At 39.1% G+C, this 144,179-nt stretch overlaps 1 protein-coding gene across 2 annotated transcripts; it reads right to left on the minus strand.

Moving 5' to 3' along the window:
- Window positions 1-44,021: 44,021 nt before the first annotated feature.
- Window positions 44,022-111,826, minus strand: PRRX1 (paired related homeobox 1; the record flags this gene model as incomplete). 2 transcript variants are annotated; one of them, XM_084250855.1, is made up of 4 exons in its annotated part: window positions 111,214-111,826; window positions 56,749-56,924; window positions 54,080-54,261; window positions 44,022-44,356 (listed from the first exon to the last, which is right to left on the minus strand). In XM_084250855.1, the coding sequence occupies exons 1-4, from the start codon at window positions 111,452-111,454 to the stop codon at window positions 44,218-44,220; spliced, it is 738 nt and encodes a 245-aa protein (XP_084106981.1). In that variant the 5' UTR covers window positions 111,455-111,826. The 2 variants fall into 2 exon arrangements, with proteins under 2 accessions (XP_084106981.1, XP_084106982.1); XM_084250856.1 differs by lacking the exon at window positions 44,022-44,356 and adding an exon at window positions 50,016-50,070.
- Window positions 111,827-144,179: the final 32,353 nt, after the last annotated feature.

Raw genomic sequence — 144,179 nt, forward strand, 5'->3', positions numbered from 1 at the left:
TTTTTCCTATCTTTAAAATCAAAGCAAACAAACAAAATCCTTCAATTTAATGTACTTCTTTAGCTAGTGACCTTTCTCTTGCTTCCCCTTCACAACAATTTAACATTTGGTTTCTTACTTGATTTATAATTGATTCTTCTGTGTGGTTTGAGGTAGGGCTCCAGTTTCATTTCTCTAATATGAATTATAACTCTTTCAGTTTCATTTATTAAATATTGTCTACTTTCCCAAATAATTTCTCATGCCAGTTCTATCATATATCAAACTTCCATATATGCACACCCTATTTGCTACCAGCTGTAGTCCACCCCTACACCATACCTTTTAAATTTTAAAATAACTTTCTAGTTTTTTCCCTTTTCAGAAACCAGTTGACTATTCTTTGATCTATGTAGCGCTACATAATTTTTAGATTCAATATGCCAAATATTTCTTTAGGGATTATTTTTTCTTTGAGAATACAGATCTTATTTATCTATATTTATAACTGCCATATACTTTTATTATTTCATCACCATCATTCTTATGAAATTTCTGCCACTACTCATCACTAAATTTTAGGACAATTTTTTAGGCATTAAACCTCCTCCACCAAACACTGAATTATGAACATTTTTAAAAGTACAGAATAGTTTTTAAAAAATTCATCCTATATATCAGACATCCAGATGGAATGACTGTTAACATTTTGCCATTTCAAAGTAAGAAGCAGATGTTATGATATGACACTACAACTCTTAAAAATGAGAACTTGTTTTTATTACCCAAAATTGTTATTATCCTAGAGAAAAAAAAACCAAAAATTCCTAATATAACATCAGCCCACATTTGCATATCCTCCAATTGTCCACAATCTACCTTTAGTTGTTTTTTCTGAACAAAATAGCAATTGAAGTTTACTCATAATATTTGCTTGTGTATCTTTGTAGTCTCTCTTAATTGAGAACAGTTGTAATACCTTTTTATTTTTAATAACATTGAATTTTAGAAGAGACAGGGCCAATAGTCCTGGAGAACACTTACTATCTGAATTTTCCTGACTGATTGCTTCCATCTGCATGTTGATTATCTTGCATCTTTTATCTCCTATAGTCCTATAAACTGGAAATTTCATTTATAGGAATAATTAGCTTCAGGTTAAACATGTTCATTAGAATAGTTATAGGGAATGTTGTGCACTTCACTTTATGTTACATCGTGTGGCACATAAAATTAAATTGTCTTACAATTGGCGTTGCCAAGTTTGAACGCTTGATTAAGATGGTAAGAATCAGATCTTTTCCATGTAAGACTACGTTTTTAGACTTCCAATTATAAAGTTAAATGTGGACAGATAATTTACCACATGTCACTGTGCCAGTCTATCTTCAGTTTTACATAATTGAAAAATAAAAATTATATTTAAAGTGTACAGCAGGATATACTTGTACACTTGTACACCCAACATGAAGTCTTTTAACACGTTCCTCATCTTGCATATTTACTCTTTTCCCTGTGTGTAGTGAAGACCCAAGTTCCACTCTCTGAGCAAATTTCTTCTTCTTCTTTTTTTTTTTTATTTATTTATACAAGCACTGGGTACAGTCAGAAGTGCAGGAAGGTGAAAGAATTCACCAGAGCCAGAGCGGGGAGCAGAACAGGCAGACTGATGAAGTATACTACTGAGGGGAGCAGCGGGGGGCAGGAGAGGTCTGCGTGCCATGGTGCCATGTGGGACCCTCACCGGTGGCCAGGGATCCAACCGGCGCTGCAGAGGTTAAAGGCATCTCCGCAATCCAATGCCTAACCACTGTGCCACTGGGGAGGCCCTGACCAAATTTCAATTAAACAATATAGTATTACACTTGATCTTAGCCAAAAGGCCAAGAAGCGATTTTTAAACAATATAGTATTATAAATTGTGGTGACTGTGTTATACAGTCACCACAGATTTTATTCATATTTTATTCATATTTATAACTGAAAGTCTGTGCATGTTTACCAGTCTTTGCCTATTTCCCCCAACCCCAGACCTTGGCAACCACCATTCTACTCTCAGTTTCTATAAGTTTCACTTTATGTTTTGGTTTCATATATAAATGATATCATGCAGTATTTGTCTCTATCTATCTGGCTTATTTTACCAACCATAATGCTCTCCAGGTTCATCCATATTTTAACAAATATCAAGATTTCCTGATGTGAGTAATATTCCATTGTATTTATATATATCACATTTTCTTTAGTTTTTTGTCTGTCAACAGCAGGTTGTTTCCATCCTTGGCTATTATGAATAATACTGCAAAAAAAAAAAAAGGCGGGGGGTGGGGAGTGTAGCATCTCTTCAAAACAGTGATTTCATTTCCTTTGGACAGAACCCTGAAGAGGAATTGCTAGATCATATGATAGTTTGAGTTTTAATTTCTTGAGGAGTCCTTATAATGCTGTCCAATGTGCTGTAGCAATTCACATTTACACCAACAGTATACAGGGTTATGTTTTTCTTACATTCTTGTCAGCATTTGTCACTTCATCTTTTGATAAAAGACATCTTAACAGGTAGGAGGAGCTATCTAATTGTGGTTTTGATTTGCATTTTCATTATGACTAGTGATCTTAAATAACTTTTTATGTACTTGTTGTCATTTGTTTGCCTCCTTTGGAAAAATAGCTATTCAGGTCTTTTGCCCTTTTTTAAAACTGTTTTTTTTTTCTTTTTGCTGTTGAGTTGTATGAGTTTCATGTATTTTGGATATTAACCCCTTATCAGATATGTGGTTTGCATATATTTTCTTCAATTCTATCAGTTACCTTTGCATTTTTTTCATACTTGCCTTTGCTGTACAGAAAGTTTACATTTTAATGTAGTCCCACTTACTTATACTTGCTTTGGGTGTCAAATCTAAAAAACTCACAACCAAGATAAATGTTAAGATTTTTCTCCATATTGTCTTCTAGGATTTTTAGTTTCATTTTTAATGTTCAAGTTTTTAATCCACTTGGAATTGAGTTGTTTGTTTGATATAAGATATTGGCCCAATAGCAGTCTTTTGCATGTGACAGTCCAGTTTTCCCAGCACAGTTTACTAAGGGAATGATCTTTTCCAATTGGATAAGTTGGCTCCTTTGTTGAAACTTAATCCACCATGGTTTTGGTTTTCTATCTGTTGCATTGACTCATGTGTCTGTTTTTATGCCACACCATCCTGGTTTATCTTTTATCTATTGATGTGGTGTATCACAGTTGTTGTTTTTTTATTTGTGTAGGTAGCACCTTTCTTTCAAAAGCAATGTAAGTGGGATGGTATTATACCTCATGAAATAATCCTTCAAAAAAAGACATTTCCTCCAAAAAGTAAGAGATTCTCAGATATATAAAAACTGAAAGAATTAATCACCAGCAGAACCACACCACAAGAAATGTTAAAAGAGTTCCATTGGACAGAGTGAAATGATACAAATAACAATATGGGCCTACTGCATGAAAAGACATGAAAAGGCATGAAAACACTGGAAAGGTGACTGTAAGATAAATCTTCAAAAGCATTGTTCTCATAATTTAAATGTCTTTAAAATAACTTTAATATTAAACAAAAATTTAATTAAGAATAATATCAATGTAGTATGAGGCTGATAAGTCTGGGAAGGAAAATGTATTACTACAATAACACAAAGTCATAGGGTTCTGAGAAAGAGAAGTATTCTATATTAAGTTAGCTATCAGAAGTGATATGATCACGTGAAGGTTTGTTGTAGAGCAACCCCCATACAAAACGGGGTGCCTGACTGTGGGTCCTCACCCGCGCGCTTAAATCTCAGGACATCCTTTCCCCCTAACAGGTTGACTTCGATAAGTTAAAGATAAATAGTATAAACCCTAAAGCAATACTAAAATAAGAAAACAAATTAGCCAAAAGATGAAATAGAATCATTAAAAAAACAATCTAAAAGAAATTAGAGAAAGAGGATAAAGAGAAAAAAGAACACAATGGACAAATAGAAATTAATTAGTAAGATGGGCAACCATTAGCTCCAGAATTTTTACTTCCAGTATCCAATCTTCAAAGAAATCTCTAGTTCCCAAAATGTCCTCCTCCCTTCCAAAGCATGTTACTGCATGCCTTTGAAGTCTTTCTCTTTTGACCCCAAGTATCCATTGCTTTTACTCACTAGCTCTTCTGATCTATCTTCATTTTTTTTCCCAATCAGGGTGGGTATTTCTCTTTCTGGGATGGACCTTCATTTATGCTGTGTTCCACCTTAGCAAGACTCTCACTATATTTTTTTTTCTGCTCTGAACCTGAATCTCAGGTATTTTGTAAGTTTTAGAACCAATTCTACTAATATCAGGTATGCATTTTTTTAAGATTTATTTATTCATTTATACAAGCACTGGGTACAGTCAGAAGCGCGGGAGGACGAGAGAATTCACCAGAGCCACAGTGGGGAGCAGAACAGCCAGTTTGAGGAAACACACTGCTGAGGGGAGCAGGGGTGGCGGCAGGAGAGGTCTGCGCACCATGTGGGATCCTCGCCCGGTGGCCTGCGATCAAACCCGCCCTGCAGAGGCTGCGGGCTGCTTTGCAGCCCAGTGCTCAACCGCTTGTGCCACCAGGGGAGGCCCAGGTATGCATTTCTTCACTTGCATATTAAGTTAGCATTGCATATTCTCTTTTTCTTATTATGTGGTAGGCATGTATTGTTAATGATTTTATTTTTTCCTCACTTTTTTTTTCCATTGTTCTTAGTATAATGTATGGATAGAACCATTGAAAACCATCACTATTACCTACAGGAATCCTTACTGTCTTCCTCCTTACTTTCCACTCATTCTTGAATATTTAAGGTGACTTCTGATTTCATTGAAGTTTTATTTTAAAGATCAACCATGCCCTTGTCGCAGACTTTAATGGACATCTCTATATCCTTACTCTTTACTTCAGGTGTTTGTATATTTAGATGTTTTGGTTACTTCTAGAAATACTTTCTCTCCTTAGATTTTTTTTCATATAACATCATATTGCTTCTTACTATTTTTAAAAAAAGATTTCTTTTTTTTTTTATAATAAATTTTATTGTTATATTCCCCATACAATTGCAGCCCCCCCATTCTGAACCCAATCCCTCCCCTCCCGCCCCCGCCCCCTTAAAAGTGTCTCTGGTTCATAGTTTTTTGTTGATTTTGATTTTCACTTTCTTATAGTTATTCATTTTCCTGGTCCCTTATTTAAGTTTTCTAGATTCCTGCTATGAGTGAGACCATCCGGTATTTTTCTTTTTCTTTTTGGCTTATTTCGCTGAGCATGATCCCTTCCAGCGCCATCCATGTTGCTGCAAATTGCATGTGTTTATCTTTTTTGAATGCTGAGTAATATTCCATGGTGTATATGTACCACATCTTCTTGATCCAGTCATCTATTTTTGGGCATTTGGGTTGTTTCCAAAGCTTAGCTATTGTAGACAGTGCTGCTATAAACATAGGGGTGCAGGTGTTCTTTGGAATTGATGTTTCTGTGTCCTTTGGGTAAATACCTAGGAGTGGAATTGCTGGATCATATGGAAGCTCTATGTTTAGTAGGTCCAGAAATCTCCACACAGCTTTCCACAGTGGTTGGACCAGTTTGCACTCCCACCAACAGTGCAGAAGAGTTCCTTTTTCTCCACACCCTCGCCAACATTTGTTGTTGCTAGTTTTTTTAATATGTGCCATTCTCACTGGTGTAAGATGGTATCTCATGGTAGTTTTGATTTGCATTTCCCTGATGGCAAGTGATGTTGAACATTTTTTCATATGCCTGTTGGCCATTTGCATTTCCTCTTCAGAGAAGTTTCTTTTTAGCTCTTCTGCCCGTTTTTTGACTGGATTATTTTCTTTGTTGTTGTTGAGTCTCATCAGCTCTTTGCAGATTTTTGTGATCAGTCCTTTATCATTAGTGTTGGGTGCAAAATGTTCTCCCAGTTGGTGGGGTTTCTCTTTGATTTTGTTATTGTCTCTTTTGCTGTGCAGAAGCTCTTAATTTGATGTAGTCCCAGCTGTTTATCTTTGCCTTCACTATCACTGCTTTGGGTGATGTGTCTGTAAAGATGTCTTTGATGTGCAGATCACGTAGTGTTTGGCCTATATTTCCTTCTATATATTTTATGGTTTCAGGTCTTATGTCTAGTTCTTTAATCCATTTTGAGTTGATTTTTGTGTATGGTGTGAGGTAGTGGTCAAGCTTCATTCTTTTGCATGTAGCGACCCAGTTTTCCCAGCACCATTTATTGAACAAACTTTCTTTGCTCCAATGCAGTCTTTGCTCCTTTGTCAAAGATTAGTTGACCATAAATCTGTGGGTTTATTTCTGGATTTTCTATTCGATTCCATTGGTCTGTATGTCTGTTCTTGTTCCAATACCATGCAGTTTTGATGATTATGGCTTTGTAGTATAGTTTGAAGTCTGGGAGTGTAATGCCTCCATTCCCTTCTTTTTTTTTCAGGAGAGCTTTGGCTATTTGGGGTTTTTTGTGATTCCATATGAATTTCATCAATACTTGTTCTATTTCTTTGAAGAATGACATTGAAATTTTGATTGGAATAGCATTGAATCTGTATATTGCTTTTGGAAGGATGGCCATTCTAATAATGTTTATTCTTCCAATCCACGAGCAGGGGATGTCTCTCCATTTCTTTGAGTCTTCTTCTATTTCTTTTAACAGTGTTTTATAGTTTTCTTTGTATAGGTCCTTTACCTCTTTTGTTAGATTTATTCCCAAATATTTGATTTTTTTTGTTTCAATAACAAAAGGGATGGTTTTTTTGATTTCTTCTTCTTCAGATTTATTGTTTGTGTATAGGAAGGCTACTGACTTTTGCGTGTTGATTTTGTATCCTGCCACTTTACTGAACTGATTGATGAGTTGAATTAGCTTTTCTGTGGAGTTTTTGGGGTTCTCTATGTATAATATCATATCGTCTGCAAATAGTGATAGTTTGACTTCTTCTTTTCCTATTTGGATTCCTTGGATGTCTTTCTCTTGTCTTATTGCCCTGGCTAGGACTTCCAGTATTATATTGAAAAGCAGTGGTGAGAGTGGACATCCTTGTCTTGTTCCAGTTCTTAATGGAATTGCTTTCAGCTTTTCACCATTGAGAATGATACTGGCTGTTGGCTTGTCATAGATGGCCTTTATGATGTTGAGGTATGTTCCTTGTATCCCAAGAATTTCAAGGGCTTTTATCATGAATGGGTGTTGCACTTTGTCGAAAGCTTTCTCAGCATCTATTGATATTATCATATGGTTTTTATATTTCTTTTTGTTGATGTGTTGGATAACGTTGATTGATTTTCGGATGTTAAACCATCCTTGTGCCCCTGGAATGAATCCTACTTGGTCGTGGTGAATTATCTTATGGATACATTGTTGGATTCTGATGGCTAAAATTTTATTGAGGATTTTGCATCAGTGTTCATTAGGGAGATTGGCCTGTAGTTTTCCTTTTTTGTGTTGTCCTTGTTCGGTTTTGGTATTAGTGTAATGTTGGCTTCATAGAACGTGTTTGGTATTGTCCCTTCCTTCTCAATTTTTTGGAAGAGTTTGTGAAGGATAGGCACTAATTCGTCTCCGAATGTTTGGTAGAATTCATTTGTAAATCCATCAGGTCCTGGGCTTTTGTTTTTGGGGAGGTTTTTGATTACCATTTCAATTTCGCTAATTGTAATTGGTCTGTTTAGGTGTTCTATTTCTTCTTTATCTAGCTTTGGGTGATTGTAGAGTTGTAGGAATTTGTCCATCTCCTCTAGATTGTTAAACTTGTTTCCATATAACTGTTCATAGTAGTTACTGATTATTCTTTTGATTTCTGCTGTGTCCGTTGTGATTTCTCCTCTTTCATTGATGATCCTGTTTATTTGTGCTTTCTCCCTTTTTTCCTTTGTGAGGCTGGCTAGGGGTTTGTCTATTTTATTGATTTTTTCAAAGAACCAGCTCTTGGTTTCATTGATCTTTTGGATTGTTTTTTTAGTTTCAATTTCATTTATTTCTGCTTTGGTTTTTATTATTTCTTTTCTTCTACTGGTTTTGGGGTTTTTTTGTTGTTCTTTTTCTAGATCTTTGAGCTTCGAGATTAGGTTGTTTCTTTGAGTTCTTTCTTGTTTCTTGATGTGAGCTTCTATTGCTATATATTTTCCTCTTATTACTGCTTTTGCTGCATCCCATACATTTAGGATATTGGTGTCTTCCTTGTCGTTCAATTCAAAAAATTTTTTAATTTCTTCTTTGATCTCCTCATTAGTCCACTGGTCTTCCAGTAGTGTGGTTTTTAATCTCCATGAGGTAGGAAAGTTCCTTGCCTTCTTTTTATGGTTTATTTCTAGTTTGATGCCTTCATGGTCAGAAAAGATGGTTGATATGATTTCAGTCTTGGTGTATCTGTTGATGTTTGTCTTGTGCCCCAGTATGTGATCGATCCTGGAGAATGATCCGTGTGCGCTTCAGAAAAATGTGTACTCCGTTCTTTGGGGGTTTAGTGTTCTATAGATGTCTGTTAAGCCCAATTGCTCTAGGTCCTTATTTAGAGCTTTGGTTTCTTTACTTATTTTTTGTCTTGTTGATCTATCCATTGTTGATAGTGGTGTGTTGAAGTCTCCCACTACGTATGTGTTTTCTCTGATGTCTGTTTTCAGAGAGGACAACAGTTGTCTGATATATTTTGGTGCTCCTTCGTTTGGTGAGTATATGTTAATGAGTGTTATTTCTTCTTGAAGTATTGTCCCCTTGATCATAATGTAGTGACCAGTGGGGTCTCTTTTTATCTTTTTGAGTTTGAAATCTGTTTTATCTGATATAAGTATAGCTGTTCCTGCTTTCTTTTTTGGTCCATTTGCTTGTAGGATTGTTTTCCATCCTTTAACTTTGAGCCTATTTTTATCTTTTGTAGCTAAATGTGTTTCCTGGAGACAGCAAAAGGTTGGGTTTTGTTTCTTAATCCAGGATGCAACTCTGTGTCTTTTTATTGAAGAGTTTAGTCCATTTACATTTAGAGTTAATATTGATATGTTAACATCTGTATTTGCCATTGTGTTTGTCTTTCCTTTGATTTTATTTATTTATTCTTTTAATAACTTTTTTTTTTTTTGGCCTTCTTTCATTGTTATTCGTCCCTCTGAGGTTCTGGCTTTAGGACTCCTTGTAGTATTTTTTGGAGTGGGGGTTTAGTTGCAATGAAATTCCGGAGTTTCTGTTTGTCTGGGAAGGTCCATATTCTTTCTTCAAAGAGGAAGGAGAGCTTTGCGGGATAGAGTATTCTTGGTTGGCATCTGTTTTCTTGGAGTCTGTTGACTATGTCCCTCCACTCTCTCCTTGCCCATAGTGTTTCTTCGGAGAAGTCTGATGTCAGCCTGATTGGCTTTCCTTTGAATGTTATCTGTTTCTTCCCTCTTGCCAGCTTCATTATTTTTTCCTTGTCCTGGATTCTAGGGAGCTTTACTATTATGTGTCTTGCTGTATTTTTCCTTTCGTCGTGGAAGTTTGGTGTTCTTCTTGCTTCTTGTATATCAATTTTCAGCTCCTTCTTCACATTTGGGAAGTTCTCGTCAATTATCTCTTTGAATATTTTCTCTGTTCCTACTTCTCTCTCCTCTCCTTCTGGTATTCCTATAACTCTTATATTTCCTTTCCTCATGGAGTCAGATAGTTCCCGAAGTCTTTCTTCATTCTTTTTCCTTCGTACTTCTCTTTCCTTTTCTGTTTTGGTTCTTTTTATTTCTGTGTCTTCAAGAGCACTTATTCGTTCTTCCATTTCATCAATTCTGCTTTCATTGCTTTTCCCAGAATTCTTTAGTTCTTCCACTAATTCTTTGATCTCCTGCATTTCTTTTACTTCCCTCTTTAGGGACTCAATTTCATTCTTCTGATCGTTGATTATTTTTCCCTTATCATTGTTTTCCTTTATGACTTCTGTCAGTTTTTTAATCACGGCAATTTTAAATTCTCTTTCTGGAAGGCTCAGAAGTTCTTCCAAGTTACTGTCGTTGCAATCTGGGGGCTGGTTTTCTTTTTGTGGTGTGCTTTTTCTCTGGAGAGTTGCTAGGTTGCGTGTGGTTCTTCTCCTCCCTACTGTCTGTTTTCTAATTTGCCGTATGCGTTGGGACACTGTGTTGTTGGGACTGGCCGGCATCTTGGGTGAGCTTCTCTGCTCCCCTCTGGTTCCTCCAGGAGTCATCTGTCAGTTTCAAGCAGTCTTTATTGGAGAAAGGTCCCTGTCCTAAAATGTCGATGTGGGGACACACTCCCCTGTGCGTCTGGTCTGCCCCGGTGGTAGGTTCCTGCTCCCCCTCTGGGCTTGGACTGCAGGCCAGAGGGGGTCTGTCATGGGTGAACTTCCCCCGCTCACCTCTGGCTCCTGAGGAAGCCTTCTGCAGGTAGTCTTTACTGAAGAAATGTCCCTGTTCTAAAATGGTGATGTGGGACACACTCCCTGCGCGTCCGGTGTCAGGCACACTCTTCTGCGTGCCTGGTCTGCCCTGGCTGTGGGTGCTCGCTCTCCCTGTGGGCTCAGACTACTTGTTCGGAAGGGGCCGGGTGTGGGCTAACTCCCCAGCTGGCCACTAGCTCCTTCAGGAGCCTGTGCTGGCTTCAAGTCGCTAGGTGGCGCCAGAGATCTCTCCTAGAGCCCTTGGGGAGCTGATTTTCCACCCCGTGGGACAGGGAGCAGAGCGGGGATGGTAGGGTACACCTCAACGGCTTTGTGGTGCTGTGTCTGCCTTGTGCCCCACCGTCGTGGGGAACCCACGCCCCTAATTTCGTGCCCTGGGTCTCAGTTCCAAAGCCCTCAGTTCCAGGATGCGGGCTGTAGCCCAGTTCAGTGGCGCGGGAATGGCGCCTTTTGCACTGCTCCCGTGCCTGGGCGCCTGGTTCCTGCTTACTCAGGGAGGGACCTTCACCTCAGTGAGGACCTCCGTGAGTCTCCCCGCAAGCCTAGGTCGTCTCCCAAGCCTAGGTCGCAGGCGCGGGGACCTGGGCAGCTGCTATCCCGGTCTGCACTTGCTTTTCAAGCGCGCCAAGCGCGCCCTTTTCTGTGCAAGCTTACCGGCAGCCCGGGCTGTGTGCGCCTCTCCCGGGGTCTTTGTTCTTCTCTAATGGCGCCCAGAGCCGTTCGCTCACTGCCGCGGCGAATCCTGCAGGGTTCGCCTCAGCTCCTGTTCACGGGGTGTGGTGGCTGCAATAGTTCCTTTCCATTCACAGTCCCACTTGCTGCGTCCTTTGTTCTTGTTGGCCGTTTTGGTTTGTTGTTTTCCTCCTCTCTGCCGGTCGGAGAGTGCCTCCTCTGTGGGCGGGGGAGGGGAGCAGGGTTCTGCGCTTCCCTCCCTTCTAGTCCTCTTTTATGGCCACTTTCTCCTTCGGGTAGTTTGCTGGAGTCACCCGTTTATCTTCCGTGTCCCAGTTCTCACTGGGACCTGCTGCTTTTCCTCCCTATTAACTTTTTTTAATGGGAGATCTTACTCGCAGTGTCTCCTCGCTGCCATGTTGCTCCGCCCCCTCCAAAAGATTTATTTCTTTATGCATGCAAGAACTGGGGTGTAAGCCAGGGGTGGGGGGTTAGATGATTCACCAGAGAGAGTGGGGAGCGCAACAGGCAGATCTACTGAAATACACTGCTGAGGGGAACAGTGGGCAAGCCAGGAGAGTTCTGCTGTGCCATGTGGGCTAGCTCTCTGGTGCACTCATGCTGCAGTGGCAGGTGATAGCGTCATAGCTCTGTCCTTAACCCCTGAGCTACCAGGGAGGCGCTCTTCTTCTTACTATTATGAACTGTTTTTCTTTTATCTGTCCTTGTTTGACTCAAGGTTCTTTCTTAAATCCTAGTTTCTTCTTACTCTGAACATGTTTTCTTCCTTTCATAACCTCACTTTCTATCTCTATGCTAGTGATTCTCAGTTTCCAAAACCAAGATCACTTACCCAAATCTCAAACTCATCATGTCCCAAATCAAATTCATTACTAAATCATAACTCTTCCCAATCCTATTCTTCCTCTTAAGCACTGATAGCAAACATTTATCACTATCTATGTAATTATCCAACCCCAAAGTCTGGGAGTCATTCCTGCTTCCCCACCTTCCTCAATATTCCAATGGTTTCATCTCTTTGGTATCTGTTGACTCTGTCCTCTTATTATAATTACTATTATAATTATTTTAGTTCAATTTCTTAATCATGTCTCACCTAGATTGTATTATAGTCTTCTATCTTTCTGTCTGCAATAATTTCCCCCTTTTAACTCATGAGTAACAATGTAGCTAGAGTAAATTTTCTAAACTGTAACTTAATCATGTCTATCAACTGCATATTGTAAACTCCTTAACATGGTTTAGAAAGTCAATAATGTCCTTTCCCCTCACTCTTTCATTTTATGCTCTAAATTCTAGACACACTGAACTTTGTGCAATTGTTTTATGAGCCATTCATGCTGCCTCTCTATTTTCACATATAAACTCCCCGCGATCTTTTAGAGTTCATCTTAGATCTTCCATCCTCTTTCAATTCCTTCCTGATCTCTAACTGACTCAAGAATGAACTCAGGGCACTTTGTTTGATTTCATTATACATGGTACTTATCTTTCTCATGGATCTTTTTTATGTATTGTAGATGACAATGCCTAATATTTATTGAATCCTTACTCTGTGTAAACCAGTGTTTACTTTGCATGCAATAAATCGCAAAATACTTACAGCATCCCAATGAGATTCCTACTATCAAAATTTATAGATGATAATTTGAGGCAATGTTAGGTTGAGTAAATTAATATACCTGAAAAATGCCTTCTTTGGTTTGAGAGGCTTTGTATATGAATGCTCTTTCCTTCTTTTGATTCATGTCCCAATCTTTGCTATGTTAACATGTGTAAATATGGAATGTATTCCATTTACACTCACAAAGCCAACTCAGAATTCACTTTATCCTTTGAAGAAAAAAGCACAATGCTAATATCTAGTCTTATTATAAGGTGGAGTAATATTCCATACGTGTGCATTCTTTTCCATAAATTTTAGCAAGCATGCATATAGGACTGAATTTCCTTCCTAAATTTCAAAACTGACTATATGATTTTCAGGGAGCAGTATGAAAATGAAAATGCAGGGCCCTTTGTTCAAAAATTATTACGAATTTCATAGTGTTGACAGCAAAGCATTAAACTGTTCATAGGGCCCTTCTAAACTCAGGCCCCTTTGCAACCACACAGGAAGCACACCTAAGAAGCCACTCTACCAGGTCTCCTTCCTCAGCGGCAAAGGACAGCCAATCTCTGTGTACAGTTGACGTGCACTTAACAACACGCTGCTCTGCTTTTCTAGATGTAAGACCAAAAATTCAATGCTCAATTTTAAAATAACTCTAAGTTGTTGAAGATGGCAATCCTCACTTCCATTATCACAGCACAGAACATTCTAAGCAAATTGGAAATCTAGCACATATAAAGTAACTATGTCTTTTACCCACCATAACACCCATTTCACAACTCTGTGTGATAGAAATTTGTGTTTCTATTTTACAGATGAAAAAAAAAAAAACAGACCAATAGAGATTAAGCAACTTCCATAAGGTCACTTAACTAGTAAATTTGAGGAGCTTCTAGTCAAGCCCAGAACCATCTGCCTCAGAAGTCCACAGATTTTGCATCATGCCATGTTACTTCTTTTGTGGCAATGGAAAAAATTACAATCAGTCATGGACTAAGAAATTAGCCCATTAGAACAAGAAATTACAGGAGACATTGTAAGACATTTCATTTTAGGCATAAACAAACAAACGCTTACTCTTGTTTTTCTCCATGTGTCTTCCTGGTAGATGCCAGATTATTCAATCATTAGCTTATATGCACAAAACAAGGTATGATTTTTTAAAAAGAACAAGGCTATCTTCTGAGGCTTTGGGAGATCCCTACTAGGAGTGCTGTCAAGGTCACTCTCAAATATCAGGGGCAGATGCAGCCTATTAGGAATTACAAGGCCAGCTGTTGCTTTATATCATTAGACTTTTGAAACCAACTGGGAAAAATGTACTTCTGCCAAGAGGCAAGTCTCCAGGCTCTGCAACAAATATCAATTCCAATTTAGTTGAAGTTGTGCTGTTTTTTTTTTTTTTCTAGAAGTGATTTTTTTTTTTTCCAGAAGTGATTCTCTGCACATTGGCTGGAGCTTAACCTAAAGTATGTCATATTTTCCATCTAGATTAAAGAAGATGTTCATTTACTCATGCCCTGAAAAATAGGGCTTCCATCTAGCCTGAAGAAGATATGCACTTACCCTTCCCTATAAACTGAAGCTGGGGCATAAATCTCACTGGGACTTTGAACAGAGAATAGCGCACAATTTGCAGAATGAATCCTCTTGCCTTAGACAATGGAAAAAAAGAATTATACTTTGTTATTCTCTCTTGTGAACAGTTATATTGTCCAGTAAAGCTTATTCGCCATCTAGAAATTCACAAGTGGCTCTCCTTGGCAAAACTTGATCTTGAGTTTGACAGCAATTCTGGTGATTTCATAGCATTTTAGAATCATGAAGTGTTAACATTGGAAAGGACCCTGGAGATCACATAATCCAAATACCTCATTTTACAGATGAGGACACTGATGTTCAGAGATGTTTCAAGGTGGCTGAAGTCATAAAGCCAGCATATGAGTTGGTCCTAGAAATCAGAGCTTCTGATTCCAGTTTAGTTTTCTTTCCATTACTCCATGGCAGCCTCACTGAACTTACTTGACATGTCAAAATCCATTTGTTCTTATTCTGCAAGAAGTTTCCAATTTCATAGGAAAGCTCATTGAGGTAGGAACTCCTAAATCAACAAGTTTTATTATACCTATGGTTTGCTCTTTTCAATAGTCAACAAAACATTCAGCATGGTGTGCTGTACATGGGGAGCCTTTAATCATTCTTCCATTCATTATTTAGTCAACAAATATTTATTGAGTATATAAAACTATAATAGGTGCTTGTGAGTCTGAAATTTATTGTTCATTTCTACTAAGATAAGACATAGTCCCTGTTCTAAAGAAACTTGCAATTCAGTGGGACTGAAATACAATTAGTAATTGGTTAATTAATAATTGCATGCCCATATTTATTAATAAAGGCACAATAAATCACAACAAAAAGAAAAATGAACTTTTGCAAGAGGCTTTATCAGGTAGGTGGCATATGGAAACAAACAATGTTCCCTATAGAATTGGATGTGAAGCGTAGTGGTAGAGAGGCTAGAGCATGAACAAAAGCAGGAAGAGGTTCACGTTATTGATGGTTTAAATAAAATTATAAGAAAGATAAAGATCAGTTTGTTAAGGGCCTATTAAGCTTGCAATCTGGCCCTCAACTTCTCTAAGCTCACATGTCTACACAGGATTGGCAGTGTCCTCTCAAGTCCTTGACTTCCTTGCTCCAGTGATCTTTTCCTCCTTGATTCCAGCCACTACCTGTCATGGTCTTTACCTGGACTTCATCAATGCTGAAGATGCAATGTCTTCAGTTATTTTTATTCATATCCTATTTTTCCCACTGACTACCTTTGTCAATCCAATGCCAATAATCACCCCCACCACTTTCTTATTGGATCTCACACCTTTAAAGTCCTCTTTCTCTTTTCTTTCACAGCTTAAATTTATCATTAATCATTAGAATTTCCCCATTGTGTAGGCTCTTGACAATCATGCCCTCTGTCACGTTGTCAAAGCCAACTACCCCATCTGTTCCATACCTTCATCGATTCCACGCTTGCACTCAAGCAGCTAAACAGTGCTGGAAAAATAAAAGCACAAACAGGTTTTGGCTATAATTGTAACTTTAAACCACAAATCTTATATAGATCTTAATATTCTCAAGAAATCAAGATACCCATACTTAGGCAATTTGCTCTCCTGAAGCTCTAGATGAGTCTTTAACACCTTTTCTTCTCTCCTCAACTATTCAACCTCTTCCTGCTTATCTCTACCTCGAGCTGATGAAATTTACTTCCCACTTTAATGAGAAAACTGAAGCAAAAGAGAATTTTTAGACTCCCATCATCACATCAAATTGCCCATTAGCATGTACAGGCACATATTCTGCCTTCCTTCCTATTAATAAACAGAAACTCTCTCTGTTCCTGTTATGGAGCAGCCCCAATATAAAACGGGTTGTCTGGCTATGGGTCCTCACCTGTGCGCTTAAAAGGGACTTATTAATACTCCACTACAGGCACACACAAAAGGTTAATAAAAGGTTTATTTACAAGGGAAAGGGAAATGAGGAAATGTACAACTCAGGGAGAAAATAGGGAAATAAAGTCTTTAATGCATCCTACCCGATCTGCCGACCTGGAAACCCAATGGCACTCTGAGAGGTGGCCTAGAGCCGCGAGCTGGTGGAGAGCCAAAAGGGCATCCCCCAAAGCCCACGTGTCTGGTTTTATACCAAACATGGCTGCTTAACTGCACCCTCAGTTTCCAGCAACCTTCCCTTTGGTGATGATGGGATTTGTCTTTCCCAATGTCCTGATGGCTTTGGTCTGGGGTGGGGGTGGAGTCCACAAAGCCTGCATGGAATTAGCTTTAGGACATCCTTTTCCCCTAACATTCTCACCCACAGTCAAGTTATCCACTTGCATAGAGCAGATCCCCTCTGTTCCATTTGCTCAAGGTCATTACTCCATGAGTTCACCCCCTCACTCTTTTTTTTTTTTTTTTTTTTGGTGGGCCCCTCGCCAGTGGCCTGGGATCGAACTGGCGCTGCAGAGGCTGCGGGCAGCCTCACAACCCAGAGCTCAACTGCTGCGCCACCAGGGGAGGCCCCACCCCCTCACTCTTGAAACACCAAGTTTCTTTGTTATACTGAAAAATTCCAACCAGCACATGAATATCTTGCTATTTATTCCACCTTACAATCAAAACTAAAAAAATTGCTTCTCCCATGAACTCCAGCCCTGTTCTTTTGTTTCCCTCTGCAGCAAAGGTTGCCTCTACATTGTGTTTCTGATTTCTCTTGTTTTTTATTCTCATTTCAATCAAATTATTACCTCCACCTTAATCAAAAGCACTGGATGTTAGTATTACATCTTGCCTGGCTATTCTCACTCTCCTTTTTCTGTTTTCTATTTTCCATAGCAATCACTACCTTCTAAAACTATAAAATTTTCTTTATTATGGACAGTGTTTAAGGTCTGACTCTGGAACCTAAGCTCCATCTATGTATCCTAGAAGCATGCTTTTGCAGACTCATTAAATACTTTTTAACTGAATGAGGTTGCTTAAAGGCAAGAAGACCAACAGGAAAAAGCTTGTTATGATGGCAGAAGTAAGTAGAGCAAGCTATTCTCGCAACAAATCTATAAGGAAGACATTTTTTAAATTCAATTCTCCATCTGGGCAAGAAGTATAAATAATTTGCCCAACAGCTAGTAAATCAGGAAGTCAGGATCCAAACCAAATCTTCCTCACTCCATGCTCTCTGTTCTTTAAACAGTGTTAAATTGCACCTCAGTAATCAATGTGAGATTAACTTGGGCTGGAAGAGGGAAATCTTTTATGACATTTTCCATGCAATAAGCTGAGCAAAATAAAATAACAAAACAGAACAAACAAAAAACCAGATAAATAAATAAGATTGGCAAAATTCTTATCTAAAAGCATTGCAATAGTGTGAGTAGCAGAAAAGAGGACAAAAGTGTAGTATTCCCAGGGAACCACAGTGCTGGCAGGAACTTGGAAGTTGAACAGTCCTCATTTAATATTGGAGGAGGCTGAGACAATTTGAGTTCAAAAATAGCCTTATATAGGGCCTCCCCGGTGATGCAGCAGTTGAGCACTGGGCTGCGAAGCTGCCCGCAGCCTCTGCAGCGCCAGTTCAATCCCCAGCCCTGGCGAGGGTACCACATGGCGCTGCTCTGGCTCTGGTGAATTCTCTCACCCTCCCGCGCTTCTGACTGTACCCAGTGCTTGTATAAATAAATAAATAAATAAATAAATAAATAAATAAATAAATAAATAAATAAATCATAAAAAAATAAAAAATAAACATTAAAAAAAAAAGCCTTATATTGAAGAGTCAAGATGAAAACCTGGACATTCTAATCCAATCTATTGTCCTACTTTATCATATCTCTCTTATCTTTGTGTAGAAATAAAACAGTTCTTCAAACAAAAATGGACTCTTCAAAATAAAAAGGTGTAGTAAAAACCTTGAATCATTTGATTGAATTCAAGAATGAAAGAAGCGACTACTCAGAATAATAAACTGTTTAACAGATTATTTTCAAATTCAAGTGAGAACAAAAACTAAGTTGTTAAATATTGTTGCTTCAGTGGTTTATTTTAGTTAATGTGTATTGCTGATATATAAATACATAAATCATGTGTTTTTAATATTTAACTGTTCTTTCCAAAGTAACTAAAAACTGTTTTCTAAGTTCCAAAACATTTTCATAGCTGTGATGTGTAACTCTAATCTAGCAGATGGGCATTTATTTATGTATGTGCATGTATTATATATGTATATGTATTTATATCCCTTGTCGCTAAGCGTGCCAGGAATATGCACTCACTTCCCAGACTAACACACTGCTCCACCCTTGTATATTTATGGCCATCAGAGCTGTGTAGAGGATGGGTGGCTTTTCCAAGCCCCAGCATGAAACAGCTTTCCAGAGTACCAGATTCTTCTCTATTTTCAGTGGCCAGCATATCTCTGGCATTAGGGATTCCATTCTGGCTGGGAAACAAACAGACATGATAATTCAGAAATGGAAGCAGAAGAGGTTAAGAATTAGAACCAAAATCCTTCCCCTGGGATCAATACTCTTGGCTTAAACTATAATGAACTACTAAGACATATAGTCTTTCTTCAATTAATTTTCTGTATCATAAATTTGAAATGCTTTCTGTTTAAATTAAATCTGCTAATGGAGCATAAAAAGTCATAAACTATTTCTTGACACCCAAAGAATATTGCTTCCCTGGAACAGGACATCTAGCCTCTTATGGCATGTATAACATGAAATTCCTCAGCCCTCACTTGGAATTACAGAGCAATATAGTGATAAACAACTTTCCTGTATTTTATGCCTACTTGCTCCCAGGAGACTCTTACGCAGTCTCTCACAATTATTCTTGAAGATCTCCAAACAAGGACAGATATGCTCAGAAATCATTATTTTGCTACAACTACCATCACACATCTATTGAAAATTTTTTCTCTATTTTCCATCCCCAGCTCCTCCTCCATCATTGGGTGTCTTTTTACAAAGCTAAGAGACAGTTCTTTATAGCTCCTACTTGTGCCATCTGTGGGACTGTGCCTGATAACCTTCTATTTGGCCATGCTCAAGGTTTCAGAGCTATGAGTGTAATGCCTTTCTCCTGTAACTGAGTCTCAATTTAGCATATTAAAGTTTATGGTGCTGGTAGCTGGCACTAGATTTTGTTTAGGAAAATCATCTCATGAGCAACCTGGGGTTGAAGGTAAGACCCCACAGGCATGTGGAGTTGCCTGGACAGCAAGGTCTGAGAAATAACTAGATGGCTAAATCCCTCCACATGAGATGTTTTAACTCTGGAGAAGGAAGGAGAGAGAAGGGGAGCATGAACAAGGAGCCCCTTAGCTGGTGTTTTTGTGGATCAAAGAGCCAGAGGGAGTTTCCTGGAGATGGAAATATTTCAAAAATGGGAAAACCTAACATATGTATAATTAAACTTTCCCATGTCTGCAGTGCAAAGTCCTCATTAGTCTCCCAGGTATTCCCATATTCTCAAGTCTGCATGCTAAACTTTTTGCATGAATGCTCAGGGGGAAGGGAGAGCCAGAGGGGAGGAGATAAGCTGTGTTTTTTTATCTGGCTCAATGTGGTATAAAATATAGACAGCTTGAATATTGGATTGTCATTATCTTAATGACATTCTAACTGTTATTATAAGTTATTCTAAGTAATAGTGACTATCCTGCTTCTAGTTGCATCCATTTTACTAAAAAACTTAAGAGAATCGGGCCTCCCTGGTGGTGTAGTGGTTGAGCGCTGGGTTGCGAAGCTGTCCGCAGCCTCTGCAGTGCTGGTTCGATTCCTGGCTGCTCCCTGGCCACTGGAGGAGGGTCCCACATGGCTCACAGACCTCTTCTGCCATACCCGCTGCTCCCCTCAGCAGTGTACTTCGGTCCTTCTGCCTGCTCTGCTCCCTGCTCTGGCTCTGGTGAAGTCTCTCACCCTCCTGCGCTTCTGACTGTACCCAGTGCTTGTATAAATAAATAAATAAATCTTTAAAAAAAAAAAAAACTTAAGAGAATCTAGAAGGAAACACTACACACCTGAGAAAAGGAAATATAAAATAATATCATGAAAACTTAATAGCTATTGAGAGATGAGATAAAAAAAAGTGAAGCGATAAGTTAATTCAATCATACGATGGCCAAAATACCCAAGCAGGAGTTAAGAAAGAAGATTCTCCTAAAATAGACGTTCGAAGCTGGATAATTTGTCATTTTTGGATGTATAGCCATGGCCCTAACCTCCACCTGTTAGATACCATGAACATCGCCCAAATGTGACAACCAGCAGTCTCCAGACATTGGCAAATGTGACCAGCTAAGATTGCCCCAAGCTAAGAACAGCTGTCCTAAAGGGAGTTGAACAAATGGCAAATTATCATTAAGATGTAACATGGAAAAGGCTAAGAAATACCTCCATACTATTATCTCTAATGCCATTTTAGAACTTTATTTATAAGATATGAACACAATGGAATAATAGTTTATATTCACTGGGAAACATGATTCTTGCCCGCTTTTCCAGAATCTTCAATCTTCTCCTTCCAATGCATCACATATATCCTGCAGGAAGGACTAGTTTGCTTGGAGTCATTTCCCTGCTGTTGATTCTACCTATTCTTCAGATTCGACTCAAAGATCTGCTTTCTCATTCCCTCATTAATTCCACAGGTAATAATCAGATTATCCTTTCCCTTATCCATGTTATCCTCCTTATCCATCCCATTTATTCTCTCTACCCTAAGTTTAAAAAAATATATAAAAAAACTGCCGGCTCTTTTGATACTTAGTTTTCTGTTTCTAAATTGTCTTTCATAGATAGACATTTGAGTCTTCCAGAGCAGGATCTGTTTCCAATTCACTTGTGTCCTTGATAGCAGTAGTAAGAGCAATTATTCTTAATATTCACTTCACAGTTTTCAAGAACTTTCACATAGCTTTCGCACTTTATGTCACAACTTGGTGAAGTGTATGTACTAGAAGTTGCTATTCAAGACCATTAAGGAGACTCTTACTATCATAAAACTAATCAACTGTGGCTCTGGATCTAGGACATAGAACTTTTCTTCTTGCCAACATTAAAATGAAATTATGATAATAAGGTTTTTAATGCCTATGAAATTCAGTGATGATAAAGTCATTGAAGGTTTTTGAGACTATATTTAGTTTCTGTAGCATAGGGGGTCATAAATTAGTTTTTAAAGTTTGTAGTATACCTGCACAGTGAAGAAATGGAAAGAGAAAGTTAACTTGAGGATTCTGATAGCAAAATGGAGAAAGATAAAAGGTTATTAATGGGGCCTCCCCTGGTGGCACGGGGTTGAGCGCTGGGCTGAGAAGCTGCCCGCAGCCTCTGCAGCGCTGGTTCAATCCCCGGCCACCAGAGAGGGTCCCACATGGCACGCAGACCTCTCCTGCCTCCCGCTGCTCCCCTCAGCAGTGTACTTCGGTCCTTCTGCCTGCTCTGCTGTCTGCTCTGCTCCCTGCTCTGGCTCTGGTGAATTCTCTCACTCTCCCGCGCTTCTGAATGTACCCAGTGCTTGTATAAATAAATAAATATATCTTAAAAAAATATATAATTAATGGAAGTGTGGGTCAAGGGAATATTTTTAAGCCACAAATCTATGCACATAAATCAATAGATACATAGAGTAAGAGGAGAAAGTAAAGAAATGGGCTTGAAAAATTACATAAGTGGGGCCTCCCCTGTGGCGCAGTGGGTTGAGTGCAGCACTGTGAAGCTGTCCGCAGTCTCTGCAGCGTGGGTTCAATCCAGCTGGCTGGTGAGAATCCCACATGGTGCAGCAGACCTCTCCTGTCTCACCCGCCGCTCTCCTCAGCATTGTATTTTGTCAGTCTGCCTGTTTTGCTCCCTGCTTTGTCTCTGGTGAATCCTCTCACCCTCCCGCGCCTCTGGCCTATACCCCAGCTCTTGTATAAAAATAAATAAATCTTTTTCTAAAAAAAAGATAACACAAATAAAATTTTAAAAAAAGAAAAATTACGTAAGTGCAATATAAGCAATACCTTCCTGAAGAGGTGCTGAGTGAAAATGAGAACAAAAAGAGAATTTTATTTTATGTTTCTTTTGAAATTGCATTTTTGAAAAATAATAGTGGTCACAGGTTCCAAAATGAAAAATACAAGTTGATGTTTTGCAGATGCATCTTATATACATTCAACTAACATTGATTAAGTATCTGGTAAATACTAGGAACTGTTTGCCCATGACCTTACCTTCCTGACAATGACTTATTAAAGTAGCTATTTTGGGTCTTACTTGGGAATCCAAGTCTGATAACTGCATAATGTTCGTAAGATCACACAGTTAATCCTGGCACAGGCCAGTGTCTGCAGGAAGCTCTTTCCCTTTCAACTTGGTTCTCAGGGGTGTTTACCACCTACTGGGTGACAAAGACTAAACTGGGCAATTATTCAGGGCGCTGTGAGATTTTTATCCATGTGGGGACAGTAAGAGAAGGCTTTGTAAAATAGAATGATCTGAAATATTCCTTTGACATATTTAAGAAGGTGTTTCTATTGCCCAGCAGACTTTCCATTTTTAACTGCACCTGTTTTTGTGAAATTCTCACCTTGCCTTGGAGAAAAGTGCTGCTCTGGGGAGAAGGGATAACTGGTGCTAGGAGTCATTTGGCCCTCTGGGTGCAGTTCTTTCTGGAGCCACCATGTGGTATTGTTGTGCAATTAAAAGGACTGCTCCTGTGAGCTTGTGGCCTTTCCTGTGACTAGTAGTAATGTAAGGAGCATTTTTTTTTTCTGAATGTTCCTTGTCAGTTTTGAAATAGGTGTTTCTATTCTCCCCCACCCCCCTTAAGGAGGAGAGCTTTTTAAATGTCCGTGTTCTCAAATTTCTCCAGAAACTGAGAGAAACAACTGGATAAATTTGTCTGTTAAAAAATAAATAAATAAATAAAGCCATGAGGGCACATTTGCCCATGTCACTGCTTCAAGGAAAAGGGACAACTCTATTGGCTGGCCTCCTTTTGTCATAGCACCTCATGGGATGGCAGAGTTCAGCCTGAACGCCTCTATTGGGCCGCCCCCCTTGGAGCACAAACACCCCTTGGACACACAGCCTAGAGCTGATTCTTTGATGCTCCCCCAGCCCCTCCACCATGACAGCAGTGTAAAGTTAGGTCTTGTTATATTACTTCATAATGGAGAACTATCTAGGGAGTGTGTTTGGGAGTCTGTGCAGTAGAGAGAGCACACTGAGATTTGGAATTTCCAAAGTCCTACAATCTCCCTGGAAAACCGGAAATTTTCAAGCTTCAAATTTCCCACCCCTGCTTGATAGATTATTTTCACAAACACAGTTGTTTCTCTTCATTAAAATTTATTCTATGGTGGAGGATTTTATGGGTGATTTGGTGGTGGGAGACCTATGGTGACCACACCTGAGAGAAATTATTTATTGTGAAAAATGTAAAATAATGATAGTTCACTAAAAAAAAATTTAAAAAAACTTTTTTTTTTTTTAATTATTTTGCTGCTTCATCTGGACACTCTCACAGACAATTGCTCAGACACCCTGTCTGATTTTTTTGGAAGACAGGCAGCACTTCAAATCAAATGGGAAGATGTGCTTAAAACAAATAATAGTAGATTTTAGTATGTCTAAGTTGTTTAGGAGTTTTCAAAGTGTTTTCGCCTACATTAGCTCATTCGTCCTCATGGCATCTCTGTAAGGCAGGTATTGCTAATTATGAATCTAGCAACTGAGTTTCCAAGAGGTTAAATGATTTTCTTCAAATCACCAAATAACAGAGGCAAATTAAAACTTGGGCCTCTGTTCTGTTCCCCACTCTGTCTCTGGTGACTCCTCTCATACACACACCCCCACCTCTGGCCTGTACCCCAGTTCTTGTATGCATTAATAAATAAATCTTTAAAAAAAAAACAACTTAGGTCTCTGATTCTCAGAACGTTGTGTTTCCACTGTTCCTCAGCTACTCAAGCTAAGTAGAAGAATATTATGAACAAATGGAATTTGGGATAAAAGCCAAAGACAGCATAACAAAGGTAAGAACTTGGGAGAATGGGACTTCTGTGAGGTGAGATTTTAATAATCAAAATGTAGTACATCCTGTTAGGCAGAATTCTTATGAAATAGCTTAGTAGGTGGCAGGAAAGTTGTTTCCATAGCTTGAAAAATAAAAAAAAAAACCTCTCATCAGCTAATGTTTGTCATGATGTCTTTCATTTGAAAATGTGCCTTGCACATGTGAGGGCCTAATAAATGCTACATGCTAATGATGATGAGGACTGATGAACTGAAATCACCCTTGGCACTAAACTTGTCAGTTTTCACAAGAGTAGGGTATGATGAAGAATGCTGACTCCCATTAACAGCTTGCCGAGCATTTGAGTCTGTAATAGCAACTTACGAGCCTGCTAATGTGATAACACAAAGCCATACACACACAGAGCCAGTCATTTCAATGAATACTGAAAAATTCAGTCAATCATCTGAGGATGTATTTGCATGACACCAAACATCTGGATGACTGTTTCCAGTTTTCACAAACATGGTACCACGTAGATACTTATATGCATTCTTGGAGACCAGCAGTGTACCCCCTATAATTAGACTTGTACATTGCATGGCACATTTGGGGCCACAAAGTATATTTCACTCATTTATCCCCTCAGTTAGCAGATGTGTTTGTAAGAGGAAGTACTGTGTGTCTCTGATCAATTACTCTTTTAGTACCAAAAGAGACAAAATATGCACAAATACTCACAGTCTGGAGGGGAACGAAAATGATAACAATATAAGGCAGTAAAGGCTATTCTAAAAGTATAAGCCACGTGCTAAGGGAACACAAAGCAGAAATGGAGTATCTCTACCAGAGAGTTTGCAAGCTTCAAAGATGAGATGGCATTTGAATAAGATCTTAGAATACTTGGACATAGTAGGCATGGATGCTCTAGGTGAAAAGGGAAGGTAGAGAGAGTGACATACATAAAGACAAAGAGACGGTGTGAAATATGTTTTTGAGACAAGGAAAAATGAAGAGGCAGTAGGACACAGGTTTTATTGCCCTAGGTCCTGGCATTACAGAGTCAGGCTGTGCCCCCCTCCATCTGCACACAAGATAAGACTTCCATATGCAAGAGAACATGCTCACGAGAGTCCATGCCCCCTAATTCTCACCCCTCTTCCTGCCCTTTGCAGACAACAGTCTGGCTCCCTAGGATCCATTTCCTGCTCAAATGCCCCTAAACATACTCGCGGGCCTGCAGAGGGTTTTTCCCAAAATGCATCCTTCTAGAGGCACTTTATGCTGCTGATATGAATCTTTACTGAGATGAAGTGGAAGGGCAGCTATTTCTGGGTGTGTATGTGAGCTTGGGTGTGTGAGCCAGTCTACCTGGTTGTGTGAGGCCCCTCATGCAGTGGAGTAGACCTGGATTTAGTAACAGAGTGGGAGCAGGCTGAAAGCCTCGGTGGGGAGTCAGCTATCCCCACTGCTCCAAGACCAAGAGTGGGACTTCCAGGAATCCAGGAAATTTAAATTAGAATTTAACTTTCCTGATTTTTAAGGTATCTATGTAGACTAGCACAAGTATTATTGAACAGTTCATTTTTACCTTGCTTTATTCCTTTTAATATCTATCACCTGGTATGTAGTATCCAGTGACACTCCTTTTTTTTTTTAAGATTTATTTATTTATGTATACAAGAACTGGGGTACAGGCCAGAGGTGTGGGGGGTGAGAGGATTCACCAGAGACAGAGTGGGGAACAGAACAGGCAGATTGACTGAAATACACTGCTGAGGGGAGCAGCAGGTGAGCCAGAAGAGATCTGCTGTGCCATGTGGATAGCTCCCTGGCTGGGGAATGAACTCGTGCTGCAGTGGCTGTGGACAGCTTCATAGGATGTGTCTTAAGCCCTTGTGCCACGAGGGAGGCCCTCTATTGGCACTCTTAACGTAGGTTATGTGCATTTTAGGGGAAGCTTTGTATTTAGGCAACTGGTTAGTTCTGAAGCTGGGAGAGGTCAAAGTGGGAACTAGATTATGAAGGGTTTGACAGGCTTAGTACAGATATTTCTAAAAATAGATATGTAAGATCTTAAACATCTCAAATCTTTCCCTTTTACTAAATTGTGAAGGGTTTAACAGGCTTAGTATAGATATTTCTAAAAATAGATATGTGCTATCTTAAACAGCTCAAATCTTTCCCTTTTACATTTTCACCAACGAATCCTAACTTTCTTTTCTAAAGAACTATTTTAATCATTATCCACAACATACAATTTAACTCCTAATTATAGAATATGTAATTGACAAATGAATTCATCTTAACTCCCCAAGCTGCTATATGCTATAATGGGTTAACACACATCTAGCTTTCTTTTTCCATCTTCCATGGATATCTTGCATAGTTTTAGGTGGTAATTTTTCTAATAACCACTTAATGACAGAAGATTGTGATGAAAAACAAATCTCAAGGTTTCAACTGATCCGTTTTGTTGCCAATCCTTTTATATTTCTTTATCCCTTAGGGACTGGCTGTAGAGTGTGCAAGACCTCGTGCAAAATGAAAATGTGGGGCTTCTTGTTCAAAATTTATTAAGAATTTTAAATAGATGACAGCAGAATATTAAACCAGGCAGGGGTCCTTCTAAGCCTGGGCACTATGTGACTGCATAAGTCTTCTTCTGCTTAGTAATTTAAAGCAAGATGCTTTCCTTAGACTCTGTTAGTGAACCCAGTGTAAGTGATCTTTATACATCTTCCCCAAAGTGTGGTCCAGTGGTAGAGGAGATGATTTGAGATGGTACACAGATGGACACTTGTTTAGTAATGGTAATAGTTATGTACAAATGTGTTATGATGTATGTCATAGCTATGTAAATGTGCTTTAGGGACATATAGTTTGCACATCAATCAATCATTTCATGTTTATTATTGTTTGGGACAAGACTAAGTTAAAAATGAACCAAACTAAAGAAAAATATTAAGTAAATAAGAGTACGGATGGTATGCAGATGTTGAAAGTAGAAAATGGTACTTAAGTTACTGAGGTTTGGAAACATTAGAAAGCTGAATGGTTAAGGTATCCTAATGAACTTAAATATTTGGGTAGAATTTTTGGGCCACAACTGACCTTTGATTTTCTCTCCTGGCTGATCCCTTTTTTGTGTTTTTCCATCAGGCGGGTAAAAGATTTTCCAGTATTGAAAAAGAAAGTTCATTGAATCTGGAGCCTCCTGGAAGATTATTTGAGATAATCGTCTGAATTTAATACCCCTTAATTCTCTAAGGTAAATAAAAGGGTATAATGTGAAATTAAAATTCTTAATATTATCTCATCAATAATCCAATAAAGTATTAGTGTCTCCATATTGCCAAGTGCTTTACCCAAGCCACCTTATCCAAGCCACCCAGGTCTTGTCTCTGAAGGAAGGCTTATTTCTCGTTGTTCCAATGTGTGTATCAAAAACATTTTCACCAGTACTAGAGCACTGGATACCAGGACTCCAGTATTCTATTCTAAAACGATGTTTCTTCCTAAGTGCACTTTGAACTAGTTTTCCAAATTTTCAGCAAGTATTGTTCTTAAGGATTTGCAAATAAGAAATCAGAATTCCTGGGAATTCCTAGGAATACCCAAATTCATAAATGATGCTTAAAATACCTCTAACATTCTTTATAGTTTCACTCATTATCCATCTATATTATCAATGTCTGAATATTTTAATAAATATATTATTAATTTATTAATGTTTAACAAATAGTAGATATTAAGTTCGGAGGTACTAACAAGAACCACAGTGTATAGCAAATATTCAAACACTGAAAAACAGCAGGGAACATTATTGGATAGAATTTAATTTATGTAACATTTAGATCTCCTAACAGGGTTAACCACAATACATGGAGTCACACATCAGTATGATCAATTTAAGGACTTATATTTCTTCTAAAATCTGTTATTTCTAGAAACTGCTCAGAATTTGTGTAGAATATTGTATGTGATTAAACTTGCTAATATTTATTTTATTAGCAAGAATAACTCATATTGTAGCAGTCCATGGGGCCATGAGTACATGCTTATTCCAGGGGAGCAGCTACAAGAAAGACTGATTAGTCTGACTTCTCTTACACTACCAAAAAGAGGCAACCTTACACTTCCATGCCCCATCACCATTTCATGAAGCTCCCTTGACTCATCAACTTCTCTGTGTTGTGTTTAATTCTCACTGGAGATAATACTTTTTCTTATTTTCCTGACTTGATTTTGCTTGGGATCCTGGATTTAGAAAAGAATATAATGATAAAAGAAATGCTGGGAAGACATACACTTCTCTGTCCTACTTAGGGTCAAGTGCAATGTGGAATTGTGAGCTGTAGGTGGAGTAGTAAATTCAAATAATTTCTGTTCCAAGAAGAAGGGCGACAACTACCTAAGGTTTTTAACAGCATTTCCTCCTTTTTGAAATAGTGAGTCTTTTAAACCTTATATAAGGTAATGAGTATTCTACATGGATTTGAAATCCACTATCTTCCCAGGAAGTGCTATTATTTAGAAGTTAATGGCTTGTTTCTTGTTTAGTCTTTCTGCGGCTGTCAGATTATTGCTGAGTGGGGCCCTCATAAACAAGACGCTTCCTAGCATGTCTTCTCCAGACCAAATGGACATGTGTTTCCCATTTAAAAATTTCATTGCCCCAACTGAAAACAAATCAGCTGTGTCTTTGGGATCTTAAGGGGAGAAGATTGGGATTTATTCCTGGACAAGCCTGAGGAAAACATTACCCTAATGGATGAAATATGTTTGTACTAAAGACTTCTTAAAATTGTTGAATTGGTCTTGCCCAGCTTGAGCTCTACTTCCTTGAAAAGAGAGAAAATGTAAAAAAAAAGTCCATGGGTATTATCCTAGCTTTGTCCCTAAATGAGGAGTAATAGATAAACCTTGGTTTGGCTTAGATTTGCATCAAAAGGAGTAGTAACTGTCTCTAGAGATTACTCAAACACCTTTGACAATGTGGTCTAGCAGTGCCTTTCTTTCCTGGCCATATATAGCAATAGAAACCCATTTCCTGTTTTCTAAAGCCTAATTCCTCCACCAATTCAATTTTTCCCAAGAAAGCACTCACTGATTTCTCAATGCTCAATGTGGTCAGCGACAAAATTGGTTCTGGAAAAATTATTGGACTTTCTGCATAGAAAATGTGGTCTCCTTAAGACTGCAAGCCCACTGCGGAGGAATTTTTGGCTTATTTTATGTTTTGTGCCCTGATGGAGTACAGGAAATAAGAAAATAAATTATATTTTTTGGCAAGTCTGGGGTATGTTTGGTTTAGCAATTGGACAGTTTTTAGAGTTCAAGCTGAGCAGCAAAACATGAAGCCTTTCTCAAAACTATGGGTCAGGTTTTCAAGTGTAATTAGTAAAGTTCCTTAACTCTAATGGTTTATTTTGAAATGTGTGATAGGGCTATCCAGCAAAGCAAAATATGTTAGATATGTTCTCTTTTGAGTTGGATTTTGCCATTAAATGTTTGCAAATCCATAAAACTTTTTTTTCCTCTGCCAAATCACCCATGCCCATACCTCATCTGCCTCCCCGCAACCCCCTTTCATACCCCATTGGAGCTAGAACACTGCACAGTACACCCAGAGAAAGAGCTAACTGGAAATTGACATCTTGCTGGCATTGTTCTTCTAGTGGTGCCATGCCACTCAAGCATTGAGAATACATCAGAACAGTGTAAAAAAAAATTTATCCTCACATAGATATCCAATTCAAATTTAGGATAAAATGTAGAAGTACATTTCACATTGCCAAATGGGTGAGCTTCTATCTGAAGAGGGTTAGACATATAATTCTTCTAATTTTAGGCTTGCCTCTAGATCCAATGTGGCATGTCTCTCAGCAACACAATGTTAACAGAATCATTAGGGGTCAGTCTGTGTTTTTTCTAAATTATCTTTTGACTTTCGTATTCCATGAAATGATATATATCTTTCTCAATTTTATTTTTTTAAAAAGACTCTAAATATTGCTTATAGCTATCCTCCTATGATACAAAATGAGGCCTGCTTGACAAAATGATTCACATTCATTTGAAATGTGAGCACATTCTCTCATATTGAGATATCGTCTTCCAAAGGAAGATTGTGCTTAAATTTCAGGAAATTTCAATGTGAATATATAGATATATTTTTCACCAACAAAAATATAAATACTTCTATAATAATAGTTAGGATCATATTAATGATTACCTTTGCTATTTTGCTGACTCCACTATATAGGCCTTGGTCTTGAGGGCAATTCTGAATATATAATATTGTCTAAAGTTATCTTGGTATTTATGTTTTTGATGTAGATGCCCAATTAGTTGAACTAATTAATACATACCAAAAAGTTGTTCATTGTTGTGTAGCTCAAGTCATGAATAAACAACTTCTGTTTCCAGATCCCTCTTCGTACAACTCAAGTTCATCACAGGGTCAATCAAGACACTTCTGTTTCTACTACATACTTTATGGGTATCTACCTTTTTTCTTAAAAGAGTTTTGCATACTACTTATAATCAACTTTTTATGGCATAATTTATATGTAAAAAGTACATATTTTATGAGTATGGTTTAATGAGTTTTGACAAATCCATACAGTCATATAACTACCACCCTAGTCATGATAGAAAACAGTTCCATTACCTCAGAATGGTCCTTGTAATCTTTGCTATCAGTCCTTCTAATTCTAGTCCCAGGTAACCCACTGAACTTCTGTTCTTATAAATTAGGTTTGTCTTTTCTAGATTGCCATTCAATAGAATCAATCAGCTATATATATGTTTTAATATAGATTAAAAACTTTCATTTTTCTTGGATAAATATGTAGAAATGAAATCTCTTGGCGTTGGTAACTTTTTTTTTTAGCTTGATAAGAAACTTACAAGCTGTTATCCAAAGTGATTTTACTGTTTTTCATTTATACTAGCAGTGTGTAAGATTTTGAGTTTTTCCACATCCTCACCATTAGTTGGTATTGATAATCACTTTTATTCTAGCCTTTCTGGTAGGTATGTTAACTGGGTAGTGGAAATTATGTCAGTGAAAGAGATTAGTTTAGGTAGGCTTTGTTACTCTTGGAATGACGAGATCACAAACCCATTACCATATATACTTACCTACTACCTACCTACATGCACAGATAATACTTGCAGGTATATGTGTGTGTGTGTGTGTGTGTGTTCACCAAGAATCCTGACATTCAAATGCATTGGGTATTCACTCAAGGTTTGGGTCATTTGAAATTTTGAAAAACCTAATTTTTTTCCCCTCTGTACAAGTGTTTGATTAAAATATCAGGCAACAGTATATATATATCAAAGTCCTAAGGTGTGCTAATGAAGAAAATAATTTTGGACATGGTTTTTCAGTCAATCAAAATTTATATCCAACTGTAGTGTATGATGGCCTATCTCTAGATTTTTCTACCTTTTTTTTTCTGTTGAGAAATGAGAAAATTATTAAAAATCATCTTGGACATTTTCATCTTTCTAGCAAGCAGTCTGAGGATAAAGATGTGAAGTAAAAGTACAGAAGCTTTGCCATAATAAATTTCCTAATTTTTAAAAGGTCTACAAAAGTAAAGATGAAGAAGTATTTAAGAATATCCTATTCAGGGCCTCCCCGGTGGCGCAGCGGTTGAGCGCTGGGCTGCAAATCTGCCCCGCAGCCTCTACAGCGCCGGTTCGATCCCCGGCCCTCAGCAAGGGTCCCACATGGTGCGCAGACCTCTCCTGCAGCCTGCTGCTTCCCTCAGCAGTGTACTTCGTCTGTCTACCTGTTCTGCTCCCCGCTCTGGCTCTGGTGAATTCTCTCACCAGAGAATTCTGACTATACCCCATGCTTGTATAAATAAATAAATAAATCTTAAAAATAAATAAATAAAATAAAATAAAAAAGAATATCCTATTCAGGTCTCCTTGGTGGCACAGGGGTTAAAGGCAGCACTATCAAGTTATTCACAGCCACTGCAGCACGAGTTGGATTTCCAGCCGCCCAGGGAGCCACCCACATGGTGCAGCAGACCTCTCCTGTCTCGCCCACTGCACCCCTCAGGTGTGTATTTCAGTAGATCTGCCTGGTGAATCCTCTCACCCTGCACCTCTGGCCTGTACCCCAGCTCTTGTATCCATAAATAAATGGATATTTAAAAAAAAAGAATGTTCTATTCTACCAGCTTACTAACTATACCAATTTAAAGGCATGTAATGAACATGAACACATCCTACCCTCTTGTGGCCATATCTGCTCATTTTTCTTTTTCTCCAAAAGCATTTGTTCAATACTGTTCTGGGAAGCAAACTCAAACAAGACTTCATAAATGTCAATAGAATATTTGAATTGACCAAAAGACTAATCATAGATTTTGCTTCAGGAAGTCAAACTGGATTCATGTTTCAAAAGAATCCTCCGGGAAGTTGAAACTGTCAGAATATACAGCACACTTTCCAGGACAGATGGAAGGGTAAATTTCCACCTCCTACACAGTATGGGTTGCAATGTCTGCAATGTCTAAGCGAATGAGCAGCCTTCAGGAAGCACAGCCACCTTGTTATACATGCTCATTCTTAGATAAGTTTTACATCAGAGCAGGCCTGAGGATAGGCTAGTTTGAGAACACAAAACTTATTGCCATATGATATACATTATTATTACTGGGTGCAGTTCAGTACAGTAAATCAGATCTCCCTCAGTCTCCATTGGTCAACATGAGTTTAGTCCAGGTACATTTCTGAACTCAACACAGTGGGAAAAGGACAAGGGTCAGTTGCTCTAATGTCTCCAGGAGTTAGACCAACAGGACCTTAGGTTGGCTGTAAGGCTTAGTCCCTATATATACATAGGTGTCATTTCTGTTGTCTCCCTCCCTTAAAACACTGAAATAGCTTCCTGAATTTACTCTAGTTGAACTCTTTTGTCTCAGACTCTCAGACATGGCCTGTGATGTCCCCCATCATATTTCTTTGGTTAGTGATATGTTATATAATTAATTTATAGTAAAAAGGTGATCTGCATAATATGAGTTCTTTGATATTTAAAATTATTTTGTGTTAGCAATATTTATAAAGATCAATCTTCTTAATTGTCTTATTCAACTCTTTCATAAACTTTCTAGTTAAAAAAATCTTTATCATGTACTGAGAGTAGTGTGTTTCAATTTCTACTTGTAATTGTGGATTTCTAAATATCTTTTTTTAATTCAGTCAATTTATGTTTTATAAAATTTAAGACTTATTCAATGTTAAGTGTAACTTAGCTTCATGCTGAATTGTTCTTTTTACCATTATGCAATGATCCTTTCTATTCCAACAAAGTCCTTTGCCTTCAAGTGTATATAATCTTTCATTAATGTGGTTGGACAAGATTTCTTTTGGAATCAGTAATCTGATTTATATTTTCCTATACCCCTTTCCTTAAAATGTTGTCATTGTGTTTAAGCCATCTTGTATCAACAGCATATTTTCAGGACAGTTTGAATCCCATCTGACCATCAACTGTTTATCTGGTGTTGGTGTGAGGTGGGTCAGGAGGTCCATTTTTGCCCTGGGAGGACAGTGCCTGGTTAGAGACCCAAGATAGAGAAGCAGAGGCATGAGGCAATCAGCCTCAGACATCAACTTGTCAGGCTTAGAGTGACAATTGCATAATGGTTCATAGGCTTCCATGGTGAGTGGTCGATCCCTCATGAATGTGAAAACAGTTGACTTCAAGAAAACTCCTGGAAGCTTATATAAAACCAAGAAGGGAGAGACTAAGGTCAGGAGAATGGGAGTTCTGTCCAGGATGAGTGAAGCTGTCTACAGTTGACCGGCATGGAACACTCCCTCCCTGATTAGAAGGGACATTGCACAGACAAGGAACAATAGGCCCATGGGATTAAAGCAAAATTTCTTACAGGGCTTTGTCTTCATTCAAAAAAATCAACTCTGTTTTCAACTCCTTTAGGGCTGGGCTATTTTGTGATACCAGGGAAAAGAAGAAATACATCAAAATTTCCCTAAATTCATCAGACCATTCTGTAGTATTTCCACTGGGGTAGAGAAAGGGGCTTCTAAACTTCTGAGTGCCATTTTTGTATCCAAGCCAAACAAAACCCAGAAACCTCCCAACTTTAAGAGTAGCCAGGCAACAGGAAAAACATCTTGTGTTTACTTTTCTGGCAAGAGTAGGGCAGTCACATGCATTCTATATACGCCCTTTATTCTATTCTGCATTTCCCCCCCTCCTCTTTCTGCCACACTTCCTCATCTTTGAAATCTTTCTTTCGTGATGCCATGCAGAGAGCCTGGGATTCCTAGCCTACATTCCAGGACTCTTTCTTCTGTATTGAGTCATCCCTGATGGTATGGAAAGAAATCTATAATGTGATTGGGTGGAGCTTAAATGCCTCATGTGGGCTGTCTCATTTAAGCCCCCACCAATCTATGATGTAGACATCATTTTACTATGGAAGACACATAGAGGATAAACAACTTCCCAAGAGTACGCTGAAAATAAGTAACTTGGCAGCAACTTGGAAATAAGGGCCATGTTTGTCCCATTATATTATGGTATCCCCTGAAATTCCCCTCTGTAGGGTTCCTGTATGTTAGCTTTTCTGCAACGGCACCATCCTATACCCCCCCATTTATACTTCTCTTTTGCCCCCACCTATTGCATCAAAATTAGATCCTCTTCCTTTCCAGACCATTCAGGAGTGATAATGGCTACTAATAACAACTTGAAGTGTAGGTTACCTCATAATGCCTAGATTATGACAGATTCCTGGAAACCCCTGTTAAAGCAGCAATTTCAGTACAGTAATAAACCAAGGGGAATATTTTTGGTAGGATCTTTTAGAAGCATTGCCTCTTCTGTGCCTGGAGTCTTGATTGGGTGAGTTAAGGTACATGCAGTCAGTTTTTTAGCTTTTTATTTTTAATGTCTTATAAAATCTTCCTCCCTCCTTGGCTAGAGCAAAGACTGGGATTACACAAAAACACCTACCTTCACCTTACATCTTGCCCTGCTGAAGCCGCTAGATGTAAATACTCATTGTTTGCTTATTTAGTAAATCTGACATATAATAAGCACAGAAAAGGAGAGAGACAAATATGATGAACATGTTGCCTATACCTGTCAGCTTTTGTTAAATGTTAATATTTGTCATATTTGCTTCTCATATTTTAAGAAATAGTTCTTTAAAGAAATAAAAGGTTTCATATGCATTGGAAGCACCCAGTGTACCCCCACATCCTGTCTCTTGCTTTCTCTGAAATTGTACTGAAATTGGTTTTCTTTCTTATTCATCTTTTTCTATTTTTCCCACACACAGGTAGGATTTGTAAACAATCCAGGATTTTAGCATGCTTTTTAAAACTTTACAGCAACAGTGTCATATGTCCTTCTGCAGCTTGTTTATCCCCCTGCCCAAAGTAATGTTTCTGAGAGATATCTAAGTGGATAGATATAGTCATGTTTCATTCATTCATTTTATATTTCTGAATACTATTCTATTGTCTGTATATATCATGGTTCATTTTTTCTCCTAGTGATGGACATTTTGTTTGTTTCCAATGTTTTGCAAATTATGTTGCAGGGAACATTTCAGTCCACTCTTCTTGTGCATATGTGTGAGTTTCTCTAGCTGCCTTGTTTTGCCTCTGTCTGGTGACACTAAGCAAATAAATATGTGACTCCACAAAATAGTTTTCAGATGTTTTCAATTTGTAGATGCCTGGGCTATCATTCCTTTTAGGGGTGCTGCTTTTTAATAACTAGAATAGTATTTTGAGATTTTTTCCAGGAACTCCAGAGTGTTAGGCATTAATTTATTGAATGTTACTTAGTGTGTTCATTTACTATAACATCCAATTACTTTATTGTGCATCATCCAAAGGGCACAAGATGTCTCATATCTGTAGAGTATAGTATTCAAATATCTGTATAGTCTAGTATCCAAAGTGGGAGACTAGAATGTATGGTTATTGGGAGCTATAAGTCTATGAGTTACAAAAAAATACCTTGAAATGTAGGTAGGATGGAGAGAGAGAACAGAAGGGGAGGAGATATATTACTAATTGGGTTAGGAGGAGTTGCAGTAGCAGATAGAACTTTGCATATAATGATTCAGCAGAACGGAACTTTATTTGTCCACCATGTAACACTCCAAGGTGGAACCAGGTCAGAAAGGGTTGCAGCTTTGCTATTTGCAGTCACTTTTCAGAGTCCCAGGTTGACTGTTGGCTTACCATCTTTAAAACGTGATTCCCAAAATTACTCAAAGGTTGTCATATTAGTCAGTCAGATGGAAAAAAGAGCCAGGAAATGTACAACTTCTGTTCACATTCTCTGACTAGAAATTAGCATATCTGACCATAAGGGGCGCTAGGAAATAAAATCTACCTGTGTGCTCGAAAGAAGAGCAAACAGGCTTGTTGAAATGTTAGTTTTCTCATCACAGGAAGAGAAAAGGAGTTTGTATGGCTTTCATTTGCAGTAAATACCTGGAGAGAAGAAAATATTTAATACCAATTGAACTGGAAAATCATTTACAACAAAAGTGTGTTCTCTCTTCTTTCTTGATTTCAAAGGATACTTGTTGTTTATTTATTTATTTTTTTGGTCTGCCTGCATTTCATTTTCCTTTTCTTCTGGTAACCAAAGGTTGTCACTACTCAATTCACATAGAGAACCAAAAAGAATAGAGCTTTTTCTTACTCTGGGCCTTCCAAATAGCATCGTTGAAGGTAATGGCTGCCATGCAAGTAATTTATTTGGAAAATGATCCCAGGGGGCAAGGGAAATAAGGGAAAACCAACACTATGATGCATGATCAAAGTGGCCTCCCCCATTATGGACTGATACTCAATAATTGTGTGCCTATACATCACCATGGGGAGCCTTATCCATGGGTTCAATTGATGGTCTGTCTGTAAGGCTGGCAGAAATACCCTGGGGCTTGAGCACTGCACTTGTGAATACAGTGGGAAGTAGAGAGCAGCAGAGTTGCACTGATGTTCTAGGGGGTGCCTGATACAAATAGATCTGGATGCTCAGTGCACCAGCAGGCACAGAGATGGGTGGCAGGCGTACACACAATGAGACAAAAAAACAGTGTTCCAGGATTTTTATAGTAAGACTGTGTTTCTTAGATCTTTCCTCCAAAGTCAAAATGGTATATGAGCAGCTACTGGTAGCCACTTTCCCTACTAGATGAGAAAACTTGTCCCAGAAATGAGAGACAGACAGAGTTCTAATGATGTCAACTCTTAGTTCCAGTATCTGAGCATCTCAGAACTACCCTGGTTCTTATAGCTCATCTTTTCATTCCATGACTTAGCCCCCAACTTTCTAATAAATGCCCTAATTAAACCATCTAGGGTCAAAATAAGGGGGTGGGAATTGTATGGGAAATATAACAAAGATGAAAATGTATACATTGTGCAAAAATGAAAAATAATGTGAAAAATATATAAAATAAAATTAAATAAATTTATTGTTATGAAAAAAATGGAAGTATCAACCTAATCTCAACCTAATTCCAGTTAGGTTTCTGCTACTTGTAACTGAAATGCAACTGATAATATTGAAATTGATAGGAAGAAGTAGGGTGTTATTTATTATTGACCTTCAAACCTAGAACTAGAAGACCTCAGGTATTTTGTGAGATAGGTAGACTCTCAACCCAATACCAAGATATCCAAGACTCCCGAGGGTCAGCCAATAGCAAACTCCAAAATGAAAAGAATTGTCCCCTTCAAGCAATGTTAGGAAATTTGAAACAATGGTAACATAGGGGTTTAAAAGGATGTAGAGAGATCCTTTCTCAGCCCCCTCCCAAACATCTTAAACACTGTCTTCTTCCCAAACATTGTCTCCTCTCCCCACAGACCTGAGATCAGGTCACGAACCACACACCCACTATAAATCACCTAATGTGGGCATATTAACTCTTCAAATCTCCTTTATCACCCTGCCCCTAGGCAAAGACTAGACTGAAGCCTTAAGTTCTAGGGAGCAGAAGTCTGAGTCCTGTTTCTAAGACACAGATTCAAGAATCATGACTCAACAATTGCTGGCATTGGTTTCTAGGTAATGGAATATCCAGAAACTGAGGCAAAAGGAAGCCAATCCAGGTCTTAAAGGAGGTATAGGTCTGCATTTATATGCACTTGTGTTATAAATCCAGCTAACAAGCTTCAACAAATTATGCTCTACCTACCTATTTCCATGAATATATCTTCATAATGGACTGAAAAACCCAAGTTTGCAGTTAGAATTCTCAAACTTTTCATAGTTTCTTTACAGAACATGGTATTAAAAGAAGGGTCAGACTCTAGCACTCTCTGCACCCCAACCTCGTGGCCTACCCACTTCTTTTCTGACCCTACCCCCATCCTGTACTGCACAGGCAGCATGTGTATCCAAGATCCATCTATATACCCTGAACCCTAAGAACGGTGACCCCGGGAGAAAAAGCCTGTGTAGGCACTAGAAGTGGGCTCCAGTTCATCTGGAGAGGGAGTTCCAGTTCCCAAGGACCTGGAGGATGGGGTTGTACAAGGCAGGTTGCAGGTTCCAGGTGGGCACATGTGGCTGATTCCACAGACTCTCTAGCCAGGGGAGGGGCATGGTAGAGACGTGCAGGTGAGATGCAGGATAAGACGTGCAGGTGAGATGCAGGTGTATAAAGAAACTTTCTAGGTCTAAAAGGATGGGCCTCACTCCTGGAACAGGGTTCCCCAGAGCTGCTCTGTTTCCACCAGGTATCCTTCAAATAAAAACCCCTTGTAATTTGAACTAAACGGGTAATTTTCTGTTATCTGCAATGGAAAAAATCCTTATTAATAAGGCTTCATGCCCCAAATCTCAAGCAAATAATTTATAGTCTTTATTCTATTTTTAAAGCACTAATTCATATATAATTTGTCACAATTTATCTTCCTTCTCCAGCACTAGAATATAGTAAACTATATTCTAGAAAATCACTAATATGGTGGCCCTCTCTCCACCTCCAATTAGCTGGTCTGCTCTGCAGCACTTGATTATATTAAACATTCCCTTTTATTTCAAAACTTCTCTTTTGTTACCTCTGGGCTAATAAGGTGATCCTCCTCTGAGTTCCCAAACAGCTCCTATAAATTATGTTCAATAGCCCTGTCCTCATGTGCAGATGTTCTTCAAAGTCCAATCTTCCTGCCTGAGCTGAAACTACTTCCAAAAACTATCAAAATAATTATTTGAATCACGATGACTGTCTCTCCTCTGGAAGAACTCACTCACTCTGTACATAGAGGTATAAGGCCCGTCCTTAAACATGAATCCCATCCAACCAGCTATCTACATCCTAAACCTTGGAGCCAAGTCCTCCTTTTATGTCTTCACTTACTGGTCACTTAAATTGGGGTTTTCAGAGTCCGTAATTTGCAGGAACTGCAATTATTGTGTCCTGTTCCTGGGTCTCGTCAACTTTTGTTGATTTTTGCCATTGATTCATTCTCCTAGTTCCAGGTTTGAATCTTTGTTGCCTTTGACTCCATTCTTTTTTCTCTGCCATGAAGTTCTATTGATTCTATCCTTGTCAATTGTTTCCTTTTCATTCTTTGTTTTTTTTTTCCCTTCTATCTTTTATCAACCAATTCCTGTTTTGCTCTAATTTCTCTTCATTATTTTACCAGAATAATCCTGTTAAAGTAGTATTTTTCTGCATGACATATTATTTCTGTTCATAGCCTCCACTAGATCTCTCTGAGCTGAGGAAAAGTCCAACTCCTTTCTCTGACATTCCATACCCTTTAAGATAAAGGCTGGATGTCACCTTCCAGTATTTTCTTTTACTTCTGCTTCAAAAAAGCCCAAAAACCAAAAAACCACTTCATTCCATCTGGGTTTATTTTGTCATGGCTTCTGAACACAAATTCCTCATTCCAGTGTCCCAACCTTCATCTTTCCTCTCTACTCCTCCTTTTGAAAGCCTTTTCCTCTTGTCAGAATCCTGCTGATGAAATTCAAAACCTAGTTCCTCTGTGGCACCCTCTCCCTCTCCAGCTTAAAGCCCTCCTCTTCTGGACTCCTATCCACTCTATTTGTTTGACATTAATTTATCATCTTGAATTGTTGTATAAATATGTTCATGCCAGAGTTGCCTTTTAAGTGAGATTTTAATTTATATGAAAACAGAACCAGTGTCAGAGTTTGGTCTTTCTGTTCCTCCCATTATCACACACCCAATGCTATACACAATAGGTACTTAGGAAATTTGACTTTGTTACTTTATTCTAAAATAAAAGGTTGAGCTTTATATGAAGTCTATTTTGTCATATGATATCTGGTATTATAGATGCTAAAGATGCTGGTAAAATAAAATCAAACTCTTGTAAAATTTCCACTCTGCACTTATCTGTTATTCTAGTAGAAATGCCCCCTCTCCTTCCCACCATTGTCTTTACTCTTGAGAAACTATACACCATTTTCCTTTTTAGGAAATAATATTACACCCTGATAAAAGTTCTCTTATTCATAAACCCCTCTCACTTTTACTCTTTCCTGAATATAACCTTAGATGCTAGCAGATCTGTTTTGGAGGTTGAAAGAGAAAAGAATCAACAGACTCAAATTTATGTAACAAAAGACGATTTTGTAGTATCCTTCTTTCTTTTTATTGAAAAGGAATCATTTCTATTCTAGCGCAAACAATGTATATTTTACATCATAAAGCAAGATATAATTTACATATTACATTTTTATGAGAACTTTATACCCTAATGTCATTCCCTTTTTTATTAAGTCACCTCTTTGGGTTTGACTTAAACTGCCAAGTACCCTACAAATCAGTATTTTGTTTGGGGATGATTTGGGCATTGACAGATAGTTTATATGTGTTCATTTGTATCTGGGGGTAATACTGATGTGGAACAGACATATACCTTTGAATTCTGTGGTCCCCAGGCCATCTGTTGACATCTGGCTGAAGAGCCAGAAGACTTCCTCCAAAGCACGTATGAAACTGGTATTTTCTCAACATCATTAATAAAAAAAGCAAAACTGGGTGCTTGTAGCATGTGCATAGTTCTTGGTCAAGTGTTTCATAATGGATACTTGGGGTGTTGATTCACCAGCAGGGACCATTCCTGGGACTGACCAGCACAGGCTATTCTATTGTACTTCAGTCATCATCTGCCCAGGCATGGAGTGGAACCACCTAGCTTCTCCTAGAATTCAGATTATAGGTTCAGATTTTTCTGTGCATAATTGAAAATGAATGTCAGGATGAGAACTTCAAATGACTTTGTCTCACGTGGTGCTCTCTCTCTCTCTCTCTCACTCTCTCTCTCTGTCTTTCTTTTGGTCTCTCGCATGTATGTTCTCTCTCTCTCTTTCTTCTAAGATTCCTCCCTTCTTCACAAAATCTTCTCATGAATGATTTCTGTTCCCTGCACCATAACCCCAATTCTCTTTTAACTCCCTAAACTCCACTTTTCCAAAGTTATCAACTTCTTGGATTGCACTTATTTCACAAATCAAACAATGTTTTAATCTGTTAGGATAAACCGTTCCTTGGAAACTTAAAATCATTGGCGGCAGCTAGTTGGACAAAAAAAATAAGTCAAGGGATTCGTTAGGAAGCAAATAATGTGTGTTCAGCCAGCCCACACAAACCATTCAGTAAGAAATAAACTTAAAGAGAAAGAAATAAGTCAAAGAAAGCAAAAGATACAAGATGGGCTTCCTTCTTATTTCTGAAAGAAATACAGAACTGATATTTGACATACATTTTCAGGTTGGTTACTGACTGAAAAAAAGATCACCATTAGCTCAATTTGATATGTCAAAGGAAAACACAAATGTGTACTGAAAGTGCATCGTAAACCCAAAATTCCTTGCCTGTCACTCAAAGTTGGCACATATGGCCAAAATCTTTCTATAGCTTTTAATCACTGATAACTAAAATTACTAGAATCAAGCTGATCAGGATGAAAATATAAGTCAAAATTACACGTTCTGTGTGTCTTATTCTTTGGTCAAATGATGGGTTTTAGGGAGGTCTGTAAAGAGAAACCTTAGATGCTAGCAGATCTGTTTTGAGGTTAAAAGAGAAAAGAATCAACAGACTCAAATTTATATAACAAAAGACGATTTTCCAAGTACAAGTGGTAGCATTCCCCTGCTAGGAAACAAGACTTCCAGGTACTATATCCTTCCATTAGCATTGTCTGTTTTTACAGTCTCTTTCCTCCAATGGCTACAAAGTGCTGGACATGCAGAGGATACAGGAAAGAATGAAGGAGTAAATGAATAGAGCCTCACAACACCCCTGTGAGGTAGGTAAGTATTGTTAAACCCATTTACAAAAAGGTAAACTGAGGCACTGCATAGTAATGTGGTTTGGTCAAGTCCACCTGGTGAGTTACAAAAGCATGACTGGAGACACAGAAAAAGAAGCAAAGAAAGGTCAGTCCTAGCTCCCAGCCCCAGACATTAAGCTTTACTGCAAAATATTAGAAAATAAAAAGAGCCCACAATTGCTTTTCAAGGTTTTGGAATTTAGACAAACATTTAAGTATTCCACTTAAAATGTACATCTTTCATAGTCCTGTTGAGTGGAGAAAAGCAGGCAACTAAATGGCTTTTCCTCCTCTCTCTTGGTGTCATTCCCAGGACAGGGAGGACATATCAGCATTTCACCAGGGCCCAGGCTCCAAATCCAAGGACATTTTTATAGCCTCTAACCATTTATTCTTTATTTAAAGCCCTAATGGGAAAATAAGATCTGTTCTCAAACAGCTGCCCTGACAACTTCTCTATGGCCTTAATGAGAATTGTGTAGAGAAAGAAAGGATCAAGATCCCTCATTAAAAGTCTCATCACTGGAGAGATAAGGATGGTGGTGATGGTGCAACATTTCTCTTCGACATGTTTGAGAAACTGCAAACTCAAGCTTGCAAGAATATTATATATATATATAATATATAAATATATACAGTATATATATAAGTGTGCATCTGACTACCCTTAAGGCACCAAAGAGACATAGGCCATCCTTTTCACAACCCAGTCTGTTTTCCTAGAGAAATTTCTCTCTCCCTCTCACAAGTGAAAAATTTTCCTTCTACTAAATAGCCTGTGAAGCAACTCATTCAAAAATAACAAATATCTTTAACTTAAGATGACTGATTATTTGGAAGTAGGCAAGGGGTGATGGTAATGGTGATATTATCACCAACAGCTTAGAACTTAACATCTATAACTTAGAGCTTAGAATTAGCCAAACACAGCCAATCACACATTGAGTCAGACACACCGGCAACCAGGTGTTGTACACAATGTTTTTGGTTTGTTTTCCCCCAATAGCTGACCATAACCAACAGAGATGGAGACAGTGAGGATGGGAATCGGGTCTGGCAGACTCTTCAGAAAGACTTTGGCTTTTCAAACACTCCTAGAGCTTCTGTACAGAGAACTGGAAAGGGTAGGGTAAGGCACGGAGGTTCCAACAGGTCAATGAGAAGACCAAAGGCAATTATTCTGAATATATATATATATATATATATATATATATATATATATATATATATAGTTTCTTTGGCAGCTGTAGATGTTTTTAAAAACCCATACAATCATGAGGGTGAGTGGGCTGAGCCTAACTGAAAGAAGCTCGGAGTATATTAAGCAAAGCGCATGAATAGAAAGGAAAAACAAAATTAACACACACAGAAACAAGTGGTGGTGATATCCCAGAGGGAGGAGGAACATTTGTTAACTAATTTTCATTTTTGCTTCCTCTCCTGCTTTTCTCTGCCATGGTCCCAATATTTTAGTTCTGTTTTTGTTTGGTTTTATTTTTTTTTCCAGCAGATGAAGAAATGACAGAGCAGGATAGGTGTCTTATGGTTTTTGATTTCTTCTTAGGCCTGTTTAATTATTTTTTTCCTCAGTTGACTGTTGGCACCTGGTTCCTCTGTAAACTATATTCCTTGGCCTTCAGTCTCAGGTTGGCAATGCTGTTGGCCATGTTGATGCCCTGTGCAGGGCTATTGTTGGCACATGTGGCAGAATAAGTAGCCATGGCGCTGTAGGGACAAAGGAGAGAGCAGGGAGAATAACAGGCATTAGTTTCACAAAGCTGCAAGTTTGTGCCCCAAATGGATGTAACTCTCAGGATGGGGGCAGCAAGGGTGAGTGATCGGACTAGATGGCCTCTGAGGTCCCTTACGGCCCCAGATTGTCCTTGGTCTAAGGCACTTATAAATGGGGGTCAGTATTTTGAAGGGCAGGGGAGAGCAATGGAGAGTGGAACAAGGCATGGGGAGAGATATTCACTGGGTTGGATACAACGAGTAATGATTTATCTTTGGGATGAGAGAAGAAAATGTTGCTTGTGTTGAATAGCAGGTATTTTTATGTGCTGACCAATTAAAATAGTATTTAATCTCTCTTCCTGTCTACATCACTATGCTGTGGAGGCAGTGAAGAACAGAAGTAGGCATTTAAAAGGAAACTAAAAGGCATTTGCCATCTCCATTCTAGGTAGCTGTCTTTAATTCTAATACATTTTAGATAATCAATAAATACCATTTTAATGAAGATATCTGGAGAATCAGTAAAACAACCCAAAATAATTTCCTGCCATTCTTGATTCACTGGGTGATAAGACAGAACATTGTCGAATCAAAAGGATCTCATTCCAATGGGCCTTGATTATATAACTTCTCTTCAAAAAGCACTTGAGAAGTTCACACTGTCTTTTCGTCAGTTGTTTTGGAAATGTTTAAATTTCCTGGATAAACTATGAAAGGCTCCAGTTTCAGGATTTCTAGCCTCAGAGATAACTGTTTCTTACTGTCCTCATTGCTGAGAAAAACATGAATTTGTTTTGCCTTGTCAGAGATTGTATGTAATTAAGACCTAGGATGCCACTAGGCAAATCACCACTGTAAATGGTGGTTTTCTGTTCATCAAATTGCTAAATTTCTTTTAAAGGAAAAGGAAATGGTTGCTTAGATTTGGAGGCTAGTCATCCATTACTTAATACTAAACAGTTAAAGGGGAACTAATTTTAATTAAATGAAAATGCTTCTGGTTGTTTCTAAGATTAGCAAAATCCCTTTCAACTGAAGGCAGGCATGAGATAGTTATAAGTGGAATGACATGTGCTGTTCTGTTGCCTGCATTCCAGCAGAATTTTGTCAGCCACATAGGAGTTTGTGGTTCTGGGAATCAAGTGAAAAGACCAGAAACAGAGAAAACTGAAGGTACTTTGCAAATAGGGAGACTATATTATTAATACTTATTTGGGACACCACATAGTCAAAATGTACAATAATCTATTTCGCCTTAATTACTAACAATTAACTTGGGGAAATTATGTTAAAGAAATACAATCAGTCCTAGATTGTTGTCTTCCCAGAAATACTTATCCTTAATATTAAATCTTTATAGCACTGGTATATGTTTGTGTAAGTATAAGCATGTGTGTGTGTGTGTGTGTGTGTGTGTTATGGCAGGCAGAAGACTCAGAATGGTTCCAAAAGAATTCAAAGTTCTTTATATTTCATTTTTGCCTGCCTCACTCTTAGTCCTCCTTGGGTAGACCATCTTAACTTTCTCCATGTAGTTGGATTCTCCTACATATAGCACTCCATACTTTTCTTCTTAGTACTTATTTCAATTCCTTAACTATAAGTTCTATAGACCAGAGATCACATCTGCCTTTGCCTTGTTCACCACTGTATTCCCACATAATGCTACCACCACCATACCTAGTGCACATTTGGCATTCAAGAGAGAATTTAATGAAAAGATAAATAACTGAGAAATATCTAGATCTAATGTGATTAAACTGACTCCTGCTTAATATATTGTTTTCTGTCATCCTGCTGTAATGATTTCTAAATACTCTTTCATTCTTAGGAACTAGTCCTTTCTATTAATTTTGCTTAATGGATCAAACAAAATCTGAAAGAACATAACAAGAGCAGAGGTTGATGATTGCATGTTCTTAGATCTATCAAAAAATATGTCTTAACAGTAAAAAAAAAATGAACAAATAATAGTACAGTTTACACTAGAGAATAAGTTAACACTTTTACTACTGTTGACCAAGAGACACAAGCAGAAAAAGAGCCCCAGTTACAGGTTTCAATTAGGAGTGAGATAAATGAACAGAATAACTCATTAAAATGGGACAAATTATTTCAATATACCTAGAAATTTCATTTATTTTTAAAACTACGTACATATGATCATCAGGTTCTAAAGATGGAGAAGTTGGAATTGTAAGTTACTTGTACCTTTTAACTTCTGTTTATTTTTTGCATTATGTTTATTAAGGTAACGCTAGATTACATCATTGTATCTTTGGGGGTTACAGGTTTAAACCTCTACAAACGTGTATTTTCACACCATGCCCAACACTAGTGCCCCAATAAAGAATAAAATTAAATAGCTTCTGAAAACAGAAGACTAAAACTTCCTTGAGAATATGGAGAAAAAGATTATCTGATGGTAAATTGTAGATTGTCATGAAATGCTGCACTTTTAAGTACTTGATCTAATTTTCTGAGGGATATGGTTTCTAGTCTTTCAGATTCTGGAAAAGCAAGGGATCCTTCAAAGGTGGGCGTGATCCATTCTTTTTAGCAGACAAGAAGACCACAATCTTGGGGGATTCTTTTTGTTTACTGAAGAGTTTATTACTTTTTTCTAGAAAGGTCTACCATGTCAGCAACTTCTATTTTATCGATTATGTAACCATTTTTCTTGTAGCTACTTTATATTTTGCTAATTCTATCATCTGATACTCTAGTCTGAAGACTCAGCCTATGATAACACATTTCTTGGAAATAGTGAATTTCTTTCTCTGATGCAGGCCAGATATTAACATCCTACATAAGATGAATGTTGATCCACTTTCCAGCTCAAAGCCAAATTAATGGAAGATAGAATGATATTTTACACAGGAGGTTGAATTTCTCACTAGGACATTTTCCTTTAAATGACAACATGTGTTTCCAGAGTTGAGGACAGCACTCTTGTCCAGCCGTACTGTGATGCTATTGTGAATACACCACTGTATTCATGAGGTTGGTATAATGCCTTGTAGATTGGTATAATGTCCTAAGGTTAATAGAATATGAAGATAAAAATGTGGTTGATATTAATAAATGAGTTTTGCAATTCTATAGGAGTTTCACACCGGATATGATATCACATGATAAATGCTTAAGAAAGTTAAAAACTTAAAAATTGATCTCACTTATTCCAGCATTACATATCCATAAGAAATAGGATAAAAAGGATAAAAGAACAGAAACAGTCTTCATTCCTTCCTCTTAACACACATTTAGGATATATAACCCCACAAGTAATTCCTACAGTGATTGTGCACTTACTGAGGAATTACCAGTCTGTTTTCCCTCTAATAGTTTTATGTGAGTCCGGTCTCTAAATCTGAACTAAGAATGCCATATAGGCAAACAGTAAACAGTCCTTTGACATACCAGTGGTGAGGAAGACTTGTTACAGGTCAGAAAAAGACAGAATTAATGAGTGGTGCTCTAAGAGTAGCTTAGTCATGCTTTAAAAATGGTATTAATGAGTAACTTGGAGAGGACCCACTTCCAAAACTGACAACAGATGCAAGACAGCCTTGAGTGGCTGCCAATCTAAAAGATTGTCCACGACCACCTGTTTTCCATGTCATCAAAATGTCTAAAGCCCTGTGTTGAGAAAAGAAAGAGAATACTGAAATTTTTTCTCACAAGTCAGAAGCCAATAAGGGTATTTAGCTGTTCTCAATCAATTTTATAGGGTCATTCAAACCATGTATAAGAATTTCTCTATCCTAAATAGGGTAGCTTCCTGAGATAAAAAGGTGAAATTGAAATGAAGCAATTTGTGCAGATTAAGCACATAACACCAAACACTTGCTTACCAACACCCAGAGATCCTGTCCATCTGTCTTGACTTCTGAGTAAGGACCACCTATTCCTCCAACATGAAGTAGGCATGAGCTGAGAACAGTCACTGGATTTATAGGGTTTGGTGAAAGCACCACTTTAAGCTACTTTTTAGGAATATAAGTTTCTTTGGATCTGTGAGTAAGAAACACACTGCTGAATAAAGTCCATTGAGCAGTTAGAGATGAAAAAGACATGTTTGTGTCCCATCTGTTGACTCAGCTTATCTGCACTGGGACTTGCATAGAACTGACACATTTAAGTGAGCTTGAGATTTTTTCATCTCCTTATTTGGAGATTCCTAACAGATGGAGCTCAGCCATAGACAGCAGAATGCTAGCCACCAGCAGGTTTAGAGTTCTGTTTTCATTGGGGACAAAATATTTTTGATCACTTTAACCTACCCTGAAAGATTGTGAAGAAGAATGTGTTAAAACAATGCCCAAGGCCAAGCACCGAGGAAGTACAGCTAATACTATACATGGTATGATTTTAAAGTCAGGAAATCTACAGGCACCCCCCATCCCCCCTTGCCTGCTTTCTAATCATCCACAGTGTAAGTCCCACAAATCACCAAACATTTGAGCAGAGCCGGGGGTAGGAGTGGGTGGGAGGAGCAATGCGTGACTAGGTTTTCAACTCTAACTCTGTCTACTGTTCGGCCCCTTTGGACAAATGATGACAAACTGTCAAAAATATCACCCCAAAGACAAATCTGTCAGCCCCAGAGGTCTGTGTGTCTTTTTGAGATTCTAGGATTTCACCAGACAAGGATTTTTCCAAAGGCTATACAGCTTGAACGCTCACGACTTTGTGATGTGTGGAGATTGGGAGACTGTCACTCTGGATTGTTCTTTTGTCCATGCAAGAACAGAAGTATGCCAGCTTCATCTAAGAAAATTCTATAAGGGTTTTTCTCTGGAAATTTACTGTTTAAGAAAGATAGAGATAGCCCATAAATCCTTTTGGAAATGAACACTTATGATTGAAATCATTATTTCTAATATCTGTTTTTAAAATTCACAAGGTGACTTTTTAAATGCATGTGAGCCCTGAAAGTGGACACATTTGGAACCTTGTTGCATTGGTAAGCCTTAGTTTGTACTGCAAACTAGTCTGATCTCCCGCTGTTTGAAAACTTTCTGTCAAGAAATATTTTTTAAACTGAAGACTTGCATCTTGCTGTTGTCTCAAGGGGTTTTGTGTTTCTTATTAAAATGCACATTGATAGCCTATAGGTTGCAAATGTCCCCCTGAAATATGCAATAGGGACACTATTGCTAACGCAATCTTAGATCCAAGGCTACAGAAGAAACTGATGATCCAACTGGACTGATGAGCAACAGGAGGCAGGATAAGAACACAGTTCTTCAGACCTTTGCCCGATACCCTACGACCATCTAAAGCTTCACTATTCCAAGTATGTAGCCAGTGTCAGCAGCATCAGCATCACCTGGGAGCATTAGAGACGCAGACGCCAGCCCCTGCCAGGCTTATGGAGTCCCAGCCTGCAATGTAACAAGATCCCAGGTGATTCATATCCACAGTAATCTTGGAGGAGCCCTGCTCTCATATCAGACTACCCTCAACTTTATGGACTCATTTTCTGGCAGCTCTGGTTTCCAATAGCATGTCCCCCTCGAGTGCCTCACTGCTTACATTTCTAGGACTGCAAGCCCCACTTTCTTAAACACACTTAATCCCACTTATACCCTACCCCCAGCAGCCACCCTCGTCCCCCTCTGACAAGTTACCTTTTCAGTGTCTTCCGTTAGAATCCGTTATGAAGCCCCTCGTGTAAACAACATCTTGGGAGGGACGAGGATCTATTTTTGAAAGTGTGAAAGGGAGAAATGAGCCAAATGCGTTCAGCAGATGTCAGGCAGCACCGTGACCACGACCAAATGAGGGGAGGAGGAGACGGGGGGGAGGAAAATTGTGGACAGGGCTGGCTGGCCTCTCTTTCATTTGTCATTAGTTTTCTTGGGATCCCAGCCCTCCCTCTGGAAATGTGGAAAGAGTGAGACCATTCTCTAGCTCTCTCTCTCCTAGACAAGGATGTCTCTGGGGAAAGTTTTCTTGACTACTTCATCTAAAAGAATAGTCAAAAGTGCAGGACTTGGTTCAACATCACTAACCCAAGAGGCAAAACACTACATGATAAGTGAGTCTTAATAACGCTGGTGCTTGGGTTTGCTTTCATTTGCCTAAGAGGCTAAGCAGTAGGTATGTGTGCCAATAGCAAGCATTGTGTAGGTGGCTTCGAGAAGATACGTGCCAGAGAGAAGTGTCCTGTCAGGGAATGCTTTGTTCCTTCTGGTGACTCCCTGTCTGCCTGACATCAACACGTCTAACATACTCCTGGGAATGAACGAGGTCATGGAATGCTATAAATAGATTGAGCCGTGTGTCCCACTTTGCCAGGGACAATCCCAGTTTATGCCTGTTGTCCTAATGTAATTTTAATAGCGCACCCTTTCACTCTCAAAAGTGTCCCAGTTTGAATATGAATTAAACCACCACCACTCTGGATATAAAAGACCCCCAGGAATAAGTATGTTGGCTATTTCCTATCCCATATTTCTGATCACATGCACACAATTGCTTAGGTCTTGGCTTCCTCCTCTTAATAGCTTCTTCTAGCGCAGAGCTATAAAGTCAGTGAACTGTCTTCATTGGCAAAACTGTCTGCATGACCAAGCCACATCAGTCATCCTAAGGGGATAGGGTACCCACATAGCTCAGAATTTGGACCTCAACTGCAGGCAAGCTCTTCTGATCTGAGACAGACCCTAATCAAAACTATACTTATGCAATTTCCCAGTCTTATCCTTTTCACCACTTTCAATATAATGTAAGGTTTAATTTGAATGGAAATATGGTTATGTGGCTTAATATGTTGGACTGAAGCAGGGGGTCACGAGCACTGGGTCTAATTCTGCTTGCTGAATTAGTCTCTTCTTTGGAATCAGAGCAAGGGCAGAGCTACAACGCAGGAATGTTCCAAGGATTAACCAAGACAAATGCCTTTTAATGAATGTCACATGTGCGATTACTAACTTGACAGGATAGTACCAACAGAAAGAGAGAGTAAATTTTCCATAACACAAAAGGGCTATCATTTCCTTTGCTTTTTATCACTTGTGCTTCTATTATATTTCTTTAACAAGACTTATATTTCCTATCAACTTTCAAAATGTGACATCATAATGTATTTTGGTTCAAAAGACAGCAAATAATCTCCACGGAGCAGAATAACTTTTTGCCAATTTTAGAAGTTAATCAAAATATATAAACACTTCTGTTAACATTGGGTCAAAAACATTATTGATTAAATAACTGCTTAAAACCATCATCTTTCTATTTATATCTGCAGATTAATTTATTCTTCAAACAGAATATGAACAATCAGAGGCTATGAAATTGTTTTATTTTTACAAATCTGTACTTACGAGAGAAATGATATAAAAGTATACCATGAAATGAGTAAAAAGTACTAGGTTATAGGTTTTTAAGTGAAGAGAGCAAAATACAAAATAATATGTACACTACATCTATACTATATAAAATAGTGAACTGTAGTTGTAAAAGTTAACAAACTAGTTGTATCTATATGATGGAAATATCAATATTTTAAGAAATGTATCTAGTATTTCTACATAATCTTTCAGATTAAAATAAAACATTTCCCCAAAAGGCACACACAAATTGCATGTTCATAATTTCATTGAGATGCCCACAGACAAAATACATATAATGCAGTCGCTGGGGCTTGAACTTTGCCAAGGTCCAAATATTCTAACCCAAAATTAATTCAGGAAGGATTTAATCCCCACTCATACAGTCTCCTGCCATCAGTCTGTCACTGTTTAGGACCATGTGATAGTCATCTGGATTGTTTAGAGCTGGTGTGAAAAATTCCTAACTAGGACCCAGGCAGAAAAAGAAGTTAGGCTTCCTGCTTGTGTCCAAATGCAAACCAGAGACCTATAAACATTGAACTTTGAACAGTATCTATTTCCAAAGCATTTAATGGGTCTGTGAACTTAATATTTCTCAGAGAAACAAAGCAGTCTTCAATTTGTTCAAAATTTGAAAGAATATGTGATTTCAAAAAGGTCTTCAAAATGTGTTTTTAGTAAGTTCTATGGGAGAGGAGTCTCAGTTTTAAATAGCATACACAGGGTCATCTTTTCAAATAAGGTATTCTAGGGGCCTCCCTGGTGGTGCAAGGGGTTAAGATGCAATCTATGAAGCTGACCACAGTCACGGGAGCACAAGTTTGATCCCAGGCCAGGGAGCTACCCCCATGGTGCAGCAGACCTCTCCTGATTTGCCCACTGCTCCCCTCAGCAGTGTATTTCAGTAGCTCTGCCTGTTCTGTTTCCTGCTCTGTCTTTGATGAGTTCTCTCACCCCCCCTCAACCTCTGGCCTGTACCCCAGTTCTTGCATGCATAAATAAATAAATCTTTAAAAAAAACCTCAAATAAGGTATTCCATGTCTGAGGGCAATAGAAATTTCCAATTTCCTGTGTATGGAGTCTCTATGAACTAAAACAAAGCAATGCAGGTTATTTTCACAATGGGGGGATTTACAAGACATTTCCAAATGCATTTATGGTATTTCTTTCAAGGAACTGGTATGTAACAAGCAGAAAAATAAAAACATTTGGGTGAGCACTTTGGCTTTGATTAGAGTGATCAGCTTTGGAAAATAATTTGATTTCACATCAAGAGCTCAGCTTCAGCTGAGAGGTAATCTCTCATTCATTTTAAACCTCCTTAAACCATCAATTAGCCTTCACAATAAAAAAAGTAAATAAAAACATAGCAGATGAATTGGTGAATGCTTCTTCCACTACTGAAATGAGCCAAAGAGAACACAGAGCCTTGATCTGGTTTCTCAGAGGACTTAGATTTAAGTTCAAAGAAAGGGTCTTTGGACTGGAAACAATGTGGTAGGCACTTGTGTCTCAGCTTCCCTCCAGCATTAACCTACATTTTCTGAACAGCATAGTAAATTGAGGTTAAAAACTTGTTCAAGAGGTTGAAATAATACTCTGTTACGTGCGTCTTTAAAAATGTTCATCTTTCCAATATAAAATTAAATGTAAATTACATATTCTTTTTCTATTTAAAAAAAAAGAGCCCATATAAACAAACTGACCTCCAAAGAAACCTTCAGAGTACTAGATAAGAATTAGCAATAGAATAGGAAGGTATTTTGAATCATAAGACTTCCCTACCTACAGACAAAGAACTGTAGCCATGAAAGTGATCACATAATCTTTGATTTTCCTTCCTTTTCTCTTTCCCTCCCTCCCTCCCTCTCTCCCTCCATTCCTTTCTTTGTTCCTTCCTTCTTTTCTCCCTCATTCCTTCCTTTAGGTCAAAATCAGATTTACTGTGCAGTTTGCCTTGGGTCCTACACTAAGAGCCCTACAAATTAAATTCCTACTTGAACATAATAAAACAAATCTTCCTCAAATTTGGAAATGGAAGACAGTTTCATTCCAGAATGGTGCAAGAGGGACTCTGGGCATAGCTTAATGATCTTTCCTTTGAGATTCCTCCCCATCTTTGAAGCCTTTGCAAGAGTTCCTGAGTCCAAGAGGAGGTTGCTGCAGGCCTGCCCCTCTCTCTTCAGCCCCAAACCCTGCTCCTGGGGCAACTAGTAATCTCCTGTGAAAATCTGGGCATGTCAGCAAGTTGAATGTCTCTGAAGAGGTTTACTCAGTAAGAAACGTCAGCCAGCTGCACACGCAGCTGTGAGTGTGACCAACTGCTGAGAAACATGTGGAAGTGGAGCAAGGGAGAGTGGGTCAGTCATTCACCTGTACGGAGACGCTGTCCCCCAGGAGAGATAATCAGTGGGTCTTGGAGCCGGACGAGGTACGATGGGCTGCTCCACAGCAGTCACATCTCCTGAGTAGGATTTGAGGAGGGAAGCGTTTTTATTGGCCAGCATGGCTCGCTCATTCCTGCGGAACTTGGCTCTTCGGTTCTGGAACCACACCTAGAAGGTGGTAGGGAGGCCAGAAGGGCATGAGGAGGGAAAGGAAAACAAAGAAGAGCAGGTTATATGAGTGAAGGTCTGGTGGAATTATAATGCCATCCCAAGGAAGACAGTAGAGATGTATTGAATTGCTTCCAGAAAAAGAGAAGTATGCTCTATCCTTTCCCGGTAGGCTATGATAAAGGCTGTGAAGGCTGACAACTCGCACAAAAAGACGATGAAGCACTTCCAGTCAGCATGCCGCCAGAGGTAGGACCCATGACTGACCCCTCGGAGAGCAAGCAATGGGTTGCTGGATCACTTGTACCTCATGCACTGGTCCGTTACTTCATTCTTCCCAGACTACAAGTATATTCAGCATTTTCCCACCTATGAGCATTCCCACCAAGAGTTCCCTCTGCCTGTGGCTGTTTTCCTCTCTGGTCATGTGTCAACAGATGTGTTTTTCAAGATTCAACATTAACATCACCTCCTTTGTATAATAGTGTAGTGGAAAGAATATCACTTTAGTGTCTCACGGAGTTGAATTAAAAATACTGACTCCACTACTTTAAAGATTTGTCCTTGCATAGTGATTTAATTTCTCTGATTCTTTGTCTCCCAACCAGATGGAGATAATACCTACTCACAGGATTTTTATGAGAATTGTTACTGAAAAGGTGCTTAATAAATGTTACTTCTCTCTCTTTTTCCTTAGGCAGACTTGATCATTCCTTCCTCTAGTCGATCATGAATTCTCATAGGAATCATCTAACTCTTTTGGACTTATTCAGTCCAAAACAGGCCTAAGAGTATAGCGAGCACCTGATACATGGGGGGGGGGGATTAATTTTTGCAAAGATGAGTTAATGATTTCCAGTTAAGAGGTTATCACAGTCTAGTTGAGAAAGTTGGCTCCTCTATTGGTCAATATAGCACATGTCATGCCATTACAAATGCAATATATAAAAAAGGCAGGGTCTAGATTGGAGTGGTTCACACTAGGGTAGGGAAGACTTCTTGAAGAAAGAAAAAAGTTATGATAGAAGAGGTCTGCTTTGTTCTGCTCATGGAGAAAATGGTCCCACCTCTGAAAGCCATGAGAACACATCAGGGTGAGAATGGAAGAAGATAAAACAGTTGAGCATAGGAGAAAAACATTTGCTTATTGCTGTGATGGGCCACAATAACTCCCAAACACCAAATGACTCTTCTATATCTGTTTGTTTGTTTTTTTTTATAATTTCCATCATTACCTGTCCAAATTTACTTAATTATAGGTCAGATCACCAAGGCAAAGGTGACACTTTCAGGTACTGGGAGTTATTGGTCTAAAATTACTTATTCATCAGACCACTGTGGACCAATCCTGGGGAATAAAAGATAAGAGATTTTGAAGGAATGAGGAAGAGATCTGAGGGTAGAAATAGGGAGTGTGCTTGCAGCACTGTGCTATGGTGATGGCCCAGGGAGAGGATGTGGGGAGGCAAACCTGAGTAGTCTGCTTTGGTGGCAGGATGGAGAGAACAAAACTAGGTTTGTCCCCATGAATCACCGTCACGTGAGTCTGGAGGAAATGTCAAGCTCACACTTAGTTTCTCCTAACCTATCCTCAGGGCCAGCAAAAGACCCAGACAACTTTCCCCTTTTGTCATTGAAATTATTTTCCTTTTCTCCTGGGGAGCAATTCTAATAAGTTCCCTGTCTCCTCATGGAAGCAGTTTCTTTTCAGGCTGAAGAAGCCTCCAGATTTTCTCCCTCAATTCAGCAAGAGTCTCTTACAGTGTTCTGTGTTTCTTGGCATTGTAAGTTCTACCCTCAACGTCCTTTGGTTCTGGCTCAAGTCCCTGTCAGTCAAAAGGGTTATCATTTGCAGAAAGAAGTCCTGAAGGGAGTTAAACACAGATATACAAATGATGATTTCTTCCGCAAGGCAAGACACTACCATGAAAGTAGCAGTCTATCACTGGCCATATGGAAAACCATAAGAGATTGACTTGGAGCAAAGACAGCAAAGCAGTATTTGAAAGAGCATTTAGTCAGGGGACTTATTTATTCAAATTACTTCATCTTGAATCTCCATATCAGTGTTCAAATCCTAGTTCAGCCACTTCCTGACTGCGTGATATGGAGCAAATTACTTTAACCTCCCTTTGGATCACTTTGCTCATCTGCAAGATGAAGAATGGTATCCACTTATTGACTTGAATAGGTTCAAATTCAATGTTGACCTTAAGTTGGCCATTCAAATGTTCAGCTGGACAATGTTTAACATGAATGTAGAAGGGCAGAAAACAGTGAAGAGGAGTAAGACCTGTAGTGGGGAAAGTCTATCCTACCTGTTGACATCCAATTTAATTTTTAAAAATACTATGCTGCCTGAAGAAACACAGATACGAATTTTGTCCTCATGCTGTCCATTTGTAACTTTTAGTAGTCTCACCTCCAGCTTGAGATCAACAATTTGTCTTTAGTGTTCAGAGATGAAGGGAGGAATACTTCAGTTACCTGCACTCTGGCTTCTGTGAGGTTCACCCGGCGGGCGAGGTCTTCTCGCACAAAAGCATCCGGGTAGTGTGTCCTCTCAAAGACACGCTCCAAAGCCTGTAGCTGGCTGCTGTTGAAAGTTGTCCTGTTCCTCCGCTGCTTTCTCTTCTTCTTTTCCTCTGAGTTCAACTGATCATCTGGCAGAGAAGTAATTGATAAGGAGTCAAAGTCACTTTGGGGGAGGGGATCCCAATGTATAGCTCTTTATTGATAGCTACAGTAAATTATTGTTTCATTTGCACATTTCTTTAGCAAGTAGTGGGGCCAGTGTCACCTTCAGTGTGTGAACGTGGGCACATGGGTACGCACAAGCACTCCCAGCAATTCTGAAGCTTGGTTGTTGCTTCTAAATCTGGGAGCAGACCTACCATTTTAGAGGAATATTTCTTGTGTTGAAGACGTTTTGTCAGAGGGCCAGAGGAAAATCCCACTCCTACCCATGTTCTCTAGAAATGTGGGAAGAAATTAGATTGGTTTGGACCTTCTTTGTCTTAGATGATAATATGTTCATTTGTATAGTTTCATAACCAAGGAGACCAATTACGTCCCTGGTTCCTTCTCTTCAACATACTCACATGAACACAGATGCAGAGTTTTAGAGGACAAAGTGTGTTCAAACAGAATTAGAGGGAATTCTGTTTTACCATGCATCCTCCTGTATTTGCTCAAGACTGCATGCTGTTGCCAACACAGGCTTCAGGGGTCTCAGTCTAGATGAGGGTTCATAGTGATAGCTCTATCATTACAGGGACTCAACCTATAAGAACTCAGAACAGGGAATGATATTAAAATACCTTTGAAACTGTTTCACCCACAAGTGTGATCTAGGACCATGAGATCCTAGGACCTTTGGAGAATCATGACTCCAAGTCTTCACCTGTCAGTTACTTAGTTTTTTCTGGGTCCCCTCAAAGCACCTTGGCAATCTGATCATCGAAACTGCTGCTGGCAGTCAGAATAGTATAACCTTGCTCCCCCTATTCAACTCAGGCAGGAATGATGGATGTGTGAAACTGAGAGCAATACCAGCTGTGCTAACACCACCAACAAGCCATCGCCTTGAGGCCTGAGCCCCTGCAGAGCCTGTGCAGTATTCAGAGATTTACAGCACCACATTGCTGAGGCCCAAGTGACTTGCTCAGCCTGATAAACTAGACTTAAATGCCCAGTGACTTCTCTCCAAAAAGGCCCAATCTGGAGAAGGTTATGAAGAGTGAGAGTAAGGATGGAGAGAAAGGGGACCTTGGCCACTTACTTTACATTCATCAGAAAGAAGCTCTTAGACATTTTCTCCAACATGTGAAATTTCATCCTGTCTCATTATAAACACACGATACACTCAACTGAAATTCTCATATGAATTATGATGTCCTAAGACTAATGCTCACCTATCTGAGCATTGCTAGTATACCTATCACAAGTAGGACTATGTCCTGAGGGCATATTCTAGATTTGGGTATAGACTACAGAGTAGCTTCAACCCAGGAGCTCCTAACCCAGATTTCTCGGAACTCTCCAACAGAGGTCTCTGAGTCTTTTTGATCAGAGACCTGTTCTTCCTGAGTACTGCCTCACCAGGCATCCCCTGGAGTTTAGGATAGAGACTGTACATTCCTCTTGGTATTTAGAGCACCAAGATAGTACAAGTGCTAGTGAAATTTGTGTTCAGACAAGAAAAATTTGTTTTCTTATCTTTAGAACACTGCTTCTGTCCGAAAAAAAAAAAAAAATCATATGACCTCAACCACCTCCAGCCAAGAAGCTGTTGATACTCATTCTCTCTGCTTCATGCTTGGGCTCAGCTGGACCTGGTCTCTGTTTTTTTGCACTTGTGGGACCTTAACTGGGATCTCTGCTTTGAAGGCTCTTATGTGACAGTCTTGATAAAATTGTCAGGTCAATGGCATTTGAGTAAAGAATCAATTGAATCATCATGATTTCTGTGATCTATCGAGGCCTGAAATATTTCAACCAATATCCATGGGTATACCCAGGTTTATCTATTAGCAAAATGAGTTTACAATAATACCATGACCAGAATTCAAGCACCTAAGAACAAATACATTTCAGAAGTTGCCTTGCAATTTTAGAATCCTTTCTTAAACTACAAATGGAGGCATTCCTGTTGGTCCCACTCTCTTTCCCAGATTTTTTTGTCTACATTTCTCTTGCATTTCAGGGCTCTCTAGATCTTCCAGACCTGTCCAACAGCACCCTAATTTTAATTTAAATCTGCTGTTAAGCAGAAATCTGCAAAAAGTCCTTAGCTCCCATTCCTACCCCACACTGAGACCACTTAGATGGGTCCTAGGCTTTTTTTTTTAAAATCATATGAAGGAAATCCCTTATTTAGCCAATCCATGATTTATATTCTTTCCTCAAAGAAAATTCTTTCACAGGTATAACCACCAATTCTAAAACCTTTACACTGTTTCATAAGTTCTTCTTTTCTTGTGCTGCTAAACTGTGATCAAGAATACTTTTTTCCTTAATACTACAATACAACCTGCTATATAATCTCTTGGTAGTTCTTTGAAATCTTGTATTCTTCATTCAAATTCCACTGACAGTCCACCATAAACTACCAACTCCCCCGACGTGGGAGAAAGGGAAATGGAGAATTATAGTTTATGTCAGAGAATAAATAGCTATGAGGACCTGAAACAATTTCAGCAGAAGTTTCCCGGTGAATGTCTTGTTGTTTTTAACAAATGAAAACACCCGTCCAGATCATGTTGAAGGTGAGAAAAGACACACAAATAACAGGGGTTCAAGGAGTCTGGGTCTGGCAAATGTCCTTCCAAGTGCGAGTCTAATAGAAAGAGACAATGAGTGGGCAACAGAGACAGCAGGAGCGGCAGCCCTTAGCCTGTCTGTCTTTGCTCACTAGTCACAATCCAGGAGCTCCCTGCTCCCCTCCTAAGACACAGAAAAGCAAGACCCCTCACAGTTTCTTCAGCAGCATGAGAGAAAATGTAAAAACAATAGAGGTTTACAAACATGGGGCATTTGAAGGACTTGTGATAATCACTTTTATCAGATTCTGAATTGCAGTTGAATACAGGGGAGAGCAAACAGTACATTCTTATCATAGCAGGATGATTTTCTTTCTTGTAAAAAATATACTTTTAGTGAAGATTGATTTTGATAAATGCTGCCAAAGAAACTCATATCCAATCAGACATGAGAGATCATCTTGCCCTTGGGAGTCCTCACATGGGTAGGATTCACCAAACTGCAGAATGACCATGGGCAACATGGATGCATTTTGATCAAAATTATGTTTCTCCCCAAGGTGTTCATGGACTTTTGGGGTGGTTTTGTGTATTTTGTGTATGTTAGAAATGATTGAACAAATTTCAAGTACGCAGTATTGCCATGCTTTCCAATAAAAATAAGCCAAATGACCTCACCAGCAGGTGCCTTTTCACTTGGAATCATGAGTCACAAAATACTGGCACCAAATGAAAAGACAGAAACTGTCTAATTCAACCTCTTATTTTAGAGATGACAAAAAAATGAGGCCTAGAAGTTAGTAATTGCCCCAAGTCACAATACAAGCTGTGCCTGAGCCAGAGCTAGGAGTCAGGACTATATTCTACTCCACATTCAAGTGCAACGTATGTGCTGTTCAAGAGGAGAGATGAGGCATCAGAGACATAAATAAAAACTATGTACTCAGGAAAATATGCATGGGAAAGACAGATTTTTCATACTAACTATTTAAAGAGAATCGAAGAAAGAGGGTCCATGTGTACCCCATGCTGTCATTCCTGCCTGACTAGCGATTAAAATGCACCATTCTCATCTAGAGTAACTAGTTCAACCCAGATGTTCTTGATTTTTGCTTTTCCATGTGAGACCTCGCTTCATCAGTTAAATTTGTGCTGGGTTATTTTAGCATAGCACTTTACCCCCACTGTCCATCCCCTCCCCTTATCTATATTGGCAGTTTTCTTTTATTTCAGGACACAATCCAGAATCGTTTCCCATGATATCTCAAATTTTACCTCCTCTGTAACATTTTGCTTCCATGGAGGTCCAAAGCACTGTTCCATAACAATGTCTCTATTTTCTAAATCTTGTATGTTTTTAAGTACATAATAAAATACTTTTCAATAAATACGAATCAGTTATTTCTATGTAAATGTTTTCCTACAGAAAGACACAGGGTCTCTTGGTTTTGTATGTATATACATGTTATATGTAACACTGTTACCAATTGTCCAATAATGTTTCAAAGAGGTAAGTAGTATAGTAATCTAGAAGCAATCTCAGAAATCTGTAGCTTGAATAGGCTGAGTATTTTCCAAATTCCAACTATGATTTCTAATAGTGTGTAGCAAATAATTAGTTTAATATAGACTTTAGTTTTTGGATTTTACCTGTGGACTCCAGGAAATTCTTAATGATGTTTCTTTTTCAAATAGGCTAGCCCTCAGATTTAGAGATGAGGGAAGTTGTGTGGTTCTGATTCCTTTGCAAATGTAGGAACTAGTCCTTTATGTTTATTCCTTACTAATGAAACAGCTCCAAGACAAAAAAAAATTGATGACTTAAACAAATGGGACAGAACACACATAAGAACGAGATGCTGAAGAGAACGGTCTATCTAGTGTGGTTTGATGTTACAATATATCCAAACACTTCTCTGGGAAAGAAAACCCTGAACAGTAAGTGCGACACCCCCTGTGCATTCAAATGCCAGTTAAAGAGAAAGAGAATAATAGCCTATCAGTGGCTCTATCTTGAAATTCATACTGGACTCCATATGTGTCTGCCAAAGCTGCAATGAAGGATGGGCAAGGATGCTGTGAGGAGCCATCATCATGTGTGAGGACCAGGCAACACGCCTTAGATCCCTGCTTGCTAAGGCCTCGCCCACACCACAAAGACTTCTGCTAACTCCCAAAGTCCCTGACCCCAATCTTCTTTACTACACCTGTGGGAAGAAGTTTGGAGATTCCAAATAGATGGTCAGCCAAATGTAATTTAAAGGTACAGCAAAAACATATTTTAGGAATAAAATCTGAAGAAAAATATGTTTCATATGTCTGAGTCACATCAATTTGGGAAGAAATCTGATGCAAGAAGATAAAATGCCAGCTTCAGTAGCAGAAACCAACCACCACATCAAAGTTTGTCATCTGCCTTTTGGTTGAAAACATGGCAGGCAATCGGATCTAAAGTGTAGCCCGCTGATCATTTTATGGGCATTGAAGAATGTTTTCAAAGGAACTTAAATTGCACAACAGCTACTTACTTTAATGGGATTTGTGTGGTTCAGGCCCTATAACCTTTGGAAAATTGAAGGGAAGTATAATTGCAAAAGCCACTAAAAACTGTTTAGCTTTTATTGCGAGACCTATGAAAAGCAGTGAGATGCCCCTATGGCATTCATTTGAGTGTCTTTGGTTACACGAAACTCCAACTGTAATTAGGGCAGCCTCCTTCTAATATGAGCCCTGATAAATGGTACATGGGTCACTTAACTGGATGCCTGTTGCAGTGTAGACTAAGCTTAGCCCATCACGATGACCAAAGCCAACTTTAGCAGCACATCCTCCCCTTCTCACTAGCATATCTGCAATCTTCTGCCACCCAATCCCAGCACTCATCCAGAGCGACCGCTCTCCACCAATACGGACACTCAACTGCACAGCTATTGCTCGATGTTGTGTTCATTTGTCACATTACAGCTGCCAGATCCTGAACTTTGCAGAATGGTCGTTGATGTGTGTATTATTTTCCATTACTGGCAAATCAACATCGACATTGTTGATTTAGTTAGTATCAATCTAAACCTTAGAAGACAGCATTAGAAACACTTTAATTGTAATTTGGAGACATGTTCCTTTGAGAATAAATACTCCAAAAAATGTGAAATTACGTTATTTTGACAAAAAGATGAGATAGTGGCTCGGGCTAAAACTACAGCAGGTTTAACTGGCGGGTGCTGAAAATTAAGCTCTTTTGGCATTGCTAAGCCTCCAATGAGATAGAAAACACTGAGAAATAGGAGGTATCAGAGAGGGGTTTCCACTGCTTTTGACTTCACCTCATGTATTCCTTGTACATCTCTAGGACTAATATGTTGCCATAGAACCAGAAACATTCACAACCCATATGACCTTCTCTGATTTAACTCTCTCCGAAAGCATTTTTCTTAAGCATTCTGAATCAGAACCCAAAGACATCTAACAGAAGGCAAGCCAGCCCGTGTACTCCTACATTGGAGCTCTGGCTTCCTTCTGGAGGCCTATTGATACCCCCTCCCCCACCTTGCTGACTTGTTCCTTAGGTTATAATTTCAGAGTACAGAGTTTACATTTTTATTGGTTTTGAGTTCCTATCAATGCCCAGTGAATACAAATTAGTAATCATATTCATCAATTCAAATTCTTATCGTGGATGTTCAGTCACTCCCAGTGTCTCCACGGAAGAATCACTTGTTATTTTTCAATTCATTTCAGGCTGTCAAAAAAAGTAGAAAATAATCTTTTAATCAGACCCAGCTAAACAATAATGTGGGAGGGGGCCTCCCCTGTGGCACAGCGGTTGAGCACTGGGTTGCGAAGCTGCCCGCAGCCTCTGCAGGGCCAGTTCGATCCCCGGCCACTGGGCGAGGGTCCCACATGGCCTGCAGACCTCTCCTGCCGCCCGCTGCTCCCCTCAGCAGTGTACTTCATCAGTCTGCCAGTTCTGCTCCCTTTCTGGCTCTGGTGAATTCTCTCACCCTCCCGCGCGTTTGACTGTACCCCAGTGCTTGTATTAATAAATAAATAAATCTTTAAAAAAAAAAACAATAATGTGGGAGGGATTGCGCTGCAGTGATGGGGAAGTTAACTGGCTTGTACATCAAAAAGACTGTAGGGCCTCCCTGGTGGCGCAAGGGCTTAAGCAATATGCAGCCTCTGCAGCACGAGTTCAATCCCCGGCTGGCCAGGGAGCAACCCACATGGTGACAGACCTCTCCTGTTTCACCCGCTGCTCCCTTCAGCAGTGTATTTCAGTCAGTCTGCCTATTCTGTTCCCCACTCTGTCTCTGGTGAGTCCTCTGACTTCCCTGCATCTCTGACCTATACCCCAACTATGATATGCATAAATAAATAAACCTTTTTTTTTTAAAAAGACTGTAGAATCTGCCACTTACTAGTTGTGTGGCTTTGGGCAAGATGACTCTGAGTCTCGTTTCCAAAACAATGCAATGGGAGGAAGACTCCCTTGTTACAAGGTTCAAAGTTTAACCCCGCAGGCATACAGTCTGGAGCAGTAGGCATCTGGTAGGTAAGTGGCAGATTTTCTAGCTACCACTGCTCCGGCAATTTCTTCTTGAAATAGACAAGTCAAAATGCTTGCTGTTGCTCCTTTTCACCTTCTGTTTGTTGTTGGTGTATGGCATTCAGAGAAATTAAGAATACCATTCTAATGTGTTCATATGTCAGTTAGGTTCGAGGGAGAACATGATTGAGACCTAGGAAGCATGAGAAATGAACAAAAGTTATAAAATTCACAAAAACTGAGACCCGGTGGTAGTCTCAAAACTGTAGAAGGAAATGATTCATAGAAATTTGTCTGAAAACCACCATTTGGGTTAGTTTTCTCCTGCTAGTCATTCCTGTCTTCCTAACAAGATGATAGTCCTTTCTAAATTCAAATTTTGAAAAGAAATTATTAGGAAAGTCAGCAGATCGTAGCACTCAAAACAGATCAGCATTATTATAAATGCATATCTACTGAAACATATGAAATGTTATAATGCCATGTCACTACAATAAAAAATATATATTTTAAAAAGACAGATAAGCAATTGGTACATTTAACAAGTAACTTCACTAGCAATGAAGTTTTTTTTATATAAAAAGGGCAGGAAAAAGGAAAAGGAAGGCCAGGGGCTGAAGCCAGGCTATGAAAATTCAATTATTTCCCAGTCTATTTGCCTTGGGTTGACTAATTTGGTTGCCACATGTCTAAAAACACAAAAGTTAGGTCATATTACTCAATATTTATTCAGTGACTTTTTTCTAAATGTTTGAGCACTTTGGTAAAGTCTAAAGGGAAAAAAGAAATGAAGGAAAGCAAAGTTCTGGGAAAAGAGCAAGTTCTAACTAAGATTGTAAAAGCTTTCTAAACTTGCAATATTCCAGGTGTGTGGTCTCCTTGGAAGTGCCTGGTATTTGACTAGGATTACAAACAGAGCTCTTGATGAGCCATACCCTCCTGCCTTCTTCTGGTAGGCTTATTTCCTTTGTAGTGAGACTGTTGTCATTTTGTAAAAGACACAACATCAATCTTGACATGAGCAGTTGAAATTTGGTGTCTTCATAGGAGGCAACTGTGATAAGTCATTTTTTAATGATTTTTTTTTGGCAATAAATTTTAATGTCCTAAAGAAAAATCTCATAAAATTAAGTTTTAAAAACACAACTGAATGCAAATAGCCAGGAAGGAGCTGTATGTGATTAATTAGTGAGCTCAAGTCTTGAAAGGATAGTAATGATGGAGGAAGGCTCTCTCACTTGGATAAAAAAACAATTATGAGGCATTTGAACACTTGAGAATAGAATGACAGTGCTTCTTTATACTTTCATTTCAGGTTGAAAGGACAAAATACCTAGAGCAGAGGAAGACAGAGATCAGAGAATTAACTTTTTTTCCAATGATAGATGGAAGCAAGGGTAATTCTATAACACTATCCAGAGTAAATGAAATTAACAACTCTCTCAGGTATTACCCTGATCTTTGACACCAAACTAAAATGAAGACTGACCAGTCTGAAATGGCCAACAACAAGGAGCCTGATAATGTTAAATAATGTTTAGGTGAAAGGTAATGAGAATTCTTTTAGGAATTAGAAGATCCAAGGTGCAGACAATGGCTTAAGACTTGTTAATTTTCTTTTGAGGAATGTTAAAAGTAGTCCTCACATTATTACATCTCTGTGTTTCAGCTTTCCTATCTGTAAAATGGGTTGTTTTAAGATATGAATGATGTCTGCTTTAAAAACTTAACAACTAGGTATATGTATTTCCTTTTTTTAAAAGATTTATTTATTTATGTATACAAGAACTGGGGTACAGGCCAGAGATGCAGAGGGGTGAGAGGATTCACCAGAGACAGAGTAGGGAGCAGAATAGGCAGACTGACTGAAACACACTGCTGAGGGGAACAGCGGTGAAGACAGGAGAGGTCTGCTGAGCCATGTGGGTAGCTCCCTGGCCAGCCAGGGATCGAATTAATGCTTCAGAGGCTGCAGAAGCTGCAACAGCTTCACAGTGCTGTGCTCAACCCCTTGCATTACCAGGGAGGCCCTATGCATTTCTTTACATTTTGTTTTACATTGCATTATGGGGCAATTGTGGAAAGGGCTTTAGACTGCCCATCAGGAGATCCAGATTTTAATTCAGCTGGATTGCTGACCAAATCTGTGGTAGTAGACCACAGTGGCCTTGCTGGCAAATTTATAGGTTGGACTAGGAGACTAAGAGCTTTCAAAATCCATTGTGGGTTTTAGGGTGGTTTTTGTATTTTCAGTACCTAGCCCAGTAGAAAGCTTTCAATAATTATTTGTTTAAGACAATGACTGAATCATATCTTCTTGTGGTTTTCCATTGTTTTAGTTTGTTTTTTGTTTTAGAAAACCTTTGGCTCAGTGATACATTGGATGAGGACTGTGCTGCAATTATCCATGCCTGGAAGAAGTTTAGAGGACTAACATGATCCTCCATGCCTAGGGCACACTTCAGAGATACGTCTCCAAGTGGAAAATAATGTGAGTTTATATTTTAAAAGAAATGAATTCACCTATAACCACAGTCTGGAAAAATAAGAAACCTGAAATATTTCTAAGAGACGGTTTTTCTATCCCTTAAATTTACTAAACAGAAATGAGAAGAACTGCTATTTCTTTCTTTGCCCTGTTGGCCTTGATCTCCTAACCACAAGTTGGGTGAGATTAGTATTGCTCAAAACATGGTCAATCACCTCAGGATAATCTCAAAATTGGAGCCACCAACAATGATCATACTCAGTCTTGACTATCATATCCTTTCACTATCACCTTATTCATTCATTTGAACAAATATATATTCAGGCTTTATAACATGTCAGGCAAGAATATGTTCTGAGAAAAACAGAGACATATTACACATAGTCAGCTTTATAACTGATATGATATGGGGAATCAAGTCTCAAGCATCTGAAAAGTGAAGTAACAATAGTGAAAAGATATCCCAGTAGGACCAGCAAAGGGTGAGGGAGGAAGACAGAGATCCAAAGTGAGGCTATCATATTTGAAGTTCAGTACCCCTCTTTCACTGCATGGTGACACATCCCTTCATTGACTCCACTCCTATTGTGTTGCGTTGGTGACAAAAACATGGTTAACCTGACGTTCATTGATATTCTTCTTTGACCTTGTCTCTCTTTGCCTAACAACACATCCACCTACCCCTCATCCACCAACTCTTTCTATTGATAGCTTCTGCTCCAAGCGTCTGTTTACCTGTCAGCTCTTCACAAGACCCTTCTCTGATTACTAACCAGAAGAAGCCTTCTTATTATTATTTTCCTTCTAGTATCTGAACCACCTATGTTATAATGCTTATCACAACCTGTAATGATTGCTGTGGATTGTCTCCTATACTCAGATATGAGCTTCATGTGGGCAGGAATCTTGTCTGACTTGGTAACTGTATTATCCTGGCATCTAGAATTAAAGACTGGTATACTTTAGGCAATTTTCTTAGAGTGATTGAATGAATCCATCAACTGTGCATAATGGAAATGACTATTCTAAACATCCTGGCCAATTCACACTCAGCTACAAAAGCTGACAGCCCATTTGTAAGTCCTTGCCACACAGATCTTCACATTATGAGGCTTATTACATTCTCTCTAAGGAAGGTAAACTCCAGAAACATGTGTTATCCAGGTTTTTCATGTGCTTCCTCTGTCCATGACTTTGCATATATAATTATCTACCCAATTAGAAGGTATGTCTCGAAAGCAGGTCAAAAATGTGTGTTGAGCAGAGCCCTATACATCTTGGTAGCACTCAATAAATGTTTGATTTTAATAATGATGACACATAGGGGATTATTGACCATTTCAGATGTGACCTAGCATAGTTATTCCTATGTTCCAAAAAATACATGCTTTGCTTTAGATTGTATTCTCTCTAGTTAGTCATTTCTAATCACTGTGTTTTTTGTTCACTTTCACTGGCAAAGGAGCTTGGGCAAAAGTCTGGCTAATTCATCTGCCTGTATACAGGAACATTACTGCCTGTCAACCACACCTAAGCCTTAATTACATGGTGATTTCCTCTCCTGGGATAAGTGAATGTTTTAACTAATATGGAAGCTGATGCACTAAGGTCATATGAAAAAAAAAGCTTTTGGACAAAACACCCTAAATCCATCTTATTCCACTGAATCATGCCCCCTGTTGTTGGCCAGCCCTAAAGAACTCCTTGTTAATAGGTGATTCTGTCTGCCTGGAGTGGAAACCTATGAGTAATCTATGTGTCACTGTGACTCACGTCATGGACACCACTTGAAACTCCCCATCATCTCAAAGTTGGCAAGAAGAATTCATACAGCTCAACTTGTAATGGAAAGAAGCCAGAATGGAGGAAAGACCTAATAACAACTTTTATTGATTAAAAAGGAGATGATAACTAAAAATGGAGGCTAACTCAGGAAAAGAACAAAGACTTTTTAGTAACCATTTCAATCCTTCTTGCTATTTGTTTCCAAGGTGACTCCAATGCCAACAGAGGCATTCTTCCTTCCACATCCTTGAATCTTTTTTCATATTTACCCTACTTTGAGATGTTTTCCAACTTCTAAATTACTTTCATAAAAGGGTTTTTTTTTTTTAAAAAAGATTTATTTATTTATACAAGAACCCGGGTACAGGCCAGATGCAAGGGTTTTGAAAGCAATATGTTAAAACAAGAGGAAGGAAAAACTGAGACAAGGTAGTACTTAATTCCACTACAAATCTGCTTCCCAGTCATTGATAAAACTTCATTTGGCATCTTTCTTACTTTTTCTGGGTTCCTCTACAATTCCAATAAAAATAACAGAACTTAATATTGTGGTTAACTTACTTGGTAGTCAGAATCTTTAAAATAAAGTATCTTAGGAAGATTTTATGATCTCAGGAGACTCACAATTTACATATACTTATTAGTTGAGTAGGTGGGAGAAGGGACTTTGGGTGATAGTAAGGATATTCTAAACTTCAGTCTTAAGATGTTTTATGTAGCCAAAGCTGGTGTTATCTACAAGGAAATATGCTTCTTTCTTGCTTTTCAGATGTGTTTTGGGGATCCCTCCTGTGCTCCCTCACTTTGTTCTATTTGTTTCTTTCTTACACTATGGTTTTTTAAGGGTAGCGGTCCCACCTACCTTGAGAGGATCCTTAAACTTCTTTCTTTACTACAGAAGTTAGTTTGGGTATAAATCTCCTTGACTAGAGGATTGTGATTTGCTTTCATGGAGACTTTCAGTTTCAGTGTTAGTCCCAGCTTTTCCCAGGGCCAAGGAGATACTAGCTTTGCTGGCCACTAAGTCTAGGTAGTCATCAAATGATATTCTTACAGTTAACTCCTTGACTTGAGAGTCTCTGTTTTTTTATGCCAAAATTTATCTCTAATTAGTCATAACCCAGATCAGATTTATGGAGAGTGATGTTAGAAGCTTTTCCACATTTTCAGCAATCCACTATTTATAAAAGTTTTTTCATAGAATTTTATCAGAAAGGCAACTTTACAGAATGATGAGAGGGAGGACTCCAGTGGATTAGAAATCTGACAACCTGGATTCTTGCCCTGTCTGGTCCTAAAAGGTCTTAGGATTTATTTTTCCAGACATGTGAGCTTAAGAATGTAGCTTTGCCAATCTGGGTTTTCATTTCTATTGCTGGCAAACAGGGCATAGCACTAGACTGTTTCTAATATTTCTTCCTGATCTTAACATAAAATTCCTCTTCAAAGACTTGCCCAATGGATAAATTAGTGCTCTCAAATAGGTATATAGTTAAAAAGGAATATATTTATTTACTACTTATCTCCAATTTTAGAATCTACAAATTAATAATATATCTATGAATTGAACTAGAAATTATGTTGTTCTATGTCTCCACATTTCTGTAGTCAAATCTGCAGTGTTTTTGATGTTTTCAATAACATTACTGATACTTTTTGTGGAGGTCAGTGCTATTTCATCATTGCATGGATATTTATTTTTTTTAGATAATTTTTAAAGAAAATGTACAGATTTAGTAGGTATTCAAATGATTGAAAAGAGAGAAAAGATGAAAAACTGTTTTATAAAGTCCAGGAATTTTAAAATAATTTAACATTTAAAGGTGGGAGGACAGACTATTAGACTATTGCCTGGGTGTGTGTGGGTGTGTATCTGAATGGGTGCATGTCTGACTCAGCTCAGAGAATCCTGGATTGAGCACTAACAGTGTTATAAACATGAGTAATAGAAGCAGATCCGATTGCCCACAGTGGAAAGGACTAACCTGTGGCATTGTGAAAGATTTTACTTGTTTGGGCTTTCTGTATAGCCCTCTACAACTGCTAAGACCTATCATCATTACCTAGTCTCATGCCAACTCTATCTGGTAACTCACTTTGACATACTAGTTCTTAGGTACGAGCTCGCAGACAATGGCTGATGTGATATCAGTGCCAGCTGGATTTAGCTGTAAACAACAAAAAAATATTTTAAATAGATATTTCAGATGTTTAAAATCTAAATAAACCAAGACACAGCATGTGAGATTCCAAAAGAAGTCAGTTGCCAAGTTGTGCTGATTGGTACAGCCAAGTACTATATCAATAAGGTCTTAAATTGCTGCATAATGCAGACATGGAGGAAGAATAGGGGCAAATAAAAGGGTGGGATGCATTAAAGAATGAATCACTAGGGATATTTTTCCATTAAAATCTGAGTGTACATTGACACCATCCGACTAGGATCCAAGTAATAAGTGAGCCTTTGGAACCATTTGCAGTATATGTTTCAAAGTCCAGACCAAAGCCAGTAGGTAAGTTTTATGTTTCCCTCTAGAAAAGCAGCTTCTTGTCAGGGCTGGAAAAATAATGTTACAAAAGATCCTGTAACAATAGAATCTAAGCCTGTTAGTTAGATTCCAAGCTGATTCCTCGTCCAAAAAGAGAGCATCCAGAAAAACAATTTATTTCCCAGACTAGGAGAGGATGTACAATATTTAGGATTAAGAAAAAAGTTCCATATATGCAGGGTGCAGATCTGTTGGGGCAAATCTGTCCACTATTACATTTGTTTTAACAAAGACTATCATGAAGTTGAGTTTCTCCAAGATCATCCCTGGTGGGAGGCTCAGAACAGGAGACAGAAAGATGTGTGTGGTTTCCTGAAGTCAGAAATCAGTCAGAAGATGGTTTTCTGAAGTCAATTTTGCTTCTCAAAGTTCCATCAGGAACAGAGGACAGCAGAAAAGGCAAGATCGCATGTCCTAGACATTGACTGTTGCAACCAGTGACAATAAATCAGCTACATCATACGTGTCCTACTTAACCTTTGAATGTGATGAATATTTGCAGCATTTTTTTTTAAATCTCAAGTCAAAAGTTATCCTTTGTCTCGGGATTCCTGAACCCCAGGAAAAGAACCAGAAATCTATGTTACCCATTTTATTCTCAGTGCAGTCATAGAGAACAGAATTCTTTAGAGAAAGACAGTGTAATTGTGTTCATAATTTTTATGGGTTGAGAGATTGCATTTCTATGGTGTCTTTCTTCCAAAGATCATAAAACACTTCACATATGCTATTTCATTTATATTCCAAATGTCTTTATGGTATAGGAAAAGAACATATAATTTGAACAAGAGCTGTATTAATAATTTAATGAAATGTTAGCAAAACTTAGCAAGGTATCACTTACTTAATTTAATATATAGGAAAACCAATATTTAATAATGCAAAGAATAAAAAAATCATCAGTGGGTGAATTCACATTTTCACCTTTAATTAAAAATTTTTGATTGCATTTTCCCACCTTCTCTAGATCACATCAATTATTCTCTTTTCTTAATGCTTACTGTACTAAGAGCTTGATTCAGATTTATGTACTGTCATATTGTCTTCTTTGTTTTCTATCTATTTCAGTTTCACTAGCTGCTCAAAGGGAGACTGATGTGAATTAGAAATGACACTAACTAGAAGACAGTTCTTGAGTGACAGTCCTGCAAATTCACTCAGTCTTCCCATGCTCCAGTTTCTTTTTTTAATTAATTAATTAATATATATTTTACATCATTGTTCAATTTTGTACAATGTTTTCTTTCTCCTCTCAGGCGTAGTACTTGTAAAATTCTCACCACACATTCACCTGTGCACCATCACGATAGTTCCTTATGCTCTTTCCTTCCCTGTTTTAACCTCTCTCCTTCCCCCGCCCCTGCAGAATGTCTCTGATTTATAGTTGCCTGTTAATTTTGTTTTATTTATTTATTATTTTTAATATTATTATTTTCTGATCATTTATTTGGTTCCCTTATATTCCTCCTATAAGTGAAACCATCCAAAGCTCCAGGTTCTTTATTGACAAATGAGGAAAAAAAGTTCTAAAGGATTGTTGAGAGATTTGAATAAAATGATTTTCTAAAAACGCGATCCCTGTAAGTAAGACATTATTATTATAACTGTGAAGGCAGAACAATATTTTGTAGCTTTCTTACATCCTAGGATCTAATATGATGCTGGGTCAGCATTATTTCCCAAGTACTAATAAATAACTTATAATAACAATTACAGAGTTCTTACTATTTGCCAGGGACCACTGTTAAGTGCTTTACCTGGATTATTTCATATTTCACTACCACAAGAGACAATATTATTATCTTCCCCATAGTGCAGATGAAGAAACTGAGGCTAAGAGAGGTTGAGCACCCAGGGCACATGGTTGACTCCTGACTGTCAAGAGCTTGATTAGAGAGTCCAAGTTCTCAAACACTTTACTTGCCTTTCATAGAGCCAGTGATCCTAAAAGAATACAGAAGTTATGCAATTTCCTCCTGAAAAGCTATTAAAAAGTAGAATAAGTGTTAAAAAGCAGACAGGAATTGAGTTTATTTTAATCCAGAAAATGAACTAGATAAATAGACTAACTGCTTGGTATGATTAGGTTGCAATCATGATTTTTATTAGAGGTGTTTAATACAGAGAAACGCTGCTCAGCATTTGATTTGGAAAAAATATTGAGAATTGAAGTTATAGCTTGCAAGATATTTCTATTCTCCCGATCAACTATTTATAAATCTCTCCAAGATTCGTGTGAGCATAAATCCAATTATGCATGAGGCCAATGGGAACAAGATAATTGCGTGGTTCCAGTACCCATCTATTACTCCAAGCATCATAAATCATGGAACTGCCACAGTCTCAGCTTTCTGGAATCCCCAAGTTGTTTGAATTGCTCTGCCATAGCCATTTATGGAAGAGCCATATTATGCTGTCTTTGCCTTAAGTGCTGTCAACAGAAAATTTAAAATTCAAGTGCTTACACTTCAGAGGGTACTCATGTGATAGAAAGATGCTAAATAAGAGGCAGGGAATCAAAATGTGATATGGCTAATGTGAACATGGGCAAGTTCCTCAGTCTAAGGAACTGATGTACCCCCTTGAAAGACTAAGTTGTGTAGTTCTAATTTTAGTCCTTTTGTGATGGAAATTACATTTGTTTACAGAAATGTGGGTCTGCTTTTCACTCACACACACCTCACACATATGCCAAATCCACAGCAGGGAGCCTGACGAATGTGTACTTCTTGAAGAAAACAAATGAAACACTTGGCCTGAGCAGAGATTGAGTTGATCGGAGCCTACAGACTAGACTGAGTTCATGCCCAAGTCCTTAAACCTGGGTATTCAAATTAAGCTGCAATGATGAATTAATTCAGATTCTATATCATGTGCTTTCTTTCTGCTCAAAGTAATATATGTTCAGTGAACAGCTAGTGGTTGGTATGGCCTCCACCCCCACAAGCTCACAGCTGAGTAAGAAACACACGTGCAAATTCAAAAAAGTTAATTAAAATGATGGAGATCATAGGTTGTAAAGTGTCAAGTATAGGACAAAAAAGAGATCAACTGTACCTCCATACATGAGAAAAGACACAGAAAAAGAAAAAGAGAACCTCCCTGGTGGCCTAATGTTAAGTCTCAGAGCTTCCACTGCTATGGCCTGAGTTTAATCCCCACCATGGAGCTGACCCATATGGCGCAGCAGACCTCTCCTGTCTTACCCACTACTCCCCTCAACAGTGTATTTCAGTAGATCTGCTTATTCTGTTCCCCACTGTGTTTCTGGTGAATCCCCCCCCCCCTCACACACACACACACACACACACACACACACACACACACCCTCCCTCGCACCTCTGGCCAGCACCCCAGTTTTTCTACGCTAAATAAATAAAAGCTTTAAAAAAGAGAGAGAGAGAAACGAATTCACAGGATTTTTACAGGAAAAAAATATACTTTAACCAGTGGAAAAAAGACTAAAGGGTGATAAAAATAGTGTTGCTCATTTATAATGGTGGATTTTCACCTCATTTATCCCTCACAACAGACCATGAAGGCGTGTGTCCTTGTCCTAATTTTAGAGTCTCAGAAACCTAGACGTCTCAAGAACATAGGGCTGCTTAGTGACCCAGATTGCCCTATGTTGCAGCAACTGAGCCTTTGGGAGTTTTGAGACGCAGAGAAAAATGAAGCTGCAAGGACAGCAGGCCAACTGGTAGAGAGCCTCTTACTTATATGGAGCATTCAGACATCATCCTTTAGTGCAGGGGAGTCAACAACAGACTTTTCAGCAGATGAGTGGGTGACAGGAGTAGTTCTGCCTTTCAGATGGCTTCCTGGCCATTGCATGGAGCTTCTTTTGGGCAGAGCATGAAACAAACTGGACGCTTTGTAAATTGGGAAAGGTCACTACTAATAATATGGCCCTTTATAATAGCTGTCAGGATCTCAAAGCTTCTTAGCTTCTTAAATGTCCATTATCTACCCTGTCTGGGCCTGTTTTGACTCTCCATCTTGTCTTTCTTTTAATCTTTGAAGTCTATGTGCATCCAAGTTCTAAAAGTGCAAAGTAATTATGGGACAGCTCTGAAGGACTTTCCCAGCAGAAAATGTTATGTACCTCTCTGTTAGGAACATGTGGTGATACCCTGTAAAAGGTCCTATGTTAGGGGAAGTGCCTTCAACATTCTACCTGAGACCACCTCATCTTCCCAGATGGTTCTGAGACTTGGATACACATAGACTTCAAAGATTAAAAGAAAGACAAGATGGAGAGTCAAAACAGGCCCAGACAGGGTTGATAGGATGTTTAAGAAGCTAAGAAGCTTCGAGATCCTGACTATTATAAAGGGCCTATTATTAATATAGTGACCTGCCCAATCTACAAAGCATGCATGCTTGTTTCATACCCCGCCCAAACTATGCTGCCTTTAGATAATGTGATTCATTTAAAAAAATGGAAATTTCCAGAAAACATCACATCAGATATGACCAAAAATTAATCATAGAGTATTTTAAGATTGCTAACTCCACTGGTACATTTAAAATATAATTATGTGTATGCTATGCTAAAACCCTAGAAAGCCACTCATTTGTATTTTGCAGCATGCTGGTACTTCTCAGCATATTTTTGTCTCATTTTTTTTAAGATTTATTTATTTATGCATACAAGAGCTGGGGTTTAGGCCAGAGGTGCGGGAGTGAGGGGATTCACCAGAGACAGAGTGGGAAGCAGAACAGTCAGATTGACTGAAATATACTGCTGAGGGGAGCAGCAGGCGAGAAAGGGGAAGTCTGCTGCACAATGTGGGTCACCTCCCTGGCTAGGGATAGAACTCGTGCTGCAGTAGCTGCGGACTGCTTCATAGTGCTAATGCTTAACCCCTTGCATCACCAGAGAGGCCCTCACTGTCTCATTTTTAAAGGAAGTGACCACAATTCTGATCCTCCTTTTGCACATACATGCACCATTACTTCTGTCCTCTTTGCCATTTTCCAGCCCCTTAAACTTTTCCATCAGTCTTGAAGTGCAAAGACCCCTCAAAATACTCCCTCCCAATCCTGTGGCCTAGATTTCTGTGCACTGACAAGAAAATCACCTTGTTTCCAGCTATCTGTGGGAGCTTTGTGCAAACAAGAGCTCCAGAAGGAAACAAAGAAGTGAGCCACATATCAGAACTCAGAGAATCCCTCACATTTCAAGGAACCAAATATTTGTATCTCTTAAAGCGTTTTGTTAAAAAATAAATGGTAAAAGTAAAGAAGTAAATAAAACAAAAACCTTATGCATGTTTACTAGAGAAACAGAAAAGCTTTTTCCACAAGAAAAGTCCTTTCTGTACTGAAGTTGGCAGCCAGACGGCCTGAGCATTTATCTCCGGCATAGAAAGTGCTCTGTCAGGCAAGCTGTGACTAACAATAAGCTAAAAAACACGCCACAGACTTCCACTGTATTTTATTTGGCAGAGAGGAATTATTCCTCAGCACAAAGTATTTGCAACTGGCATCGGTTAAACAAGAAATTACAACCTTTAAAAGTCCTATTTATCATTAGCTGCAAAAGTGCAGACTTCACCGTCAATTACCCTGACAAAGGATTATAGACCATGAGCCCTGCACACAGGATAACAAATCTTGGCGGCCGGCTGGCCTGATGGAGGAAGGGTTAGAAAGTTATCCAGGAGCCTCTTCTCCAGAGGCCTCCTTGACCCTTCCTAGCCTCCTCTTTCCCCAGCCACAGCCTGACTCTCCCATCTCCAGCAAGCTCTAGCCCTTCACCTCAGCTACCAGAGGCTGGTAGACCAGCAAGCTTTCATATGTGAATCTTGTAATGTCTGTTTAAGATGGAATCATCAGCCACATCAAGTCAGCAGTAACTCTGCTCCAATTCTACACTGAATGTGTTCTGTTGATAAAAATGGAAATTGCAAGATTGATTTCAGAAAGCAGAAGAAATAATATGGTGTTATTCCTCTCAGCTGCTTCATTTAGAAGCTAACTCAGACTCCAAAACACCCTCCCAAGCCCTGAATGGTGCCTATGTCTTCTTGGAAGAAGACTTTTTGGCATTTCACTGAGGCATTAACCCATCTTTAAATGATTTCATTCCTTAAGAACAGAAAAATAAAGAGATGCTTTGTTTTCCAGACTTTAGATTGTTTTATAAATTTTATTCTCAAATGCTTATACAAATGGTAAGACATCTTTCTTAAGAAATGCATGTGTATATCCTTATTTAGCTTTAACTTTCCAAAAGAGTATGAGGTCATTACCAGTGTAATTGTCACCTTGTTGCCAGTTAAATTAGTTTAAACGGCCTTGGAGTTTCTCCCAGAGGCACAAGGTTTAATGATTAATATTATTATTCTCTTCAATATTATTGTTTTTATTGGCTCTATTTATCTGAGTAGATAAACATCAACATTTCATGAAAATAAAGTAAGATAACATAAAATGTGAAATCATTTACATATGGTTTGGTCCATAGTGATGATGATGTTGGTGATGATGTTGATGAAGAGGAGAGGAATATGTAGCATTAAATTCTATTTATAAAGTCTTTTTAATGACATGAAAGGACACTTATGATTCACACATATATGTATATGAATGTGAGCTACACATACAGTATCTTCTCAGCAGCATAAAACAGTGTTCAGGAAAAAAATCTGGATGGAACAAATCAGAATGTTGAGTGTTCACCTCTGAGTGAAACAAGTGTGGGTATTTTTTTCCTTATCTTTTTTTCTAGATTCTTCTCTAATCTTCTATGATGGGCTTGTCTTACATTTATCATGATCATATAAACTTTTTCACTTCTAATATGGTAACACTTTAAGGGAGATAATTGTTCCCATTTCACAATAAAGTAACAAGTCATAAAGATGAAGTGACTTGCACAATGGAAACAAGTTAGAGACCATCATGGCCCAAATTTAGAGGTACTTTGCTAGTAGTAGGATACTGTGCTTTCCTAGAATTCGCCTTGCTGCCTCATGGATTGGGGTTACTTGCATGTTCACATTCTGTGTCTTTTCCAGTTAATGGCTGTTTAAGAAGTGGTTCAACTCACATATGTGGCTCCTAATCTCTCCATATTGGAACATGTTCTTCACATTTGGTCTGCTGTGTCCATAAAAACTGTCACCGGGCTATCACTTGTGGGTGACCTCTTCCAAAAATCACGGGATTTTGGATGGCTTTATTTGCTCTATTAGGTTCAAAGACTGTGCCAGGCAGATTCTCTGTCCAAAAATAATCTCCTTTTATTGGTGCTCTAAATTTACTCACAGAAGAGTGAGTTGAGCTAAATTAAGGCTTTCATGCAGTGAGGCCCGGGACTTTTACTGAGTGGTAAAGGTTTTCTCCTTGTGAGAACTTTACTGTTTCCTCTCTCTAAGAGAGGCTGTGCTTAGATGCAAAGAAAGTTGTTCAAAGCAGATCCTGGAGAATTCATTTTATTTGACAAAGACTCTTAGTTTAAGCCCCTGGTGTGGAAGATTTAAAAGTTTATAGGTTTTCTTAGCTTTTTAAGTAATTTGCATGTAAATAAAGAGATACTAATCTCTAGCACAAATGGCAATATGTGTTCTTTGCCCTTTTTGTAACTGGAAAATTGGATTCCTACGAGTCATTGGGTGAGGTATTTTTACTCATAAAGGACTTCAAATGAATTAACAAATCTTAACCACATCCTTTCTGGAATACCAGCCGTACCTTGTGTTATTTTTTCATAACTATTGGAATACTGTGGTACATTCCTCTCTGAGGACTACGCACTAGGGAACAGGCAATATAAAGCATAAAATATGATATTGGGATACAAGATTTCTCCTTCTCTAATACAGACGTGTCACTGCTGGTCATGGCTAATGGTGAATTAACCACGATTCCTGAAGTGTGGGAGTGATACCCACTGAGTGTTCAAATAGACAGAGACAAATGAGCTGAGCTCGCCTTACAGCCAGATGGTCCTGGGACTTTTCATGTGTCACTCTCTCCTTTGCTCCTGCCTACCTTACACCTCGAATGAGTGACCAGTGCAGGTGTGAGACACATGTTCATTTTCTCTGTTTCTCTCTCTGTACCAGAGTTTGGGCATGCACACCACTACAGAGAGAGGAAACTCAAGAGCAAAGCCTTTTATGTTGAAGTCAAGAGGAAAACATGTTTATATTTTATTTCTCCACCTTCTAGATGTGGCACCACATCTAGAAGGTGCCAGAAAAGTCATCTATGTTGCTCTGTGCCTGTGCTACTATGTCAACTGAGGTTCCAAAACAGTTTCTAATAAAAGAACAAAAACAGTATATCCGGGAGAAGTGAGAAGAGAGGATGGGTCAGGATAGCTGGGGGAAAGATGCAAGTTCATTCCCTTTACAGATTTCTTATTGTTGGGGGACGTGAATTTGAATGAATAGAAACTAATTTAAATTATTAGAAAATTTAAATCACAGGGGGTTTTGATCCAAGTGAAAAGATCTCAAAGCTGGCAGTGTAACGGCTGTTGGTTCTGACTCCAAAGAAGAAAAATATACACCTGGACTTATATATGTGGTTAAGAATCTCACACACATACCTACTCCCAGCATGAAAGAATTGCCTATCCACCTAAGGACAAGCATATATGAACAAACAGATGACACTGGCATCAAATATGTTTCATAAAGATTTTGCTAAAAGGCCTGGGAAGGGAGGTGAGAGATCAATTGGTTGAATGTTTAGGTATGCATATTTATATAGTATTATATAGCATCTCGTTTGAGGGGTTACAAACAAAATGCAGCTGTGGGAGAGGCATTGGTGGAGTGAAACAAGCATGAACAGGGGGAGAGTGGTCAAACAGCAGTCACAGTTCTGCCACTAGCTAGCTGAATTGTGCCTGTGACTCAGTTTCCTCTCTTTGCAAATAAGGGGTTTAGAAGGATACTCTGTAGCCCCCCCTTCTTGCCCCAACTGTCTATCGTTACAGCATTGCATTTAATCATTCTAATATCATATATCTTGTAAGGAAAGCCTCCAAAGACATCCACATGGACCTTCTCCCCACACCTCTCCCTTTTGAGTTCTTATAGCTACAACCAGTCAGATCTTGGCAGCATCACCCCAAGCACATGGGGTTGTTACTCTCTACCATTTCTTAATTCATTGACCCAATGACAAATGAGAAGTACTGATGCCTTTAGCCTCCTCTTAGTTCCTACATCTACTGTTATTCTAGCAGTGAAAATCCTTAGATGTTATCCTACTTCTAATTTTTATCTAAAGGAACATTTCAAACACAGCTGTTCCTCATTAGACTGCGGTGGCTGAAAGCATTTGGTTACTACAGGAAAAGGAAAAGAGAAAATCAGTAAAGTTTTATTTACAATCTGCTTTCATTGTAAAAGAGTAGGAGAGTCCCTGAATCAACATAAAGATGTGCTTGGTACTAAAGGCATAAATGTAATTTTTAAAAGAGTGGTAAATACTGCGGGTATATTTCCCAAATTTGAAGTCTATTCTGTCTTATTTTCCGCCTCGGTGTACTCACACTTCTTAGCTCATGTGACTAACTTAAATAAGAAAATTCAATTATAGAGAGAACACCCCTGTTTTAAATAGGCACATATACTATACATGCACACAAGCATACACATATACAAAATATTTATATAAATTTTATCAAGATAATTTCCATCCCTCAAAGGAAACAGCTGTTCACAGCACTCCCTAGCTATGAAAATCATAGAAAAACCTGGATTCTGTGTGCCAGGAATACCAGAGAAGGAATTCAGGATCACGGAATAGATTGGACTCAACCACTCCCAAGTGCTCTTCAACTCTGAATTCAAAGATGGTTTAAGTTACGACTTTTTCTTCTAGCTTCATTTTTAAAATGGGTCCAACCTTCCCACTGTGTTTCATGTGTTGGCAGGTACTATAACAAACATAAGTGAGAAACTGAAACCTTATGGTGATGAAATTTGGATACATTTGCACCTGGGATTTTGGACACACTTGCACCTGGAAACCAAAATATGTGGTAATAAAAGTCCTTCATGGCAACAGCTCTCCTTCACGAAAACTGCAAAGGGTTTTGGAAAACCAAACTTATATTTACTTCATGGGATCTCTGTGAACAATACTATTTTCAGTTCTTACTGGCAGAAAACATGAAAATTAGGGTTCAAATACTTATAAATAAGATGGAATTATTGTTCCCAACCATTTTACTTCTCGATAAAAACTCACCTGAGTTTTAACTCTGCAGAAACAGTGCTTTCCCACTCTGTCTCATCTACCAACATTAATCAAATTTCTGAGAGAATAATGTTTCCTTGACCCCTGGTCTGTTGTTGAAATTTAGTCCCCTTCAAGATCTGAACTTCTCAGCTTTTTTATACACTTTCCAAGAAATAGCAAGTAATAAGTTGCTCCACCAAATCCACTGTCATACTCTTCATAGGATCAAACTTCTTATTCCAAAAAGTTGTCCTTTAAAGAGTTTGGCTGAGTAAGTTTCATCCAGGAACCCAAATTTCCACATGATTTAACCACAGTGATTGTTGAGTTTAGTGGGGATGGGGGACATGGAACAGGGGGATCACAACCCAGCATGAAAGTCAACTGTTGTTCTTCATAAGTAAGGCAGCACTGCCATATCAAATATCCTGTTTCCTGAAAGCCTGCCTCTGAGATTGGTATGTGCAGGAAATTACATCATAGCAGAATTCTGTCATGCTGACCCTAAGTGCACCCATATTCCAGCATTTGCCCTCTGACCCCACCTCCTTAATCACATTTGCATGCTGTCTCCACTCTTTATAGTAATATTTAGAACCTTTCTGCAGCATATTTTATTTTGCAAGTCATTTATCAATGCTAATTCATCTCTTCTCACCCTCATTCCTTTGCAGTAGAGCTCTGTGATTAGTAATAATAACAAAATCATGGTATTTGGCTTTTCCATAGCTTCTGTCTCCTGAGATCTCTACAAATATTAACAGCACACACAGCGGTCTCCCAGAGTGGCTTAGGTCACAGAGGAGTGGAGAAGAATGCTATGACTAGCCTAAGTGGAATAAATTGAAGGTTGGGTTGGAACGGAATCAAAATGCCCGTGCTAATATGCCTGACTATTTAGGAAAAGTTCCAGGATCACTTAATGATGAAAAGCAATAAGGCTGTCAAAATTTGCCTGGAATATATGTAGGATTAGGCCAGCTCCTAAAATTTCCCAGGGTACCTCAGGGTCAAGGGCTTTCTACAGAAAGTAAGCCTTTTTGATGATATAAAAATTCCAAAAGTCCCTGATGCAGAAAAATGTAAGAGAGGTAGAGGGTGTGTGTGTGTGTGTGTGTGTGTGTGTGTGTGTGTGTGTGTGTGTGTGTGTGTGAGAGAGAGAGAGAGAGAGAGAGAGAGAGAGAGAAGGATTTCTATTACTTATTTTCATAGACCTTTTCTATTGGACCTATTTGCATCCTCAATACTTGCTGTAGATTATCATTTCTTACCTTGAAAAACTGATTCTACAACTAGCATAAATTTGATTCTTAAACAATAAAAGAACACTAGTGGTCTGAAATAAAAAACAGCTGTGATTTTTCACCAAATACATGTAATATAGCAACTTATAATGATGTAGTAATTTCTAATACTTATTAGAATGTAAGGTTATACTTAATAATAATGTAATGTTATCCTTCAACTACATTCTAGAAATTTAGTTGCATTCTAAGCTATAATTCAATAAGGAAACAAGGAAGGCTATCCCAACAGGTTTACTAAATCAAATCACTGAGATTTTTAATGTTTTTTTTCCTCGAGTTAAACCATTCAAATCTAGAATTTAATTAACGATGTTAAAATATAGAAAAATCAGAAACTATAATGTTAACCCATAGGATTCATGCCAGTTATTAGGAAGGAGTTCTCGATCCTGAACTGTTGCTGATAGAAATGCATATACTCATCTGGAAATGGGAAACTGAATAGATTCTATACAAATTTTTGGCTGTCAAGATAAAAATAACTCCTAACATAATTATCATACAATTTGTTCCTTTCTCATAGAATCACTTTCCACTTTATATTTATTTGTGCATATCTAGTCTAGGGTGTAGATTTTAGATTTATCCTTCAACTCAACTTTCTTGAGGGACAAGGAATTTGTATCCCTCAAAGTGCTTAACACAGAGCCTTGTGCACACAGGTGTGCACTAAAAATTTCTTGAATAAAGCTTGAAATAAGGCACATTTAAGTAATAAAGCACAGCTCCCCCACCCCAAATGAAGTTCCCGAAGTCCCCAGAAACCTGCTGCTGGAACTCACTCAGACCACAAGGGTTAACATTCTCTGTCTTATACATGAAACCCTTGGGACTTTGTGCCTTTTATTTATTTCAATACTATATTTGCCACACAAGAATAGGGAAGTAGAGGAGGAAGGAAAAGAGGGAAAAGAGAAGGCAGGATGAGTAAAGGGATACGAAGGGATAAGAGGAGGAAAGAAGGGGACATGATACAATGTGCCTGAAACAAAAACAAAAACATGAAAAAGAAAAATTATGGCAAAGGGAAGAGAGAAGAATGGAAGGGGAGAATTTCTCCTGGTCGATGTCAGCATCATTTGAGTGGCAACTCTATAAAAACTATTGGTTCTCATTACTTATACAAATTTAGGGGCCACCATCAGTGGTCTCTAAAAGATATTACTATATATTTCATTCACTAATGCACATTTTTAAAGCAATCTTTACTTTCTAGTACCTATCTGTTTTATTTCATTTATTCATTCAACAACTACTTTTTGAGGAATAATCTCCCAGGTCTGTGATTGGCACTGGAAAAAAAAATCAATGAACAAACCATATCCCTCACTTAAAAGGTTTATCCTACTCTCTCTACAACCACCTGAAACCCAAGTTAGTTTTATTCCCCAATTTTTGTCAAGCAAGCACACCTTTATCATATTATACTCTCTAGACTCTTTTTCTGCCTGGACAAAATCATTAGGATCTTCTCCATGCAATCAAGCCTTTTCCAATGGGCCACCTGTGATCAATTTCAGACGTCCCTTTCTCTGACTCTAAGGGCATTGCCTGCATCAGGTTCACTGACTATTCTCTTGGTAAGCTTTTCCATTTTCTGAAATTTCCATTTCTCTGATTAGTTGCTAAATTTTATTTTCTTTGTACTCTTCCCAAAATCATACTTCCAGGACCTTTCTGGCACGTAATCCAGGAGACCCAGATTTAATCCATCCTAATGCAGTAAAAATGTTTAAAGTCCAGTTTATATTACAGTTACACAGATTCACATATCTGGAGCGGGTGGGGGGAAGGAGAGTTTTGCCAAAGTGTATTTGCTCACATTTTCAGATTCAAAAACTAGGCTCCGAGGGATAACTACCATTTTTACATTTGAGTATAGCTGTGAATACATGCTAAGACTTGAGCGACTTTCTCATACATACTGCACACACCTGAACTGTTTACAATGGTAAAATTGACTACTACCATAACATCTCCCCAGTTAATTCTAAGTAATGAGCTTCTACCCATCTTTCACTGTTTAACTTAAAGTTCATATCTTCCATGAAGTTTGTGAGCCTTCATTATCTGCCTGGTCCTAAGCGTTATAAAACCCATAACACTTTGGGGGGCTTAGCCTTCACAATCTGTATCTTCTAAACTATAAGCTCTTAGGGGCTAGGGAACAGGCCTGAGATGATATGATATTTCCAGTGCTCACTACAGTACATGGGATATGGTAGGTGCTCTGCACATGTTTGTTGAGAGGAGAGGGAGGATCTTACAATAATGAAATACTAACCAAAAATGGCAAACAGAAGCTCTTGAATTTTCCAAGTAAAATCTTGTCTGAAATCTGGTATGAAAAAGACTAGATGCCAACCTAGTCTTTTCAGTGAAAACAACAAAATCTTTTTTTTTAATTTATCCATTTATTTATATAAGCACTGGGTACAGTCAGAAGCGCAGGAGGGTGAGAGAATTCACCAGAGCCAGAGCGGGGAACAGAACAGGCAGACTGACGAAATACACTGCTGAGGAGAGCAGTGGGTGTGGCAGGAGAGGTCTATGCATCATGTGGGACCCTCCCAGGTGGCAGGGGATGCAACCCGAGCTGCAGAGGCTGCAGGCAGCTTCACAGCTCAGCGCTCAACAACTGCGCCACCAGGGGAGGCCCAAAACAACAAAATCTTTAAAATGTTTTGCCATTTTTGATTTGTGTGTCTCTCAAACCACACACCCACACCCAAACAGAGTTTTAAATCTAATCTGTTGGTTCATTTTTTTTTTTTTTAATTTTTGGTCAATATTTGATTTCTCCCCTCAGGTGTGGTCACTGTAATTCTCCCACTACCAAATCACCCAGAATCCATCACCAAAATTCCCTTGTGCTCTTCCTCCACCGTGTTGTTACCCCTGCACACTCCCTCCCCTCATGGATGTTATATCTATGGTCAGCTTTCAAGGTTTGCCTTTGTCTGACCTTTTGTTTGTCTTCTCTATATTCCACATGTAAGTAAAACCACCTGAAATTTATCTTTTTCCTTCTGACTTATTTCGCTTAGCATCAACCCTTCCAGTTCCATCCATGCTGGTGCAAATTGCATGAGTTTATCTGTCTTTGATCTGTTGGTTTTTGAGATCTCTGCATACTTCTTCCCCTTCCCCTGGGGCATTGTACAACCTCAATGACCCAAATTTCCCACACCTCACCCCATATCGCCACCTGCTGTCCAAAGCAAAAAAAGAAAAGAATAATTTTTTTAAGTTGACAAGTATCAGAAATCTGGACCCATATACTGAAAGGTTCTTTTTTTAATCACGTGCTTCTTGGTGTAGACTTCTAGTCACAAGCATAAAAATTAAATGCACAAACTTCCCTCAAAGCACAGCCTTGTTTTCATTCTCACATTTTCACATACACAAAAGAATGTTGTGTCTTTTCAGCTCTATGGACCACTTTTATCCATTGATTTTGTGCTTTAAAAACTTTTCTACCAAATAAATTATATATATAGTCATATATATTAAGTAATCAAAATTGGTTCTCTATAATACCATCTAGCTTGTGATATTCGGAAATATCATCATTCATTCAGCTTTAATGAGTCCCCACTCTGTTCTAAGAAGTGGTAAAGTTACACAGAGTCACATTAAATTACACAGTCACATTAAATTAAAATAAATCCAACCAAAAAAAAAAATCTCAAAGTTTTTTGGTCTGCAGAGAGTAAACATACACTTTTAGTGTGTGTTTTGAAATAACAGAAAGTTGCTAAAAGGTTCCCTATTACTGATGATAAGAATTTGGAAAATCTGAGATTGGGCACCAGAGAATTAGAAAAGAGTATATCCTCATGGATTAAATACAACCTCATATCAATAATTTCTGGAAAAAGGGTTAAAAGTCTAATTTTATCTCAGATTGTCTTTATTTGGTTTTAAATATCCAGCTAGTTGCTAATCTTTACCAATAACTTTATTGTCACAGAGCTCTGACCCAAATGATGCATCCTTAAAGGATATGAATACTAGTTGAACTTGGGTCACCACGAAGTCATCAGTTACGTTTTAGTAGTGAAATCAGTATTTACACAGTGAAATTTACCTCAATCAGAGATTTCTAGTCAACAATTCTTAGGAGAAAGTTTTCAAAGTTCCAAAATAAAGTGGAGAAGTGAGGACAAATTCACCCAATTGCTTTATTTTGAAATTAGAGTCATTTTATTATTTTGATACATAATGTCCTTTCTTTTCTGAAACAATATACTCATAAAATAGCAACAGACTGAGTTACTGTTCTTATTTGGCTAAACAAGTAAGGGTAGTAAGGGTACACAGATTTATGTTTAATAAAATTTTACTGATAAATTTTTGTTAAAATAAAAGTTTACTTGTAAATAAATTTCTGAAGCATGGAAACCCCTGAGCATGAATTGGAAACTAATTTTGAAATTCTCAAATTTGGAAATGCTTGAAACATATCTGACTTGTTATCTCTAAAAGCAACTTTTAAAAATTCATTTGATTTCTAAATGGATTGGTTAAATAAAAACAATTCTTAAGAAAAAAACAGGAAAAATTAGAAGTCTTAATTTTTGCCTCAAGTATAGCTCAATTCCAGAGACATTTTTATTAACACAATGCAACATTATATTTTTCTGACCCAAATCGCACCTTGAGTGTTAGTGTTTCTTTTTTTTTTTTCGCCCTTTACCATTTTATTTAAAATTATTTTTAAAGTCTACAATCAAGTAGAATCACAGAGTTGTGCAATTATCAGCACTATCTAGCTGAGGAACATTTTATCATTCCAAAAAACAATTCTGTATTCTTCATTTCCTCCTTCCCCTCTCATCTTCTGTCTCTTATAAATTTGTCCATCATGGGCATTTCATAGAAATGCAACCATTCCATGGAGGCCTCTTGCAATTGGGCTTCTTTCACTTGACATCATATTTTCAAGATTCCCTAGATCAAAATAAGCTTTTCCCCCCTTTTTTTAAATGAACATGAAGTTTTTATTGATTGATACGGTAGGACACAAAGTCCTGAAAATGAGGTATAATTTAAAGTCATTTTTTTATATTTCTTACATCATTTTTCATTTTTGCACAATGTATGCATTTTCATCTTGGTTATATTCCCCATACAATTCCCACCCCCCTTATTTTGACCCCAATCCCCCCTCTCCCTACCCCCTCACCCCCCCCCCCTAGTTTTAGTGTTTCTTTCCATCCATATTTTACACTACTCCCCAGGCCCATGTCAGGAGGAGGTTATCAGCTTTATTTTATGTCCCACTATCTTTAGTTTAGTAGATATAATAATAAAAACACCTAAAATAACAATAAATTTTAGAGAGGTATGATAATGGAATTAGAGGTAATTCAGGAAATAAGCTGAATGCTTTGACTTCTAAATTATATTGATAGATTCTAATTCACTAACATGTTATTTCTCAGTAAAAATATTCTCAGTGCTTAGTTTTATGTGGAATCCATTTCTCTCTTACCATTTCTTTCTCCTGCTTTCCTTTGGTCACTTGCTCTTTGACCCAAGAGTCTCCAGAGACTATATATTCATTTTAAGAATGAGTCCCTTTAGTTACCTAAAGTGTCCTCAGACTAAATTGTTTCCAGATGTTTACAAATATTTCAAGGAAATATCCATTCGGTTTTTATGGCTGAGTGATAAAGGACTCCACAATGTCTGCTGAATTGTAAAATAAGGATCAAATACTTATTATTAAAAAAGAACTTCCATTGGGCAAGGCAAGCATTTGTTACATGCTAAGCACGTCATTAGGCATCAGTACATTATCTCATTGAACAACAAGCCTACATGGATGATACTGTAATCTGAATTTAGAGAAAAGAAGATGAAGCTTAGGGAGTGACTCAAAATAAGTAGGTGAGAGGAGAAAGCAAACACTGTATGAAAATGAACAATGTTTTCAGTCCCTGGGTTCTGCTGCTGTCTCAAGTACAGCTCTTCCGCTGTTGGCTTAAAACAGGAAAGCATTCACAAAGGTATGGGGCATCCCTGAGGTTCCAAAAAACCGTCCTTTGAGAAGTTAGAAAGGGAGATGTGTAGACCCAAATCATTTTTTAGTCTCAAGGGACTTGTTCACCAAATATGACTCCAACAGACCATAAATGCATGATGCCAACATTTCTTCATTATTTAAATACCAGCTTTTACATATGGGTTTGAAATTTGCCTGGTTAGTGTTTATGTTGTTCTTCCTGCACAAAATCCTGACTTATAAAGCAAAAATCGTAAATGGTCAAGGTGAGTTGTTGTTTTTTTTTAAAGCACTTAATATCATAGGCATCATGCTTTTGGTTTAACATTATATTATTCGTAACAGGGACTACCATTTAATAGGAAAGCTTACATGGTGAGCACTTGGAGAGGGGTTGGAGAAGTGTCCCATAAATTGTTGATTTTTCTAACAGTGAGAAGTCAGGCATAACCATCTAGAAGATGTTCAATGAATATTGGTTCCATTCCCCAAAACCAAAGGTAGTTTAAAAACCTTCTGCATGTATGCTTAGAAAATATTATATAGTTTCTTTGTTTTTATTTACTAGGAGGTATGTGCTTCCAATGAGCCTTGCCCAGGCATAGTTTCCAGATTTTGGATCCTGCAAGTGTGGACTCTGATAATGAAATGAAATAACCCTGCAGGATACAAGTGAGCGATGTCAACTGATGTTTCCACCAAGCGGGAAATCCATGTGCAGGTAATTAAGAGGTGACTGTTTGTTCTGGAAATGTCTCTCATGGAATTGACTGAACACAAGGCTGAAACCCCAGTGCTAAATGTCATCTGTTCATGCCACCCCTTCCTCTGTTCTCATCAAATCGCACCCCCCTTAAGGCTAGAATTTGAGTGTCAGAAACTGCTGACCTTGGCAGGTCACATTTTCCTGAGTCCCCCTCCCCAAGGTACCACCCAACTCTCAGACTTTTGACCTTGCTGAAAACCATTGGATTATTTGAAGGTGAAACTCTCTTCCCCACTTCTCTTTCCTTCTGCCTCCATAGCTCCCTTTGAAGAAAAGCTGGGTTATAAAATACAGAACTGCTCCCTTTTGCCCTCTTAGGGTTCTCTAGGCCAGTGTTTTTTTTCCAAGCTGCCATTCTCCACTCACCAGACCATATTTTTTAAAAATATCTGGAACACAAACAGCAACTTGTTTTTTGTACCTTTGACTGAAAACCTACCAGACTTTTTTTTTTTCTAATGCAATGTTGTTTCAAATCATTTTTAAGTGAATTTAATGCTGGTGAAAGATGCCAGATTGACAGCCTGGAGGCGGCGAGGAGGGGGGTCTATATTTTTAACTGTAACAGAATGAAGCAATGTCAACTACTGCCAAGGGTATTCACAGGCCTCACCCTTCAGCTTGGAAAGATTCTTGTGGATTTGAACAGGTACAATCCATTTGAAATGTTCCCACTTAGTGCTTATATTGTTCTTAACTCACAATATTCTGACTTGTAAAATAAAAATTATGATGCTCAAACACCTGCTCAAATGCTACCTTGTTCACAAAGCCTTTCCTCATGTATTTTTGCTAAGGATGAGAATAAATTTTTGACCTAGAGGGAACTGGAGAGGATTGTGCGAAGCAGAAATCAGTCTGAAGGAAGGAGAAAGACAAAAACTGGGTGGTTTTACTTATATGTAGACTACAGAAAAACAAAACAGAGGTCAGAGAAAACCAAAGCAATAACAAGCACTGGAAATCTGACTGTAGAATTGAGGGGGAGATGAGAAAGGTGAGGAAGGAGCACAATGGACTATGGTGGAGGACAATGGGTGCCTTGGTGGTGGGTGTGGTGTGTTGACGCACCTGAAGAGTGTGATCGTATACCTCTAAATCATGTACCATGATGTAAGCCAATGTTACCTCAATAGTAATAGTAATAATAAAAACAATAATAATAATACTATCTATCCTCTGAATACCTAGCAGTTTATTATCCTCTTTTACACTAGAATTTTATAGTCACGTTGATTACCTCAAAGTATATACATCCTTTCATCCCCCTCGTGCCCCCTCAAGACTCCATGATAAAAAGAATCAAGCAGGCATTATCATTCCATTTTACAGATAGGTAATAGAGGCTAGGAGTGGTACACTAGACAGAAATGGAGGCAGAACTGAAATCTAGATTTTGTGATTCCAAATTCCAAATTCTTTTATTCTCTCTTGATCAAGATAAATGCTTTTTAAACTTCCTGTCTGTGTGAAAGCACTTATATTCCCAAATCATCTTCCCTATAAATGTGTCTTGCAGAGTGCCATAAAAACTCCCCTGGCTCGGAATCAGCCTTTGAGGTTTGCTGAGCTGTTCCCTAGTCAGCTGCTCGTCTAGACCTGAGTCACCCTTTCATAAGCACTCCCAAACCTGAGCTGAATATGACTGGCCTTCGAGACCACTGGCCAGGTCCACCTCAAACTGTTCTCTGTGTCCACTTTCATTAGCAGTGCAGGGCTACTGGCTCCAGCCACAATGTATAAACTAGCTTATCCTGACCCAATTTCCTCTGCTCCTTTTTTTCACCATCATCAATTAAGACTTTAGAGGAAGTGCAAATGAAGGACTAAGTCTAACAAGACCTCAAATAAGCTGTGTTTAAAGCCAATACTTCAGCCTCAGGAAAAATATTGACTAGATCCCCGATGCTAAGAAATTTATTTTGTTTCTATGATTGTCACAAAATTGTAATATGGGAGTCAAAAGACTATCAAATTGTTTCAAGGTTCAGTTTTCTTGGAGTCCAATCTTTCTTTAAAAATACTTTCCAGGTGCAGCAGACCTCTCCTGACTGGCCCTCTGCTCCCCTCAGCAGTATATTTCAGTCAATCTGCCGGTTCTGCTCCCCACTCTGTCTCTGGTGAATCCTCTCACTCCCCAAAACTCTGGCATATACCCCAGTTCTTGTATGTATAAATAAATAAATCTTTACAAAAATAAAATAATATATACATAAAAAATAAAATAAAATACTTTCCAAAGAATTTTCTGCATGGGTTGCTTCATCAATTGTATAATAATAAAGATATAATTGTATAATTATAATTATGCTGACAATAACACCATTTGTCAAGTAACTTGAAATATGAAAAGTGCTGGGAGGTTTGGAATCCTGAGGAAAAACTGAGCAATCTATTTAAATCTTATGCATACTATTTCTATACACAATGAGCAAAACAATCACAATAAATAACTTCATACGAGCAAAAATATTGCAAGCTCCATAAAAAGCAGTGAATGCCATCTTGCATCTTGAAATTCCAGTGGGCAAAATACTACGATACAATGAGAGCAATTTAGGAAGGGAGAAAAGTCTTTTAATAGTATAGAAATTGACTAATGATATTTCTAGTGTAAAGCTAGTCTATAAATCAAAATGGAAAAGCAGGCATATCAGTGACAGTGATGGAGCCAGTTAATCTATCAGTAGTTCTATGAAACATTTCTTGTATTCCAATCTCTTTTGAGAAATTTTGTGGATTTTTTTAATCCTATCTTACAGTTCAAGTTTGTAAAGTTTACGAAGCAACAGTGTTTAAAGATGTGGTAATCTTCCAACTAATATTTATCCATCTTTCATGGGTCCCAAAACTCCATCTTTTAATCCATAAGTAAACTTCCTTAGGTATCATACTTTTCTGGTCTTTCAAACTTAGTGATGGGAAAGAAGAAAAATTTCAGTAGGATAGTTTATTTTGTATTAAACTTACTATACATTAATACTAATGTATTAAACTTGCTATATATTGAAGCAAAAAATATGCTGAGGAAGATGAAGCAGTGAGATATTTCTTGACTTATTTGGTCAAGAATGCTAACAGCATAGGGGTTCAATCAAGCCATCTTTAAAAGCAAGATGTACTATTCAAACTTTCTTCTGAGAGTTTTCTAGCTCATGGTGCTTTACAGGTTGGAAATTCTACCTACTGTCTAGAGTCACTTCTTGGTCTTAGAAAATTCCATCTATGAGGAGCCAGAGGGAGAGACATGATCAGGTTCCTGTGAGACAATATATCTGTCCTGAGAAACAGGTTTATAGAATTAGGGACAGAACTGGGTTGGAGCTGCTGCTGAAATGTTGAGCTAGTTCTTGAGGTACCTTTGTGTGACAGGGAATAGAGGCACAGGTTTGCAAGCCAGATGGCCTGGGAGGTGGACATGTTCGGTTAACCTGAAGGTCAGCTATGGAAAACCCAGATTTAGATTCATCCTACCAATCAGATAATGGGCTCTTTGAGCAAGAGGCCATGTCAGATGCTACTTTAGTATTTTGCAGAGCACCGTACGTGGTTCTGAATACAATAAATGACTACAGCTGAATGACTAGCGGTATGTAAAATGGTCTGACTTCAGATCATGTGGACCATGATTACTATTCTGTTGTTTACAGGATGATTTCTGACCTTTGGCTACCTTGATGCACACACACACTGCAGGGAAGGAAGTCTGGCCTAGGAAATCCAACTAACTTCATAGGATATTTCGGTTTCACAAATCCTCACGTATCTGAATTGTAGCTGTTAGCCATGCTGCCTTTGGATATTTTGCTAAATTACAAAGAGACTGCTTTTACAGAACCTAAAACAGAACCCTTCCTTTCTGGGAAAATTACAGGCAGTACCTGAATTACAGGCTCTAACTGTTCAAATAACAAACTCAAAAAAAAAAATTGTTCCCATTTCACACCCCACTGCATCCAGCCACTCCCTCTCCTTTGTCAGCTGCTCTCAGGGACCCTGCCATGGAAAACCTTGGAAGATTCACAGGGATCCTGTGTATTGAACCAGAGGAAAGGTGAGGCTAAGAAAGCAAGCACCCTGGGTTAGTTCTCCTGGCAAGACTTCTTCTGCTTACTGAGCTCAGCTGGCTCCTGTGAGCCTCCTGGCCCGCTGCTCAGCTGCTCATCTGTATAGTTCAAAACACCATCATCTCTCACCTGGCCTGTTGCAATAACCTCTTCATTGCTTTTCCTTCCTCCCCTAAGATCGATTTCTCATATAGCAGTCATGCTGTTTTTTAAAAATACATAAATCAGATTATAAAACTCAACAACTTAAATCTCTTCAATAGCTCCCCAAAGCCATCAGAATTTGAATATAAACCAAACTTTTCACAGTTACCAACTAGGTCTCTATCGCCTGACCCATGTATACCCCTGTGACCTTACCTTACCTAGCAATCTCCCATCTCTTGCTATCTTCTAATCACCTTGATCTTTCTGCTCCTTGGACATATTAAGTTTGTTCCTGCCTCAGGGCCTTTGCACTTGCTGTTCATGTCTGCTGACTGTTGCTCACATGGCTAGTTCCTCCTTTGCACTCATATCCCTGGTAAAATAAGCCAGTTTCATTTTCTTTACAAAACTTATCAGTGTTTGTAATTGAACTACTTATTGAGTTGTTTGTTTATTGACTTATTTATTGCCTCTCTTTTGAAGAAGAATTTAAGGTTTATCAGAAAGGGCAATTTGATTTCTTCAAAGCTTTATTCATCCCCTGGCCCTAGGATAAAGACTGGTAAGCAAATGTGCAATACACACACATATGAGAAAATGAGTGAGAGAAAAAGTGGGATAGGTATCTGTTCTGCCATTATAACTGACTTAACAATAGGCCTTCAATTTTCTTTTGGAAAGATGGAGCCAGAAGATGGGGTCCAGAGTTTATTGGGTGTTTGCCCAGATGACAATTCAGTACATTATTTCCTAGTCAGCTACTGCTCTATGTATTTATTTTCTTCACAGGGAAGTCTGGAGAAGAGGGGTAAGTAGGATGACCGCAGCACCAGCACCTCACTGGCATTTTTAAAGAAGACTTGCAATGTAGCCGGGTTATGAAGGGTGAGTACACAGTATCATTCAGACACCAGTGGTCAGGGGGTGGGTTTAAAGAAGGCTGCCCCATGAGTAAATTTCTCTATTTCTAAATTTTTCCCAACACTGGTCCTATTCCAGAAAAGAGGGAAAAACATTATTTCCCCCTCACTACTGAGTCTCAAAGCCACTTCTTCCAGGATGTCACATTCTAGCTGTTTCCATCTTCACTTCAGTTTATCTATATCATACATGTCCTAGTCTTTTGGAGACCTCCAAGAAGCTAATCACCACTTTTGAATGTCTTGTTCCAAATAACCAGAATACCTGTATCTTTTGAATAAAATACTATTTTTAGATAAAAGAGCACTATTATAGCAAGAGAGACTATCATCAAAAAAACTATCATTTTGTTTCAATAGCTTAATTCTGTATTTGATCCATTGTTAGAAGCTGACAAAAGTTAGAAGCTTTGTGCCTCCTGTGGAAAAAAGTAAGGAATATCCACATATTTCTGACTCAATTATCAATAGATTTGTCCCAAAATATTGCTATTCTTCCTACTATAAGATTGTAGCTCAGAGGGGCTGGGTGGTATCTTCAAAGTCAGAGCTAAGATCAAAATTAACTCCTAATGTACAGGAAGGCTCTCTGGCTTACCCAATTTCTTCTGTAATACTATATATTTTTTTAAGCATACAGATTTATTTGATACCAGGTTTGGTTTTTTTTTTTAATTATTTACTTATTTATACAAGAACCGGGGTATAGGCCAAAATTGCAGGAGGGTGAGAGGATTCACCAGAGACAGATCAGGGAACAGAACAGGCAGACTGACAAAATAAACTGCTGAGGGGAGCAGCGGGTGGGACAGGAGAGGTCTGCCGCACCATGTGGGACCCTCACCGGCTGGCCTGGATCGACAGGCACTGCAGAAGCTGCACACAGCTTCACAGCACTGCGCTCAAGCGCCTGCACCACTGGGGGAGGCCCTGTAATATTATCTTCTAACTCACTATTTCATTCAAGTTCACATTTACCTCAGTTTTGTTGCTTAATTGTCATTGAGGTATTCAGTGTTGTCAGGGCATTTTCTTTGATTAAATTTTCTGAAGACTTATTTGCATTTTTCACTTGTGTGACCCCCATACACCTTCTAGTACCACAATTACATTTCTGTGTTTCTGTGAATAAATGTCACAGACATTCAATTCAACTATCTCCTTCCCATTTGCCATCCCTTGAAGAATAAGTAATAGGATAATGGAAACTTAGGGCACCAAGAAGATCCATACATGTTCTGAATTTGTGACCAACTAATTCTGAGATTTCAGACAAGTTGCTAAGTTTTTTCTGAGTCTCAAAGCCCTATTTGTAAACGGGGGGAGAAGGTGACAATATCCAGAACTTAGCATTATTTTTTTTAAAGATTTATTTATTTATGCATACAAGAGCTGAGGTACAGGCCAGAGGTGCGGGGGGGGGGGGAGGTTGAGAGGATTCACCAGAGACAGAGTGGGGAACAGAATAGGCAGATTGACTGAAATACACTGCTGAGGGGAGGAGCGGGCAACACAGGAGAGGTCTGCCTCGCCATGTGGGTTTCTCCCTGGCTGGCCGGGGATCGAACTCGTGCTACAGAGGCTGCGGATTTCTTCATAGTGCGGTGTTTAACCCCTTGCACCACCAAGGAGGCCCCAGAACTTAGCATTATTAAAAGGGATATAAATAACCCTGAAGAATATCTACTTTCAATGGGTACTCAATCAATCTTTACTTCATTCCTTTAGTTTCCTTTTCCTATTGAAAGACCCAAGACTTCTAGGTAAATGGGTCATTTCTGAGCCTCACAGCCAAATACAAATAGATTAATAAAAAATATTTCTTTTGTTAATCCAGAGACATTTTTGTTATCAATATATTTTACATCCTGTGGGTCAATAGAAATAGAACTACAGTTTGCAGTTATTTACAGAAGTCAGTCTCACAGGGGGATACTCATTCTATGGAGGCATTATGCTTGCTACTCAGGAAACTATTTAAATCAGGATGCCCAGCCGTTGATGGTGAGTGTTCCTCCAAAAGAGAAACTCATTGAGAAGGTGAATCAGTCAGAATAACTTTCAGAACAATCACAACCAAGACCAGCATCTGCAAGGTCTGAAATATGGGTTGTTATGACACTTGGTGAATTACTCCTGACGTACTTAATTATGCAACAACAAGATCTGCAGGAGCATAACCACATAGTTCCCCTGGGTGTGCTGCCAGTGTGCTCCACAAATGATTAAATATAAAATAAACAACAGCTAACTGTGAATTATGAAGTTGTAATTCCACCAAGGGGGGTCCAGTGATGTCATAAACCACTAAAGTACATGTCACCAAAGGATCCCAGATGGGCTCAGGGGTTGGTACCTCAGCAAAGGTCCCTGTGGCAGATATGGTTCCAGAAAAATCTCCCCTCAATTTTTGTCCTTCTTATCTCTGCAAGGGCCCTCCTTTCTTGTTCTCTTCCTCCAAACTTTCTAAAATTACACTAATCCTGCTTTTCTAAGTGTAGCTCCTTTTATATTGGTTAAATAGACTATTATTTAGAGGCTTCCCTGTCCCTCCACAAACTCCACAGCAATCTATACATTATAGATCCTTAACTGGAAAACAAAGCCTGATATTTAATAGAAAATCCATTTAGGACAAAAGTTCTTGGGCACACCTTAAAAGGCAGTATTTGAAATAACTTCAGGATATGCCAAATCTAGTACCACACCAATGGAATAAATTTATCTTTAAATATGTAAAACTTGAAAAAGCTACATTGCAATTTCAAATACAACCTTCCTGAAGTCAGTGTCGAACAAAAAGAGTAAATTAAAACCTAGTTTTCTCAGATGTGTGGAAGACATACAAGATTGCACAGCTATTAGAAAAGTATCTTTTATCAACCACCTGAAAGAAAGGATTTTGCAAGAAAAAATACTGTAACTTCTTAAACATAATGTACTTTGATCTGAAAACTTATTTAATACTAATTTTAAATTGGAAATATTAATATCGGTGTGCTAGATTGCTCTTCTTTGACACATTTTTTTATTAGAAGAGTTGAGATAAGAATCACCTAAAGTTAGTCATAGTTAGGATTTTCACAACCACCAATAATTGCCTCAAACTATTTTTTGTTTGTTTTATGCGGAGCACTTAACACAGTGCCAGGCACCTCGAAAGCACTTGATCACAAGTCTCTTTTTTTTAATCTCCCACTTGTTGGTTCAATCACATTATTCAATAACTTTTTTAACCCAGTGATTGTAAGAACACCTGCCTGATAGGTGTTCTGGAGTTGTTTTTAAGACCGTTCATTCTGATGCAGGTGAACCAGGCATCATACTTTAAAATATTTAGGATTAGATTATAAGCAACCAGGAAAAGAATCAGATCATCTGTTATTTCTATTTATCCCTCTTCTTTTAATTATTGCAGTGAACTGTATATGAAGAGACATAGACCAAAGAAAGTAATGAAGAAAAAAGAAACAAAGGAGTTTTCCTAAATAAGGAGGGATTCTATGCTCTCTAAGGAAGAATACTAATTAGTTATCTATACCCTTATTAGAGACTATGTTCTATGGTAAAACACACACATCTTTAGCAAACAACAAAACACTTTTCCATATGTCAAAATTGATCCTGACGGGGCTTATAATCTCTGATTCATTCCCACAGAGGTCATATGCTCTTCTTTTGCATAAAGCATCAGGTAAATGGTTTCAGCTTCCTAGACCACAAGCACACCAGTCTTACAATGAACTGTTGTCAGTGTGCCTCAATCATGGATATACATTTTCTCTGAATGTACCCCAAAGTGAGGAACGCTGATCTATTACAAAAGAATGTCAGAAATTTAATTTTTTATTGTTTTGCAATTAACTAATTCACTAATAATAAATAAATAACCCTGGGGGATTCATGATACTAAAATGAGGTCTATACGTCTTCCAGGTTTATCAGATCTCTAAGCAATAGATAGGAAAGCTGGTCAGCTATCCAGCTGAGGACAGATGTTTATCTTACTCAGCTGGTTAGAAAATATAAGTTGGCAAAAGAGTGGCAACTTCACGTATAATCATGGCTAACATGGTGAGTATTATTCATATATAAAATTAAGTAAACCTCACAGAAATCTCAGAGGAGTAAGACAGTGCTATGTTGGAGATAGTATACTATATAGAAAATTGAACATAATCCATTCACACTCCTGGAAACAGAGTGCTATGCCTGGTTTGTGATAATTCTCTGGTTTTCTAAGCATATGTCCTGTATTCTGCATAAAATTCAGGGGCTACATTGGGAGGTCAAGAGTGTTTTTCCTCTTTAGTCGCTGTGAAGTCTGTAGTGACAGATATAGCCAAGTGGGAATGCGAAGGGTTGATGCATCTCAGAGTTTCAAAGGACTTGCATTGCTGTTTCATGCACAGTGGGAAGGGTGTCCTGAAGGAGAAAACCATGGTCAGGGATTCATGAGCCAGATTCTTCAATCTGCCAGCACTTATGGTGTGGTCTCATAGTGTCACTAAAAATCATAAGGCATCAGCTGCTAAATGTAGATCAAAAACGGGTGTGTACTTAGTCATTCAGTAGGGACATATCCTAAGACTGTGATTTTTGGAGGATGAGAATAGTCCTAGCTTCAGTGACATTAAATGACCTCCAACATGCACTGAGAAACCACACGAAATATATATCCGAGCCTGGAATAAGTGATACTTGTCAGAGTTGTTGCGGAAAAGGAGAGCAGGAAGAGGGTAAGCATTTACTTGAGTGTCTCCATGGATAGAAAGTAGGGTACCGGGGTCTTTGTCCATGATCTCATTATTCCAAACAACAAAACTGCATACAGATATTCATGTGTTATTTTATAGAAGAAATCAAGGCCCCCAATTTTTTCTACAGCCAATAAATAAATTATAGAATTATCATTTAACACTGAATTCTTTGACTACTCTGAAATTCCTAATGTCCTTAAGTTTAAACTAAACTTTCTTTTTGAAGGATGGGTGCAAATTTATTGAAATGCATTCTTATATTTTGATTTTCCTTGATCATTTAGAAAAGTCTCCATTTTATTCCTTATGGAATAATAATGCACATAAATCTAGTCCTTTATTTCTCAAGTATTTTCACAAAAGCAGTCGTATTTATTTATTTATTTTTAGTCTGCAGTTCATGCCCACTTCACAACAAAGACTATGAGCCAGAGGAATTAAAAGCGATTTGTGTAGCAGGGGGATGTGTTATAAAGCAGGATACTGCTCTCCCTGATCCTTCACTAGACAGTGAGGCATTTAAAAGAATTTGGTTGACATCTACATGGTGGAATACAAGGGAGATAATTAAATGGAATAGGAGAGAAAGATGCAAGTCGCTTCATAGTAGCTTTCTTAACTGTAAATGAAATGAAAGTAATTATGTTACTCTTATCTACTTAAAATTGGCTTTATAAAACACAATAGCACTGGTATATATTAGAGTTTGTGAAGCAGTTTCACATTTTATCTCACTTTGTTGCTCACGTTATTAATCCTTTAAGACAAAGTAATTCATTAATTTGTACAAATAACTAGGGGGAAGAATGAAATAAGCCAGCAATCTGAGTGTATAATTCAGTTTAAATGTTTATATTGTAAGTCCTACACAAAAACAACTAGAATTCCATGCCTGTTCAAGGTAGCCCTGAATCCCCAAACCAAAAATTCCAAAACAGTGCAGAAAACCGATAATCTCATAGTCCAGGAAAAGACGAATGTTAGTTCAAAGGGGGGGAAATATAAATTTAAATAGCAGCCCATATATTCTTAGTAAAAATGATCACACCCAGAAAAATCTACTCTTCCCTGAGGGAAGCTAAGAACAGACTCATAACAGTCAAATGTGCAGAGATATTATTTTCTGTTTCTCCTGTCAGAAGGGATTCAGTCTTTGAAATATGTGTAGAAAAACTGCAGATTTCAGTCTCGTGATTAATGAACTAAATTGCATTTTATTTCTTAAATGTGTTGAGGATTCATCCTGTGGTCTTCCCTCCAACTTGAGGATTATAGCTGCTGAACAGACATCTGGTTATAGGCAAAGAGCTCTCTGGGTGGTTCTCTTTCCTTCCTCTCTTCGAAATAGGCATTGTGGGGAATTGCAGAAGCTTTTATTGGGCAAGTGTGGTTTTTAATTCTCAAAAATGATGATGACTCTCTCAGTTACACCCCCTCTCTCATGAGAAGGAGGAGGATTAATTATTAAGGTAGATATAATTCATCACTATAAAATTTTGCTCTGTGTGATTTTTGTATCATTTGTTAATACTTTCCCTAAAGAAAATATTTTTGTTCATCAGGCAAATGATTTAATGTCAGCTTGCCTGGGAACAATTTTAAAATAGACTTCACAATAACAATTTATATTTTCTCTGTAATTATCACTTTAAATAAGGGCTGGAATACGTTAGACTTTCATATCTGGGTAAACACATTTTTTTTTAAGTGCTTCTTCCTCTGTTAGAATACACTGCCATGTCCTGGAACAGGTTACTTACCTACCTGATCATTATTATATTAGGCACAGAGAAAAAAAATCATTTCCTCCTTTTTTTCTACAAAAAGCATGTATGAGTTTTAAAATATTTAATAAAAGAAAACTCAAGACCCAGGAATCTCTAATAATAGAAAATTTTCCTATCACTGACTGAAACCCTGGGGCAGGGGTTCTCTATTATCTTGTCTATAAAACAAGGGTTATGAAGTCAACCTCCCAGGAGCCCAGGGCTGCAGAAAAAAGAAAAGAAGAAACTTTTCAGTCCCCTAAGATATTTTCTCCCCCACTCACTCTGTCACATTCCTCCTTACTAAACCACACAGAATCTAATTTTTGAGTGACAACTCTCTCACTGCGGTCTCAGAATGTCCTCTAGGTATCATACAGGCTTTTCCAATTTCAGAAAGAGACATGTGTTCATGTCTACGGAAGTTTCCCAGCTAGAGCAAGCAGTAAGAAAAAAGAAATTATTTACTATAAAGGACATGTCTGTTGAAAATATCCCCACTGGAACTTCAGGATGTTGGGGACAGCGGTGATGTCACAATTTTCACAGTTCTTCAGGAGCTTCGTTGTGTGTGTTTCTGACAAGACCAAGAGGTGAATGTTCATGTGCTTTCTTAATTTGGGGGAAGCACAGTTTTTGAAAGTGGGATTAAAGACTCCTCCATTGATTAAAGAAAAATCAGTAATCATTAGTGTTAATACAAGATTGATTTAAAAGGAAATATTTTAACACCAAAACATCAACTGTGGTAGTAAAATATAGATGACTTTACTTTCCCACTTAGAAAATAATACATTTTCTAAAGTGGGCATGTATTGTAATTTGGTATTGCTCCGATAATTTAAAAAATTATTTGCAGATTTAAAAAAAATTAGTAGAACCACATTATACACCCAAATTATTTGCTTATTTGTTTATTGCAACTGTGCTATATACACTGGGAATATGCCTCACTGTACAAAGTCTCTAGTCTTAAGAAATTCTCAGGGTAAATTAACATTCCTAAAATATTTAGAAAATAAATAAGCAGTACTTGTAGAAGTTCTCATTGTTTTGAAGCATTGAGACAAGGGATTTGCATGGTCTGAAATGAAACAATCAAGGAAGGTGTCAAAAGGAAGGAAAAAGAACCTTGAAATGCATTGGGGGGAGGAGTTGCAAAAAAAGGTGCAGAGCAAGGACATTTAGGATCAAAAGTCAGAAAAGCAGAAGGGAGACTAGAGCATATGAGGAAATGTCCAAAACCTAACTAGCAAACTAGGAAAAATTTGTGAAGCAGTTTTGTACTGCATGTGTGGAAATAGAGACTATAAAGTGTATTTTAAAATGATATATGATAAACAATATGGTCTTGTTATAGAAAGGAATGAAAAGCAATTGTGAATTCTAAAGTAGAGAGGTCGTGATTTTTTAAAATGTGCTTCTAGAAGAAAGTACTAGCATTCATCATTCATTCATTCAGCAAATATTCTTTCAGCATCTTTTATGTCCACTCTGTCTAGGGAGAACTGATTAGTCAGGAGACTGGTACATGAGTGGAGATGAGACATTATTGAGACCTTAAAAGGAGATAGATTCTAGTGGTTTTAGAAGGTAAGTTTGTTGAGATCTGCAGATGGACCAGCCAAAGGCATAAAGGAAAGAGTCCAGAATGAGTCTGAGATTTCTGAGCTAGACATCACATGCTGTGATACAGGAAAATAGAAAAAGTTTTAAGAGAATTGGATTGGGGAAAGGGAACTCATGTTTTGTTGTTTTTAATACCCAAGAACAGCTGTGATATTCACATGGAAATGTCAAATGAAGAGGTAGGTGCCTAAATGAATAGGTAGCTCCTCTCAGGGAGGCCTTGAAGCTCTGACCTGGGCATCTTCCCTGATGTATGGATGGTACTGAAATGATAGGACTGGAGGAAATCTCCTGGGCAAGGGATATAGAATGGGGGTAGGGGGAGAGCAGAGGAGGGAGCTAAGCAGATGGGGGAGCATTATATCACTGAATAAGCATTTGCTGAGCACCCGCAACAATATGGCAGCTGTCCCAGTCCTAAATGACCTTTCTATGTAGAGAAATGATACTGGTGGAAAATAGAAAGGAAATTCATGCCATACATAATTATTTAATATCACCTCCCAGTTGGGCTTAAAGGTGATATATGTCAAAGCCTGTGTCTAAAGGTTTAGATTCAATACTCGTTTTCACTGGGAACTTTCAATTTCATATACTTAAGAAAAACATAAGTATAAGTTTTTCATATACCTGAAAAATAAACAGAATGGTAACCAGTTCTCCAAACCTTAATCCCCAAGAAGTCACTAAGTGGGCCACTGTAAAATGAATTATTAGAGAGGAAAAATACCTGAAAATAAGAACTCAACAATCCTTCCTTTGCTGAGAATTCTAGAAAACAGTACTTAGAAGATGTCCTATGGGTTTTGGGCACCAGTTTTCTCTGCAGCAAACAGATCTTGGATAGACAAACAGTGCAAACAAAGCACACAGAAGAAAAAGATGGTAGACAATGACAGGAGGCGAGGATACTGATTCCCCTATCACTTACCAGGCCTAAGTCCATTCTACCAAGTCCTCTGCAGACAACTACTGGATTTGTGTAGATAAATAAAACAGAAACTTGAGAAAATGTAGTTCTCAGTATATACCTGGAACTGTCTAGGCCTTACACTTTGCCTATAGACAAGCTGATTGAATTTAGCATATTCTGGCTCAAAATCTGATTGAGTTGATCCTCTTGGCCTTTAAGTTTATATCTGAATCCTTTTTGAAAAGATATGGCCTCCCTCATATATATTTAGAGTACTGGAAGGAACATTCATCTATTTTTATGCTTATTTATAACTACACACCATCTTCAAGCACTGTGAAATTCTTTGAAATATAATGACATGACTGATGATAAGAAATTAAATGAAAGGGGTAAAAGTTCTACCTTCAGACGAATGTGGGAAAGCAATTTCCCTTACAGTTCTGGCCTTCTGATTTCTAGTAAACACCCAAGCTTAGAGAATCCTGGAAAGTATGCATTAACCACTGTCTATGCTAAGAAGACAAAATATTCATCCTGTGAATTTGTTTTTGGTCCCATTTTTACCTTGACTTGTTGGCTTCCAATGTCACGCTACTGTAAGGAGAGCAATAAAAATCCCAAGATTACAGAGGAGGGTTAAGAAATTATCCTCATTTGTCCTATAAAGTCCCCTAAAATTCTTGTGCCCAATGAGAGGACCAGTGGGGACCAGGAGTCAGATTTGTGGATTGGAAATGGCCTTGGGTGCCCAAGTTGCAGGCACATACCACATGAGAGAGCTATTATTGCTCTTCCTTTGAGGAAAAGGGGGTTGCCCAAACCCTAGGGCCTAGTTCTAAGGAGGCCAATGGTCTGGCCTATCAGGTAACATCAGGATTTCTCTGGCAGTATTACAGCAGCTCCTTCAGTTCCTCCCCCCTTCCCCCCCTTTTTCTTCAAACACCAGGAGCTCATATGCTGAAATGCCTCATCCACCTTCACAAGAACACTCTCTTACTCCATGGAACATAGCCACCAGCTTTAGTGCCTTCCAACCCAGAGTCACCTAGTCCCATTCCCCTTCTGTTCCTTCCTGATCACCTGGGGATTCTGATCTCCCTCATTTCAAGAGAGACAACACAGCAAGCTACCAGCTACGTCCATGTCTTCATTAAAACACATGTGTACGCTTAGTCCTTGGGTTGTCTTCACAACATTATTATTTCCCCATCTTTTATATACCCTCTACTGGTATAGAGGGTTTCTTTCTACATGTTGTCTCCCCTGCTGGAGATCAAGGGTTTTGGAAGGGAAGGTAGATCCCAGTCCAGCCTAGCAGGAATTTGTCCACTTTGAGAGGGAGAAGGCTTTAAATAAAAGGAAGGCTCCTGGGCAAATTCCACCCCTCAAAGCATGGGTTGGGGGGATTGGGGGGTGTCAGGGCAGCACTTTTGGAACTGAGACAACAAGGATAGGGTGGTGGAGTGGGGGTATTTTCATCTCTGTTCCTGCCTAGATGGAGAACACTGCAATCTAAGATACTGGAGGCTCTGTTTTAAAAGTTCAAAATCTTCACTGAATTTTTGCCCTATTCACTTCCCTTTCACCCAAAAGATAAGATTCAGACAGTCAGCAGGCCCTGGTAAGATCTCCTTTGTATACAGCTGCCTGCAAACGACTCTTGAGAGTAAACAAAATATGAACTAGCGGTCTTGTTCTTTTCTTCTAACTTGGACCTTGGGATATCAAATCAAACACATTTTCCAAACTTACTCTTCATTTGGAGCTGAGCCTGCGGTTATCAACAATGGTTAAAAAAAAAAAAAAAGCAAGATAAATAAGCCCCCAAGTTTTGGAAACTAGCATGCTCTGATTATATGGTGCAGCAAAGGGCTAGGGCCTCAGGACGGCATCCTGGCCACTAGACATCCTTGCTAGATGTGAGAACTGCAGGAAGAGTAAGAGCCTTTAGATTCTGACTTCAGACTCATCTAAGTCACTTGTGTTCCTGATTGATTGTTTCTGACATGTTTTTCTTTCACAAAATTTCCTTCCCCAACCACCACTTGTGCCTTTGTTTCCTCCTGTTTTCTAGTGTAACTATGGCCCTTTTCATGGGCTTCCCAGGTTTTTTTCCATCAACAGGGGTTTTCATTTTTAGACCTAAATCTAAAAGCCGTAGTGCACAATTCTCTGTAATACTGCTTCCTCCAGGCTGCCTCAACAAATGACAATGCCAAAAATCTAGTACTATGCAGAACACAGGGAGAGGAGGATTCGCAAACTTCCACAAGTGAACAACAAGCCCCCTGGCCCTGAAAAACCTGTAGCTGTCCTTCCTCGGCTATCTCTGCAATGTATCTCCCCATTTACTGATTTAATAGGAAACAGCATTTAGAGAACAGGCGGTCCTGCTACTTGTTGATGTTACTATTACTCTATGCAGTGCTTTTTGTTTGAGTGTTGTTAGACTGCTTACAAAGGTATTTGATTTTTCAAGATTACAAATTCTTGTGCTCCAATAGTGAGATGTTGACGTATGCAGAATGCATCCTCTTATGTAGTTGAAAAGGAAGTTAAAGGACACCAAAACCTTGAAATGGGACTGGACCAGCCCCAAATTAAAATAGAATTTGACAAAAAGCACCCAATCAGTTTACAATGGCTTGTGCTCACAGGTAGATCTGTAAAAGTGGCCATAGGGATTTGGGTCCTTATTTCAAACATTTCCTGTAAATGTCTAATCTCTAGTTGGGAGAAATACTCCCAGAAGGATTCTATTGATTGAATTTACAAATGGCTTGGATGAGGGATGCTGAGTCCCAACGCTTTACTTTTATTTTTTTGGGGAGGTGTTCCCCCAAAAGTCTTCCACCCCCTGCAATTAAATAAGTAAGAGGCAAGCCTTAATCTCCTTTTGCGAACACTCCCAATTTCTAGAAGTTGTGCCTCCTACGGGTTTCTGCTGACACCAACTCTCCTAAAGGGCAAAAATAAATACATAGCCCCAGAGTCGTTGAAAGAGGGCACAGCCAACAGCAGAGACTCGCGGGGTCTCTGCGCAAGGACTAGTGCGCACGGATTTGAAACAAACCTGCGCCAAGCCCTGGCGCCTTCGTGAAAGAAATGGGTATTTTACTAGCTGTTTTGGTGGTCGGCCTGCTGAAGGAGGGAGCAGGTACAAGGTACAGGAAAGGAGTTATAAAAGAAACAAATCTTTTAAGATAAAAAATCAAATTGATCTGGAGGTCCTCCAGGTTGAAAATCTGCAGATACTATTTAAAAGTGAAAAGGGGAGCCGGAGGTAGCCGCGGGCCAAAGAAACATTCAAAGCTTGGACCTAAGTGGATCTGGATCAGTAGATTTGGAAGATGTCTTCGGTTCTGAACCTGCTAGGTGGGGTTTTGCAAGGGGCTGGAGGGGAGTGACATCGTGAGGCTTGGAAATGATTTATTTACTCGAATTGTAAAATCTGAAATGAAGCATTTGGCAAGAGGAAGGAACTACAGAGGCCCCTATGACCCACCGCTGCCGCCTAATGCCCGGAGCTCTGACCTGAAGGTAGAGGTCGCCTAGCCCATATGCAGAGCTGCCTGACGCCTAAAGTGCGGTGCCCCGGAGTCTGCAAAGCGGCTCCTCCAAGAACCGAAGGGTGGAGGCACTGACTCACTGTTTTCTAGAGTTGGGGGATCTGGAGCCCCAGGGAGTACTGATCGACAGGGGCTTTGGACTTTACAAATCCACCTTCCCGACACTGCCATCTCCAAGCTTTCGATTCAAAGCGTATGGGGATCACAAGACTGACAATTTCTTCAGAATACTAAGAGGTCATACAGGCCCCTGCCCTCTCCAAGTAAGATAAACAGGATTTGCCACCTTTTCTCTGGTCTTAGCACTCGCCCTTGGGAATTGAGTGACCCCACCACCACCACCCACCCCCTAGATCCTGGTTTTCACTGCCTTCTCTAAACGGAAAATAGTTCCAGTCTAGTCTTAAAACGATATATTGCATCGATTCCCCTTAAATAAAGGTAACTGAAATTCGAATTCAGAGAGCTTGCCCAAGCTCCGGCTTTGGGGTCCCAGCATGGTGCCGCTTAAGAAAATGACTGGCAACTGACTTCCAGCTATTGCACTCTGGGACTTCCAGGGAATGGTATTCCGATGAGAATTTCAACTGGGGAGAGCCCTCGAGAATGTTCCCACTGCTCCGGGCGTTTCTCTGGGAACGCGGAATCAGCGGAGCTGGGCCGGGAGGAGTGTAAAGGCGATTCCAACGCGCTGCATTGACACTTCTCTCTTTGTGGCCAATGGATTTCCCGCGCCGCTCTTCTGCATCTGCGGCCAGCGCAGCCCCGGGGCCCAGCTGCGCCCGGTGCACACTTAGCACCGGGCTAGTGAGTGTGTGCGTGTGTGCGCGCGTGTCTAATTGACTTTCCGTCTACCTTTTTATGACTACATGTGTTTCCAACAAAAGGTCTTATTAAGACAATCTGGTTTCACTAATTTCGAGGTTGGGAACGTGGAAAGCAGGCGCTTTTTTTTTTTTTTTTTTTTAAGAGTTTGCAGAAGTACAGATTAAGAAATGACAGCGGGATGCGCCGTCCTCCTAGGAATAGGTCTACCTATTTTTATAACCTGTTCCTCTTTCCTTTCCCTGACTACCCCCTTCTACCATCCCCCTTCACACTCCACAGTCCCCCATTAGCCACTGGATTCCTAACAGTGCCTAAAAACCATTTCTTTAAATACTACCTAGGTATTCAAACCCAGAGGCTTGAGAAATTTCCTGGGCTAAGAGAAAGAGTAAGAGAGGAAAGAAATCATTCCACAGAGAAGAAAGTGGGTTGAATATCAAACAAGGGGAAGCAAAATTTCAGTGGGGACTACAGGAGACCAGCAAGCCAGGAGTCCTCCCTTTGCACAATACTTAACTCCTCTTTGCTCAGTTCCTGCCAGGCTGTAATTTGAAAATGTGCAATATTAATGAACTAACACTGCAGGTGCAAATGGATTCTATTTTACTAATTTCAGCCAAAAGGAAATTTTCGGAAGGATCTGTTTCCCTATAGCTGGAAAAAATAAACATCTTTTAAACGTTTCCCAATGCTCCAACAGAGGTGATCAGTTCCTGTACTGGAATAGACTCTGTCCCTCATGGGCTTGGAGTTTCAAAGAGGCTCCTCTGGTCTTGACTTCCAAGTAGTTCATAACAGCCTCCCCAGCAGTCCCTTACACAGGCCCAAGAACTAAGGGAAAATGGTTTTCCTGGACACTACTACTGCCCAACTTACCAAACTCTCTTATTCTCATCCCAGAAATGGGGTAGGAGGATGAAGAAATATCACTTTTAAAAGTAGCAACTGTCTCTTAGAAGAATAGACCAGGGCCTTCTAAGAAAAGTGAGACCTGGTTGTGTATGTGTGTGTGTATGTGTCTACACACGCTCTCCTTCTCCAGTCCCAGATGGAGGTCACTTTGTCGCTGTCACTTCACTGTGTCATGCAACTACCATTCCTCAAACATTCTCTCCCTGACTGGGCTCCAAACTTCAGTTTCCTCTGGGCGGTCCACTTCCCACTAGGCCTTGCTACTCCGTATAACTCAGAGAAGTGCCCTAGATCAAGCCAGCAGTTGCTGGAGATCTTTTCCTTTTTCCTGGGACACAGTTTCCAACTTCACCTGCTGCTGCTGCCCTTTGCCTGGTGGATTCCACATGCTCCATGCTCCCTGGGCTATGGCAGGCCCAGGTCACACGGGAGCCATCCCAGGCCACTTCTCTGCCATGGCCTGTCACCTCAGCCTCAACTTGGGGCAATTTCCAGCCCCACTCTCATCCCCTACCAGGCTCAGGGACCACTAACCTGAGCTTCCTTCTCCTGGCATCCATTCACCAAACAACAGGAACAATCAGCATCCCTCCAGTCCTGCCTGAATTGGTATCTGCCCCTGCCAGCCTGGGCCTGGGATTGCTGTAGCTTCTGACCTTGGGACTGTTTTCACATCCTTCTGCTCCTTTTGGGGCAAAGTGGCACTGTCTAGACTCTCTGGCCCCACCCTGGTCTTCTATGCAGCAGTTTCTTGATAACCCTAAATAGCAAATGCTCTTTGTGAGTCCAACCTTCAGCTCTCTGAATATTGATATCCTGTGGCTAATAATTACTAGTAAAAACAGGAATGGCAAATGTGCAGAATTAATGAAGCTAGATGATAGGGGCATGGAGATTCAGTGTACTCTTCTCCTTAGTCTTTGTATATTTCAGTTTTCCCTAGTATTGCAATAAATTGGTCATATTAACTTGTGTATTTTCTTGGAGCTAAGAGTGTCTATGCAAACACCAATACCCTCCACAGCCCGGGTTGTCTCTGCACTGTGCCGAGCCATTACTTAGACTTGGGGAAGCTGGGTCTTTATTCCTTCCAGCCGGGGTCTTTCCCTAGTGACAGGCAAGGCCAGATTCCTCAAGTCAGAGCCCTCATCACCACCCTAGAGCTAAGGCCGATCAGCCCCAGTTTACTGATGGCTAAAAAACACTGAGGGGGGGCCCAGGTCTCAACCAAAGAAGCAGGGAGTAGGACTGTAGCCCTATCCCAGAGAGGAGCTCTCCCTGTGGCCCGCTTCAGCCAAGCTGGCTGATCTCCCACCCCTTTGCCCAGGTCTTGCTTCCAATTGTTCTAGGTTTAGTTTGCTTTTTCTATCTATTTTCTGAGTGTCTGAGATTGGCAAACTTTTTTTAAAAAACAGAGTGCCGGAGGGTGCTACAGATTTCAAACTTGTACAAAATAACAGTCAGCAAATAATGCCAAGGGAAGAGAGCTGCCATATTCTAGAATTTCCAGCCGAGTTCAGATTCTTGCAGCCTCAAGGAGGAAGTATCAAACCCATGTTACCTGGGATGAGTCAGGTGACAGGTCTGTTACAGATTTGGGAGGTTTCTGTGTCATGCTTTACAGCTGCCTAGGTTGACAAGCAAGGCGAGATTTCCTTGCAGGGCAAATCCGTTGGGGAAGGGAGATGGTGCATGGACTTTTCTGGCGGTCTCGGGGGCCAGTAGTGAGTGACACCGGGTTCAGCGTTGGGCGACCAAGAGGCCCACACCTCTCTCTAGTGTGGGATCTTGCCCTATGGAAGCTCGGATTTCACCCTTAATGGCACTCCCTTAGCTCTGGCGGAGTCTTCCTGAGTTATTCAGACCTTTGATTCTGTCGGGGGTCTCCTACCACTTGCAGGTGGAGGCAACAGCGGGGAGCCTAGAGCTACCCTGGCCGCTCACGCCAGGAGCCCCAGCGCGCGGACCCTACGCTCCAGGCTTCGGACGCCAGGCGCAGCGCCCGGCCAAAGCGGCGCGGATCTGGCTCCCTGTGAGCGGTGCCCTCTGCACCTCGGTCTGGTCTGCTCCCAAACTGCGATTCAGGAGAACTCCTCCCGACCCGATTCAGCATCTTTAACCCGCTTTCTTTAACAAATTGGTCAGGGCTCCCCGAGTTTGCACCCTTTTCCCAGCCCCGTAGTCTCGCTTTCGGGAAGCTCCTTCTGCCTTGCTCGCCCGGGAAGAAGGGGCAGCCCCGCGGACTTCGGCGAAGGTCCACGGCGGGACGAGTCCCTCACCCTGCCGGCGGGACCCTGGCGCTCCCCTCCCGAATCTGCCCCGGGGTACGAGCTCTGCCGAGCGCTCTTTTCTCGCCCTCACCCCCAGTCCGGGACCGGCCCTGGCGCCTGCCACTGCTGCCGCCTCTCCACGTCCCGACTTTCTCTCCCCGGCCACCGACGGCCTCCAGCCGCCCAGCTCGGACCTCCGCCCTGGGTCTGCGACACACACCCCCGCGGGCTGACGCCCCTAACTCACTGTCCTGCTGCGGGGTGTCGCTGCCGCTGGTGAGTCCCGGCGACTCCAGTAGACTCCGGCCCGCCTCGCCCACACTCTCGTCCGCCTGCGCCGCCACCATGTCCCCGGCCTCCTCCAGGTCTAGCAGGTGACTGACGGAGAAGTTCTTTTTCGCCTGCAGGGTGTCGAGGTTGCCCGGGCTGTCCAAGCGGCCGCCCAGCGCCGGTTGCCGCTCCAGAACGTGCCCGTAGCTGGAGGTCATGGTCTCCCCCTCCGATCCCACCCACCCCCCTCTTCCCGCTCGAATCAACACCAAACGCTGTGGGCGCGAGGGGGGGAGAGGAGCCGAGTGGGGAAGAGAGAGGGGGGAGTGGAGAGAGAGAGAGAGAGAGAGAGAGAGAGAGAGAGAGAGAGAGAAGGGGATGGACAAAAAAAAAAAAGTGGAAAGGGGGGGGACCCCCTTCTGCAGAGCACAGAGTCCTGTACCAGCAGCCTTCCTCAGCCTAGGTTGCTTTCCCGAGGCCAAGCCCGGCTCCGTCCAAAGAGATAATCCACACCAAAAAAATAAAATTAAAAAATCACCCTATGTTCAAATCAGGAGGGAAAAAAATCCCCTCCAGCTCTCCAAAAGCGTCCACACGCACACGCTAAAAATAATAATAAGGGGGAGAGGAGGAGGCCAGCAGGGCGGGGGAGTTAGGCAAACAGAAGAAGAGAGCAGAAGGGGTGGGAGAGAAGAATCAAAGTGGTTTTTTAAGGTTAAAAAAGTTATTCCCAGGCAAGAGTTCAAGCACCAACAGAAGAAGGCTTGTTCCAGCTTTAAAACATCTTCAAGAAAAGTGTTCCCCCTCTCTGCACTCCTGTGGATTCTCAGGAGTGACTAAAGTTTCAGGAGGAGAGGGTGATGTCTTGCAGATGTATTGGAGAGCAGGATTCTCACTTTACTTTTCCTAAGGAGTTAAAAAAAAAAAAAAGGGCTTCAAGAGTCCGAAGAGGGGTGGTGGTGGGTCTCCCCCCTTTCCCTTCTCTCTCTCCCCCTCTTCTTGCTGAGCTCCTTTTTCCTTCTCAGTTGGATCAAGAAGCTCTCTGGCACTTCAAAAGGCACAAACTGGCATGCAGAGGAGGCTTTGTAGGGAATACAAGAAAATTGGAGACCCCTGGGAGGGCAGATCTCGACTTAATAGGAGCCTGTAATTACGTGGCAAAGCCTTTGTGCCGTGCCTGACGTTTTACAGACCCCTTTCTCCAACACAATCTCCTTCTTCCTCCTTTCCCTCGGACCAAAAAACAGTCTGATTAAGAAAACCCCCTTTGCCAACATCTGAGCCAGAGAGAGAGAGAGAGAGAGAGAGAAGAGAGAGAGAGAGAGGGAGAGGGAGGGAGGGAGGGAGAGAGGGAGGAGGGAGAGCAACGGGAGGGAAGGGAAAGCCAGAGAGCCCCTTCGGATTTTTAAAGTAAAGGTCTAATTATCATTTCCCTGCTATAGTATCTCGCGGAGAAAAGACAAACTGAAACCCGCAGTCACTTCAAACGGGGCTGATTATTTTGCTTCGGCATTAACTCCTCCAGATTTGTTGAAGATCCTGTTGGAAAATCTCATTTGCATGTTTTGATAACAGCTGCAGGGAAACTTGTTGGAAAAAATCCACAACTATCTCAATCAAATTTTCTTCTCCCTTTTCTTTCTTTCTTTCTTTTTTTTTTTTTTTTAATGTTTCCTGCTGTTCTAACGGTTTTGGGGCTGGGGGTGGAGGAGTGTCTGAGAGAGAACCAGGGAGAAAGCGAACGTATTAAGGTTATATTTGGCTCGGTAGAGACAGCCTATTAAATAATGTAATAAAATAACAGGAGCGATAATAATGGGAGGCTCTCCCACGCCTCTTCGGCGGACTGAAGGCAGATTGGGGGAGATCTAGAAGGCACCGAGTGGATTCCAGGGTTAGGGCACTGCTAAGGTGCCCCTGGCCAGGGCAGGTAGACATTTACATATCTATTTAGCTGCAGGAAAGAACTCAAGGAGTCTATCGTAATTGCTCCCCTCTCCCTTCACCCTGGCCAATTTCTTAGCCTCTTTGGTGCAGCCAAGGTCGCTTCCCAGGTGACCGCGCTAAGCCAAAAGGGTCATGCTAACCAGATGCCCAGGAAGCTGGGGCACTCCCAGAGTGAGCGGCGGGGTGACATTTCTCCGAAGTTCAGGGCCCAGACTGGGTGACTAAGGATGGGGGGTGGAGGAACACCCCACCAACACACACACACACTCACTCCCATGTCTATGGATAATGCTCTGTCGTCTGTCTGCTGAGCCCTAATTTGACAGAGGACAGAGAGGTGCTGAGCGATTTTTTTCATGACCTGTTGGAATTTAGTAACAACTTTAATAGTCTCATTAGAAATGAGTTACTATATGACGAGTAAGTAATATATTAAGTGCTTATTTGTGGCGTTTTATGTTCTTCACACACACACACACACACACACACACACGCACACACGCCCTTGATTACTAGACTTTTTTCCCTTTTCTTTTTTCCTCTCTCCTATAACGGAGTGACTCGACAGGAGAGGAAGAAGGGTCCGAGTGTGTGTGAATGGTTTCTGGGCTCCAAACGGCCATAGTTAGCCCAGCACTTCCAGCCCTGATCTGGGAAAAGAACATTTGATGCCATCAAAGGGCTGCAGATTGAAACCAGATGTGCTCGCCTCGGTTCTTTCCATGCATTTAATTAAGGAGCCGGGTTGGAGGAGACTTTTTCATCATTAGCCACCCACTCCCCCCTCCTCTTCCATCCCCTCGCCCTTGCTCCCCCCTCCCCGCTCGCTCGCACCCCCGGCCGGGAGCCCAGAGCCCCGCCAGCGCCGAGCGGTGCGCCGCACCCTCGCAGCGTCTCCCCAGCGGGCCCGGCTCCGAGCAGTAAACATCTTGACGGCGTCTGGGTCGGTGCGAGCGGCGTGCACGCGAGCAGGATGCTGGTGGGAGGCCGGCGCGCAACCGGTGGGCTCCGCTCCCAGGGGAGCACTGATAACTGGGGTGCCTTCCGCGGGGGTTTCCAACACCGCTGCTTCAGGGAGGCAAAGCTGAGCGCCTCACGTGTCGGCCCCACCGTCTCCACCGACACGACTTAATCGCGCAAAGAGGTTTTCTCCCCGCGTCCTGCTGGATGCGCTAAGGTGAAAGGACCCAGGGGCTGTTGTTCCCCTCGCTCAGCGCAGCGCCAGGCTCTGCTGGGTTTGTTCCCAAGCAGGATCAGCCTCCCCGAATCTCTCCAAGAGAGCAGGCCCAAGCGCTCCCCTTTCTCCTACTTCATTTACACAGTCACAATTTAACCTTTCTTTTCTTCCCTGACCCGGGCCAAACTGCCCTTCGTGGCTAAGGTCTGAGTAAGCAATCAGGGGCTTCTGACAGCAGGGACAAGTGGCTTTTCCTGGAGACTCAGCCATCTCACTTCGGAGGTAACTGCCTTGTAAGGTTGTGCAGCCAGCCTTGTTGGAGATGGAGGGGTAACCACTGGGAAGACAGGTCAGAGAGGGTAGTGGGAAATATAATTGGAAATCTCCACTTATAGTCCTCCATGTTCTCCAGAGACCCGGGCGTGCTTTTATCATCCATTTGTCATTCATATAACAGCAACCAGTCATACCAAGACCAAGTAGGATTCAAACGGTTAAACAAAAACATCAGACACACTCTCCTGGCACTTGTCGATCAAATATGTGTGTGTGTTTGTAGGTATGGATGTGTGTATATATGAATTCATATAATGTTAAGTGAATTTCTGTGCACGATATTTTCTAAAATGTATTCCAGGTTGAGAGCCCAAATACCAGGTGCTGGTGCCCAGCTGATCCCTGCAGGCAGCAAATCTCCTTCTGTGGCTCTAGGAACTTGAGGTCCAGGGGCCAGCTCCAGGACCCAGGATACAGGGTAGCCTTGGAGGACTTCAGGGGTGGGGTGAGGAGTGGTAGAAATGTCTTCCTTAGCAAGAAGCTGGAACTCAGAGACTCCCAAGGAGCCCAGGGGATGTTGGCTGGTGTAAGGACAGGGTTTCAAAGCAGGTGCAGGGTAGCTTCTTGACATTCAGGGGTGATTCCCCCCTCCTCCCCAAATCTATGGAGGCCACTGGGGCTCTTTCTTTAGAAAGGTGGCTCCTTCCTAGGGTGTTAGGAAGACCTTAGCTGCAGCATCCAAGCCCCAAAGCCCTTCAGCCTGACTCCTACCCACCCCACTCCCTGCTCTGTACATCACCTCAGGGAGTCAGGGCAAGTGGTGGGCTGAAGAGACGCTCTGGGAGAGACCCCAAGGAATCAAAAATTCAGGCATAGACCCTGCAAAATTTGTGTGTGTGTGTGCGTGTTTAGGTCTTTGTGTTTTTTTTCTTCCTTTCTTTTTCTATTAAGAATTACTAGTGGGTTGGCTTCACACTGATTATGTTTACACACAACATTTGTAATTTGTTAAGATTTTGGATTGTAATTAAAAACCATTGGGCTAATCCTACAGGGAAATTCAAGACTGGCACAGAGCACATTTCTCGGGTAAAGGGTGGTAAAGGGCCAAAGGCAGTTCCTGAGACCAGCTGGCAGGGCCTGAGAAGGCCTTCTCTGGACCTTGGGAGTCAGTGTGATGCTCATCTCTGGCAGCTCCAAGCCCTTCCAGGGAGCTCCTTCTCGGTGCACCAGAGGTCTTCAAGCCTGGTTTCTTTTTACCAGCCAGGCGCCAGGCCCTGCTCACTAGAGGGGTGCAGTACAGGGAAAATTGGTGGGCCAAACTTCTCTTGGCTCAGGTCACGGGAAACAGGAGGGCAAGCACCTCTAGAATTTGCAAAAGACCATCTGGCAGAAAGATGTCAGGAGAGGAGAAACTGTGGCGGAGAGCACGTGCTCATCAGCTCATCTCCCAAGTAGGCAGCAGGCCTGGCCTGGGGACTTAGAAGGCCTCAGAGAAAGCCCTGCGGTGGCCTGTTTAGTTCCTTAATCACTACTTTGCTTTCCCCATGTGATTTCCTTTTGTGAAGAGTTGGAAGGAGAGCATTTCTAATTCAAAATCTCTGCATATGCGTAGGTCTGTCTTTTCATGGCAAAATTTTGCTTTGACTCCAATCCATCAATCAATATTTATTAAAAATTTGAAGCCCTGGATGATGTGACAAACCAGAATCTTTTCCTCATGACCTTCCAGCAGCCAAGAATTCCTTCCCAACCCTTCTTTCTGCCCTATCCCCTTTAAAATAATGCCTGTCTTTGGATTCTTCCCCAAGTAAGTAAGAATACAGTTGGGACTGGCAAGAAAACCTGCCAAGAGATCAGACCAAGGTAGGAAGGAGGTTTGGTTCCCAGCCAGGTGCCCTTGGGTGGTCCTATTCATAGTTAGGTTTGGTATTGATTACTGTCCAGGGTTTCCCTGGCACTAGAAGCTGGCAGAACTCTGCCTCATCTGGCTAGCAGAATGTCCCCCATCCTAAGAAGTTTCCCCTGTGAGGTGGAAGCCAGGAGTTGTACTCCCTGACATGTTAATAAGCTGACATGCTAATCACATGTGACAGGTCACAGGTTCCATGACACAAACAATACCACCCTCATGCAAATAGCATGCTACGAGTGGAAATATTTTTCTGCTCATGGTTGACAATCTAGTATATATATTCATTAACAAGGAAACAGGAAAAGAGTGAAATGCAAGATGGATTCTGCAGGGTTCCCATATTTTAATATTTCTGAAGGAGATTTTATGCCAGACTTGAAAGAAATACTCCTTTGCCCTTCTGATTCTTGTAATCATAAGTGGCATTTCAGGAACATTCCTCCTATGCATGGGTGAATGCTTTTCACCCACCCCTGCTTCCATCCAATAGCCCCATTGAATTATTTTGAAATTTTACAATAATCAAAGGAAGTAGGACTAAAAACACATTTCCAACTAGCGAGCTGGTAACAGGTCCATTCTGCTACAGAACACATTCAGTTGGGGTTAGCACAGTTTTACTGGAACTAGCTGCTCCTCAAACCACCGGAAACTGACTTTGCATACATCACTGAACCAGCTTGAGCAAAAGACACCAATGACCTGCACAGTGGCATATGTGCTGAATACTCAGACCTTACTTTGCTAAATGTTTCTGCTGTAATTGGCTGTACTGAGCATTCTCTTTTTGAAATTTCTGCCAATGGGCCTCTATTACTCTGGCTATTACTTCTTGGTCTTCACAGAGTATTCCTTTTCCCCGTCTCACTCCTTAGATGTTGACATTCTCTCCAGTTCTATCCTTCATCTTCACTGTCCTTTCCAATAAATAGGTTATTAGATCTTAGATATTTGGGTGGGTTAATGACCATCTGTTTGTCAGTAAGTCTAAAATCTGAACTGTAAGTTTTGTCACCTACTCACTGTCACCTTGGGCAAAATGTGTTAGTTACATACCCCTCTAAGCCTCAGTTTCTACTTCATAAGGCTAATCCTGCACCTACTGCATATTTTTGTGAGAATTCAATGAGAATGCAAGCCAGCCATTTAAGCCCATGCTAGCATACAATCATCCCTCGGGGTGGGAGGGGGAACTATCTTCTTTCTGGACATACACATTTATTAATGAAACCTCAACTCAATATGTTCAAAATTGAACTCACTTAATCTCCCCATCACTCCTCCCTGTCTCTCTCTCTAGTAGGACACCTGGGCATCACCCCAAATTACCCTCTCTTTGATACCACCTCCAGCTCATCCTGGTAATCACAAAGAGCTGCCTATTTTATCTAGGTATCATCAATTCTGCTGCTAAATAGCTGAAAAGTACTTTTCAACTGGAACTGAGGTTTAAGTAATACTGGCGCAAATGAGGAGGCATATGTGTTACATGTGAGTGTATATCTATGATATTATAATGTGTTGACACTATATAAATATAATAACAATTAGTGGTCAGGAAGCCTTGCCAAATGTTCTCAGAGGAAACAAGAATGTATAGGTGCCATATTTTCTCTGTCCTGAGGCACTCCAGTCTCACTCACCGGGCAGATTCAGGTGTAGCACAAATGTCTGTTGGGAGGACTAAGAAAACAAGAAAAAAAGAAGAAATGCCTTACCATAGCTGTTATTCAACACATGTCAATTCCCCTCTTCTGCTCTTTTTCATATATGCTCCTGCTCTTTTCCATATATACTCAGCCCAGGTTACAGCTTCCTCTAGGATCCACAGAATAATAAGGCTAAATTCTTGCTATCTTCCTATTTTAGAAAAATCCCTTCAGGGATTATGATCAGTGAAGTAAGTCAGAAGGAAAAAGACAAATATTGGATGGTTTCATTTATAGGAGGAATATAGGGAAATGGAACAAAGGGTCAAGGAAAAAAAGACAAAACTTGCAGGCAATATAGATCTGAGGCCTATACAGCAGGGAAGGAGGAGGGAGGGGGTCAAAACAAGGGAGGGAAGAGCACAAGGGACTTTGGTGATGGATCACGGCTGCTGTGGTGGTAGGAGATTTATGGGGACCACACCTGAGGGGGGGAATCAAAAAGAACAGTGATATAAGAAAATAAAAATGTTTAATAATAAAAAAATGAAAATCGAGATATATAAAAAAAGAAACAAAAAGAAAAATCCCTCAAGGATGGGGACGTACAGGTGATTAAGATGCTTAACACTGGAAATAGGTTCTATTCAAGCAACAGCACACAGAGCTGCTAGGGAAACCACTGCTGACCATTCAACCTGCTGGAAGGGTTGGTAGATTTTGTACCACACTCTGAGAATCAGAAAACCTGCATACTCACTAGATTCTAGGCCCTGCATAAGTCATCAGAGCTGAGGTCCCTGGCAGGGGTACACCTAGGGGGCTGCTGCTTCAAGATCCCCAACCTTGTAGCCCCAGAGCATTGTTTCTAGGCCAAGCCAAAGTATAGTGGAATCATACAGGATAGGTACAAGTGCTTTGGGCCTGGGTGAGTTTGGCCAATTTGAAACCCATCAGGTCCTTCAGCTGACTTTAGTGCTTATTTATAGCATATACAGTGGGTGTGCCACTTTGCATGACCTTCCTTTGCTTGCTGCTTTCATAAATCTGGAGCCAAGCACAATCTATTCTCCACCTGCTTTCCTGAGTCCTTCCATAAAAATCTAATTGCTAAACAGACCTGTCTCTACTCTTCTCTCAATGCTCCACCTTTCCTGTAATACTAGCTCATAGGAAAACCACAAAGTTGGTTGTATCTTCTACTGTGTGTTTACACTTGTATTGGGGTATATGTGTGTGTGTATATGTGTATTACCCTACTTTATACACACACACACACACACTACCCTATTTTATTTTGCTTTTGTCATGTTAAGTACAACTCAATCTGTCTTATTTCAAGTTTTTTCACAATAAATATATTTCAGTAATAGATTTTTTGTTTCCTGCCTCAGCAAGATCCTGAGAGATAGCATGTATGTGATGAAGTTAGTATAAAAAGCACAACTGTATATAAGACCAGTTGCAGTTACCGTTACCTTCAGTTGTCACATTTTCCTGCCATTCTTTTCTTGCTTTTCATCACTACAGATAAGAAGGGAAAAATTTACATACTAGAATTTAGGAACCTGATTTTTTTTAAAGCCGGAAATAATGTATTGTTTCAACACATTGAGATCATGAAGTTATTATTTCAACACTTTAAGTCTCTATTCACCACTTTTGTACAATATATACCTTTGTCGTTCACGGACCTGGTATCCAGCTATGCATTTAAAGCACTAAAACTAACTCTTCCCAAAATACTTACTGTAAAAGAAAACTTCCTTTTGTTGTTCACCTTTTTACTCTTTTCTTGATTTTTTTTTCTTTTGAGCATCTTCTACTCCTTCTAGCCAGAAGTCTAAATTATTTTCTTTAAAATTTTTAGGATGAAATTTAGTGATCTACTTATTATTACTGAGTGTGTCTCAATTTCTTCATGAAAATTACCATACACTATTTCAGATTTTAAATTTTATGTTATTTTAGGTCAAACTTCATAAAGTAGGAGTTCACCATTAATCTGTAACAATTACTAGATAGTCTATTATGTACTACTTTAAGCCTAGTACAAAGAATAAATATTTTAGAGATCATGAAGATATATTCCTTGATTCTGCCTCTTAAAATCCTTGAGCAATTTCCTTAATTCCTCTGAACCTCACTATCTGTGTCACCCTATCTCAAAGTACTGTTGAAAAATGTAAGAAAACATATACAGGGATCTCAAAGCATCTGGGCAATAATAAATACTTCATAAAAGATAGTTCCAAATTTCTACTTTTGACTATGATATAGTACCTTGTAGCAGACCAGCAGTGCTCCCTCTAAGAGCAACTAGAAAATCCTTTATATCCTTCTCATGGTGAGCTTCTAAATCAACCAAGACTTGAACAACCATGTTTCAGAGAAGGATGCTCTTTGAAGTAAACCAAACTTTCTTCATTCCCTACGTATCCTTGGATTAACTACCACATTTGCAGCCCCTCCCTTTAGGCTGAAGCAGGAAACTGAAAAAGAAGAAAGTGCCTGCTAACAAACAGAGAATCAGCAAAGCTTTATGCAATTGTATTGGAGGAAGACAAATTAGAATCTGGGATTGCGAGATTTCATATTGAAGGAAGGCTGAGACAACTCAGATCAACAGTCACACAAGTTTTCTTCATCAAAGCACTTGCCAATGGAGTTGCACCAGGCAAAAGGCTAATAAGCATAATATAAGGTGAATAGAAATTAGGTTAAAGATTTAGACAACCTGGCAAGGCCAGGAAGGTCAAAATTGAAGAGAGTCCAATGAGGAGAGTCCACAAGAAGCACTTCCAGTTCTCTTTTGATGATCTTGAAAGTTATATCCTAAGAAGGTGAGTGGATTAGATATAGTTGAACCTAACCAAGATTGAGTTCAGTTTTTGATTGAATTGAATTGACTGACCTCTATTGTCTTCTAAGATAGGTTGAATCCTTGCTGAAAAAATATATTAACCAGAGTCACTATAATTTTCATACAAAATATCCAGCATTTCATTTAAAAAACAGACAGTTTAAGAAACAAAATCAAGATAAATAGTACACAACAGAAACGAGTGGCCCAGATATTATAGGTAGCAGACCTGGGTTTTAAAATAAGATGTCTGATTTCAGCCACCACACCCCGTGAACGGGAGCTGAGGCGAACCCTGCAGGATCCGCAGCGGAGGTGAGCTCCAGGCACAATTAAAGAGAGCCCCGCCCACCAGGAGGAGACCAGCACCAGCACACAGCCCCGGCCGCCCGGTAAGCTTGCGCGAAAGCGGCGCTCGGATTGCAGCTGCCCAGGGCCCTGCGCCTGCGACCTAGGCTTGCGGGGAGACAGCGGAGGCCCTCCCTGAGTGAGCAGGAACAAGGCGCCCAGGCAGGGGAGCGGGATTCAAAAGGCGCCATTCCCGCGCCACTGATCTGGGCTACAGCCCGCATCCTGGAACTGAGGGCTTTGGAACTGAGACCCGGGGCACGAAATTAGGGGCGTGGGTTCCCCACGACGGTGGGGCACAAGGCAGACACAGCACCCCAAAGCCTTTGAGGTGTACCCTACCATCCCCGCTCTGCTCCCTGTCCCACAGGGTGGAAAATCAGCTCCCCAAGGGCTCTAGGAGAGATCTCTGGTGCCACCTAGTGACTTGACCCCAGCACAGGCTACTGAAGGAGCTAGTGGCCAGCTGGGGAGTTAGCCCACACCAGGCCCCTTCTGAACAAGTAGTCTGAGCCCACAGGGAGAGCGAGCACCCACAGCCGGGGCAGACCAGGCGCGCAGAATAGTGTGCCTGAGACCAGAAGCGCAGGGAGTGTGTCCCACATCACCATTTTAGAACAGGGACATTTCTTCAGTAAAGACTACCTGCAGAAGGCTTCCTCAGGAGCCAGAGGTGAGCGGGGGAAGTTCGCCCACGCCAGACCCCCTCTGGCCTGCAGTCCAAGCCCAGAGGGGAGCAGGAACCCACCGCCGGGGCAGACCAGGCGCACAGGGGAGTGTGTCCCCACATCGGCATTTTAGAACAGGGACCTTTCTCCAGTAAAGGCTGCTTGAAGCTGACAGATGACTCCTGGAAGAACCAGAGGGGAACAGAGAAGCCCACCCAAGATGCCGGCCAGTCCCAACAACACAGTGTCCCAACGCATACGGCAAATTAGAAAACAGACAGTAGGGAGGAGAAGAACCACACGCAACCTAGCAACTCTCCAGAGAAAAAGCACACCACAAAAAGAAAGCCAGCCCCCAGATTGCAACGACAATAACTTGGAAGAATTTCTGAGCCTTCCAGAAAGAGAATTTAAAATTGCCGTGATTAAAAAACTGACAGAAGTCATAAAGGAAAACAATGATAAGGGAAAAATAATCAACGATCAGAAGAATGCAATTGAGTCCCTAGAGAGGGAAAACAATGGTCAGAAGAAAGAAATTGAGGGAAGTAAAAGAAATGCAGGAGATCAAAGAATTAATGGAAGAACTAAAGAATTCAGGGAAAAGCAATGAAAGCAGAATAGATGAAATGGAAGAACGAATAAGTAATCTTGAAGACACAGAAATAAAAAGAACCAAAACAGAAAAGGAAAGAGAAGTACGAAGGAAAAAGAACGAAGAAAGACTTCGGGAACTATCTGACTCCATGAGGAAAGGAAATATAAGAGTTATAGGAATACCAGAAGGAGAGGAGAGAGATGTAGGAACAGAGAAAATATTCAAAGAGATAATTGAAGAGAACTTCCCAAATGTGAAGAAGGAGCTGAAAATTGATATACAAGAAGCAAGAAGAACACCAAACTTCCACGACGAAAGGAAAAATACAGCAAGACACATAATAGTAAAGCTCCCAAGAATCCAGGACAAGGAAAAAATAATGAAGCTGGCAAGAGGGAAGAAACAGATAACATTCAAAGGAAAACCAATCAGGCTGACATCAGACTTCTCCGAAGAAACACTACGGGCAAGGAGAGAGTGGAGGGACATAGTCAACAGACTCCAAGAAAACAGATGCCAACCAAGAATACTCTATCCCGCAAAGCTCTCCTTCCTCTTTGAAGAAAGAATATGGACCTTCCCAGACAAACAGAAACTCCGGAATTTCATTGCAACTAAACCCCCACTCCAAAAAATACTACAAGGAGTCCTAAAGCCAGAACCTCAGAGCGACGAATAACAATGAAAGAAGGCCAAAAAAAAAAAAAAGTTATTAAAAGAATAAATAAATAAAATCAAAGAAAAGACAAACACAATGGCAAATACAGATGTTAACATATCAATATTAACTCTAAATGTAAATGGACTAAACTCTTCAATAAAAAGACACAGAGTTGCAGCCTGGATTAAGAAACAAAACCCAACCTTTTGCTGTCTCCAGGAAACACATTTAGCTACAAAAGATAAAAATAGGCTCAAAGTTAAAGGATGGAAAACAATCCTACAAGCAAATGGACCAAAAAAGAAAGCAGGAACAGCTATACTTATATCAGATAAAACAGATTTCAAACTCAAAAAGATAAAAAGAGACCCCAATGGTCACTACATTATGATCAAGGGGACAATACTTCAAGAAGAAATAACACTCATTAACATATACTCACCAAACAAAGGAGCACCAAAATATATCAGACAACTGTTGTCCTCTCTGAAAACAGACATCAGAGAAAACACATACGTAGTGGGAGACTTCAACACACCACTATCAACAATGGATAGATCAACAAGACAAAAAATAAGTAAAGAAACCAAAGCTCTAAATAAAGACCTAGAGCAATTGGGCTTAACAGACATCTATAGAACACTAAACCCCAAAAAAACGGAGTACACATTTTTCTCAAGCGCACACGGATCATTCTCCAGGATCGATCACATACTGGGGCACAAGACAAACATCAACAGATACACCAAGATTGAAATCATATCAACCATCTTTTCTGACCATGAAGGCATCAAACTAGAAATAAACCATAAAAAGAAGGCAAGGAACTTTCCTACCTCATGGAGATTAAAAACCACACTACTGGAAGACCATTGGACTAATGAGGAGATCAAAGAAGAAATTAAAAAATTTTTTGAATTGAACGACAAGGAGGACACCAATATCCTAAATGTATGGGATGCAGCAAAAGCAGTAATAAGAGGAAAATATATAGCAATAGAAGCTCACATCAAGAAACAAGAAAGAACGCAAAGAAACAACCTAATCTCGAAGCTCAAAGATCTAGAAAAAGAACAACAAAAAAACCCCAAAACCAGTAGAAGAAAAGAAATAATAAAAACCAAAGCAGAAATAAATGAAATTGAAACTAAAAAAACAATCCAAAAGATCAATGAAACCAAGAGCTGGTTCTTTGAAAAAATCAATAAAATAGACAAACCCCTAGCCAGGCTCACAAAGGAAAAAAGGGAGAAAGCACAAATAAACAGGATCATCAATGAAAGAGGAGAAATCACAACGGACACAGCAGAAATCAAAAGAATAATCAGTAACTACTATGAACAGTTATATGGAAACAAGTTTAACAATCTAGAGGAGATGGACAAATTCCTACAACTCTACAATCACCCAAAGCTAGATAAAGAAGAAATAGAACACCTAAACAGACCAATTACAATTAGCGAAATTGAAATGGTAATCAAAAACCTCCCCAAAAACAAAAGCCCAGGACCTGATGGATTTACAAATGAATTCTACCAAACATTCAGAGACGAATTAGTGCCTATCCTTCACAAACTCTTCCAAAAAATTGAGAAGGAAGGGACAATACCAAACACGTTCTATGAAGCCAACATTACATTAATACCAAAACCGAACAAGGACAACACAAAAAAGGAAAACTACAGGCCAATCTCCCTAATGAACACTGATGCAAAAATCCTCAATAAAATTTTAGCTATCAGAATCCAACAATGTATCCATAAGATAATTCACCACGACCAAGTTGGATTCATTCCAGGGGCACAAGGATGGTTTAACATCCGAAAATCAATCAACGTTATCCAACACATCAACAAAAAGAAATATAAAAACCATATGATAATATCAATAGATGCTGAGAAAGCTTTCGACAAAGTGCAACACCCATTCATGATAAAAGCCCTTGAAATTCTTGGGATACAAGGAACATACCTCAACATCATAAAGGCCATCTATGACAAGCCAACAGCCAGTATCATTCTCAATGGTGAAAAGCTGAAAGCAATTCCATTAAGATCTGGAACAAGACAAGGATGTCCACTCTCACCATTGCTTTTCAATATAATACTGGAAGTCCTAGCCAGGGCAATAAGACAAGAGAAAGACATCCAAGGAATCCAAATAGGAAAAGAAGAAGTCAAACTATCACTATTTGCAGACGATATGATATTATACATAGAGAACCCCAAAAACTCCACAGAAAAGCTAATTCAACTCATCAATCAGTTCAGTAAAGTGGCAGGATACAAAATCAACACGCAAAAGTCAGTAGCCTTCTCCTATACACAAACAATAAATCTGAAGAAGAAGAAATCAAAAAGACCATCCCTTTTGTTATTGAAACAAAAAAAATCAAATATTTGGGAATAAATCTAACAAAAGAGGTAAAGGACCTATACAAAGAAAACTATAAAACACTGTTAAAAGAAATAGAAGAAGACACAAAGAAATGGAGAGACATCCCCTGCTCATGGATTGAAAGAATAAACATTATTAAAATGGCCATCCTTCCAAAAGCAATATACAGATTCAATGCTATTCCAATCAAAATTTCAATGTCATTCTTCAAAGAAATAGAACAATTATTGATGAAATTCATATGGAATCACAAAAAACCCCGAATAGCCAAAGCTCTCCTGAAAAAAAAAGAAGGGAATGGAGGCATCAGACTCCCAGACTTCAAACTATACTACAAAGCCATAATCATCAAAACTGCATGGTATTGGAACAAGAACAGACATACAGACCAATGGAATCGAATAGAAAATCCAGAAATAAACCCACAGATTTATGGTCAACTAATCTTTGACAAAGGAGCAAAGACTATGCATTGGAGCAAAGAAAGTTTGTTCAATAAATGGTGCTGGGAAAACTGGGTCGCTACATGCAAAAGAATGAAGCTTGACCACCACCTCACACCATACACAAAAATCAACTCAAAATGGATTAAAGACTAGGCATAAGACCTGAAACCATAAAATATATAGAAGGAAATATAGGCGAAACACTACGTGATTTGCACATCAAAGACATCTTTACAGACACATCACCCAAAGCAGTGATAGTGAAGGCAAAGATAAACAGCTGGGACTATATCAAATTAAAGAGCTTTTGCACAGCAAAAGAGACAATAACAAAAACAAAGAGAAACCCCACCAACTGGGAGAACATTTTTGCACCCAACACTAATGATAAAGGACTGATCACAAAAATCTGCAAAGAGCTGATGAGACTCAACAACAACAAAGAAAATAATCCAGTCAAAAAATGGGCAGAAGAGCTTAAAAGAAACTTCTCTGAAGAGGAAATGCAAACGGCCAACAGGCATATGAAAAAATGTTCAACATCACTTGTCATCAGGGAAATGCAAATCAAAACTACCATGAGATACCATCTTACACCAGTGAGAATGGCACATATTAAAAAAACTAGCAACAACAAATGTTGGCGAGGGTGTGGAGAAAAAGGAACTCTTCTGCACTGTTGGTGGGAGTGCAAACTGGTCCAACCACTGTGGAAAGCTGTGTGGAGATTTCTGGACCTACTAAACATAGAGCTTCCATATGACCCAGCAATTCCACTCCTAGGTATTTACCCAAAGGACACAGAAACATCAATTCCAAAGAACACCTGCACCCCTATGTTTATAGCAGCACTGTTTACAATAGCTAAGCTTTGGAAACAACCCAAATGCCCAAAAATAGATGACTGGATCAAGAAGATGTGGTACATATATACCATGGAATATTACTCAGCATTCAAAAAAGATAAACACATGCAATTTGCTGCAACATGGATGGCGCTGGATGGGATCATGCTCAGCGAAATAAGCCAAAAAGAAAAAGAAAAATACCGGATGGTCTCACTCATAGCAGGAATCTAGAAAACTTAAATAAGGGACCAGGAAAATGAATAACTATAAGAAAGTGAAAATCAAAATCAACAAAAAACTATGAACCAGAGACACTTTTAGGGGGGTGGGGGGCGGGAGGGGAGGGATTGGGGTCAGAATGGGGGGCTGAAATTGTATGGGGAATATAACAATAAAATTTATAAAAAAAAAAAATAAAATAAGATGTCTAATATAATCAAAGTAATAAATGCTGAAACATTCACTGATCAAAATAGAAGAATCAGAATTCCTGGAACTAAAAATTACAACTAAACTTAAGAACCCATTAGATTGGGTTTAACTGGATGTGTGAAACAGCTCAAAAGAGAGTTAGTGAAATGGAAAATAGATGGATGGTAGATGCATCTGAAGAGGCGTGATACTATGTCTCTGAAACATTCCTTGTTGCAAACCAGTGTTAAATTGAGAGAGAGAGAGAGAGAGAGAGGGCTATAAGTAGAAGGGAAATAAAATATACGGATGGAACCATAATGGGAAAATAATGGGGCCTCTCTGGTGGCACAAGGGATTAAGACGCAACCTATGAAGCTGTCCGCAGCCTCTGCAGCATGAGTTCGAATTCCCGGCCAGCCAGGGAGCAACTCACATGGCGCAGCAGACTCTCCCTGACTCACCCGCTGCTCCCCTCAGCAGTGTACTTCGGTTAGTCTGCCTGTTCTGTTCCCCATTCTGTCTCTGGTGAATCCTCTCAGCCCTGCACCTCTGGCCTATACCACAGCTCTTATATGTGTAAATAAATAAATCTTTAAAAAAATAATGGGAAAATAATGTAAGTGGGTTTCTGAAAAGATGGAGGAGTAGGAAACTCCAGAAAACTTTCCCCCTACCTAAACAATAGCAGGATCATACTAGTATAGGTAACTTACAACTCTGGAGTGGATTAAAGGCTTTCAACTTCCAGGAGAAGACTTGTATGATAAATTGAGATTAATTTCAGTCAATTTTAGATCTTTGCACAGTAGTAACTACCCATATTCCACCCTCAGCCCCATGGCAGTCAGCTGGAACAGCTACACACAGTTTGCAGGATCCAGGGTGAGCAAAAGAAACCTATCCTCCAAATATCAGAAATCTGTGCTCTAATGGCTGATTGCTGCTACTGATAACAGAGGTACAGAAAATGTTAAGGGTGGTGGTTACTATTACACTTCTCCCATTGTTGCAAGACCCTCCCCTCAGGCTGAAGTGATTTAAAAAGGATTTAAGTGATCTGTGTCCTATCTCCTCCCTTCATTTTTCTCTTTTTTCTCTTTTGGGAGACATTAAAGATTGGTATTCAAAAACAGCTGTATATGTGGGGGAAATTAGAAAGTTATGTATGCCCAGAGAAAGGTGCAGGATCAGAAAAGACCTGACAGTATCTTGAGTTTATACCTCAGGCTGATCCTTGGTACAGAGACAGCCTACAACAATCACAAAACCAAAACGATATGCTAAAATAGCAACACAATCCAGCAGACCCTGGGGATCGGGAAGCATCTGTTTTCCAGAATTAGCACATTATTAGATTCAAATGTCCAGTTTTCAACAAGAAATCACAAGTCATAAAAAAAGAAAGTATAGTCTATTAAAAAGTAAAAAAAAAATAAGTAAACAGAAAATGTTCCTGTGAAATCCTTGATGGAAGATATATTAGACAAAGCATTAAAACAACTTTCTGAAAGATGCTCAAATAGTTAAGGGAAGAAATGGGGAAAAACAACAAAATGATGTATGAACAAAATGGAAACATTAATAAAAAGATAGAAAGTATGAAACCAAAAAGAAATTCTGGAACTGAAGAGTACAATAACAGAAATGAAAAAATCCACTAGAGGGATTCAAAGGTAGAATACAGCAGGCAGAAGAAAGAATTAGTGAATTTGAAAATGAGAGAATATAAATTTTTAAGTATGAGGAATATACACACACACACACACACACATGCAATGATTAAAGTAGACAGAAAGTAAGTAGCTTATGGGACACTATCAAGTGACCTTATATGCATTTTGAGAGTCTTAGGATAAGAGAAAGATAAAGGGGCAAAGAGAATACTTGAAGAAACAGTGGCATAATATTCCAAAATTTTATGTAAGACATGAATATGAACATTCGAGAGGCTCAACAAATCCAAGCATGATGAACTCACAAAGCCCTACATCAATACATATTTTAATCAAGCTTTCAAAAGCCAAAGGTAAAGGGAGTCGATCGAAAGCAGCTAGAGAGAAGTAACTCCTCATGTAGGCAGAATCTTCAATAAAGTGATCAGTAGATACTATCAGAAATGTTGGAGGCCAGGAAGGAAGTAGCTAAAAAAATTCAAAATCATCCAACTATATGTTTTCTAAGAGAGACCCATTTTTGATGCAAAGACCTAAATAAATTGAAAGTGAAAAGATAAAAAATGACATTCCATGCTAATAGTAACCAAAGAGAGCAAGGGTAGTTATACTAATTTCAGAAAAAATAAACTTTAAATGAAAATAGACTTCAAAAGTTGGAGAAAAACACAGTATATTAATAGAAATTCAATATAACAAAAATGTATATCAGTTACAAACATTTATAGAGGAGCAGGATTTTCACTGATAAAGCACAGATTTTCCAAGGACAATGTCTAAAGTGTAGAGTTTATTCCAATAAGCCATCTGCTAGAGAAATATAATGCAATTTATTAATTAATAAAAACTCTTTACTGTGGCTATAAGACAAAGTTGTGTCATCTTTAAAGCCAATATGTATCTAATGGTATTACTATTATTGGATAGTCTAGAATATATTTGAAGGTATATGATATAAATTAACACACACACACACATTAGGAAAGAAGAAAAACAGTTGGTAATCCAGGTAGGATTTAGTGATCCACTAAATCATAGATATCCTATAATCTCACATATGTCTAGCTGACAGTTTCTCCTTTTTCTCATCTGAGTAGCAACTCAACTATACTAGACTGAAAGAAGAGTGGATGGTTGAATGAGTAGAATCAGGTTACAATTCTCAATTTCTTGATGCTGGTGATAAAACTTTGAGTATCCAAAATATAGACAATGCAAACACTATGTAGGAAGACATGATTTTGCCAGATGTTGTATCTTTTGAGTTTATTTCTTCTATAACATTGGCAGGAGTGAAGTAACTTGTTAATGAGTGTGCAGTATTCTGTTAAGAGAAGACAGATAAGTCTTGGTACAATTAAAGAATCTCATACTGCCTTCAGTGATTGGTTGAACAAAGAAGAATTCACAAGCATTTATTACTAGCTTATGACAAAAGGAAAGCAACTGAGTAGCAACCAAAAGCAGAAATAAAACAATTCTTTTCTGACAAGACAATAAAGTCAGAAATTACCTTTTTTTTAAAAAAAAAAAGCATGAACAATAATCTACATCTAATAGAAAATTTAAAATTCTAAAAATATGCAAACATCAATATAATTAAGACTAGAATTAAAAATATTTAGAAAATTATGATAGACTTCTGATAAACATAGCAGGCCTGCCCAGACAAACCCACAACCAAATAGAAGGAATATTGAGTCAAAAAGAAGGCCCTAAAGGAGTCCCATAGAAATAATTTCCAACAAGTTTTCCACTGTTTTTTAATATTCTCTTTACCTTAAATTTTTGTTAATTTTACTGATAGTCAAATAAATGTGGGCTTATTAAATGTACCTATTAAGGACTTGATATGTGTTTTTTCCAGTTCTGGGAAATTCTTAGTTGCTGGAGTCCACTCCCGTGAACAGGGTTGAGAGGCGAATCCGATTGAACCGAGGAAATTATCAAGAAAGTGTTATAGGACAGGGAGAGGAGCAGCCCAAACCCCGCAAACCTGCCTATTCTAAATGGGTTCGGCCATCCGCCGCATCAACACAAAACACATGAGACTAATGGGAAGGATCTTTAATAAAACTAGGAAACAATACAGGTAAGGCAAAGAGTCTAGTTTCTAAATGAAGCACCCAAAGTTACCCGTCCCCTCGTGGGTAAAAATCCATCCATATGGGATCGGCCCAGAACAAGGCCCCAAAGCCTGCTACAAGTCTAAAGCATCTTCCAGTGGGGACCCACAGAAAAGGGTCACAAACAACCGGATAAGCCCGGAAGGAAAAGAGCAAAATCAACATCAAGATAAAAGCTGCCATTGTCACCTCCCCACAGGTCTCACCCACATCTGTGTCACCCAGTCCACGACCAAAAGACAAGCGCAGTTTCTTTACGTGTCTCTAGGCTCCATGCGCCTCCTCCAGGTCTCCTGGCTCCATCCTGCTTCCTTCCTCAGTCTCTTCTGCAGCTTCTCCTCTTCCTGCTCAGCTCCACCCTCCCTTGGGTGGGGCAGGGAACCTCCCCCTCTCCTGGGGACCACCCTGTTGCAAAAGGACAGACACAAAATAGAGTTTAAGAGAAGCAGGACCCAGGGGATGTTTGACCTCTCACTAGTGCTCAAGCGTCCTGAGTGCCCGGTACAAATTGTTCTTTTTTTTAAAGATTTATTTATTTATACAAGAACGGGGTACAGGCCAGACTCGCAGGAGGGTGAGAGGATCCACCAGAGATAGAGTGGGGAGCACAACAGGCAGACTGATGAAACACACCGCTGAGGGAAGCAGCCAGCACCACAGGAGAGGTCTGCCACGCCCTGTGGGATTCTCACAGGCTGGCCGGGATCAAATCCGGGCTGCAGAGGCTGCAGGCAGCTTCACTGTGCTGCGCTCAACCACCTGCGCCACCAGGGGAGGCCCTGCAACTCAAACCGATACAAGCAGCCCCCTCCCTCAGGTTAGTTACTAGACAAAGAAGCATTCTCTTAGCATTTGGCCCTGTCCAGGCACACATTCAGGGACAAGGCTCTGCACCATCAGGTTATTCTGTTTCTTTTTCTAATCTAGTTTGTCCCCCAGACATAGTTTCGCAGACAAAAGGAAGAACATCCCGGGCCTCCCCGGTGGCGTGGCGCAGCGGTTGAGCGCTGGGTTGCAAAGCTGCCCGCAGCCTCTGCAGCGCCTGTTCGATCCCCGGCTGCTCCCCGGCCACCAGAGGAAGGTCCCACATGGCGCGCAGATCTCTCCTGCCGCCCGCTGCTCCCCTCAGCAGTGTACTTTGGTCCTTCTGCCTGCTCTGCGCTCCCCTCTGGCTCTGGTGAATTCTCTCACCCTCCCGCGCTTCCGGCTATACCCAATGCTTGTATAAATAAATAAATAAATAAATAAATAAATAAATCTTTTTTTTTTTTTTTTTTTTTTTTGTTTCTCAACTAACTTTAATTCAAAATAAACCATATGGCAAAGTGGCATATTTTGGGGCAACTGTCCAAAACCATAAAGGGCATGCAAGTTTACCATTTCCTCACTTACAGTAGACTAATAAAATTTAATCTTAGAAATACATTATTACTCACATAGTTTTCCAAATCATATCTACTCTTCACTGTATATAAGAATGTTAAATCATCTGGATGAGGCACATGGGTTGAACTCCCTCAAGTCTGTCATTTTAACAATGTGCTTATTCCCACATTGATGTCCTAAAGTCAGGGCTATTCAAGAGTTTTTACTTTATATTTGTTTTCTTTTTTTTTATAAATTTTATTGTTATATTCCCCATACAATTGCAGCCCCCCCATTCTGACCCCAATCCCTCCCCTCCCGCCCCGCCCCCCTAGAAGTGTCTCTGGTTCATAGTTTTTTGTTGATTTTGATTTTCACTTTCTTATAGTTATTCATTTTCCTGGTCCCTTATTTAAGTTTTCTAGATTCCTGCTATGAGTGAGACCATCCGGTATTTTTCTTTTTCTTTTTGGCTTATTTCGCTGAGCATGATCCCTTCCAGCGCCATCCATGTTGCTGCAAATTGCATGTGTTTATCTTTTTTGAATGCTGAGTAATATTCCATGGTGTATATGTACCACATCTTCTTGATCCAGTCATCTATTTTTGGGCATTTGGGTTGTTTCCAAAGCTTAGCTATTGTAAACAGTGCTGCTATAAACATAGGGGTGCAGGTGTTCTTTGGAATTGATGTTTCTGTGTCCTTTGGGTAAATACCTAGGAGTGGAATTGCTGGATCATATGGAAGCTCTATGTTTAGTAGGTCCAGAAATCTCCACACAGCTCTCCACAGTGGTTGGACCAGTTTGCACTCCCACCAACAGTGCAGAAGAGTTCCTTTTTCTCCACACCCTCGCCAGCATTTGTTGTTGCTAGTTTTTTTAATATGTGCCATTCTCACTGGTGTAAGATGGTATCTCATGGTAGTTTTGATTTGCATTTCCCTGATGGCAAGTGATGTTGAACATTTTTTCACATGCCTGTTGGCCATTTGCATTTCCTCTTCAGAGAAGTTTCTTTTTAGCTCTTCTGCCCATTTTTTGACTGGATTATTTTCTTTGTTGTTGTTGAGTCTCATCAGCTCTTTGCAGATTTTTGTGATCAGTCCTTTATCATTAGTGTTGGGTGCAAAAATGTTCTCCCAGTTGGTGGGGTTTCTCTTTGTTTTTGTTATTGTCTCTTTTGCTGTGCAGAAGCTCTTTAATTTGATGTAGTCCCAGCTGTTTATCTTTGCCTTCACTATCACTGCTTTGGGTGATGTGTCTGTAAAGATGTCTTTGATGTGCAGATCACGTAGTGTTTCGCCTATATTTCCTTCTATATATTTTATGGTTTCAGGTCTTATGCCTAGTTCTTTAATCCATTTTGAGTTGTTTTTTGTGCATGGTGTGAGGTAGTGGTCAAGCTTCATTCTTTTGCATGTAGCGACCCAGTTTTCCCAGCACCATTTATTGAACAAACTTTCTTTGCTCCAATGCATAGTCTTTGCTCCTTTGTCAAAGATTAGTTGACCATAAATCTGTGGGTTTATTTCTGGATTTTCTATTCGATTCCATTGGTCTGTATGTCTGTTCTTGTTCCAATACCATGCAGTTTTGATGATTATGGCTTTGTAGTATAGTTTGAAGTCTGGGAGTGTAATGCCTCCATTCCCTTCTTTTTTTTTCAGGAGAGCTTTGGCTATTCGGGGTTTTTTGTGATTCCATATGAATTTCATCAATAATTGTTCTATTTCTTTGAAGAATGACATTGAAATTTTGATGGGAATAGCATTGAATCTGTATATTGCTTTTGGAAGGATGGCCATTTTAATAATGTTTATTCTTCCAATCCACGAGCAGGGGATGTCTCTCCATTTCTTTGTGTCTTCTTCTATTTCTTTTAACAGTGTTTTATAGTTTTCTTTGTATAGGTCCTTTACCTCTTTTGTTAGATTTATTCCCAATATTTGATTTTTTTTGTTTCGATAACAAAAGGGATGGTTTTTTTGATTTCTTCTTCTTCAGATTTATTGTTTGTGTATAGGAAGGCTACTGACTTTTGCATGTTGATTTTGTATCCTGCCACTTTACTGAAATGATTGATGAGTTGAATTAGTTTTTCTGTGGAGTTTTTTGGGTTCTTGGTGTATATTATCATATCATCTGCAAAGAGTGATAGTTTGACTTCTTCTTTTCCTATTTGGATTCCTTGGATGTCTTTCTCTTGTCTTATTGCTCTGACTAGGACTTCCAGTATTATATTGAAAAGCAGTGGTGAGAGTGGACATCCTTGTCTTCTTCCAGATCTTAATGCAAATGCTTTCAGCTTTTCACCATTGAGAATGATACTGGCTGTTGGCTTGTCATATACGGCCTTTATGATGTTGAGGTATGTTCCCTGTATTCCAAGAATTTCAAGGGCTTTTATCATGAATGGGTATTGTACTTTGTTGAAAGCTTTCTTAACATCTATTGATATTATCATATGGTTTTTATATGTCTTTTTGTTGATGTGTTGGATGACGTTGATTGATTTTTGGATGTTGAACCATCCTTGTGTCCCTGGAATGAATCCTACTTGGTCGTGGTGAATTATCTTATGGATACCATATTGGCTTCTGATAGGTAAAATTTTATTGAGGATTTTTGCATCAGTGTTCATTAGGGAGATTGGCCTGTAGTTTTCCTTTTTTGCGTTGTCCTTGTTCGGTTTTGGTATTAGTGTAATGTTGGCTTCATAGAACGTGTTTGGTATTGTCCCTTCCTTCTCAATTTTTTGGAAGAGTTTGTGAAGGATAGGCACTAATTCGTCTCTGAATGTTTGGTAGAATTCATTTGTAAATCCATCAGGTCCTGGGCTTTTGTTTTTGGGGAGGTTTTTGATTACCATTTCAATTTCGCTAATTGTAATTGGTCTGTTTAGGTGTTCTATTTCTTCTACCCAATGCTTGTATAAATAAATAAATAAATAAACAAACAAACAAACAAACAAATAAATAAATAAATAAATCTTAAAAAAAAAAAAAGAAAAGAAAAAGAAAGAACATGCCTAGCTGTACAGCCACGACCTTGATGTCTTCCTTGTCTCAGCCCTGCATGCCTTAGGGGTCTCCAACACTAATTTATTACTATAATTGCCTTTCTCTCATTCTCTCTGTCTTCTCAGTCTGAAATTTCTCTTAAACTTACCTTGAAATTGGTAACTGTACCCTTCATGTTTACTGACTTCACTATCACATATTTTGTCTTTGTCTCTCCATGTTGTGTTTTTTTTTTTTTTGTAAATTTGGTATGGATGGAAAGTTTATTATTTAGACTGTAAAGATTTAAACACTCTTCTACTTATATATTTTTTCTTTTTTAAATGTATTCTTTTTGATTTTATTTTATATATTTTTTACATCATTTTTTATTTTTCCATTCGGTTATTTTTCCATTTCCATCTTGGTTATAGTCCCCATACAATTCCTGCCCCCCCTTATTTTGACACTAATCCCTCCTTCCCTCCCCCCGCCCCAAGTGTGTCTCTGGTTTATAGTTGCTTGTTGATTTTGATTTTTACTTTATTACAATTAGTCTTTTTCCTGGTCCCTTATTTAGGTTTTCTCAATTCCTTCTATGAGCGAGACCAACAGGTATTTTTCTTTTTCTTTCTGACTTATTTCCCTGAGCATGATCCCTTTCAGCTCCATCCATGTTGCTGCAAACTGCACGTGTTTTGAATGACTTCCTCAAATCTATCTTCCAATTGATTAGTTCTCTCTTCAGTAGGACCTGAACTCTATTGTTCAACCATCCATTGAATTATTTTATTTCAATGGTTATATACCTTAATTGATTCTTTTTCCTCTCCTGCTCTTGCCTGATGATTTCTATAACTTCTTGAAAAATATTTTGAACCTACTTATGTAGTTTCTTTCAGATTGCCTTATTATATTTTTTAAAGAAAAAATTTTCTTATTTATGCATCCACTGATTTTCCCCTCGACTTGGCTTATTCATTTGTGACATTTGTGATTTTTGTAAGTATAATATAAAATTATGTGTATTTAAAAACAAATTTTTATCAAACATCTAGATAAAAATTGCATAGAAAGTAAGAGTGTGGAGGTAAATCTAAGTGTTTTTGCATTGTTCTGGAGGAAAATGTAGATAATGATTAATTTTAGACTTTGCTAAATTAAGTTAAATTAAGTTTGCATGTTACAAATTTGAGGTTAACCACTAAAAGAATAGAAATACGATGCATAATTTGAAAACCACTAAGGGAAAATAAAGAATTAAGAAAATTCAATAAAGTCAATAGAAAGCAAAACAAGAGCATATAGAGAACCATGGTAAGTATAAAACACAAACCAAGTATTAGTGATATTTCATTAAATGTCATGGTTGGTCAGGCAATGTTTAAGAAAATATTCTGTGATATGATAACAACAAATATATACACAAAGTAAATTATATAAACAAGATAAATAAATCCTGGAGTTGTAATGTATAGTATGGGGACTATAGTTAACAATACTATATTGTACATTTGAAAGTTTCTAAGAGAATAGATCTTAAAAGTTTTTATCACAAAAACAAAATGTGTGACATTGAAATTTTGATTGGAATAGCATTGAATCTGTATATTGCTTTTGGAAGGATGGCCATTTTAATAATGTTTATCCTTCCAATCCATGAGCAGGGGATGTCTTTCCATTTCTTTGTGTCTTCTTCTATTTCTTTTAACAGTGTTTTATAGTTTTCTTTGTATAGGTCCTTTACCTCTTTTGTTAGATTTATTCCCAAATATTTGATTTTTTTTGTTTCAATAAAAAAAGGGATGGTTTTTTGGATTTCTTCTTCTTCAGATTTATTGTTTGTGTATAGGAAGGCTACTGACTTTTGCTTGTTGATTTTGTATCCTGCCACTTTACTGAACTGATTGATGAGTTGAATTAGTTTTTCTGTGGAGTTTTTGGGGTTCTCTATGTATATTATCATATCATCTGCAAATAGTGATAGTTTGACTTCTTCTTTTCCTGTTTGGATTCCTTGGATTGGAATATTACTCAGCATTCAAAAAAGATAAACACATGCAATTTGCAGCAACATGGATGGCGCTGGAAGGGATCATGCTCAGCGAAATAAGCCAAAAAGAAAAAGAAAAATACCGGATGGTCTCACTCATAGCAGGAATCTAGAAAACTTAAATAAGGGACCAGGAAAATGAATAACTATAAGAAAGTGAAAATCAAAATCAACAAAAAACTATGAACCAGAGACACTTTTAGGGGGGCGGGGGCGCGAGGGGAGGGATTGGGGTCAGAATGGGGGGGCTGCAATTGTATGGGGAATATAAAAATAAAATTTATTATTTAAAAAACAAAAGAAACAAAATGTGTGGCTAAATGTGGTGATGGATATTAACTAAACTTACTGTAGTAATCATTTACAATATATAGATATATACCAAGTCATTATGTTGTATACCTACAACTACTATAGTATTATATATTAATTATATCACAATTTAAAAAGTAAATTATATTAAATACTGATAAAGAATAGGATGAAAATATTAATAAATAATCAAATAAACTCGAATAAAATAGGATTGAGTTAAACTATTTAAAATGATTGAAGAAATTGGCTTAGACACATGACAAAATACTGTACAACTGGAAACAATCTCTCCCTAACAATAATTATACATATCTATATAGATGAATCTATTTCTCCATTAACAGCATAATTTTCGAAATACAAAAGATGTAGAAGTATTAATCTATGTCAGCATGGTTATATTTATGTGCTTTAAAATAAAAAGCAGTAGTGCATATTATTTATGAATTTGTGGATTTATAAAATTTAAAAACATAGAATTAACAGATTCACACCAAATTCATGATAGTGGTTGTTTCTATGGAAGGAAGGAGAAAGATTAATTTCAAATTTATGAATTTTTTTGCCAAAAAGAAGGAAACCTAATAAAATGATAACCACAGTATTTTAAAAAGCAATAATGGTAAGTACACTTAATCATCACATGCCACATGTCACGTATTTATCTCAACCTGGTGATGCAACCAAATTGTATTCAGAACAAATCTATAACTTTATTTTTTTAAATATTTATTTATTTATTCATGCATACAAGAACTGAGGTACAGGCCAGAAGTGTGGGGAGGGGGGTAAGAGGATTCACCAGAGACAGAGCGAGGAGCAGAACAGGCAGATTGACTGAAATACACTGCTGAGGGGAGAGGCAGGTGAGTCAGGAGAGGTCTGCTGTGCCATGTGGGTATCTCTCTGGCCAGCACGAGGTTCAGACTTGTTCTGCAGTGGTTGCGGATAACCACACAGTGATGTGATTTAACCCCTTGTGCCACCAGGGAGGTCCCCAAATCTATAACTTTAAATGCATTTGTTAGCAAGCATATATTTATAAAGCAAAACCAAACATAGTTAAGGGGGATACAGAAGAACAAAAGGGGAAGGTACCCAGTGGTCTATGTACAGGAAAAAGGCTTCATTGGTGGTGGATGGGGTAATGACATACATCAGAGGGAAGGTGAACCTTTTCCCCTAAAGAACATAATATGTGGTAAACCAATGTTACCTGAATTTAAAAAAAAGAAATAACTATAAAAATCAAAACAGAATCTAATAAATTGGAAGAGAGAATTAATAAATCCAAGAGTCAGTGTCTTTGAAGAATAAAAAAGAGATAAAATACAAACTAGCTTTATTTAAGAAAAAAGAGAATAGAAAGGAGTTATAATCATTGCTATGAAAGAAATTATAAAAGAATATATCCTACAATTTGATTTTAATAACTAGAAAATAAACATTGAATGTTTCAGAAAAATAAAATATATTGACCTTAGAAGAGACAAAAATATTTGCTACATCAAAATTTATGGAAGCAATGAAAGAATTTATTAAATAATATCCCTTCAAAAGACACTGGAGTCAAGTAATTTTACAGATGCATTTACTCAAACATTTAGGGAACAGATAATTCTGGGCTACTTAAATTTTCCTAGAACATAGAGAAAGTTTCCAACTTTTTACATAAGTATATGTTATATATACATGTATATGGTCAATTTTATTTGTATATATACCTATATGTATGTATGTAACAATGCTGATATCAAGATCTTATAGAGATAGCATGAAAATCAAAGGACTTACCAGTTACTCAAAGTGGTAACTAAACACCCTAAAATATTTATTATAGGACTAATTTACAATGACAAAGTAGGACTTACTCTAGAAATAAGTGGTTTGATGTTAGAATATGTATTACCATTATTCATCAAAGGAAAAGGATCAGAAGAGATACTGATGAGGGATTAACATCTATTGCCAAAAAATTCTAAAAATAGGACTAGAGAGTAACTTTTTAACGTGATAAGATGTATAGCTTAAAATAATTGAACAATATGTCTCATGATGTAACCCTACAGAAGTTCCCTTTTTAGTCAAGGACATTGAAAGGAAGCTGTGATTGCAAAGATTGTATAAATTCAGGAAATGCCAGCTAACACAATTCCATAAGAAAAAATAAACCATGGCATAACTGTGATGATTTAATAATATTGGAAAGAGGAAACAAATTTATCAAATGTTATAAAATTCTATGATTGCCCAGTTTAATAGTCCATGAAAATCAGGAGAAAAAAGACCTTACAATTAATGAGCTCAATAATGTAGTCAGCTACATATTCAATATTAAAAGTTCCACAGTTTTCCTATATTATAAATATTGTCAGTGATATGTTTACTAAAATATGCCAGTCATAGTGATCATAAAATGTCAAATAGCTGAGAATAAAATGAGAAAGAAATGTGTAAGGTTTTTAAAAAGACAAACTACAAAGCACTATGAAGGATATTGAAGACTTGCTTTGAAGTAGACAGACATAGCACAACCCCAGAGGAACATAATCTCATATTAAAATTATCAATTAGCTCCAAATTAATCAGTAAATGTAATACAGTTTCAACAAAAGTTACCTCTTTTTTTTATAACTTGCCAAAATTGTTTGAGTGCAGCTAGAAGAAATGAAGTCCAATTTTCTCTATAGTCTGGTAAATTGTATCAAAAACACTAAAACAATTTGAATACTCTGGCCTAATAATTCAGCATTTAGGAATATGTCCTAAAACATAACACAAGCAGTGGTGGCACAATAATCTTTATACAAGAATGTAATAACATTCTTTCAGTTTAAGAGTATTTATTGACTATATATTTTGTGCCAGACCCTGTTACATGTATTGCTTTTGAAATAAATTTTTACAACATTTTATAGTGCAAAAGTATGGAAATAACCAAGTAACAGGATACTAATGAAATAAATTATAAATATCATTAAAAACTATGCAGGAATCAAAATAATGAAGCCATTGGAGTACACTAATTTGGAAAGATATTTAATGTAGCTGTTAGGCAAAAAAAAATAGGCAAGCTATTTATAAAGTATGTATTTGTCTCCATAGAAATGAGAACCCCTCTGTCTATTCCTACTCCCTCCCCTCTGATAGACAACTTCTGTGTCATGGTCTAAAGATTTATTTTTGTTTTGTTTGTCTATTTGTTTTGTTTCTTTATAGTCTACAATGAGTGGAATCATAGGGTATTTGTCTTTTTCTTCATGACTTATTTCACTTAGCATAATTTCCTCAAAGTACATCCATGTTATTGTAAGTAGCAAGATTTCATTATTTTTAGGGATGAGAAGTATTGTGCATGTATACTACATCTTTATTCATCTATTATTTTGAGGGATGGGTTATTGTCATAACTATTGTTAAATAGTGCTGCAATGAACATATCAATATAAGTGTTTTTTTTAATTTTTTTAATGGTAGTTCTATTTTAATTTTTTTTTTAATTGAGGTAACATTTGTTTATGACACTGTATGTAATTTAGAGGTGTAAGACCACACCTTTCAGATGTATGTCACCATGCCACATAGTCCTCTACCCATAGTCTTCCACCATAGTCCTTTGCTATCTCCCCAATTTCATCTCCCCCTTTCCTCACCTGGTTGCTTCAGTTTTAGTCCCACAATAGTACAAAGGGTTCCTTTTTCTCTAGGTCCTTACCAATATTCTTTGGTTTCTGACATTTTGACAATAGCCATTCTAATCTGTGTGAGGTGAAATCTCATTGTGGTTTTTGATTTGCTTTTCGCTATAATAAACAATGTAAACCATTTTCTTCAAGTGTCTGTAGGCCATCTGTATGCCTTCTTTGGTTAAAGGATTTTAATGGGGCATGATCTGGAATTCTCAAATCTTTGCTTTACCATTCAAAAAAAAAAAAAAAAACCTGCACTAGTTCAATCTCTCTGCTTATCACCTCTGAACTGGAGTAACTTTTGGTCTTGACAGAACCAAGCATTGGGAAATTGACTCTATTCCGAGGGGACTGAACGATTACATTTTTTGATTTTGGAATCATTATTGCATTTTTTACATCAAGGTCCATAGTAATAATGTTACTTCTTCAGCTTCACACTCACACAGTTATGCAAGGACAGCCTCTGGTGCACAGATGAGCATAAAATGGACTTTGATGCAGGTGCAGAGATCCTTTTATATTAAATTGCTGCCTCCTTACTGGGAACCAGGAGAGACCTGCTGTGTTTGTCACTTTTTAGCTATTAGGCAATGTCTGCAGGCACCTAAGATTTCTATTCCATACTTACCCTTTTCTGAAGGAGGAAGAAGTGCTGTAACAGCTGTGTATGTGATTGTTTTTTTTTTTTGGGGGGGGGGACAGATAGAGGCCAAAGAAACCATGAAACAGTCAAACTCACAGCTCTTTACTTACATAAGAATTATAGAAGCAGGTGGACAGTGTTTGTTTTTTCTGGGTGCCTGATTAAGACTTCTGAGTTTTCTTGTTAATAACTTAGAAGCAGACAGTCATTACTGTTATATTTTGAGTGGTATCCTAGCTGTGCTATAGGACTTCTTTAAAAGATGCACTTAATTGGTCCCTCTCCCCTGGACAGCTGCTCCATATCACCACCATCATCCTCACTCCCCTGTTAGAGGATCTATGAAGTGAAGATTCACAGCTGCATGGTATAGGTAAGGTCTATGTTGAATTGAAACCTTTTCTAAGCTTTCTAAATTTCAAGAATCCAAAAGTGGTCAAGCAGAAACTATAGTCCACTCTAACCTACTTTTGATTGTTCACAAAGGGGACGAGCACACTGTTTCAGAAAGATCTATACCTGGAAGTACCTGAAGACTAAGAGTGCTCTTTTTTCTGATCTTCAAAAACCCAAAGCTTGTATTTACCTCAGAACTATGTGACTTGCTTGGTAATAGGTAACTGCCACAGTTTAAATTTGTATAGATATTGTCAAATTGTGAAACACTGGATTTCAGAAGTTTCTCACAGGGATGTTTATGTAGAGAAATGAGTGATGTAGAGATCCATATCCTTAACATTTGCTAGTAAATGCGGTATGGAATTACGTGTCTTGAAAGAGATGAATCACAATTATCACTAGTAAACGGCCATAAAGCAAAAATGATTTTGAAGCCCAAAGTGTGGTTATCCAGTTTACCTCTCATGGTAAGTGGGAGCAGAAGGAATATTATTTTGCTATTATGTTTCATGAGGTGGGAACATCCTGTATATGGTTTCTGTGCCTGGAGCCAAGAAACAATGATCAGAAGTAGCATTCTATTGTGATGCCAGATCAGTATCAGAATACCAACTTGCTATGGATATGATTGGGAGGGGGCACTTAGTAGAAATTAATCATCTTCAAGTTCTGGAGGCTAGCAGTCTGAAATCAAGGTGTCGTTCAGGATTGATTTCTTCTGGGATTTGCCCAGTAAGGATCTGTTCTAGGTATTTATCCTTATAGATAAGAATATTTTACCCCATCTCTCCACATCACCTTCCCTCTGTATGTTTCTGATTCTATGTCCAAATTTTCCACAATTTATAGGGACACCAGTCATATTTAATACAATTCAATTTGACCTGATTACCTCTATAAAGAGGTAACTTTTTGAAGGTGGGCGATAGAGACGCTAGAAATCACAATCCAACCCATAACCATTAGGGTGGTCTGAGGTTGGGTCAACAACACTGGGGAAATGCAAGATCCAAAGGCAAGAGAAACTAACTTTAAGAGAACTAATATGTGCGGGAGTTGAGGGTCCAGAATGATTAAAAAAAAAGCAGAATAATCCTTGAGTTGAAATGTCAATGATCGCAACAACGCTTTATATGATATCCACAACATTTGTAAAGTTTGGGTGAAGACCACTGGAAGAAACAGAAACATGAGACAGGAGGCAGAAGGGCAATAGTAATAATGTAAAACAAGGTCAAATTGTGACACCATTAATAACCAGGATCTGATAATACTATTGAATATTAGCATGTTTGACCCTTCTGAGTTCCATATTAGTTGCAACTTTTTTTCTTGTTCCTTTTGAACTCCTTTAGTTTTATCCTGAATTAATTGAGTTTGGGTTTAATCCAAACTTGCTTTTGCAGCAATATAGTCTATTTTGCTGAAGACTCATTTCATATTTATTCATTTCCCAAAGATGGTGAATC

This window comes from Talpa europaea, assembly GCF_964194135.1.
Source record: "Talpa europaea genome assembly, chromosome: 12".
Taxonomy (NCBI): Eukaryota; Metazoa; Chordata; class Mammalia; order Eulipotyphla; family Talpidae; genus Talpa; species Talpa europaea.